This window comes from Erithacus rubecula (assembly GCF_903797595.1).
Source record: "Erithacus rubecula genome assembly, chromosome: 3".
Classification (NCBI taxonomy): domain Eukaryota; kingdom Metazoa; phylum Chordata; class Aves; order Passeriformes; family Muscicapidae; genus Erithacus; species Erithacus rubecula.
The window spans coordinates 52,034,582-52,178,760 of record NC_136689.1 but is presented as its reverse complement, the minus strand read 5'-3'; the positions used below and the strand labels follow the sequence as shown (position 1 = coordinate 52,178,760).

The 144,179-nt window shown below is 38.8% G+C and overlaps 1 protein-coding gene and 1 long non-coding RNA gene across 3 annotated transcripts; one reads left to right on the top strand and one right to left on the bottom strand.

The window, feature by feature from the left end:
* Positions 1 to 50,584: 50,584 nt before the first annotated feature.
* On the bottom strand, positions 50,585 to 65,723 carry INHBA (inhibin subunit beta A). 2 transcript variants are annotated; one of them, XM_079301959.1, is made up of 3 exons: positions 65,637 to 65,723; positions 62,468 to 62,989; positions 50,585 to 51,502 (listed from the first exon to the last, which is right to left on the bottom strand). In XM_079301959.1, the coding sequence occupies exons 2-3, from the start codon at positions 62,853 to 62,855 to the stop codon at positions 50,616 to 50,618; spliced, it is 1,275 nt and encodes a 424-aa protein (XP_079158085.1). In that variant the 5' UTR covers positions 62,856 to 62,989; positions 65,637 to 65,723; the 3' UTR covers positions 50,585 to 50,615. The 2 variants fall into 2 exon arrangements, with proteins under 2 accessions (XP_079158085.1, XP_079158084.1); XM_079301958.1 differs by lacking the exon at positions 65,637 to 65,723 and having other exon boundaries at positions 62,468 to 63,275.
* Positions 60,723 to 141,914, top strand: LOC306800135. The gene is made up of 3 exons (XR_013773764.1): positions 60,723 to 60,931; positions 140,496 to 140,571; positions 141,238 to 141,914. It is a non-coding gene; the product is annotated as an uncharacterized lncRNA (long non-coding RNA).
* The last annotated feature ends 2,265 nt before the right edge of the window (positions 141,915 to 144,179 follow it).

The window sequence follows — 144,179 nt, the reverse complement described above, 5'->3', positions numbered from 1 at the left end:
TCCTTAGCTCAGACTGTATCTGAAACAGTATTTGAGTAATACAGAGAAAAAGTCCAGTCTTGTTCTCAAGTAACATTGAAATCCTTTATTCTTGGGTTAAACAAATTTATGGAAAGCTAACCTGTGGGCTTACTGAGGATACCTTTTTATTGAAATGGATAGAAGTAAATAACCTTTTATCCACACTTATTTTTTCTATATGAGAGACAAAGGTTTAACAACTGTTTTCATATCTGTTGTGTTACAGCTGGGTAGCCTTAAGACTGTAGTCACGTATTATAGCCTCTTCTGATACATCCCCTTGTTTAGATATTTAATTTTTATTTTAGATTCCTTATCCTAGCAAAGAGACAAGAATTAAGTAACTGACATATCTGTACCTGTCATTCTTTGTATCTCTTTTTGCTCTTCTCCATCCTTCACTCTTCCCACCACAATTTTTGTCACTTGATTCATGGTCATGTTCAGCCAGGCTTGCCTGGCAAATAGACATCTCAAAGATGAGTCTGTCTATGCAAATTTCTGGGGGTGATCCGGTGAGTTGGGTAGTGAGCTCTGAAAGAAGGTGCAGTAAGGAGGAAGCAGGAAGAACAAGCGTTGTGACCTCAGTCTGACATGGCTTTTAGACCCCAGTTCCTCTCTGGATAAGTGACATGCTCTCTCTGGTGGATAAGAGACACCACCCAGGGTGTTAGTGACAAAATGGGAGGGAGGGACATCGGTTAATGCAAGGGGAAATTCTTCATGAGACAAAAGGGACACGCGTAAGGATGCAGGTTTTGGCTGTTCCAGAAGGACTTAAAAGTACCTCTAAAAGTGACATAGATCCTAAGTTCTTCAAAGAGTTCTTTTTTTCCCCACCAAGATACTCAACTGCTGGTTTTGTTTTTGTGCACAGATATATTTCTTCTAGTTAATTTTCCTTTACCCATATGAAGGCTATTAACACAATAAAATACTTTGACTCAGTAGTTCCATCTGAGGAGCATGTATTTTTCTGTCAATGAGAAAAACAGTGGAATTCAAAACAGATCAGTTCTTCAGGATTACATTTTTAATAAGATGCTGTGCTTTTGATTTTATGAATGAAAGACACGTGCTAAAATGACATTTTAAAAGCAGCTAGTGTAAGGTTTGGGAAACGAGTCAGGACAACTATTTGGGAAAATAACATCAATCTGTAAGCAATCCATTTTCACTGGTACATGGTGAAATTCCAAGAGGTAACACATCCACTGGGATTTACTGAAACACTCTCCTTTCTGTTAATATCACAAGCAAAAAACAAAACAAATCATGTAGCACTGTTAGCTTTGTGATGTTAGGAGTGGTGCCATAGGTCATCTTAGGAAGAACTGCCAGCCAGTAATTGCATCCTGTCTATTATTTCTTGTTGAAAATTATTTAAACTCATTCCCTACAGACAGAAATTTTCACAATGGATTGTTAATACTTTGTTATTTTCTAGATGTTTTTATTCTTCAAACCTACTATATAATAATGAGATTTTCACCCAAGACAAATTGTCATGATTCTGTTCTACTAGAGTTAATAATTTTACATTCTGGACATAAGATAGTTACTGTCAGTTGTGAACATGCATCTTGTACAGATGAGCAGTTATTCACCCAGTGAATGGCTGGACTGATGGAGTAATGTGTAAAAAGTTAAAAGTCTGGTGCACAATTTGCTGCAGAAATTTGTTTCTCCATCTGAACCTTCCAGAACCTCCTGTCATTTCTAGTAATGATAAAATGGTGACATTTTGCTTCTTTCCTTTTTGGCAGAAGTCTTTATGATTTTCTATACTTGCATGTTATGAAGTATTTTATGCAGTGATTTTTTTTTTTTTTTTAATACCTCAAACTGCATATTTGCTATATTTCCTAATTTAGCCATGGTAAAAGTTATTCAGCTTGTTAAAAGAGAAACTCCCTGCCTGCAAGTGACTTTTTATTGTCTGATTGTACTAATCTTAAGATTCAGTTCTGACTATACTTAAGAATGTCACTGTTCTAATTTTCAACCAGAAAAAAAGCCTAAGTTTTAAAAAGAGACTAGTTATGTAAAGATGGGTCATACTTGGGATACGCAGTTCAAAGCATTCTCAAAGAAGCAAGGTTTTTGGAAGGTATTGTCCCTTAGGAATTTTCCATCCTCTTCAAATCAAGCATAAGACATTAGCTGCCTTTGAAAATTAAACCAGTGGTCCCAATTGCAGCTGGAGGCAGAGTTCCCAAAAATTTCCCAAGGAGCCTTTACTTGTGAGGTTTTTTGCTGTATGGTACAGGATCAGGAAAATCTGTCTCCTCATAAGCATCTGAGCATTGGAAGTGTTTTCAAGGCAAGGTATAAATTAAAGCTTTTTTTTTTTTTTTTTTTTTTTTTTCTTTTTATGAAGTAACAGAGATGAGACTGCAGGGAAAAAATTGTATCATTCATAAAATAGTTACTTTTGGAGCAGATATGCCATCCTTATTACTGAAGTTCCATTTTAATGTAGTGGAGTGCTGTTTTGTTCTGGGCAGTGTGATTGTATGGTGTTGATTCAATCCCTGTGTCCACTTGAGTTTGACGTTAATCAGCTATAATTGCATAATTTACAGATGATTACTGAGAAATCCTCTACTGGTCTAGCAAAGACCTTTGCCGTTTTTGGGCTCTGTAGTATCAGGCCATCATTCTTGTGGTCCTCAGTCTTTCACAATCACATTAGTTTGGCAAATGCCCAAAAACATATTTAGTCATGAACTCATTACTGATACAACAAGCAACACAGGGCATGAAACACAATGCTGTTCACAGCATTCCTTAATAATGTGTTCTGGAATGCTTATCTTAGATTCCAACTTGTTGTTACTTTGGCACACTTAAATAAATGGTCTTGTCAACAAATAACAATCAGGAGCAACAGGCAACGTTTCATTCAAGCTATGTCATTGCCCTTCAGATTTCATCGTCCATATGTGAAATGCATTTTGTTCTTGGGAAATAAGAAACATGGGAAAAAAACAATGAATTTTTGTTAGTGTTTGACAGTAATTCATGAGTAAAGGAGGCAGTGATACCAATCTAACACAGCAGTATTACGGTAGCCAAAACCAGTAGCTTCTGCTCCATATATTACCAGTGAGTCAGTGCTTCATTTATCCAAACTGCAGCTTGCCACCAAAAGAGTTGTTTGACCCCAGTTTTTGTGCAAAACCAGCAAGACGTGGCCATCCAGAATTTCAGAGGCAGAATTTAAGAAACAGTCATAAAAAGTATGCTTATGAGGTCTCTGTGCTTCCTTGCATCCTTTTGTAAATTATAGGGGAAAAAAATATCTTCATTTTATAAGCATTTTGGAACCTGCTTTATTCCAAGTTACTGGAGTGCATGTGGTAATAAGGACCAGTGGGCTCTTCACATCTATTGTGCCACAGAAAGAGGGTTAATTTCCTTTTTCATACGGTTTAGAGATTTAAAGATTTTGGTGAGATTAACAGTCTGAGATTTAAAGTGAGCCTTCACAATATTTCATGCTTTAGGAAGAACTATTCCAGTCATAGGATCTGTGTGTGTGGGAAGAGCGTGGGAAGGGGTGTGTGCATAACTGAGGGCCTTCTGAAAAGAGCAAGAGCAGTTCCTTCTTGGTTTACACTATTTTAAAGAATACAATGTGTTTTTAGGTTTTTCTTTTAAAATCTATATAAAAACTTTTACTCTGGGTACTGGGAAAGGCATATAGAAGGGTTAAGTAAGACACTGAAAATGGTATGATCAAAGGGAAGGTATAAGTGGGCAGTAGATAAGGCAGAGGCAGTACTGCTGATCATGAGTTATATGGACTGTCATCAGTTATAAAGTTATAAAATGGGCAATTTGCGAGCTATCCTTCTTTTTCTGTCATTCAAAGTTACCTCCAAGTGCAAAAAATATTAGCTGCAAGAACTATATCAGTATATCTGGATAGATCCTATATCCTGGTGCATCCAAATACAGTCTTCCAAAATAAAAGGCAACGTAATTAAATATTTTATTGTTGGCATGTTGCTATTGCTACTCAGCGAGGCAGTCCCTTTCTTTGTCTTGTATTTTAAGTGTTCCTGCATTGCTATATTTCCCTTACTTGAGGCTCTGCTTCCAAGTGATACCAGTTTTCCACTGAATCTCTTTTTATGGCCAGTCCGCTGCTGAAAGGAAGATTGACATTTTCAGCTATGCTGGGTATTTCCTATTGTAACAGCCTACTGTTTCCATAGAAATCCTTCAAAGTGTTTTAATAGAAAGTGATTTAAAAAGGAGTTTTGTTGACACATTTATACTGCCAGGTTTTTAACAACTTGATTAATGTCTCCTCAATATTCCCTTCTTTTAAAAAACGAAAGGAAAAATGTAGAAAACATACATGCTGCTGCCATAGCACTTTCACTGTCAATTTCCAATACCCTTGAATTTGTTTCTCTTTTCTCTTTTTTTCCTCCCCATCACCCCTCAACCCTATTATCATTTTGTCCCTGAAAGCCCTTTTCTACATAAAATTAGCACTAGAAAATCTACAGAGATGACAAAACCCCCTTAAATCAGACACTGAGTATGTTATGATTCATCAGAAACTCTCCATGCCTCTGAATCAAGTTGCTTACTAAATGGTGGCTGCATCATGGGCAGAACAAGATGTGAGTAACCCATGCCACGCATTGTCAGAACTTTTGGGGCCCGTTGGAGATACCCACATTGAGCTGAATACATTTTGTTTTAAGGGGGTGTTGATTTAAATGTTGGATGATTCACTGCCTCCTGCTGTCTCCTGCAGTGTGGGCATAATAGTCGCACATTTGAATGCAATGCTTTTTAATTGCTTTCATTTAATGTCCATCCTCCTCATCTATGCCACAGCATGATGCCAGTTACCTTGTGAAATGTTCTAGCTACTCCATTCCACTCACTCCTTTCAGGATCCAAAGTTGTACTGCAAACTTCCTAGGAGTCATAATTCTAGCCTTCAGCTTAGTTGTTATTCCTACATGTGAATCCTCATGCTTCTCCTGTGTTTGCTCTCTTCACATTAAAATAAGAATTAGCTGTCTCTAGTTGTTAAGTATGAGCAGATAATAGATAGATAATGCTGGCAATGACACGTATTAATTTGTTTTTTAATTAGACATTCTCACATCTGGAAATGAAGTTTTGGTAAGTCTGATTATGATCAATAGCCTTTTTACATGATCAGCTGGCCTATTTGTCCCTGACAGCAATGGAATTATTGTGAACCTAAGTGTTAGCTCACAAACCTGAAGGATGATTTCAGTTTTAGCACAAAATGAGTTCCCATTTTTTGTACCCATTATGCAATTTCAAAGATTTCAAGCTAGTAACCTGTTAAGGAGAAATCCCTTAATCTGCCAGGCCCTACAATGCTCTCAGCCAGTGAAGCAAGAGTGGACTCCTTAACTAAAAATCTGTCTGTTTATCCATCTTAAAATGGTTTTCTCATTTCTTACTGCCTCCAAATATTCTGCATTATAGACATTTTGAGATAAATTTCTGAGTGTTTCAGTATACGTATTTAGTGTCTGTTCAGTTGTCTCCTCTTAAGTATTTTGCAAATGTCTCAGACAGAAGGGTGTATCTAAAATGGCACTAGATGGCTATAGTTAAGCAGCTGAATCTCATTCCATATTACTTTTTAGTCAACATTTCCCTCACTAAATACTTTATAAATTAAATCAATATAGGGGTCCTTAAGTGCATCTTCAAATGACTTGTGGTAGGTAATAAACTACCTCTGCTACTTGGATTCCATTTCCATTGGAGTGAAAGAGACCCTTTTTATAGCTTGCATGTCACTGGATCACACTTCTTTGACTATCCTGTATTTTCAGTGTTATCAGAATGAATTGGTGTTATTTGAACATATACCCTTCTGTCTGTGGAGATTGGCTTCTGCCTATCAGTTGCTAAATTCTGTTCAGTGTACGTCAGGGACCAAAACTTCAGCTGACACCCATGATGAAGAGTGTTCTGTGCATGTCCTTGGAAAGACAGGATTTTAATTTCTTACTGTCACTTGAGTAAAGTGTCACTATTGCCAGGGGATTTCCATAAGAATAACAAGCCTACCAGATACCATTCAATCACTCGATAAATAGCACCTTCATGGCACTCATTTCTGGTTTTCTGCATATGTCTTGCTTTGAAGCAGCAGTGATTAAATATATAGACTGCTGCTTAGCTGCAGGTAAACGAAACAATTTATGAGGAAACTGAGAGAAAGCACAAAGTGGAAAAGCCTAAAAAACTTGGAGTAAAATTAAGAGTGTAACATCAGTGGAGAACACTGGCAGCAGATGTAGATCTGAAGAAATGTCAATTCATTGTGATTTTTTTAGCGAACAAGGCCAGCAAATTTATGGATCCATTGTGTTTAGAAAACCAGGGAACAAATAAGTAGGTGAAGGATAAGATATTGCACCTTCATTCCTGTTAAAGCAATTTTGTTCATTTAAATATTAAGCAATGCAATCTTGTCTTATACTTGAACCCAAGCATGAATCCTTGTAGAGCTCTGATGTCATAAACAAATGCTCAATGAATTGCAGCAAGTGAATGGTATTGTAATATGTAGTGGCTATGAGAGTTTGCAGAAACTGCCTTAGGGTCTTCTGTGTTGTCTTACAGTTATGCTGCTGCTAAAATTCTTTATTTAGGGGATACAAACAGCTCATTAAATTAAATGCAGCTTCTTCAAGATGTGACAGAACATAATGAAGTTAATAGTGATTTGGATTAAGGAAATTTTGATACTGATATTTTTGCTCTGACTGTTGGCATATATTGAATGACTGGATAATTTCTTTGCAATGAATAATGGATAATTTTGTCTAGCATACTGTAACATTATGCAAATTCATCACGCACAGCAGCGGTACAAACTTTGCTCTTCCCTCTTGTTACATCTGGCCTGTGCTGAAATATGAAAGGCTGAATTCAGAGAAGAGGAGTAGGGTTGTACAGGGTTGCTGGGGTTTGTAACAGCTTTGCTGTTAAAACCATGTTTAAATACAGAAGTTGTATGACTTTTTGTCAGGTATTCTGCATTCAGATCAGCATGCCATGCAAGCTTTTCGTGCCTTTTGTTATTTAAGCAAAATTAAGCATCAGTTTACAAATGGTTTTGTCTAGCATCAGTACACAAACTTGCTTCAGCTTGAACTACAAGCACAGTGTTAGTTAAAGCCTAGTATCTTCAAATACAGCCTGTGAATCTGGACATGCCATTTACTTGCTACGCCTTGATTCATGTTGCTACAGAACTTAAAAGAAGTATAATGCTTGCCAGTGGCATCACTACCAAAAAGTGTTTTTATATTGGTGAAAACACACAATAGCAGTGTGGAGGATTGTTGAATTATACAAAAATATTGGGAGTGGAGAGGATATTGATTTATTTCTTGTTGCCTGGGGAAAGATGATTTTGTACAATTTCAAATGAGCTATCCAGAAATGAATAGAAAGAATAAAAAGCTTATCCCTAAAAAGCCTTCACATGAAAGCTGTAATTCGGAAGCTCTAAGGAATGTCAGTAGTGAATATACTGTGAAAGTGCAAAATTTTCAAGCATCTTCTCTCCTATTCACAGTGTGGGAACTCAATCTTAGTGGAAGCTATTCCCCACAGAAAGGAAGAAGAATGGATCCAGCCACTAACTGGGATAATTAGATCCTTTCCTACACTACTTCATGGACTTACACATTTGACTGACCACATAAATGTTTCACCAAATATATAAAAATGACTTTGTAAATTTGATGGTTAGATAAACCATGCTGACTTTAAGCTGAAAGCAGGATGTGCATATGTGTATTGCCACAAAGTTCTCTGAGGGTCTCACATGGAACAGCTGCTTTCTGGAATGTGCAGCACCCTGCCACAGAAATCCAAGTATGCACTGAAAGTGCAGCATCTTCAAATACAGACAGAAAGGCGTGTTAAATATTTCTGCTTCATATAATGCTAAGAATACTGATGCTACATCTCTATTAAATGACTTGCAGGCTCAGCAGCAAGGAGAAATATAGAAAAGAAATCATCTGGAGACAAAAGAAAAGAAGAGAGAAGAAGATGGGAGCTGAGTAATTGTACTGTTTTCTGAAGGAAAGGATACTAGTGTTTGCACAGTTCAGGTAGATAGATCTGTCCTTGTGCTACCCCTGCTTTCTTCGAGGAGAATCAGTTACTGCCAGGGATTTACTGGATAGTCAGGGGCCAAGGTTCTAGCTGCCAGGAGCTAAGTAGAAGGAAAAGGTTTGAGAATTGACCAGTAAACTTTGTTCTTGAAAGATTACATAAATGAGAACTGTTCCTTGAATTGTAAGCCCTCCAGCCTCTCTGTGAATTACATGTGTCTCCTCCCACACAGTGCAATGCTAAAAAGGCTTCTGGGGGAGAGGGAGGGGGAAGGGGGGAAAAGGCTGTTTCTTCAAGGTTTCCTCATACATCCCCCCAAGGGATTTATTGCTTTCAGATGCTGTTTCTCACTCTGTGTGTGTAATCCCACTCTTCAGCATAGCTCTGTCCTTTACTCAATAGGATTCAGTTCTACAGTTCAGTGTGCTACAGTGGGCCAAGACTGTTTTAGGAACCTTTTTTCTTGTGTTGAATCACAGCCTCTACTTAAGTCTCAAAGGAGCATAGGAACTCTTTGGCTATGGTCTTTTAGGACTGCAAACCAGTTTCATACTGCTGTTACTGACTCTTGTTCCTTCTGAGATGCCTATAAAGTCATTGCTGGAAGGAGGATAACATGGTATAAAGAGCAGCATGAGGCACAGCAGATTATATTCTTCACATTTACAGAATGTTACTGCAGATGCGTTAGCTTTCTGTACAATGTGTTTTACTTGCACCTCCTTTTTTTGCTTTGCTTCGCCTGAAGTGGCTGATTTATGTGTTTTTAAACTCTTGGTGTAAACAAATGAGTACATGAGACCTTTTGCAGTACTTTTCAAACCCCTCCCAAGTCCATCTGTCCTTTGCAGTTGTTCCAAGCCACAGAAAGGGGTGTGTGCTTGTGTGTGCATATGTAACTATATATATATATATATATAGCTTAATATTAATCAAACCTATACTTTTTCCATTAAATTGTACTGAAAAACACTCTGTTTCAAATGCATCATGGTTTCAACACAGGATTGTTTTCTTACCTTTTCACTAAAAATTAAAAAAATAAAAAGAAGGTATCAAGCAAAGTTGCACAGTTTCTGCAGAAATCTGAAGTGGATGTAATGCAGGAAAGCACTGTTTTTTGAACTGATTTATGAGAAGGAAAGAAAAGTAAAATAAACAGGGACTGAAAATGAGTATTACCTCCATTTTCTTTTGCAGTAACTTGTGATGTCAGAATTTCTTCTTAATGTCCTATTCTTCTCATCCTACTCTTCCTTATGTACCCCCCACCCTAGCAAAAGTATATAAAGGAAAGTTTTTAGTTATATATAAATGAGGAAGTGAGGAAACTTCTTTTCGTAGTGTGGCAGTTAGATGTGTTTAGAAAACTGAAAAATTTTCATTCAGATATTTCCTGGTCCCTTTGTGAAATCCATAGCATAAACCATAATATTATATAATATATTAGAATATAATATATTCTATCATAAATAATCCATAATATTGGAGAGCAAAGCATCTCCAATATTTCACATATTTAAATCACAGAGTTGCAACTGTGCTAAAATGTTTATTGAGAACACAGGTAATTTTCCCACTGAAATTTTACTGCTGATGAAAAGTATTGACACTTTTTTCATCAGACCTAATGCTGTTTCATTTAAAATTGAATGAACAGCATAACAATGACTATTTGATGGATTGTTAAATATTATTTGATAGGTTATCTCAGCTGGTGAAGATTTTGAAGTTTTGGGGTTTTTGTGTGTGCGTGTGTGTATATGTATGTTTTTAGTAAGTAGATTGTTAACCCCTGTTGAGGCCATGCTCTAAAACAACTAGTAATCTGAGCATCATTTAAATTAATACCGTTTTTTCATTGTTGTGGGTGAGACAACATGCCTAAACAAATTCTTCCACTGCTAAGCTGCACTCTTCTGAAGTTGGTGTTTAATGTCATTCTGTGAGTCTATGGTATTCCTATTTCTTTATCATCTAAGGAATGCCATTTCAGTACTTGTATATGAACTCGTGCAGTTTTCTCTTCTGTGTGTTCGAAGGTGTGATGTGCAAGGGCTATTTGAGCCCCAGTTATGGAAAATAATTTAGGTTAGCTCCACTGAAGTATTCTAATATATCTGTGGGAAGTTTCTTGATATTTCTTTATATCTGAATAGCATGCAATGAACTGCAGTCAGATTTTCCTCCAGATAAGTGATGGAAGTGCAAATAACAATTCTGAGAGTTATTTTAATCAAGTAATTAAAATATCCACTCTTTTTGATTCTATTGTTATTGTGATTTTTGTGGTTATTGTTTCAGTTTTCCTCCCATAATAATGCTATAATTGAATGAATCTTGGAAATACAGACAGAGATTTACAAGAATTATATCAATAACTAAAGAAGTGAGGAGAGAAAAGGGAAAGAACACTTTAAAGAATCCAAAGGGGAAAGGAATCCATATGCAGTTTGATTTTTAAGGTGAGGTATTCATGTGTTCTTAATTTATCCACACTAATACAATCTTCCCTATCCAGCTCATCATCTCCTGATGAATAATGCATGGATAAATATTGCTACCTATGAATGCAAAAGTAGTTTATAATTCCCCTGAAAAGTTTTATTAATAGTACAGTGTTAACCACCTTGGTCTGAGTCATAACTAATCGTTACTGTATATTTGTGAAACCCAAGGAAATGAAGACAAGAGGAGGCAGAAGATAGGAAAAAAAATCCAACTCTGGGGTTAGTTGTATTAAAAGAATAAGTTCTTTTTAGCCTGAGCAGGAAGCTGGTGACTTGTTAATGTAGTCATTCTTTAAAATAGTCCTTCAGATGATTAAGTTAGAAATATGCACTATGCTCAAGCTATTAACAGAAACCACCTGAATTTTTGGAAGGAAGTCCAATGGAAATAGAGTTATAATATCCAGAAGCTTCTGTAATGGCAGGCTAAATTTTCCGTTGAATGGTTTAAGCCCTCTTATTCCCTTCTCACTTTTAAAATATACTATTAAGGAGAGTTTGAGAGGAGACCATGTTTGACATCTTATCCATTATTGCTTCACAGCCTATTAAAGAGAATTATATGGCTTAGTTTAATCTAATTAGTAATGTTAAGTTACATTATACACACACCACTAACCTTGTGCTTTACACTGTCTCCAAAAAACTCACATTGAAAAGTGGCACAGCAGATCACTAACAGGACCAGAAGTTAAACCTGAATGTGCAAAATATTACTCAAAGTTCCTCTGTTCCTTCATCAGTGTGCAGACTTTGTAGAAGATAAAGTCCAAGAAAAGTCTGGCAACAAAACAATTCTCTGAGTATAGTTGAATGGATTGGACAGGAGAGAAATCCTGGTAAACAGCGAAAAGCACTAGTAAATAAATATAAATTTAATGCTCTGAACTCCTCTGAACCCTGACAGTGGCAATTCATTCCCAAAGAATAGTTATTTGTCATTCCACCCACTTCTGTGCTATAGCTGACACTGAAAACATATTAGGAAAGTGTATGTAATGTTCAAGGCATCTTTAGACTCTTTCAGATCTGGAAAATCGAGACTGGTTGCTCAACCACCTTTTCTACCAAAACACCAGCTGGAGAGAAGCTCTTAATTATTTGGAACTCAGTGTGCTAGTATGAGCTTGAACAGATGATTACTAGATGGAGCCAAATTGCCCTTTCACACCACCTTTACACTGGTATAACATCACCAATTTAAACACCATTAAGTGACAGATGAGTAGGTCTGCATATCTGCATGTAGTGTACAGAAGAAAATGAAAACTTTTTCTCTAAAATGATCTTAGGAACTTTTGTGGGCAGAGGAGAGAAAAGGAAACAAAAAATATAAAGTGGTCAAAGAAACTAAATTAAATCAGTTCACAGGGAGGAGAAAAGCAGTTCATGGGGGAACAGAATTCCCATGTTGAGAGACCTCTGTGCATGGTATGCGTTTCTTGCGGTCATACCTGCAGTATTTAGCAAACACAAAAAAATGCTGTGAGTATTTGCAATCAGAGATTTTTCATTCCTGTGCTGTGGAATGTCCAGGTTAAGCTGTATGAGCACTGGATGTGCATACTGTAAGTAATAACAGTGTGCTCAGGAAGCTGCAGAGGTTTTCGCAGATACTTTAAAATTAGCACAGATACTTGGAGATTTACAGGATCATTTTGTTCTCTGTGAGAACAACATTTCACCCTGTTATCACTTGATGTAAATTGATTCTTGCAAGAATTTCCATTTAATCTATTTAAGGAAATAGGAATTTAGAAAATAAATCTTTCATGACTTGTAATGCTGCTGGTTTCACTTTTCCTTTAGCCCACTCTAGAATGTAATTGGCTGGATTTTATTACTTGACTATTTAGACTAATATACCTCTAGGCAAAATTTCAGGCTGGGAATATGTATGCCATCCCTGAGCCACTGATAATAACATTGTTAACATGACCTATCAGTTTTTATATTTTTTAGCAAGGAAAGCTAACAGAGTCAGTCTGCTTAATTAGAAGAACACAACTGTGAGTCTCTGAAATGTAAATTAAATCTCTTCGTGCTGCCTTTGTGTCTCCAAGCTAAGAGGGAGGGAGCATTATCAAACCATTTCTTTACACTGCAGAGAAGCATTACTCTTTGGAAGATCTCCAGCAGTTGCTGCAGTAAGCCCTTTAGGGGTATACAGTTCATGCTTCTTTCTTCTTAGTGGCATGGAGTCAGAAGAGGGGACCACGAACAGGCAGTTTTGTTATCCTCCATTGAAAAGCCTTAAGGATCTCCAAGAGGAGATCTCTCTACTCTAAGACACCACAGAATGAAAGACCTAGTTGAATGAAATCGTCTGTTAATAATAGAATCATAGAATATCCTGAGTTGGAAGTATCATCAAAGTACAACTTCTGGCCCTTCACAGGACATTCCAAGAGTCACACCATGTGCCCGAGAGTATTGTATAAACACTTCCTGAACTCTGTCAGGCTTGGTGCTGTGACTGCTTCCCTGGGGAGCCTGTTCCACTGCCCACTCTCCAGGTGAAAAATCTTTTCCTAATATCCAACATAAACCTCCCTTGACAGAGGTTTATAATGTTCCCTTGGTGTCCTATCACTGAGCGCCATAGAGTAGAAATCAGTGTCTGCCCCTCATCAGTTAGTTGAAGACTGCAATGATGTCTCCCCTCAGTCTCTTCTCAAGGCTGAACAGACCAAATGACCCCAGACTCCCCTCATATGGCTTCAATCTCAGTGGCCCTTCACATCTTCAGAGCCCTCCTTTCAACACTCTCTACCAGCTCAATATCCTTCTTATATTGTGGCACCCCAAACTGCCCCCAGCACTCAGGGTGAGGCTGCCCCAGTGCAGATCAGAGCAGGACAATCCCCTCCCTTGCCCAGCTGGTGATGCTGTGCCTGATGTACCCTGAACATGGTTGGCCCTCCTGGCTTTCAGGGCACTGCTGGCTCACATTCAACTTTCCATCAACCAGGACCCCCAGGTCCCTTTCTGTGGTGCTGCTCTCCTGTGTCTTGTTCCCCAGTCTGTCTTTATATGCAGGATTGCTCTATCCCAGGTGCAGAATATGGCATTTGTCTTTGTTCATATGGTTGGTGGTTGCCCAACCCTCTAATTTGTCCAGGTCTTTCTGCAGAGCATCCATACCTTTGAGGAACTCAATGATTTCTCCCAGTTTGCTATAACTGGCAAACTTGTTTAGTGTAGCTTTGAGTCCTGCATTCAAGTCACTTAGGAAGAAGTTGATCACAGTGCCATGGATGGAGCCCTGCAGAACCCCACTAGTAACAGATATCCAGTCTGATGTCACCCCATTCACTGTAACCCTTTGTGCCTGACCCATGAGCCAGTCACATCCCATGGTGTATTTATCCAGCTGTGGGTTGGAAATTTTGTCCAGAAGGATCCTATGAGAGACAGTATGGGAAAGCTTTACTGAAATCTAAAAAGATTACATTAACTGGCTTCTCTTGATTAGGTTAGTGGGTTACCTTGTCATAAAAGGAAAATTAAGAGCCATGCTGGGTGTGACCAATGACTGCATTGTCCTTTAGATATTTTCCCTTTCAGGAGAATCTTCTCCATAGTTTTACTGATAACTGCAGGGACACCAACAGGCCTTATAGTTTCTAGGGTCATCCTTCTTGCTCTTCTTGAAAACTGGAACAAGTCCCTACCCAATCATCTGGAACATAAAAGAATAGGTAAAATGCTCTTGTTTTTTTAAGGCACAGGTAAAAATGCAATCTCTATTTTAGTATACCATTTTAGCACTATAATCCTGCTGGCGTTATATACAATATACTTGTTGAGTTACATAGAAACTGTCTAGGTAGTGGACTGAATACACTATTCAGGACAGAAGAGTTTGACATATGGAGAACTTACAGCCCCCATGTATGCCAAGAAAAAAATGTTGTTATTATACATAGAACTACAAGGAAATTTACATTATCAAGGAGGCTATTGCCTCCTTGCTATGCTATTGCATGTTATTGCATGTTGTGTATTTCAGTTCATAAAATTGACATTTTTAATAAAAGGTGTTAGTTTAATTTAGAGCATAAGCAGAGAACATAGACAAATATTTTCCAATTCATTAAGCCACAGGCCCATAGCATGGATATAAATTCTTCTGATGAGTCCTGTCACCACACTATAATTCCAACACTGCCATTTTCTGAAATTAAGCAGACCTATGCCACCCTTTGCTCTGCTGATGTAGCTTCAAATATTTCACGTGAGTTTCCCAGGGCTGGCTGTGATGCTGCAACATAGTAGGAGCCATCTCACAGGATGTACATGGGAAATGGAAGAGGTGTTTTGCCCTGAGTTAAAGTTATGAGCCATGAATCAGGAAAACAAGCTATTTTCATTTTGCCCTCTCTTCCAAGTAATCATCTTGATGCCCACTCACACAAGCATATTTGTTCTGCATTTGTAGCACTCTAAAATGAGCAGGGGTTTTGAGGATCTGAATATAAGTTGTGTGCTGCCTCAGTGTAAGGAAGAGAAAAGAAGAAAGACACAAGTTAGCTCTGCAGCTTCTGTGTTTTTGGGAGGGAGGAGTTGTATCATGTGCAGCATGTTGGAGGGGTTTCCCTAGTTTATTGTGCCAACTGGCAAATCTCTTACTGAAACTTCTGTCAGTTTTAAGTATTACTACCAAAAATCAGTTGGCAGTTGTAATCCTGTTGTTTAGATAATTGCAATTCACTGTAGAACAAAAGATTTACGTCATCTGCAAAAGTATCCCAGTTTGTAGAAAGTGCATGGAATTTTTTGTTATTGTTGACATTTTCCTTTCAGCCATTCATATTTATATTGGAGTAAAATCTCTTGGCGCAGCTTGCCTGGTGATTGTATTTAGGATAGACTTTTGGAAACAAATATTGCTAAGTTATATCACTGTGGATTTTGGTAGGTGGAGGTTGTCAGGTTGTCTCATCAGATGTGAACTGGTCAGAGGCATAAGCACATCTTCTGCATTTCCCCTCTTTTTATGAAACAATCCATCATGAATTGTAGAACACTTCATTTAGCATAAATTATGCAAAAACCAGCTCAGTTAAGGAAAATGGAGCCCACATTGCTTAACAACAAAGATAAAAAAGTACCTTTTGGGTTTTTTTGAGAGCTGGCTAATTGCATGGTGAATGACACATTTGTCAGACTTATATGTACAATGTTTGTATGCTGGTGTTTGGGAAAATACCTTTGCTCTCCTGAGACCCACTTGGAGTGCAGCATCCAAGTCTAAAAGCAAAAGGAATCATCAAGCAAAAGAAAGATGTGGACCTTTTAGAGAGAATCCAGAGGCCATGAAGATGGTCCAAAGGACCCCTCCTACAAAGACAGACTGAAAGAGCTGGGGTTGTTCAGCCTGGACAAGAGAAAGCACTGGGCTGGCCTTACTGGGGTATTTTCAATATTTAAAGGGGGCTTTTAAGAAAATTTTTACCAAGACCTGTAGTGACAGGAAAATGGGCAATGGTTTTAAACCAAAGGAGGGCTGTATATAAGGAAGAATTCATTTTTTTTATTGTGAGGTTGGTGAGAAACTGGAAGAGGTTGCCCAGAGAAGTTGTGGATGACCCATCCTTGGAAGTGTTCAAGGCCAGGCTGGATGGGGCTTTGAGTAACCTGGTCGAGGAAAGGCACCCCTGCCCATGACAGGGACTTTGGAACTGGATGATTTTTAAAGTCCCATCCAACCCAAACCATTATAATAATTCAGAAAATTTTGTCATTCTATGATTCTATGAAAATTAGATTTTTGTTCAATTTATATCTGCAAGATATAGGGTCCAAAGGGAAAACCATGTGATCCAACACTGGGCACAGTTGTCCTCCCTTCTGCAGCCCAACTTACTTGGCCTCAATGTGAGTACAGTCATCTTCTAGTGATTATTAGAGAAATGGTCTTAATCTGATATTAAGAGAGAAACTTTAATTGACAAGGAAACAAGAAATCAAGATGCAGCAATGGAAGTTTCCAGGAGAGTGAATTTGGAATTAAACTTTCAGAGATTAATATTTCATCTGCAAAAAGTATTACCATACACACAGATTTTTCAGTTACTGTGTTTTAACAACTAGTAATATAAGAAGATTTTGCGAAAATTAGACAATTTAAATATATATTTCATGTAATTCTCTCTTATAGTTAGGAAATGAAAGAAAGTGTATGTGTGAAAGTACTGTTTCTCACTATCTTTTAATGAGAAAAACCCTTGGATTTGGTTGCTGAACAAAATTTTCAGCTTCAACATTGCTAAATACAATGCTCATACTTTTTTCTAAAGTGTTAAAAGTAAATATTACACTTGAGGTAGATTTTTTTCCTAAAGGTTTCTCACAAGAGCTTTTTAATTTTCTCCATGATTTCAGTGCCATGGTAACAGAGACATAAAGATAACATGTCTGTGTATTCAGTATTTACAGTGCAATGTTAAATGATATAATTATAATCCTCTTAAGTACTTCTTGCATAAATCTAAATAGCATTGTACACATAGATTCTCCAGAAAGAATTGAAAATAATATAATAATGTAAGTAGGCTTACATTAGCTAGCCCACAATAGAATAGCCATTGAATTGTACAATACTCAGCCTAATATGAGTATTATTTACGTTCTTTTGTTGAAGAAATAATTCACTATGGCTCCTGGAGTGCAGGATTCTTATGTGGAAGCTTAATGTTTGTCATAGATTCTCACTAAAATCAGTGTAAGTATGCAAATTCTTAAAGCTCTATACTTTAAAATATTTTCCTGATTCAGATTTATATACCTTAAAGCAGTGGAAGTCTTTTCACTGATACTAGCAATAACTGGGTAGGAATACAAAGTGCAGTAATAACCATATTTTTACCATAAGTGGTAAGTAGGGGACCCTACTTATGTGCCTATATTTTTCTGTTCTATTCCATATTTTTTCACAAACACATTAGTGTAGCTGTGATTTTTTTTTTTTTTTTTTGTGGGAACAGTTTCAAGGAAGGAGATCTTTAATTGTTCCCTCTTAAAGCAGTTTAAAGCAGTAATAGGTACTTCCATGTTGAAGCAAGGAATGTCTGTTTTTTGTTGGTTATATTTTTCTATCCCCCGGATAACATAAAACCTCAAATATGCATAGGCATTATGTACAGTGATTAAGGTTTACATAGTAGAAAGCATGAGTTATATATTCAGTTTTGCCACAAAATAGGAGTCCTTTTTTACAAAGGAATGTCTGCATTTCCCCTATGTCAGTTTGGTGAAGGGCACATGATTTTCTGTAATTTATGTGTTTCGGTGTGGTTTTTTTTTTTAATTTCTTCTCTCTGGGATAATTTTAAGGGAAGCTTTTCTGTATTCTAGCTTTAAATACTTTCTGGGAGAAACTAATAGGGTGCAAGAAGGAAGTTTGTCTTATTCAGTAGCCAAAAATAAACATAATTGGAAGTTTGTGGAAGGCATCTTATTGGCATGGGTCTTGATCCAGGCAAGTAGGTGGAATGGGGCAGGTGGTCCAGCTAATTGTTAGTGTTTATCATGTCTTGCATGGGGATTCTACATCAAGACACAGTATGAATGGATTATTAGGAGTTTGGCAAGAGTGTTTCATGGGAAGAGTAGCCTAGGAGGAATACCACTGTAATAAGCATAGCATAAAATATAAAGATAAGCAGAAGAGTAAGCTTACAATGGCAAAACACACTGTTTGTATCAGCTTAAACTTCTGAACTCACAGTTTGGAGAAATTAGAGCAGTAGTTGTTATCTGAGATCTGTTTGGGTCACTGAAATATTTTACTATGGTCTGTGTGCAGATGGAATTGTCATTGCTTTTCATCTAATTGACAATGGAAGGGAAATTTTGGGCCACTGTCAGGACACTTAGCTTGCTGGATTGTGCTCACTGAGGCGATTTCCCAATACAATGTGAAGTGGTTGGTGATTTCAAATACCTTTAAACTCTCACTTTCACTACTAATTAAGAGGTGATTCAGTCATTTTAAAAACTTAATCTTCAAAAGATTTTGAATATTTCATAGTAAATTCCCAGCTCTGATTTTATCTCTTTAGTCAAGCAATATAGAGGGACCCAATCCAGATATCTGCTAGAAATCTTCTGCAGAATGTTACAGATGTTTTTAGGAATCCCTACTTAGCAAGATCAGGTAGAATTTAACTACAATGTCCATCCCTCTCCTAAGTGTCCATGCATGCACCTCCCATAAGCCTCTAAAACACATCTGCTTGTGCCACACTTTGGCAGCACATATTCATTCCACAGTTCCTGCTACCACTGTATTGTTTATTCATCCTTCTCCTGGTTGGTCAATGGCTGTTTTATGCAATGTATGTCCATGATTCTAAAGAAAAGCATTGCTTAGTTCAAACTTACCTTCCCGAGAAGAATGTTCCAATAAATGCTGAAAAAGAGCTTCAATAGCAAGTCTTTCCTTTATCAGAAAATCTCACATTATACTGCCATGAATATTGGGTTTTTTAAAATCTTTTTAGTTGAGCATTTGTATTGTGTTATTGTACACAATAGAGTTTTATCTTTCTTGATATTTGTAAAAACCTGCTTCTCAAGTAGTTCCTCATTCTGTTTTGAGGTTACATGGGCAGAACAGAAAGTATCATACAGCTGGGCTGAATATCATATCCACTAGACTGCTGGTTATTCCATATATTTAGGAAGTACATTGTCTGTGTAATCTGTAAATCTCTACTCTTTCTCCATCTTTCATCTTTTTGCAGCCACCAACTCACCTCTCCTGGTTTTGGTTGGGATTAATCATTTCTATAATTTCTCTTGAAGACGTAAGTTTGGACTTTTTTTTCCTTTTTTTAATTTTTCTTCCCCGGCTTTTTTGCTTTTGACACACACCCTTTATTTATAGCCATCTACTTAATTTCATATGATTTTAATGAAACCCATCTTTCACAGCTACACAGGAGTATACAGCATTTATGACATTTTGATTTAATGAGATCATGAACATTAATAAAGGTAGTAGAATTATCAATGCCCCAATGTAAACAACTGGAAATAGGAGGAAAAATGTGCAACAAACTGAACAACTGAATGCACTCCCCAACCCCTGCCCCTGACCTGAGCTTAAGGAAAGGCAGAGCTAATTCAAAACTGCAGTTGAACAAATAATCTGTGGAAGATAAAAACAGCCCTTTGAAGTCATAAAATACAATTTATGCTCTCTTGTTTTCCTTTCTGGCTGTCTTGGAGGCAGTTCTCTAAGTTTCTTGAAAATGGCTAATCTGCATGTTTTGGTATATGAATTTCTGGCAACTATGTTTTGCATAGTTATTTAAATGGAGAAAAAGGTTAACTGTTTAACAGACTCTAATAAAATTCTCCAGTGATAGTAAACACTAGGCCCAAGCTGAGAGGAAGAATTGAGCTTAGAAAGCAGTTTTACACTGACATTAACATGTAGTCTAGAAAACACTGACTAGACTCTGCTTCTCATATCCAGAGCAGGAGAAACAACAAAGCATCATGTTATCTGGTGCAAAAATACCATAGTCCAACTACTCAAGTTTTGAGTAGTATGATCCTACTGAACAGAATCAATTTGAGACCAAAAATTGTTTCCCAATCCCACCTGAAAATGTTAAAGCTGCTTTTGCCCTCACAAGGGTATGGGATTAATGTCCTGTCAGCACTTTGAAAATGTAAAGTGCTAAGTATATATTATTATAACCCTTTCCATTTATTACTTTTATTGATGGTCTCGTGGTTTCCATGACGCTATGTTGATTTGCACGGGATTTTCTTGCAGTGTGCATTTCATCTCATGAAGAGTAAAAAAACAAATAGTTCTTTTTAGGCCTTGTGCCTTGTTGGACAACATCCAGTTACTGGGGGACTTGTTTATGACCCACTATCTCTGCTGTGAAAGCCTTACTGCAATACATTATGCAGCTGTTTGTTTTCAACTTTGTTTTCTCAACTGTATAAGTCTCTGCTGCTACTGAGACCCATGTGCTGCTCCTAACTGACTCCTAAGGGGTTCCTGAGTGAAAAGCAGACTTACCACCCACTGAACTCCTGTACTTTTTAGTAGTAGGTGCCTTTCTCTCCTAGCTGTTCTGTTGTGTTCAAGGAGTGGGACTGAAGCCAGACTTGTCAATCACTGACAATCAGGGAATATCTTGCTTGTTGAAGTTCGGTCCAGTTTTTTCTGCCTCTTCTGGCATTGGCATTGCAGCCAGACCTCCTGGTAGCCAAGCTTTTCTGAGGAAAATTCCAAACTTTATTTCAAAAATTTTAGATTTACTCTTTGGCTCTGCAACATGTCTGTCTAACTCCCAGCCAAGTCCCCAGGCGGCATTTACTTTTGGAGCAGCTTGCCTCCTCAGCTCTGCTTTCCTGCAGACTTCAGGGATCAAGTTAGGCCAAAAAAAGCCAAAAGCATATGAACCATGTGTGCCTTTTGCTTCCTCTTCTGTTGAGAGTCTCAGCATGGAGGTTGGCCCTGATCTGTCAGCAGTGTTCCCTCAGCTGACAGTCTCAACCAGGTGGGTTTTCCTTGGCCCTCATCTCCCCTCAAATCATAAAGAGCTTTGGAAGTCACAGCTGCAGGTCAGCCAGCCCCTCTCCTGCAAAAGGTCTTGTGACAGGGCAAAAGTGCAGCAGGTTGTACGCAAATGCATGGATGAATTGCCACACAATACAGATACCAAAGCTGTCCAAGCCTGTGTTCTTGTGACACCTGTGACATCTTTTAGGGCCTGTATCAAATGCTGTACCTTTACTTGTATCTCTCCACATCTTTTTCTCCAGGGGTCTGGGGTGCTTGGGGGTGGAAAAAGCCAGAAGGTGTTGCAAAGGTCCTTGGACCTGCTACTTCTTGTAACCTTTCACGTCCCTTGAATCATTTCACAGACTGACATCTCCAGGAGAAATATAGGGACACCTTACTTCTGTGAAATACAGGAGGCTTTGTATCACATCGAGCAGTGGGCTAATGTAGGTTGGAAGGCACCTCAGAGGGTCACCTAATCCATTCTCCTGCTCAAATCCAAGCTAGGCCCATTAGTTAATAATCAGCAATGTGGAGCATACAATATGGTTTCTTTGCCAAAAATCTACCCTGGATATTTTTCTAGAGCATTTTTTAGCTTAGTTTTCCTCTCTTGTTCAATTTAGTGAGAGAATACAGTGCAGAGAGAAAAGAGGATGAAGAATCTAATGATGCAATCACCAATGTTTGTTTAGCACCTTTGTGGACTAGAGCAGGAATGATCAATTTGAAACAACAAAACCTCATATCTGATGATTCCTCTTGACAGACAGCACTCCAATTCTGTCAAAGCAATTCCTTCTCTTATGAGAGAAATCCCAGCTGTCCATGCTGGAGAAGAGAGTAAAATATTGTAGCTTCTTAGGATGCTGATTAAAGAAATCAAACAGCCAAAGGCTTGAACTTCATCCAGCACATTTTAGAAATCTGTACTTTCTTGTTCTCTATGGAGAAGAAGAGCAGGGTTTTCCTACTGCACCTAAAAGATGAAATTAATGTATTTTATGCCTGGTATCTGCTGTATGTTCTTCTCAAGGTGTTAACTGCAGACTACTATGACCTCATGCTCACAGTATTGGTCCAAAAATGCTGCCATATCTACTTAGAATAGCTTATATCCCTCCTTTTATGTCGACTCCATATGTCTGTGGTGTGGAGAAGGACAAAAGTCCAGACATGATGGAAAAAAAAAATGGGCAAAAAGGAGCCTTTTTCTAAGTATCAAAAAGGAGAGGAAAGGCAATGATTGCTCAGGACATAATTTATTAATATCTTTGGGCACTGCCCTTTCCACAGGCATCAGCTGTCCCAACATGGTGCTCAAAATGTCTGGCATTGGTCCAAGACAGACAATAACAATCAGCTTTATCTCCAAGAGAAGCTGTCCTGCTTCTGGTGGACAATATGTCCTATCTCTGAGTGCATTGTCTGCTGAGAGAAAAGAAAAACACTAAGACATACACAGAAGAATTGCATGCAGAGGTACCTTTCTTGCATAGCTTTGTGGGCTGGCAACTGACCTCTTTGGCTGTCAGAATAGTCAACAAGAAGCATCATGCAACCTGTCTGTGTCTTGTGACCTCACAGGTGAGTTGATAAATGATACAGCATTCAGAAAGTTGCTTGGTCTATGTGTTCATAGTCCCATGTTTTCCATTGCTCCTTAAGGTGATGCTGAAATAGCAAGGAAATTGAGAGGTGATGCTGCTTATGCCATGCTGTCTCTGGAGTTATGACTGTCATGTCTGACAAGCAAAACAGATCATTAACCTTAGACGTGCCCAAGAAGAGAGAAGAATCCATACTCCCTCTGCATCCAGGTAGATTCAAAATAGTGAGTAAATGAAGTAATTTTGCTCTGTAGATCCCAATTAGAAAAAAAAAAAAAAAAAAAAGGTAGAAGATGTTGTGGAGTTTAAGGTTTTTGTTTTGATTTAGTTTATGTATACTTTTAAGGCCACTGTTTAGTTAATATAGTCTAACCAGTGAGAAGAATTCTCCACAAACAAACACAAATGTCTAAACAGAAAACTCAAATCTCTTTCAAAAAAAGGAAATTATCTACTACTTAGAACATTGAAGATGATATCCTTAGGATATTTTTCACATATATAAAATCCTGAAATGTCAAAAAGACAACATTTAACCTTTGTTATTTAGAGTAAACCTTATAGCAGTTAACTATATTTCTTGTGCCATAAGACCACTTTCTCTAACAGAACTCTGCCATGTACTGTTAATTCTGGCACCTAATCTTCAGAACTGTAATGGCATTCACTCTTAAACTACAGAAGGACTATTTCTTGAACTTACTGAAATATTCAACTACAGTGTTTTATAGTATTATGGGGTTTGGGATCCATGTACTAGAACCATGTCCCCTACCTGTGCTAAGCAGTCAGCTGGCCATCAACACATTAAATGCTTCTGAACCACAAGGTAGTCAAAGCAATCTCCTTTTTTTTTATAGTTCATTTTTCGTCCTCAATTTTGTCCTTTTTTTTTTTTTTTTTTTTTTTTCCTGGGAACTTCTCATAAATCTGCATTACTTGGATAGCTGTACATAAAAACTCTTCTCTACCCTTTTTCCAGATCTTTAGATGTGTGTCTGAATCTAGTTGTTACAAACTGTACCTCCTAATGTGAAGGAGAATAAGAGTATTTATCTATGCACATTTAAGTATTTTGTTCTTCTGAAAAATAAGAATCTAAAATCTAACTTTTCACTGGAAAGAAGTGTAATCCTGAATAGAAATGAATGATGTCCAAGAATAGAAGTTTTTCCTGGAGCAGAAGAAGTCCTTCATGCTTTTCCCTCTTGATCGTGTATATTTAACGAGATTGGTGCTCTGGGAAAATATATCAGTTAGTTCAACTGTGCAGATTAGATCAATTAGAGAGAACATTGGGATTCAGAGGATCCTCTGGTGTTAATTCCTTGAGCAGTCAAATTTTGTACCTATGCATCTAGCAGGTTGAAAAAACACCCCTTGGAATGGACTTTTATGTTGTGTTACATGATTACAATACATTTGCAGCTGAACAAAGATTAATTGTCCTGAATTCTTGTTTTTCAGAAAGGCTGAGACCACATTTATGTTGCCTAAAACTCACTCAGAAAATATCACTATAACCATGTACACTGTTTGAGTTTATTTCTGAAAAATATGTTTCTGCTAAATGTTAATAAAAGTATTGAGTCTGAAAAGGTTTGGCCACACACTTGACTTTTAATTAAACAGAAAACTTTCAAGAGGCCAAATATCTGTGTATTTTCAAGTTAGGGCAGTAGCTGAGGAGAAACTGTAGGTTTCTGTCTTACCATTTGCATATACTATAAAACAAAGTAATAAATGAAAATCTGACTTTATAGCTATGTAAAAGCATTGGATACAGAGAATGAAATGATGATAAATACCAGGTATATTAAAAAATCTTAATGTGCAATGCAACTTACTTGGCTGTTTCTTTTTCAAGGAAGTCCAAGCAGCGCAGCAAGACTGTCAAATCTGGATTATAAAATAAATAGCATTAAAGGGAGAAGTTAACACTTGCCATTATTTCTGCATTCACTATATTTTTCCAGTCTTTGGAGAATAATTAAATCTCCTTCCAAATAGTAGTATATTTAAAACAAAATAGTTTCAATGTATATGCCAAGATAGGTCAAGTACTTTATGATAAGGATGCAGAAGTTCACTATATTTTCCCTTTTATTTTACACAGTGGAACAAGCTCAAGTTATAGTATCACAGAAATGGAAAAGACCTATTAAGTGATGTATTTCCTTGTCTTGGAAGTGTGCTCCCAATATACAGAACTTTCCATCTCAGGCTAATAGGCACCTACCCTGCCATTTGAGGACTCTATTCCACAGCACAATAAAATCAGTGTTGGAAATTTTCCCTATATCTCAGACTAAAAATAGACTTGTTCTCTTTTACTGACTTACTCACACCTGTACGCCATCCTTGCCTATGCTTCCTTCTTAAGAGTTCAACTATCAAACCCTTGTAAATTGTCCTGATATATACTCCCAAACTCTGTGAAGTCAAACAAGGGCAAAAGCAAAATGGAAAATCTGTGTTTTAAGCTGAAATTATGGACAAACTGTTTGTATTTACTGGAGCTGAAATATCTGCCTCCTCTTTCACAAAATTTCACAGTTGTATCAGTTCAAAGCTCTTTGCACCAATTCTTACTTTTCTCAATGTCTTCCTGAACATTTAGATGACTCAGAGATAAGACAGGCAATATCACTGGTACTGTTGTACACTTGAATTTATTTCAATAGTATTCCAATTTTTACTTTAGAAACTGCTCATGAGGTGTGTTTCTTTCATAGAAGTCTGCTAGCTCATTTAACATGGCTCCACTTTCTCTTAGGAAGCAAAAGCCCTAGTGAGCATGTTTTGTGCTGAGCTAGAACAGGTTCCTCCATAACTTCACATAGTAAATGGAGTTTCATGGGCTTTATAACTTGTCTGCTAATGTGTTGCCTTCAATCACTGCATTATTATTTCTTTTCATACTTCCATTTGATTTATCTGAGTGTTTCCCATAATCTCTTCATGGTAGGTAATACGGACTGTATACAAATGGTTAAAAAAGACATTTGAAAGGTGCTACGAAGATAACAGGCAAACCTTCTAAATCTTCTTGCTGGCAAAGGGCAGTGTAGTCAAGGAGAAAAGGAAAAGAAGCCACCACTGGTTTGTATGGGAATTTGTGGGTTGGCTGCCCATTGTTAAATTAAGTTCATCTATTCATTTCTAAGAGTATTCCTTTTCACCACACTACTTACTCTACTTTTTGCAGTAGATACAAGCCAAGTTGGGGATTTACAGCCTTCTATGGCTACTCTTGCCAACACATAGATCTTGAGAATGTGTGTAGAAAGAATCTTTAAATCAAAATTTGTTTGCTGTAGGCATTCAGTGATCCCTCTCTTTCCTTCCTTTCTCTCTGCCTCTCCACCACCTTAATTTGTCTGTGGACTTGGCTTCTTTGTTCTTTCATGACTAATATTACCATCTGTGACATTACATATCAAGATAGCAATGCAACATATTAAGCACAGGAAAACCCGGAATGTTTGAGCTCATCCAAGCATTTGTTGCTTAAAGCTCCAGCATTACTTGTAGCCACCTGAAGCATCCCAAAGCTTCTAAAAACACATTGCAATAAAACAGCAGGTTTCCATGTTGTTATTGAAATTGAAATATAAGACCTTATTGGAGCTGCCTTCTTGCAAACAATCTCAGCAACTTACTTGGTTTTATTTCTCACTAAGGGCTCATAAAAAGAGCTTTCTTTTTTATGGCTTTAGCCTAACTACCACCTAGAGCAGCTCACTTTGGGAACTCCCCAACTCACTTTTGTCAAGATCTCCTGTTCTACAATGGAAGCACCTTTCCCAAGTCAGACCTATAACCACAGCCGATGTGAACTATGCCCTCATGCAGCAGGGGCCCAGCAACCAGGCAGGACCATAAACAAGTGCTTATCTCTGCCACCTTCTGCCCTTCCAAGGGTGAGGAGGGGGCAGCTGGTGTGAAGAGAAATGTATCAAGTAAAAGAATCTTGAAATGGGCATGTCTCAAGATACAAGATCAAAATCAGGATGGAGGTCTCTCCTCCTGCTTCTTGTATAGTTCTAGACAGATCCACATTTTATTTACCTAATAGGGATTGCAGTAACCACCAAGATCTGATATTCTGAGAGACAGACCTTTCCCTCCCATTACTGATTTTTCAGACAATGAGTTGCTTCACTGTTTATCTCAAAACCTGTACTTATCTGCAGACATCAACTTGCCCAGTTTTTCCCTGCATTAATAATTTTACATTTCAAGATCTAGTGCCTTCATGTGAAATTCAATATTGAATAACCCTATGTTACAGACTGTATCTTATTTGCTTTATAGCATTCAACATTTTAAAGGAGTTATAGCTATAGCACATAATAATAAAATATTGAATTATAAAGGTCTGTGTATGGTTAGGGGAGTTTCTTCATGTCCACATTGGAGTCTATTATCTCCTTTCAAATTTATCCAGATTGCTACTAGTTCAAGTGAGGTGGGAGCAAGCTTCCTCCCCTTATCTGCTCCATCCATAGCACCCACAGCTCCTAAGAGCTGAGGAGTTTATGAATCTACTCCTCATATTGCCATATACAAAATATGGGTATGTATATGGGTATATGGGTATATATAACATAACATTTTTATGCTATTTTTAATTCTCCTGTATCTGGACATTTACAAGTCTTTCTTGTCTTAGATGTCAAATAATCTAGTAGTTTCCTGTTGAAAACAAACAAACAAACAAACAAATAAATACAATTATTCTTTCTGTGTAAGTCATGGAAATGAGAGCAATATTACACGAGAGATGTGAAAAAGACTATGGTAATGTCACAAGATAGATGTTTTAATTTGATTTAACATGATAGACTTAGAAAAATATGTAATGATGTATTATTCAGAGGAAGGAAAAGGTGAGCTGGAGAAAGGAGGAAATAGGAGGGCAAAAAAAGAGTAATGACAGCTGAGAAAGAGGAAAAGTGTGCTTCATCAGAAATCCCCTCATCTTTTGCCCTGGGCCTGTACTCAACCTTGAAGGGGCAAAATATTTGCTAGTGGTAATGTCACTAGCCTGTGTTTTGTAGTGATACTGGGTCATTTATGACCACTGTGTTGACATGTTAAGTGGTATGTGATTTATCACTACTGTAGGGTAAATGATCTTCCTCTGAACAGGAATTTGAGGATAACCAATGTGCACATTAGATAAATGTGTGCAGACTCACATGCATGCTCAAGAGTACACAAGTCACACTATAGATGAAAATCTGTCTGCATAAAAATCCACAGAAGTGCAGGTGTTGCCCAAGTGTGGATACATTTTTAGTCCATAGAACACATGTATTAAAATATGTATATAACTTACTGTAATTCTCTGCACTACAGTGTGATACATAAAATGTATTCAATATTCATTCATTTACGTTGTTCAGATCTTGCCTATTTCTGTAGCTGATGCTTTAAAATTAAGTTTAATGGAAATACTGATGGTGTAGGTATACATGACTGAATTAGACGTGTTTAACTTCTGCTGTCCACCCCAAAACACCAAAACAGGCCACAGTTAAAGTAGATAGTGGCTTCTGTTTGTGAGCTGTCTTTCTGGTTTGGGTCCATGGGACCCCATCAGCTGAGATCTTACCCATGGAGGTGGGGCTGGGCGCTTTCCTCAGAGGGGCATAGAAAAATCTTCAGCAATGAGTGACATTGCTCACCATCCCTCACCGCTACCCTCTCCCTGTGGCTCCGAAACAGGGCTCAGGAAGCACGGGAGGCTTTCCCCTTGCTGTGGGCGCCCCAGGCGCCCGTGGGGCAGCAGCAGCCCCTGCGGAGATAGGGCTGGGGAAGGCAGGTGTTGTTCCCACGACCAGAGCCCGGCTCCCAGGGGGCAAAAGTGGGGGTCAGGAAGTTAGCAAAGGTCAGCCAAGTCCCGCTGGCTCTTCTTAATCCTCTTTTCCACCCACAGCCCCTTGAAACTCCCCTGATTTCTCCCAGAGCGGTGTCTGGGGGAGTTGCTTTACTGCTGCAGGATTCAATTTATTTTTCTCGCTTCCAAACTATGCTTCTGCAGAGTCTCAAGTCAGTTTTGTTTCAGCTGGTGTCGAGAAACACACGGGAGAGATGCGGCTCTATTGCACTGGTTTGTTTTTCTTTTCCTTCCCTTTTTTTAACCTTTTTTTTTTTTTTTTTTTTTTTTTTTTTTTTTTTTTTTTTTTTTTACTATTTTGACAGGAAATCTTGCTCCTTTTCCTCTTGCATAAGTATGAAGTAACCCTGTGGAAACAAATACGATTACTTGTTGTTTACGTGTATAAAAATAAAAGGACAGTTTTGCAGATCAAGTTATATCTGAAGACCAGAGTTGTATAAAGAATTTATTTATTTGCATTTTTAGCTAGCCAAACAAAAAAAATCATTTAAGAAGCAAGCAAACAAACAAACAAAAAATTGGTCCACACAGAATTAAAATTTGTCAGTTTTACTGCTGAACATCAACACCCAAATTTAAAAGAAATGTCATTTCAGGTCAGAACACATTTCAAGTAGGCTTTTTAACATCGATTAAAGATAAAAATAGGTAAATTTTAAAAGAAACTCTTAATGCAAAATAGGAACTGTAAAGTTTCTGTTTGAAAACATCAATATGATTCCTCTTGACATTTCAAAATGTTTCTTTTGACCAAATAGTTTCATTGTGCTGTAATATGGATTGTTCCTTGTAAGGAAATTAGAGCAAGTTTTTTGAGACCAATGATGCTTCCTTACATAGAACTTAAGGAAAGATTAAAAAGTGGTTAACTAGCAATCTTCTTAGGTATAGCTGGAGAATGTACTTTTTGGGTTTGGCTTTATACAAAACATCTGGGTACTAAACTAAATTAAAATATAAAAACTATAGTTTTAAGGGAAAGTTTTATCCAAACAAAATTTAAATAAATTCATGCATTTCACTAGGTTAAAAAAATCATCTCACTTAAGGTGAAGAACTTTTTCCAAGTTCTTATGCTGAAAAAATGTATTTCTTAGGAATTGATGATTAAAACTATATAGAATAAGAGTTTTAGTGCTCTAGTTAAGGAAAAATAAACAACTGCATTAGCTAATCTGAGTTCAAATAAACAGATGCATAAGCTGGACTATCTCAAAGCAGTACAGAACCAAACAGAGACCATTAACACTCAAAACACTTCATAAGGTTCAGAGATTAACCTCTTCAAAGCAAAATGTGGCTAGGTCTTGTATGGTTGCACTGAGAGAGTGAGTGATAACACCTCTATATAGGGGCAAGCTGTAATTACATATTTGCTGTGCGTGTATGCTGGTACACAGTGAAGCTCACATGAACTTAATTTTAAAGAGGAAGAGAACAAAAAATGTGGTTTCATTCAATGTTTACTGCAGCCAGCAAAGCTGACCAGATATAGTAGTGTCCAATGCATTTTTGAGTCTTTGCAAAAATCTAAATTTTCAGGACTGTTAATTCCCATATGCCAGAAAAAAGACCCTTTGAGATATCACCTAAATGTTGTAACATGGTGTTGAGCCTTGTTTATTCAACTCAGTGTACAAATGATTGGTGGCTCATGAAAAAAAAAATCATGATTTTTAAGAAAATCTTGACTATCTGTGCAGCTGGGTAAAAGAGATGAAAAGCACAAAATCTGTGCTTTGGCACTTTGTGGATTTTCAAACAGATCTCACCAGCTTCCCAAATCTATAGGCTGTTTAAAAAAAACTCCAAACCAACCTACCAAATGACCAGGAAAAAAAAAAAACAACAAAAAAACAAAAAACCCAAACAAAACAGAACGCAAAAAAATCCCCTCAACAGAAAATCTACTGCCAAACAGAAACCAGATCCATTTGAACTAGCAAAAGACTGTTGTATATAGGTCTCAGAACACACAAGAAATGAGGGTCTCATGCAGCAGTGCTGATATCCTGGTAGGAAATACAAGACCTGTGTTTTACCAATATGGAATGAGTCTTGACTTCTCAGGCAAAAGAGAGCAGCAATTCTGACACCCTAGGGTTACTCAAATCTCCTGTACACCTGCCTGGGGACCCTACATCCCTACAGACCCTCACCTCACATCTGCCAAAATCTTTATCCAAGTATTGTTTTGCAAGTGCTTAGATTCAAATCAGCATGGATTGCTTTGTATGAGTTTTTTTAGTCAATCAGATTTCTTCATACTTCCACAAAAGAATTCAAAATCATTGTTCAACTTTTAACATTTCAGTTTATTGAGGGAAAGGGGTAAATATTTAACATTTTTTGAGAAGCTCCCAAACAAGGTTTTTTTCCTCAGGAGTCCAGTCCAGGTTTTATGTAGACTTTGGTACAAGCCAGGCTAGGATTTTGGTGTTTTAGCTAGCACTATGTGATTATACTTATAGAAATGATCAATAAGTTTGCAGAGGTCACTATTAAAACCTTTACAATTGCCATTTGCACATAATTAGCATTACCACATGGTTTATTGTATTCCCCACACTATGAATACTGCCATAAAGATAATTAGGGAAAAGTTAGAATTGTGAAGATTTGAATTTGTGTATTCCTTAATACAGAGTCTCAATGCCATGATTTAAGGAACTCCAAATAACTGCAGGAGCTGCAGGGAGCTTTGCATGGGAAAGGAAGAACAGTATTTCTTTTAAGAGCTTCTTAAAACTTTGTTCCACCTATGAAATCCTGTATAGTCTGTGCTATTATAACCTAAATAATCTATACTATAACTCCAAATTTACATATTTTCATCACTTAGTTTTTTCTCTTATAGAAATGACTGTTTATTCTGCTGGAAGATTTCTACTTGCAAATTTAATTTTCAGGATTCAATAAAAATAGCTGTAAGAACTCCTGATGGGTTTGAGTTCTGCTTTCAAACAGGTTTTCACATTTGCCAGGTTTTACAGTTCATTTTAAAAATACATGTTAGTGTCAAAGAAGCCCAGCTGCACTGAAATGATAAACATGACATGGGATGCTTCAGACTGTGGATGACTTCTTCAAAACACAGGAGTGAGTCTTGACTTCTCAGGCAAGAGACAGCAGCAATTCTGACACCCTAGGGTCTTCCTGCATTGTTCTAGGTGAGTACTTACATTCTTCCAAAATGTGGGTCCAAGGAATGTTCATTTTGCAGCAGGAAGATATAAGCTATTTCAGCTGAGATGTGGCATCTCTGTCACCCCACAGCCTGTAGTGTAGACAAGTCCTGAGTGTGTTTGAGCTGTATAAACATAACCACAAGCCAAACAGTTTCATTGTTCAATACAGTTTTGTGCTGTGCTTGGAAATGGAATTACAAATTTCTTTCCATAAAATCACCCTAAGGGTAACAGATGCCTAAAATGTATCAGCTCCATTATCAAGAAGTAGATTATCCAAGCTGAATACACAGTATCAGAGTTTACTGTTTTGTATATAATCTACATTCTTAACATTTTCCTGGAGTGCTGTTAGTTTGGGTTAGTAAGACTTACTGTAGTCTTAGTGTTGAAAGATGAATAGGCCTATCCACTGAACAGCATAATAAATTTGTTAGTCTGCACACGTCGTGCTCCACCTCTCTGTCGTTCTTCATAATGGAGCCTAATGCAATATGGCAGCTGTTAGCAGAAAAATGGTGCAGCAGCCATAAAAAAGTGATTTATGTCTTAGTACCAAAGCAGCTAATATTAAGAAGCTGGTGTTTGGGAGGACAGCAAACAAGTTAAATATGAAACACAGTATATATATATTCATGAAACATAGGAAGCTGTGAAATGTTAGACTGACAGTGAAATTCTCCCTGGGTATCCACTGTAAGGTCAGATTAATAAAGGAGGTAATTGGTGGTGATGGTTGTGGATGTTCAGAGCTGCCCACATGTCACAGCTGCTTATGGTGGAGTATCAGAAGCATGTTAAATGCATCTCCTGACATGAACCAAAAGATCCTTACTACCAGATGATATAAGAAAGGCTAATTTAAGGTGGCAGCTGGCAGAAAGAAAAAAATATCAAGCAGGAAAGTTGTTCTTAGCAGCCATAATGTAGAAAGGAAACAGTGGGATGAGAGAAATAATGTGGACCTCATTCCTGTGCTGCATTTTTCTACTGGTATAAATCAACCAGTTTAAGGCTACAGTCGTAGATTAGGGATTTCTCCCTGAATGTTGAAACTGCATTAGAGAAAATTCTCTCTTTGCTTTACAGCACACCTAACCTGACTAAACATGATCATGTAACAACTTGTCAGTTTTGCCATTGAATAATGTAACAGATTAATCTAAGACACGGTAAATTACAGCTATCCCATCAGATTAATCCTTGGTTTCTGTTCAACATACTCTGTGTGTATGTATACTAAAAGCACACATATGTCTATGTATGTATATACTCATGCTGCTGCTAAGTGTGATGTTTTTGGTTCAGTGGGTGGCACTCTTCCTTCTCAGTCAGTACTAAACTAGTTCTTCCTCCCATGGTGCTTAATGCATAGTGGAATATGGTCAGGTCAAAGAGGTTAATAGCCCTACTTTTGTGAAAAGTGCCATGGAATCTTTCTTAGCAAGCAATGAGAACCTTGCATTAAACACCCTCTGAAAGAGCCTGTGACTTGCTCAGTTACAAACTGGGGTGTTGCTGCAATGCAGAAATAGGGGAAACCATGCTACATACATAAGTGGCTGAGTCATCCTGCCCTCACAGACATTTACCAGATGCAGTGAAACTATGCTTGTGTGGAGTTACAAAATAGTAATGAAAGGTAGTATGGCCAGAAAATACTGGAGCTTCTCTTTGGCATTTTTAAAAAAAACAAATATGAGAGAAGCTTTCACCTGATTGTGTGTAGTCATGTCAAAAATAATTTGGATGGAGATCTTTCAGACCTTTTGCTGTCATATTCTGGATTCAATAAGTAATGAATAAATTGAAGCAAGTGAGACTTGTGGCAAAATTCGCCACATTTTGTGTTGTTGCTAGAGGCCTTGCCTTGGAGAAAATTTCAGTCGATTTAGGAAAGGGCTGTCAAATTCCTAGTTCCTGTGCTTTAGATGTCCTAAATTACTTTCTAGCCACTGCTTAACCAAGATTATTATAATATAATTTTTTAAGCTTTGAAGATTTGCTCATATCCATGGCAAAATGAAACAACTAGGAGGACTCTTTTGTGAAGGCCTGTTGAGATCTTGCCCTTTGCAACTCTGTCTGGCTAGAAACTTCACACTGACAGCTATATGGGCTCTCTGGACAGACACTGAAATTTAGAAACCAAAGTTTGTGTGGCTTCAGGAGTAGGTACTGATTTTGCAAATGCCAGCAGTGCCTTAATATTACCCTATAGAGGCTTATGAAACCATAGAGCGTCTCTCTACCTAACTCCACAGAGGCCTAGTAGGTCACTGCTACCACACTGAACTTTTCAATCATGATTCAAATCACAAAGTCCTCAAATAACCATTCTCCAAGAGCATCAATCATGTACTCTAACAGACTGATGGCAAATTTCCTGAGGGCTCAACTGCATGTGTGGCTTCTCTCTCCTTCCCAGACTTTCTGTGCAGTGCCAAGGAACCCTCTTGAGTGTTTGGAAGAGCCCAAATTCTCTTAGCCCATTGGTGTTGACTTCTGTCTCCACAAGCCACTTGGGCATTAAAATACCAATTGTCGATCCCTGCTATCATCTGATTTATCCAGAGGAAGGGATCATGCCCTGAATTGCCACCACTAGAATTGACTGGCTTTCTGCAGCAGGATGCCAAGGAGCTCCGTGCTGCCTCTGTACCCATGACTGGCTTTGTCTTTGCCCTGAGCATTATGTGGCGGGAATCCATAGCTGCTAAACATGGCAAAATGTCTTAGGAACAATCCTGTCCCATTGAAGCAGGAAAGGTGTACCCAGCTCAACAGGAATTCTTAGGTAAAAGACTCGACAAGGACAGCAGGATTCATCCCGCTATCTGTGGTTGAGACCCCTCTTAATTGTGTCTCTTCACCATAACTGTTTTGACAACCTAAATGATTAAATTCTGTTGTGTAATTATGGTACCATACTCTTAAACGTAATTTTTTTCACCAGTGTCTCTGCAATCTCTCTATTAGAGGATATGAAATAATATCTTTGCAATTCTGGTTTAAAAAAGATCATAAATCCCTGTGTTAGACTGAAATAATACTGAAATAATATTTTTGCATTTATTATGTTGTTCAATCACTACTAATCCCTTGAAAATTGTGATTGTTTCAGAAGTCCAAATTAGATGTGGAGACTTAAGATTTATTCCAAGCACACAGTGATTTGTCAGATAATTACACCCTTACATTGATATGGCCTGTTACCTGAATAGATTCCAAAAAGTAAGTACAAACCATGTTAGAAATTACTTCATCTGTCATTACTTTGTGGTATTCAAGGTGAAATGAGGTAATTTTTAAATAGCGTGAAGTAAGATTGCATAATGATTTAGGTCAAAAAGTGAGTAACAAGTCACATAGCTGAGATGAGCAGAATATAGTGAGTGTAGAACTGCAAATACGAGGCATCCATAATTCTAGATCCTATTAGACTAGCTATTTCTTGAAGTCAGACTAAGGAAAATGTTAACATTTCTGCCAGAAACAGTTATTACAAAATTTGATGGCAAAGGATGATTTGTGGTTTTGGGGACTGATTAAAATATATTTAGAGATACCTTACACCTGGCAAGCAGTATATGATTATTGGAAATTATTGGAAAAGGTCTTACCCTCTTGTGAAATCTAGCAGTTATTAAAACTGCAGTAGAAAGAAGCAATTCCTGCCCACTACAGAAAAATCTTTTGCCCAATTATAAAAGGGCGTGTGATGCTGGAAGCTAAAGAAATGCAGTCAAATTAAAGCAGGCTCTACTTCCTTGCTTTTCATTTTTAGAATGGATGAGCAGCACACATGGATCAAAGCAAAGAGCTTTGTTTGTGGCTGCAATTTCTGCCATTTGTCCTTTATATGCCAAATCACATGAAAGCATTCCAAAAGTTTTGCCAAATACTCCTAATCTTAAAGGATTATGATTAGGTGAACTTGTTATTCTATATAATTATACTACTGAATAGTCATTTTTATTGTTTATATGCTATATTTCAACGTTGTCTGTTAAAAAGAGTATGTTTCTACCTAAGAGTATGTTTTATATCTTTCAGTGGCAGCCCATGCTTTGATTTTGTGTCCTTCCCCCTTTGCATGAATCACTAAAGCAAGAAATCCTTTACTTTTCAACAACTACCTTAGTACATTAAAGACTTCCTTCGATGGAAGCCACCTTGTTTGCAAGAAAAGGAATAGGGCAACATAGTTTTCCACCTAAACAACTAAGTTTATATGCAGCTTTACTTCCAGATCAGAGCTTCAAAGAATCTGTCTTGTTCTGCTTGATATATCTTAGAATACTTCTCTGACTTTCTGCCTATTCACTCTCTCTCTCCTGATAAAGTGCATACAAGCATTGCCAGGATCAGCATTATAAGTAGTTTTACATGCTTCTTCCACCCCAGGGTTTTCTTCGAGAACACCCTGAACACTCTTGCAGTAATTCCAAATTAGGGAATTTATGCAACAGAGAGAACTGAGTTGCTGTGTCACTCTTCACATTGGCTGAAAGTACCTGATCTTGGGTCAGCCATCAGCTTTTCAAGGAGCTCTGTGTTGTGCTTATGTACCTTTTTGCTTTATGAAACTTTTTACTTTATGTATCTTTTTTATATATCTTTTTTTTCTTTGACTATGTTCAAGTGTTCCATAATGAAGGATATTTCTGCCCTTGTTTATTCCAGAGTTTGTTGGATCCTGATTTCAGTCATACTGGACTACATCAGAAGTAATTGGAATGCAGTAACTCCAAATCTCTTCTGGTGTCGCTAAGATCAGGTCTGACTCACTTCTTCTATACCCAGTCTTTAAAATCAAATCTGTTCTTTTTCACTTTAAAACTGTAATTTTGTTCTGCTGTACTTTAAATTGTAGTATTACTTTGAAAAAAAAAAAAAAAAAGACCATAAAAATGACATTTCAGGGTTCTATATTTGTCTGACAGTTGTTTCTGTTGCAGAAGAGCTCATTTTGTAAGTTAAAAATCTGTCTTTCCTAATACTTTCCTAATACTTAGCTCAGAATGCACAGGGGTTATTGACACACTGTCTTCATATTCTGCAACCCCTGAAGGCCATTTTACATTTAAAGCCTCTTTTTGCTTGCACCACCCTGTCTTCTTCAAATCATGCCCCTGGTAACACTGCCAGACCTTTTGCATTGCATAAGCATGTTGCAGGTCTAAAGGATCATATTATGCAAGGGAAACATACACTTCAGAAAAAAAGGCAGACTTCATGTTTGAATGGCAGGAATTACAATTATTAGTAACAGTAAAACTTCCTTTTTCTATCAGAAACAAATAAGGATCTATTCAAGTCATTCTTTGGATGCCAGGTTTGACACACAGAACTTTTAGCACAGAGATCTGGTCACCATTCTGCTAAATGTATTGGGAAAGTCTAAATTTGATCTCAGAGGAGAGTCTAAGAAAATGAGAAGAGTATCTTTCATTTTGGCAGAAGTGGTGGTACATTCAGCTGCTTTGTCAGAGAATGTGCTGCTAAGGGTGTACAGGCAGGAGTTGGCAGAGAAAAGGGTTAACTGAAAATTATGGACGTAGCACATGGCATGGAGCAAACTTCCACATCTCATTGCAGTCAAAGGTCTGTCTTTCATTTTCTTTTATAAAATATATCAACCAGTTTAGCATCAGGAGAACAACTTTTTCATATTGAGAATAATGTGTTATAATACAAAGGAACAAAGGCTGGAAGTTGAGAGAAATTTTAAAAAAATGGAAGAAACAAAGAAAAAAATGAAGACATGAAAGAGTTGTGTTTAGTTGGAAAAAAAACCAAAAACAAAAACAAAACAAAAGCAGTGTCTTTCCCCTCCCTCCTAGTCTTTTTAAAAATATACTTGAAAATGCAACATTTGGAAAAATCTAAATGTCTATGTTTAGGGTCTGTGTTACTTTACTCTGCATTTCTTTATCACACTTTACTCATCCATATATCATTTTGTAGAAAGCCTATGTGGCAGGCTGATGCATGTCTTACTCTATAAATATTTATTACCCACTGGTGTGTTCCTATCTTTGAAGTTACAACCACTTTTCCTTTTCAGTCCATATTCCCTCCTTTTTCTTATTAAAAAAAGAAACTTGTCAAACAATTTTGTTTATGTGAAAATGCTGTGAAGACTAGTTTTGGTTTTAACCTCATCTTTATTTTAGTTTGCCTTGCTTCCCCCCTCACTTTTCTTTTTAGAAAGTGTAGGCCTGGAATAAGAGTGTAAACAACATGATCTCTGCTGCTGTTGCATGAATGCAGCAAGACAAGCCTGGCCATTCATAGACTCATATGCCCATGGGTCTGTATCCACAGGGATTCCTTTGAAAAGCTAGGAGGACTTGAGCTTGAAGGAAGTATGACTGGGCTTTGAAGAAAGCTCAGAGACAATCATCACAGGCTGCAGCTGCTCAAAAATGAGGATTACTAGTGTTCCGTGGTTTAACAGAAAGGGATCTCAAAAAAATGTATTTAAAAACAAAAACAAAACCCAACCAACCAACCAAAAACAAACAACAAAAAACTCCCCCAATAAACAACAACAAAACCCCCAAAAACCCCAAAAATAAAAACTAAAAAAACACCCCACCACATAGTAGGCTAATTCAGAAGAATAATCAATCTGTCTGGTTTGCTGCAGCACAAATGTATTCTTGCCTTGTTATGTAGAGTGAATTCTCTCTGTCCACACGGGATCAGTGTTTTCTAATAACCTGATCCACCATGCTATTCTATCAGAGAAAGTGTGATATTTTACTGAAGTAAAAGTGACATAGCTAACTGAGAATCAACAATTAGCTTTTCCAATCAGAAACATGGTCACCTAAAATTTAAGTCGTATTTTTCTTCCCTCTCTCTGTCCCTCTAAAAAAATTGCATGTTAAGAGTTTGAGTAAAACTGGACACAGAGAAAGCAAGAGAGGCCTAATTTCTGTCTTGACCTACTTTGATACCCCAAATGACTTAAATCCCAGGGTTAAACCTAGGTTCTTTGCTCTGGGTAAATGCAAAGGAGAAATACTTACCAGATGTTCTCAAGAGGGGAAAATCAGACAAAAGTTTACTGGAAAATATGGAAAATCAAGGATTTTTGGCAAATTATTTAGTACAACATAAAACATTTGTCACAGCATAGACTTAGCCCATTCAACATAAAAACTTTTAAAGCCATTTGATGCTAAGTTCTGTGAAAAGAGAGTTAAATAAGAAGAAAAGGAGTAAAACAGAAAGACAGGAAAGATATGGAAAGACAGACATAAAGCCAAGTCCTGGGTTCCAGCGATGTAATGCATAGGAAACTCCAAGATAAAGGTAGGGTTAAGGAACAACATGCTTGCCTCATGGTCAGGCTTCTTACAACTTTGGTGCATCCTGGGCCTTCTTCCCAGGTTCTCTTGGCCACTCAGGGCCTGGGTTGGGCAAAACTGGGACTGCCTCCACTGTGCATGATTGACAGACTCTGGGGCCAGGGAATATGGGGGACAGGGCACTACCTCACCAGAGCAAAGCCTGACCTACTGCACACTCTAAGAATCCCAAGGTGTCTAGAGAGAAATTATTCTTTTCAGTCTCTGACGAATGAGAGTTTCTGTTTTACGCTAAAGTCTGTCATTCTCTTTCAAAATCCAAAACCATGTCTGCATTTTCCCACTATATCAACCAGCTGAATGAAATGTTCAGCTTGCTTTTCTTACTGATGATGTGCATTTAGCTCACTCTGGTCATTACAGTGCTCAGCTCCCTTTCCTGAGGGACTGTTCATTTTTAAGCATGCAGCTCAATTCTCTGTGAGTGTTCAAGGCCAGGCTGGATGGGGCTTTGAGCAACCAGATCTAGTGAATAGCATTCCTGCCTATGGCAGGGGGATAGGAACTAGATGATTGTTAAAGTCCCTTCCAACATGAACCATTCCATGATTCTATGATTACTGATATTCAGCTGCTTTTTCATTATTTCGTGAAGTTCTTCAACAACTCAATGCCACCAGCCTTTTTTTCATTCCCTTTTTCAGATTTTCATGCTCACAGAACACTCCCTAATGCAGAGCTTGACACTAATGACATCTCTCCTTTTTTTCATCTGTTTTAATTAAAACTATTACTTGTGTGCTGTCTTCTTTTTTCCATGATAGGTTGGCTTCTTTAGGAAGAGTTAGTGGGGTATCTTTTTAAATTTCTCCTGGAAAGTCCAAACTGGTTGTATCAGTTTGAGGGGGTGATTCCATGAACTTGTTGATTCCTTCACAGAAATGAAAGAGTTTTCCACATAGATAGCACATATTGACACTAATTGTCATTTATTTTATTTCATCTTTTAGCTCATTCTTAGATATTATGGATTTTGCAGGCTTTTCTCATTCTTTTTCAATTTTATCTCCTATTTTTTTAGAATTATTTATTAAAATTTTTATTCTTTTCAATTTTTCCTCAAATATGACTTTTTCTCCTGCCCCATCATACTGACTTTTGGGCTGTTTTTCAATACTGTGAGAATATTGCAGTATCCCTAAATAGTCTGCAATCTGCTTTACAATATTCAGCCATCCCTTTTATCCTCTTGAAGTCTTCATAAGATTTTGAGGTTTATTTTTCTGCTGTAGCAGAGGTAAGTGGAAAGATGGGCAAGTACAACTTTCCTTCTTATTTCAGAACAATATTATGATAATAGATTATTGAGTTGGGTTATACATAGAGGTCTCTTCTTCTTGTCTAGATGCTCCCTGAAGAAGCCATTTATGGCAGCAAAAAAAACAATCTCTGCATTGTGACCTGATGCGATTGCATGGGAGCAATTGAAAACACTCCCCTGTTGCTGCATTTTCTCTCTCTACAGTCCTTCTACTCTTCCTTGGATGCTACAGACCCTGTTAGTACCTGGGTGGGTCACTGGCAGGGCAGGTCTGGTACTGGACTGCTCCTGTCTGAACTTGGAGTTTCTATTCGTAGAGAATGTCTCTTTATTTGTTGACATAATTAATTTATTTATCTGATCTCTCTTCTTCCTGTCCAGACGTGGGGGTGGCATAAAGCTCCTGTGCCTGAGGGTACTTTCTTAGGCTATAGAAATAGGAATGGAGGAGCAAAGCCTGAAGCCTAAGCCTAGAGACAATTTCACCACAACAGCTGTGTACAAATGACCAGGCTTCCCACTGAAAGCGTGAGAAAGGAGTAGGATTTGCTTGAAAAGGTATGCATCTGAAAGCATGCCAGATTTGAACCTGATTCATGCTAAGGTAGTTTGCCATTGCTGACAAGGGCCTGCATTGCTTCTGAGTGTTGTGTCATCTGCTAGAAATTAAAAATTAAAAAAATGTAATAGTGTGTAATGTCACTTGTTAACCAATCTGTCTGCCCAGACTCAGATTTCTGGCCTCTGTATACTCTCCTTCTGGGAAAAGCAATGAGTGTCTAATGTCTGAAAGTGGTGCTGTGTCTTCTTCCTGAATTGTGCCATTTCTGGGGCTGGAATGACCATGTGTCAGTGAAGAAGACACACATCTCAGCTGAGAACTAAGATTTAGACATTTGAATGGGCTCCTTCAGCAGAAAGACCGCTGTGAAATTGCACAGTTGCATTCTGTAACTGATTTTCTTTACCTCTAGTCTGATTTCAGTTATCTTCACATTTTTCAAAGGTATTAAAACTCTTATCACTCTCATATGTAGTTCAGTAAAGTGGACATGTTTTCTACAACCTTACTATCTGCTCTTTCAATACTCAGTGATCTTTCTTGGAAAATAGGATTTTCCTATTTTCCTTCATTTTGCTTCCAGTTAAGCCACCCAGGTCTGTAACACCCATCTGCCTTCATTAAGATCAAGCCAACTACATCCTAACTCAGCCATAAGAGGCATTCTTCTGTGTGTCTAAGTTGTGGAGGAGCAGTCTGCTCAAGAGCCCCTCTAGGGATCTCTACCAGTATCTCTTGCCAACTTTCCTCTGAATGTTTTTCTTGTTTTACTAAAGCTGCTATGTTGGTTTTGTCTGCTCTTATATGACATTCTGGAAGCCATAATTCTATTGCTATACATTTCTATCTTCTCAGAAACAGTCATTTACTCATGTAATACAAACTGTATGAGTCAGATATATTAAATGATGAATAGAATTGTAGAATGGCCCCATCCAAACTCACCTTGAACACTTACAGGGATGGGGCATCCACAGCTTTTCTGGACATCCTGTGTCAGTGTCTCACCACCTTCACAGTGAAGAATTTATTTATATTATCTGATCTAAATCTACCCTGTTTAGTTTGAAGCCATTCCCCCTTGTCTTGTCACTACAGGCTATTTGCAAAAAGTTCTCTTCATCTCTCTTGTAGGCCCCTTTATGTACTGGAAGGCTGCTCTAAGGTCTCACAGGAGCTTTTTTTTCTGCAGGTTGAAAAAATCCAGCTGTCTCAGTCTGTCTTTGTAGGAGAGATGCTCCATTTCTATGGTCATCTTTGTGGCTGTCTGCTGGACTTACTCCAGCAGATCCATGTCTTTATTATGCTGAAGCCCCCAGAGTTGAACACTGTACTCTAGGTGGGGTCTCACAAGAAGGGATTGAATTTGTCCCTGTGTCTGTCATTCAAAGACAAACTCATTCCCTCTCACAGTCCTCATAAGATGAAGGTACATAGATACTGTCATGTGGACCTTTCTCCCAGCTTTCACTTTTGGTGCTCAGAGTCACTGGCTTTTGGAGGGAAAAAGGAAACCTAATTGTTCACTTAACTCTGTCCTGCAGAGAGTATTTGAGATTCTCTAGCATACAATGACTTTCTGCACTATTTTCCCAGTCAATGCAATTTTAGCAAAGCTGATGAGAAATAATGGTAGACAGGAGAGATGAGATTATATGGTGACATTGTGTGATGCAGCTCTCTTGAAACCACGAAGCACCCAGAGGTCATAGAAGTTGGGCAGCAGGTATTTGCAAGCCATGGATTTGATCACTGTGCTATACTTCTATCAGCAGTATAAGGGAGGACAGTCACTCTGACCCCTACGCAGTACTTCAGGTCAGTCTGTGTTTGTATTTTCTGGAGGCAGACAAACTTAAGTAAGAAATGAATCACTGAGGGCAGCCATAGAACTATCAAAAATTTGACTTGTTAGCCCGCTGACAAGCATAGAAAGAATCTTGAAACTAACCCAGTGACTTAACAGTACTAGAAGCAATGTGAAGCTGCTCCTCTAAGGTAAGAAATCCACACTGAGTAAAAACTATTCATGTGTCTATTTACCAGAATAATTTGGTGTTATCTGCCTTTGCATATTATTAACTTAATTAACTGCCATGTATATTATTAACTGGTCTAATTTGTTTAGGATAGGTTTTTTCAGTATTATCATATTTTTCTACCTGTGAAAAAGGCAGCTCTTAGTTCTCCACTGCTCTTTTCAGATGGAGCATTTCAACAAGCTTGTATGATAACAATAGTTCTCAGCATCATTCTTAAAGTAAAAACAAAATAAAATGGCTGGAGAAAATGGAAAACATCTCTATTGCGCTATCTAGTACTGGACAGAAAGGATAGCTCTCTATTTTACACCTGAAGTGGAAGCTTCAGTTGTACCAGGTTAATACAATAGCAGTTGGAATGAAGTAATTCTTACAGATTTATTCTCTTAGAGCAACTTCCAAATCCAGTTGGATTTGTCTTTGCTGGCAGTAATAATCATAGAATCATCTAGGTTGGAAAGACCTTTAAGATCACTGAATCCAGCTGTGTAATAGTGATCATAATGAAGGGAAGAAAGCAAATATTCAAACATGGCTTTGTATTCTCTGAAACAAATGCTTTCTCTAGCACTGATTGTGTTGATTTTTTTTTTTATTATTTTAATATATTTTCAGTATGAGGAAACCAATTCAGTTCTCCAGGCTTTGTAGAAAGGCTTTCAGTGCCTAATTATTTGAAGGCCTGCTGATAGCTGTGATGGCCTATGCTTGAGCACCATGCAAATAATCTGTTTAAAGGTCAACTTCAGAATTCTCACCCCACTGGAATGCAGGAGTCTATTTATCACCATAGGAATGCAATGACTGGTGAAAAGCCTTCATAAATTCACTCTACTTTCAAATGTGAGGGTACTCAGATAAGTTATCACTCAGAACAGGAATCAGATGCTTGTAATCAGACCTCTGATCATTTCATCTGACTACCTATCAATTTATAAACTAACCGATATGAGCTGATGGCTTTCCAAATTTTTAATTTTTTTTTTCTTGGTGATGAAAATTACCCTTTTATCTGCATAAGTATCTAGTTCTGGATTATTTCAAGGGAATTGTGGTGATAGTAGCTGAAGACCTAACAGTCTGTAGGCAAAGGGAATTTGCGTTGGCTTTAGCTTTTGTGCTCCATGTCTTTCACAAAGAGAAGAGAGCAACCTAAAATTCCATTACTGGTTGGGCCATGAATTCAAATGTCCATTCAACATATTCATGCTGAAGAGAAAGATATAATACTGTTAAGTCCAAAGAGGCATTATTTCCCAAGTTCTCGTGAATTTCCCAACAAAGAATGCATATTAAGGAACGATTACACAAGGCTTGGTGAAACTCCCTTTATTTATTTCACTTGTGTTGTTGCTGCTGTTGTATAAGAAAGAGCAAATAACAAAAAGAACAAAGTAAAATAAAGTAACAGCTGATCCAAACATTTTTAACATGTTGAAATCCCGTTCCAAATGCAAAGACTCTTTCTTTCTGCCTTTTCTTTGCATTGATTTGCACAAGCATTTTCTCTGTGAGCCAAATACATCTCTGGTATAACTTCACTGAAGTCACTGGACTTACACCAGAGGTGTTTTTGGTCCTCTGTCCTGGGTAAATACAGTAGGAATAAATTGGTCACGCAGGCAGAGTGTCTGGCAATAAGTGCACTGAGTGGTCCTGGCAAACCAATAGGAAAAATCTAAAATAAAAAGCCCAAATAAGTCTTTTACTTAATATAGGGCCTAAAAATCTACTGGGAGCTGCTGAATACTGCCCACTAACTGTACAAAGTATAGGTAGCATGCCTTCCAAATATCAAAATACCAGACGGAATGCCGTGAAAATAAATAACTTCTAATATAAACAAATGAGAACATATCAAACTGTTACCTCTTTAAACATAATGTAAATAAAAAAAATACCAGTCCTTCTACACAATAAATATTAAGAAACCATTGACATAGTTGAAATGTACTCATATAAATTAACAACTTTAATTACATTAGCCAAACAGACATTGGTTAAAGCACTGCATGTAGTATGCAAAATAATAATAATAACAATAATAATAATATCAACAACAAAACACAAAATGATAGAAACAAAATAGGCTTCATAATATCTTGGCTTTCATAATTTATATATATGTATATACATATATATAGTTGTGTGTATATATATATACTGTAGACATATATAATATGTATATATATTTAATAAAATGTAATATAACATAATGAAATATATTATGTCATATTGCATTATATTACATTTTATATACATATTATTATGAAGATATATATACATATATATAGATAATATATATATTTATATATATCTTCAACCCATTGTCAATGTATTGTTTTTGAAAGTATTTAAATACAAAGAAACCCATTGAGAATTAACAGATTCATTATATCTCAAAAAATAAATAGCTATAAAACCCAGAAGTGCTGCTTGTTTCAGCCCATGAAAGCCTTGCTTCTAGTTGTTCACGAAAGATCAAATTATGATTTTATTTACTCATGCTGAAAATGTTTTACTCCACATGTAATGCAGTGAGAGTATATGGGGAGTAAAGCTTTTTTCAGTGTGAGGAAAGGGATTAGCATCTGGTTCTTATACTGATGCGCACTATTGACATGAGGTTTAACTTAAAGAACTTAATAATTTCCATCATATCTACCTACACTTCAGAAACAGATTTTGCTCAATTTATTGATGCTGACTGGTAACTTTCTAGGAAAGGAGACCTTCTGAAAATCAATGGCATTGCTTACAGAGTAAGGCACAATTCCACATGAGTAACTATAGTCCATCAATTTTTAATTTTGCACATAGAATTTACAGATGCCTGAACTTATCTACCTAAGAGATATTGCTGCTAGCCTCTACATGGTCTTGTAGTGTCACTGTTAAATGAACTTGACAGCTTAATTCTCAACTAAACTAAAAAGAAAAAAAGAGGTATATATAATAGAGCCCTACTTTGCAGTGATTTGGTAGGAGACTCTTCCTATCGAAGTCAATGACAAAACTCCCATTTCATTCAGTTCTGCAGTTTTGCGCACTTGACCATATGAGTGCACAGTAATTACAATCATCTGTAAGCATTTCCTTTTGCTAAATCTAAAGGATACAAATACATTCAGCTAACCCAAAGAAACATCTTAGCATGCACTTATGCCAGTTTCTTAGGCTTTGTAACCAGTGAGCATCTGACAGGAGATGTGGAAAGACAACCAAATGTGGTCAACTCTCAAGCAAGAAGATTATGGAGGCACCTAAACAAATACATTTCTGTGGTTAAGTATATACTGAAAATGTATTTTCAATATAAACAGTCAGTAGGTTATATGGAAAGGAATGTGTTAGTAGTTAAGAGCCTTTCCTTTTTTTTGGTACAGTCATACCTGAAAGGAGAAGTAATTTTTAAGGCTGCATGCCCTAGAACAACTGCTTAAATATGGTAACAATTTCTAATGCTATTTTAAGTACATGCAGATTTAATTACATCAAATTATCAGGGATGGGCTATTTAGCTGGAATCATTCAGTCTTGATTAACATCCTAATTTCTTATTTTACTTTATCATACAGTTTTTCATTTCCCCCTACTTTAAATAACTCTGACCACAAATCAAAACCCCATGACTGATTCTAGAGGTTGGAGGGAGAAATCTTTAAAATTTGTTACCAGTATACACACACAATTGAAAGCTAAAAAGTAGGGCTTGGGAACAGTAACTTCTTGATTTGAAAACTTTCTCCTGTTTTTGCTGTAGCTATTATGAAACCTGCTCACAATATCTAAAATCCTATTTTCTTTCCTCAGTTGGAAGTTGTCTCAGGGTAGTTTCATGTTTTTCAGACCAGTTCCTGGCCTGAAATCTGCTATCAAATTCAGAATCAGAATTATTTTTTAAAGGCTCTTTCTCCTTTAGCCAGAAAAACCATGAGTCTAAACTTACTTTGCTAGCAGCCAATGGGAGTTTTGCCATTGTCATCTAGGGGAAGGTTCTGGGATTTCAGGTCCCCAGTACTCTCTAACAAATCACTGTTGAGAATAATTTTTATCAATGTGAGCCATCTGACCTGTCTCTCTTACCACTGTGTTCAGAGATCCACCATGATGCAAACAGTCTAACTCAAATAATTGGATTAAATAGTGTTGGCTGTGGTGCCATTTATTCAGAACCCTTTCTCTCCCTTGACAATGCCCACAGCAAAAGGAACCTGTGATTCTCCCTGGCACAACTTTACACATGTTAGTTTTACTGATCTGGTAAGGAGACCAGTTGAAATCAAAGGGCCTGTTGACATGAGTAACTATTCTGGGACATCTGATCATATAAATAAGGGTTCTGGGGCATCCAATTTTAAAGCCATGTACAAAGACCAGTGAACTAAATGATACTCTCCTCAACAACTCTTACAGACTGTGTCTCTGCTCCTGCTGCTCCAAAGGCTGGCTCTGCTTCTAGAAAAATCAACAGAAATTCTGCCACATGCTTCAAATAAGCAGGGCCAGGAACTTCTTTAAAGTTATAAAGATAAATTAGTTGTGCATCTTTTTTTTTTTTTTTCCTGGTAATTTTCCTACTAGCATTTGGTACCCTCCCTTTCCCCAGGAAGAAAACACAAAAACCCCAACAAACTTCTGCAAATAATTTAAATCAGAAAGCCTTGATATTTTACAGAACACTTTAGTGAAAAATTTAGTGTTTAACCAATTGTATTTTTTCAACTTTTTTTTTTTTTTTTGCAAATTGCAAACAAGTCTGTAAAAAATGCATTGTATAAAAAGTACATAAATGTAACCCATTAGCTGTACTATGCAATCTAAATATTGTGGAATAAATTAGATAGAAAACTTAGCTATATGCATGTATGTTGATATCTATCCAACAGAGGAAAGGGCTATTTTTTTTCTTTCTTTCTTTTTTCTTCTTTTTTTTTTTCCCTTTTCTTCTTTATCTCTATAGATACATACAAGTACGGACATGCGCCCATGCGCACATACAAATGCACACGCAAAGAACACACACGCACACATGCACACACAATCAGTTTTGGCTGACAAAAAATGAAGGCCCTGATTACACTGTTTAAACATGGTTCTCACCATGAAGGTGCTAACACACTATCCCTAGCCAGTGTGACTGGGTTATATTGTGCTATCTTTTCACTTTTTTTTTTTTTTTTTTTTTTTTTTTTTTTTTTTTTTTTTTTTCCTTTTTAACAAACTGTGCTCTCAACAAGACGGGGAGCCGTGTTAGTACTTCTTTCCAGAAGAGGCATTTAGAAGCCTGTCCCATCAGAAGGCCGCTAAAGGCCGCTAACTGGGGCTTGGTTCAGCAAACCTATGAGAGTCTGAAGCTTCAGGCTCAGGGTTATCAAATTCAGTGTAAACAGGGCCTAAAGGTTTCTCCCATTCCCTCTTATCATCTCCCCCTACCCAAACACAAATGTAAGTTTAACATTCTTTTAAATATGACAGCGAAAAATTTTTAAAAACAATGACTATCTACCTATGCCCTATGGGTTGGACCCTTCAGGTTAGGTGTTGACACTGGAAATTAGGTCTTACAGGTAACGCACAAACCCATTAAGAGTTGTCATGCTAGAGGGTGGTGGTTGAGAAAGCCAGTATTTCAGCAAGGACTGTATTCCAAACAGAAATCCAACCACAGTTGCCATTTTCTTTATACTTGCAGGAGCAATGGTGGACAGGGCCCAAGGCTGCTTGCAATTTTGCATCAACACTTTTTAAGTGTATACCAGCACTTTAGGTTTCTCTTGCACAAATACCATTTTGAACATGTAGCCTTCCACTTGGCAGTAAGAAACAAAAAGTCTTTTAACATACTGTGCTTTGCACACAAACATTCATTGTTTTAAGAACAGTAAAATAAAGCCAGAAGTGCTTATACCTTGTGTATACATACATATATACATACAGAAATATATACATATATATGTATATCTCTTGGACAAAGTTGTTTCCCTACAATGCACATTTGCTGTGCATCAGGGCCAAGTTTAGTCTTGCACATACAAAACAATACAATTATGCTCAGATGGACCTCGGATTCAAGCACCTTGGATCCAGATCCCGGGAATTGTCTGGATTTATTTCAAATGGCAATTTTCTGTTGAGGGCACTATTTGAATTTAACTGGTTAACAGATATTCTAGCCTGAATGTAATCAATCCACTGACTCTTAATTCAAACCCTAACTCATTACAGGTGAATGGCACCAACCACAAACAACTTTGCAGAGGCTTGCACGAATGTCTTTGGTGTATGTGTCTATTCATTTTAAGGTACAAAATAATAATAATTATTATAATAATAAAAATAGCTATTTTGTGTGCTGTAGCAGTTCTTGTATAGCTCACAATAAGTGCAGCTCTCAACCCCTCCCACACCCAACCACCCTCCCTTGCAAATATTTGTTAAATAAGGATTAGACAGGTCAGACACCATTGTAGTGCAAATAGTAAACGATTAAAAATTTTTTTTACAAAATATAGAAATGTTTGACTCCAGTAACTGGACAAACATGTTCCTTTCAAGTATCTCTCACTGAAGATTTTTTAAAACAAGTTGCTTCCATTTTTAAAAAAAGTCTCTCTGTTTTGTTTTTTTTCTTTCTCTCGCAGGTAAACAGTTTCAAACCGTCTAGGTTGCATAGTTCTAACATTGTAAGCACCTTTACAGAATGTAACTTTTATTCTTTCATTAACTTTTTGTTCTGTTTTTTTTCTTCATTTTTCTTTTTTTCCTTTTTTCTTTTTTTATTTTTGTAAATGTAGTGCAGAAGATGTAGGTGTACACACCTGCACACTATTGACCCTTGATCAATGTTAAGTATATGTGCATGTATTGTGTCTGTATATATAGAGACATGTATACATAGCCATATATATGCAAACACAAACACTACACACCTACTCAGTGGCTCTGTAAATGTGGGGGGAAAGTGCCAGTGACTGTAGTAATCGTACACATGGCTTTTCATTGACCTTTTGGACTTTGTCCAAATTTCTGCAGGTTAGGTGAGCTGCTACCATGGCTTGACCTGATGGGTAACTAAGGGAGGGAACAGAACTTCCTTCCCCTAGTAGTAACTAATGTTTAGTATACTATGTAACAAGATAAGAAGCATACTGAAAGGAAGGGGAAATCCCCAATCCATACCACCATTCGGACCTATCTTATTCAAGCCCAGCTTCATGACGTTTTCTTCCATTTTTATAGCTGAAGTCTTTTCTGATCCTCCTTAAGTCTTTTTTTTTTTTTTTTCTTCTTTTTATCTCTCTCCCTTTTCTTGCTTTCTTCTGTTTTTTGCTTATATTTCTGATTATTGTTTCACTCAAAAATGATTATACCATGTCTGGTCTTTCTTCTTCTTGGGCTTTTGATACATTTTCTTCACAAGGGTCTTGTACACACCAGCATCTACGAACAGCCACACTCCTCCACGATCATATTCTGTATGTCTTTCTTAATGATGTTCTGGCCATCATCATAGTAGAGCATGGACATAGGCCGGAGCTTGGTGGGCACACAACATGATTTGAGGTTGGCAAAGGGGCTATGGCCCCGCATGCGGTAGTGGTTGATGACAGTGGAGTGGAAAGATAATGATGAACCAGATGTGCCTGCTATATGGCTGGGACACTCTCCTTCACAGTAGTTGGCATGATAGCCTGTAGGAGCAATGATCCAGTCACTCCATCCTATGTCCTTGAAGCTGACAAAGAATTGCTTCTTGCAGCAGATATTGACTTTGCCATCACACTCCAGGCCTCGTCTCCGCCGCCTGTGCTGGCGATCCTCTGAGTGCCGGGCAAGCATCATCAAGAAGGGCCGATGTGATTGCTCCTTCTCCTCTTCTACTGTGAATTCTCCAGCTTCCTTTTCTTTCCCTTCCCCATCATCTTCCTTTTTCTTCTTCTTACCCAGTAGCACCAGGTTGGCTCCTGTCTCTTGACACAGGTCACAGGCAATCCGCACATCCAGAGAGCTCTTGCCTTGGTCCAGGAGTCTCTGGACACTGCTGGAGACGGGGAAGATGTGCCAAGTGCTCTTACGGGTGTCCACTGCCTTTTCTGAAATCAAAGTCTCACTCTTTTCACCTTTCAGTCCCCCATCCTCTGCATCCTCAGCTCCTTCATAATTGCCTTTTGGCTGCCGTTGCTGTTGAAACAGGCGAATGGTGACTTTTGTCCTGCTCCGGTTGGCCTTAGAGACCTTCAGGAAGAGCCATACTTCAGCATGCTCCACCACCGATAATTCACTGCCTTCCTTGGAAATCTCAAAGTGCAACATTTTCTTGGCTGTGCCTGATTTGGTAAATGGAAATAGATAGGAAGAACTTGTTAGTATGTCTGCTTGCATTTTGTTAAAGAGACTTCTGTTACTTTTTCCACAGGCACAAAGTGCCCTAGGTTTTCTACTTGGTTCTTTAAATTTTTATAGATCTTCTGTTCTAACATCCCTTCACCCCCTCCTCAGTTTGTATTTTGTGAAAATTCTCTTTCTAAAAAGTATATATTTGCCTGTTTTCCACCATATTTTAACCAGAGCATTTGTCATAGTAACAATATAGTCATTAATGTAAAGCATCTCATGGCAAATAAGCATCAGTGGCTGCCAAGGGCTCATTTGCTTAAGATGTCATTGTGATCACTGTAAGTTGAAAGATAAAAATGCTTTATGATGGCAGTCCATTTGAACTATATGCATAAAAATCTACACCTAATATCTGGTATGGGAATGAGGTCCAGTGCTGCCAATTCTCTAGATATAATTTGAAAATTATGTGGAAAAGAGGTTTACCCTTTCTCCCTCCATAAAAATACATCCTTCATTTGCATCTTCGAATGAATTGTAAATACCTATTGTTTCAAAAACAAACACATGCTAAAATATAAACCTCAGCTTTAAGAAGTTTGCAGAGTTATATTGTCAAGAATTGAAGAATTGCAGCAGGCAGACTTTTCATACTGTTAGATGTTCGCTGTAGATCCTGTTCCTAATTTAACACACTGTACTTGCTGTGATTATAGTAATGGTGAATACACTGAGAAATGAGCTAAAGAACTGTATAATTATGGGGATGGTTCTCTGGCATAATTGTATCAACTTGCTGAGATGTCATTATGATGATTGTGATGGTGAGGAGGTGTTTCTCGGATACAGAGCTCGTATCCCTGGCAGAAGTTGGAATGAATAATGAGGGCTGTTTAATGATTTGATCACTAGAGCATGAAGAAGTTAAGAGAGAATAAATTAGCTGGGGGGTGGTGGTGGTGATATTATTTTTTTCAGGAGAGGTACTTTTCTATTTTCTTGACAAAGAAAAAATCCCTGATGATGTCTTTTGTTCCTTCTCAGCATGGAGGCCAGGATGGACTGGGGATCACAGATTTGCAATGTACAGATATCTGACCTTAGTGAGAAACAAACAGTATTCATAATTATCAATTTGTCATTAATATTATTCTTGAGCTACCCATAGTTGTTTACCAAATTTTCTGTGCAGCAATTCTTCTTGTCGGTAACTCTAAAAACACCTTTGCACCCTAAAAACAAGTGGTGATTAAAACAGAAGTAGTTGGGCACACACAGGAAAAATTGCCCTCATTGTAGCAAGGCTCTTCTCCTTGCTTCCCACTGCAACTGAATTCACAAGTACGGGCTCCCTGACCATTCCCCTGTTCACCCTTTCTCCAGTGAGACAGGACTGGAGCAAAATCACAAGAGACATCTACCTTGTGTTCACTTGTAAATTCAAGAGCTGCTGATCTCTGAAGTTTGTAGGCAGGCTGTGCTGCCCCTTGAGCTACCTGTTGCTTTTCTTCTCTGTGAAGTACTATCACTGACACATTCAGCTTTCCCTCGTGGCATTCCCAGGTCAAAGAGAGAGACATTTCTGAATTACAGTGTCCAAAGGGCATAGTGTTTTGCTTTTGTTTTCCCTCTAAGTGAGAGTGTGAAATTGTAGACTTTAACTGTCACTGAAATATGGAAACACATGGTTTGTGTTAACTGCTTGGATGATGCCAGTCTCCAAAGTGAGTTACGTTAATTTCTCAGGGAGCTACATGAACCAGCAGGACTGTGCTTTAGAAGAGGAAGTAGCTCATAAAAAAGACAGAGCATGCTGACCAGTAGTGTGAGGCATGATGAGATTACTCTTTTTCTATTATTTTTTAATTGATTTATTCAATAATGACTGAATGGCTAATGCTGGTTTTCTTTTCCACTCTGGTAATCAAACTATGTCAAAGCTGCCAGCTGTATTGGAGCAGAGGTCAGGTGATAGACATCAGTCTCACTCCTGACTCATTTCAGAGCATGAGGAGTTGTACAATGATGTCCCCCCAGTCCAAAGGAAGTCTGGTCCAAAAGGCTGGTTGTATGGTACACAGGGAGGTTATAGAGTGTTCTCTATGAGAATGGATACTTCTAATGGCTGTGAGAACCAGCCAGGCTCTGGCTTTATTCCCTCTGATTCTCCCCTCTTGAGCAAGCTTCTAACTTTAGGTTATCCCTTTCCAGTCCTGAGGGGGGCCTGGACATCGAGGGAACCTGAAGGTAGGGGATGTGCCAAGGGTGAATTGTTGCCAACCAAGACCCTCCATTCAACCCATTCTGCTTGCTGCCTCTAACCAAGCAAACCTTGGTGGAAAAAAAGAGGTGGTTTAGATCAAGCTGCAGAAGGTCTTCTGGCACCAGCAACCTTTTCCCAGCTGCTCTCTTTCCCCAGAGCTTACAGACTTGTGTGTGGAATCAGCATGAATTGCTGGGAATTGTCATAATTATTTTGTATTCTTGACAAACCAAGCTGGGCACAGACAGTAGTTCTGGAAGTAGCAGGGATCCTGTGCATGAGCATATTGGCTGTGCTGGGTGCATAAGAAGATCAACTGTGCTGGACATGGACAAAAAACCTGCTCTGGTCATCTGCTCTGAGAAAGCAGGTAGGGTGTGCAGTCCTGGATCAACAGTGGAAAAAGCTGTATGACCCATCTAATCTGAAAAGCCAGGCAGTCCTGCACAACAGAATAACATAAACTGTTAAGTGCTAGTGCATGGTATTTCATATTCTGCTATTTCCATGCTAGTGGGAGTTGAAAATAGTTACCAAGTGACATATCTGCGAATATTCATATTACCTTTTGCAATGGCCAGAAGTAGAGTGATGCAAGCAGTTTTTTTGACAAATATTACATGAAAGAATCAGGACTTCAAGAGCCCTCTTAAATAGCTTTTCAAATGCTCCTCTATGTGTGGAACTAGAATTCTTCTACTAAAGAATACTAAAAATACTACTAAAAATATTTGAACAGTATGGTGGAAGTACATGAGTACTTGCTTTTTCTTTACCTGGAGGAAGTGAGCTTGAACAAGGTAGGCTAAGACATGTCCTTATACAGGGATGACAGCCTCCTTGTTAGCTACAATAACAGCCTCTCTGGATGTGGTTAACTACATTTTCAGCAACAAAGGGTGGATTAAGATGCTAAAGAAAAAAGATACAGGAAGCTTATCTGAGTCTAATATTTCTGAATGAAACAAAATCCTTAAACCTGCATAGCTAATAAAAGGTTTTATAGCAATTTAGAAACACTTTCCCTTTCATAGGTCTTTTTAGAAGGAGACTGGGAATGGTGCAAGGTTGAGGATAAAAAGCATGCTTTCACATTAGGAAAAACGAAGCTTTTCTGAATTCTCTCCACATTCACAACTAGTTTGTTACAATCACACAGCACAAATGGTATGAATCCTGCAGTTTTTAAGAGGTCACTGTTCTCAGACAAGCTCATTTTGAAATCAGTGTTTGGCCTGTGCTAAAACAAATTGAGACCCTAGAATCTGGCTTATTATGATTATGCATTCTCTTTATAACAGGATCTTTGTTTTCAAAAGATTCAGTGCTACAATAAAATAAATTCTTCAAGTGTTCTGAGACAAAAAAAAAAAAAAAAAAAAAAAAAAAAAAATCTATATTTAATTTTCTCCAGATATTTCTTAGGGATTTAGCAGTCTTTCTTTCTAGATCTGAATTAATGGTCAGGATCAAAGCTTAAGAAATATACACTGTTCATCAAACCTGAAGGTCAAAGGAAGATTCCTGAAATTTGGGGCTGGTATCACTTCCATAATTACATTTTGTTTACGCTTTTGTCTTGCCTTTACATTTGCCACAGCTGATTTGCGAGGGTCTTTTTCCATTTGTAATCATCCTGCTCCTCCTGCCTGACTGCTGAGGAAAGACCTACAGCCCAACAGTGATAATGCCTTCATCACTTCCATGTTCATATAAACAGCAATGTCAACAGCCTGGATTGTTATCATAGCAGAAGGCAGCTGAAAAAGGAGACAAGGGATTACTTTGGGCTCCTTTTGATTGCTTTTCCGCATTTCCCTTTCCCAAAACTTTGGAGAGGCCACCTCTCTGCTTTACTGCTGAGCAAAGTCCCTTCCCGAAGGAGGACTGTGATGCCAAAGGAGCAGTCCAGCAGGGCGAGTGACACCAGCAAATGATGTGAGAAGTGGTTAAAAATACAAGCTCTAAGAAGTAGTGCATATATGGTAAAAGGTTTAATGGAAGGAGTTACTGAATGGAAAGAAAGCGGCGCAGTATATATAGCATGGGAGTTTTCTCATATCTGTTTTTCTCTTCACTAGCGCTTGTGCACCTTTTTAGGAGAGAAGCCTGAACATGCAAGCAGAGGGGAGCCTGCACAGGTACCCTCCTCTCCACCTCTGGAAGGGCTGGTGAGGGCTCACACAGGACTCTGTGGTGAGCACCTGCTCCCAAGCAGCTCTTGGGTGACAGGCATGGCACAGGAGCCCGTGGAGAGATTGGCAGAACCCTTGATGGCCCAGGCACGGGAGGACTGGAGGGGTAGCCCTGCATGAGGTAGCTCATGCTGTGCTCCAGCAGGAATCTGCAGGTCCACTGTGCTCTTCCTCTGAGGCTCAGGATCCTTCCTACAGTATGGTTGGCTTTAACTGTGCAGCTGAAATTCTGCTATTTGCAATTTGCAGCAGGATTCAAGATCAAGCCCTGTTAGTTCAATATACTAGGTGGGGTCAAAGCTATACAATTGAGAGTATATTATTTTGTGTAAAATGTGAAGATACTTAATCTTTTAACTATATGCAGTTAAATCATTAAGGCTTTTTCTTTCATAATGATAGTGGTTATCCTTTGTGAAATTATAATGCGGCTTATTCTTAACTTCTCTTAATACACAGGATTTATTTTCCTTTGAAAAGTGTTCAGTGTGTAAGGTGCTGTCACTTTAAATTTCTATGCTTCACCGGTGCTTAATTTTGAAACGTTTTTACATTATACTCTAAGTGAACTGTTTTTCCATACAAAGCAAGCTTTTTTTTCCTTTTTTAGTTGCTAACTTTACTACTGCCTATGTTTAGATTTGGGGGAATTTGTACTGAGTGCCAATCTGTAATTACATTCAAAAGCATCCTTCCCTTCACTTCTCATTTCCGTTCCCCAGGAGACAGAAAAAAAATAGGTTACTAGAAAGGTTCCTCTAAAGAGAGTGAAGAGAAGAGCATGGTTATTGAGAGATAATTGCTCAAAATGTTTACTAATGAGTGACCACTGGAGTTAGATGAATTCTTTGCAGCATAGAATTTATTCACAGAATTTAGTGTTATCATCTGGTAATTATCCCCTAGACAGACATGATTACAAATGTCTTATTGCCACAGTTAGACAGTGGCCATTTCTGTGAATGCATTTCAGCCTATGGATCACTGGCAAACATTTTATTCTGATTATTCATTATCTGTTTTTTGTGACCCATCATCCAGGTTGCATACTTTCATTCCTGCTCCCTTACTGTTGCCTCTTACAGTGGGAAGAGAAATTATGGCACAAATAATACCTTACATTTATGCTCACCTACCATTAGATGCCAGAAAAAAAATAATTCTTGTTGTACAAAAAAAATAAACTGAAAAAGAAAATCAGGAAAAAGAACTATTCCCCTAGGGTTCGTGGGGGGAAAAAAAGCAGCAGCGACTTTATTTAAATACCTTTTCTTCAAAAGTTAACCCAAAGAGGCATTGACAAGGTCATTCAGAATGTGAAATAATTTAGTTCTGGTGAACCTTGACTCTCCTCTGCTATTTTGTTAGGAGGGAAGCACTTTACATCCACAGCTTTGAGTTCTTTCCAAACTGAAAGCCCTTCCCCCACATGCCTTTAAATATTTAGAAACAAAAAAGGTGTTTGTTTGGTTGAAGTTGTTCTTTTTTTTTTTTTTTTTTAACTTGATTTCTTCATTTATGTCTAAAATAGCTCAAGCAAAGTTTAGGATTATTTGCATCAGTAAAATATTCCAAGGTAAAAAAAAATCCCCAGTCTTCATATATTTTTTTTTGAGAGGGCACTTTTTTTTTTTTTGTGAATACTTATAATAATTTGCTGTAATTCTTAAAATTAAGTGGATCAGAGACTGCCTGTCTGTTTTCATTGAAATATTTAATTTCTGTGCACTGAGGCCCAAATCCCAAGCCCACTGAAATGAATAACAGAACTTCCAGTTGCTTCCAGTAAACTAAACTTCAATCCTAAATCAATGTTGCAAAGTTCTGTTGCATTAAATGAGATTGCCTTCTCATAGGCATATCTCTATATATAGATATAGATGTAAGAACTCCTCAGCATGATTCACTTATGTGCATGCAAGGTAGATATATCCTGCAGAGAGGAAAACACACGAATGCACATTCTTGTCTGCAGGAATGGTGTGGGTACAGGCACAGGTACACGAGCATGTCTGCCCTGGCATGCCTCTGTGTAAGGACATAGTTGTGCTTATACACACATACAGGCAAAGACATACTCAGATATTCCCTACCAGCACAAAGCTGTGGGCCTGGCTACACAGAGATACATGCAATACTTTCTGTCTCTGTATGTTTTTCTAAACTGGTTCCCACCTTCCTAGATTCCTCTCTGCTTTCTCAGATTGTTCTTTAAACCAACCAACCCCACCCCACCTCCCCCCATACCCCCCTGAATTCTCACATTTTAATACAATGAAACAGATCAATGCAGAATGGCTTTCCTCTTCTGGAAGTAACTTGCTCTCATTTGCTAAACTTGAAATCTTTGATTTGGTATGCCAAGGGGGGAAAAAAAAGGAAAAAACAACTAGGGAAAATAAGCTTGTTTTCTAAAAGCCAAGGAGACTGCATTAAAATAAAAAGATCTGAGCAGATCATCTCACATGATGATTCATGGTCACATTTCTCAGTATCGTGTAAAAAAATAATATTTATAATTTCTGATGTCTCTAGATTTCCAGCACTGCTAGCATCCATCAATTTATCTTTTACCCCTCTACCTATTTCCTTCCTGCATTATTTTCCTTGCAGCTTTTCACTGCAGCGAATCCCTGCCTTTTAATTAACTAGAAAAAAGAGACAAGCCCCACTCAGAGCAGCTGCAGATAAGCATAAAGATCTCTGGGATTCAGAATCCAATTAGGTAAAATAAGAGTTTGCAGGAAGGTTGCCTCTTGTGGAGCAAAAAGCCTTTGGAGTGTGCCCTCTCGTGGCCGTTCTTTATTCAGCATGAATACTTGTACCCTTAAATACAGTTATTTTCAAAATAAATTTGCTGAAATTATTCAAAATACATAAGCAACACATCCTTTGGTTCTTTTTTCCTCCTGAACTGCCAGCTTGGTTGTATAGGGTATGTATCTTCTGGGAAAACACGTGAATATATGCATACACCTATCCCTCTGCACATGAAAGTGGGCATTACATGATCAAGTCAGTTCACCATGAATTCTCTATGAAGTGGTACAAAACAGTAGCAGTGGTCTAAATAGCTGGCAGACTTCTCTATTCTTTTTCTCCTGGTGATAAACCTTTAGATTTCAGTATTTCCATCCAATAATTCCTATCACCTTCTCAGGGACTAATGTTAGCAACCCATTTCATTGGTAGTTTAGTTGCCAGTTGGCAAAATCCCAGATCTGCCTAATAAGCTGTCTGCTTAAAATAATGAACGAGTTAGTGGCCAATCATATTTATAAGTATTGAGTATCTCTGTTATCGAACCCATTTGATTAACTTGTCACAAAATTATATGACCCCTCTCCTCAAAAAACTATTTTTAAGACTTTGAAGTAGCACACAAAACTCTGGCACAGCTAACCTTACAGCAGAACTAATCGAGGTTAGTAATCTTACTTTGATATGCAAGTAGAAAGTAATTTTCATGTTTTATTTGTAACAGTGCCAAAGGACAGTAGGGTGCATTTGTAGCTTTTGCCCAATACTCACAGTCATTAGTTTTGCAGAGATCTGTGTGGATTTGTTAGCTGTGAAAACTACCTGCCAACTATTTTGGTGATTTCCTGGACATAACTACACCTGTGCTTCAGACAAGTTTACTGCATTTATTTCCCCTCTAATTGTCTGAAGTCTGTGCTTGTTTGAATTTTGGCCTGTTTTAGCAGTCTCAAGCCAGAGCTGCATGCACAGGGTGCTGCTTGTTCATTCACTCAATTTGTATGTTTGAGAATATGACTGATGAAAAATGGAAATATTTAATAAAAGCAAGTAGTAAATGTAGCATCTGAAAGGCATGGGGAAAGGCTGGTTTATGTCAAGCCATACCCATAGAAACAAGAAGCCTAAAGTCTTATTTTGCTTTTTATATGCATTTATTTGATGCAATATGAGATGTTTTCATTCATTTTCATTGATTTCTTATTGCCCTCTATCGAGGCTGAGTGAGTTTGATGTTAAAAGCAGGAAATGCATTAACCTGGCTGTGAGCGGAACACGATTATTCTCCTGCTTGGTGTTTAAACTTCTTCATGCTATTCCCAGTTCCCACAGAATGAAAAGTGGAGACTGTCCCTGTGGCTATATTCTGTTCCTTCCTTTTAAACTCATGCTTCCTATATGACATGCCTTTATATTTTTTGCCTCACTTTCCTTTACAGGAAAAACACTGGTTTAATATTTGACAGGCAAAACTGCCAGTGCACAGGATCTCAGGTAGAGAGAGTTACTTGAGTTGATGCAACATCAGCACCTGTAAAACCTGGTAGATCCTCTGATGTTAGCAAATCACCAGATACGAGTGGCTGTTGATGAAGAATATCCTTCAGCAGTCTGAAATTACTCCACAAAGTGGATTTATCATTTCCATTAGAAGCCCAAACCAGAGCTCGGTTTTTAGGTTGCTAATTGCCCCTCCCTTGTTCCAAATCAAAGAGGCATGGAAAGGTAGCAGGTGTGGAAAAAATGGACAAAGCAGCCCTCCTGCCTAGGCTTCCAGGATTGTCTTAGTGGGAAGGAAGAGAAGCGTGTCAGGGAGGACACAGTGATGCTCCTGCCCTGGAGCTCCACAGCACAGGTCCTGCCCCAGGGCTGTGCCGGCAGCAGCGGCCAGCGCCGTGTGGATCGGGCCGAGCGCCGCGTCCCGCTGGTTCCTGGCGGGATGGGTGGCAGGATGATTGGCCAGAGTGCGGGCAATGGCACGGCTCTTGCTGCTCACGTGACCCCAGGAGCCAATGGCTTCGGCAGCCGCCGCTCAGGGTATTGTACAGAGCAGGCATATATCAAATTCCAAATTCCTTTGTGTCAGAGCTCAGGAGAGACAATAATGTGTTTACAAATGATTGCGACGCACACAGTGAAGAGAAACCACTGTTCATGCCATATGTGTTCCACTGTGCTCGCAGCGAGCTGCTGAAAACCAGGTGGGGAATACGACTCATAGACAGCTTAGAGGTTTCCTTGCTTTTATAAATTCATTTCTAAACTAATGTTGAGCTACCCCTGCTTCTAATGACTTTGGCACTGACACCTTCTCTCTGCCCTTTGAAGAGGAGGGGATGGAAAGGCTGAAAAGCCTGAGCTCTCATGCTGAAAGAACTGTTAATGTGTATATTGACAAGGACTCCGAAGGCTAGGACTCCTTGTACAGTTGGAAATCAGACAGCCAGCAGGAATGTCTGCACTTAAAAGCATGCACACTTCTTGTGCATGGCTTCCCTGCAATCAGAACATCTGAGTCAACAGGTTTTCAGGACTGGAAACTCTGAGTGTTGTCTTAATTGTTTATACTGCTGCAGCAAACTTTTAAACAAAAATGCTTGGAGTTCCTTTGCATACTTTGCCTACCATATGCTGTACCAAACAAAACAATGACATTCTTTTAAAACAGTCTTGGCAACAGGAAAAATGCTTTGGCTAGACAGCATCATAAAAAGTTGATGTTAGTTAGATGATAGACTTATTACAAGTAACTGCTATTGATGCATGCATTAGCATACCCACGTACACTAACAGAAGTATGTGCAGATACATATACATTGAATTAAAACGGGTTCTGGTCCTATTCATGCAGGAACAAGAAAGAAAAGTACAACTTTAGAGCTGTTTCCTATGGGCAGTTTATGTGAGCCTTAAGACTTTGTTTACTAAATATATATATTCTGAGCTCTTGCTGCCCAGGAGTTAGGGGAAAAAGAACTGTGAAAGAGTTCAAAAATACACCCTACCAAGGTTGCATTTTTTGGCAGGAGTGTTTTAGGAGCAGAATCTTTTTTCCAGTATGCAGAAGTCTGCATTACAAATTGGATCAGCTACAGCAACTTGTGCAGTTCTATTGAAGTCATCTGACAGTCCCTGCAACTCTTTACTGCCGAAGATGCTGTGTTAAATTAAAAAAAAAAAAAAAAAAAAAAAAAAAAAAAGAGAGGAAAAAACCCACAAAACAGCCCTCTCACTTCTAAAACTTAAAGCTGCTTCATCTGATTTTATAACTTCCACTATAATTTTTACATGAAAGGGCTATTTCTGAAGTAGTTTACAGTTCACTTTCTGTCTTGATAAACTCCCCAAAAGGCTACAGCCTTTTTTTCCTCTCACCATAAACTCTGCAATCCAGCCTTTTACTGCATTCTGGATTTAAAGGCAGAGTTTGGAGGACCCTGCTGCAGCCTGACTTTATGTTCAAGATTGGTTAGAGAGCTTCCTCCCTGTGTGACTGACTGTGCTTAGCAAGTGTAATCTGTAGCCAAGACTAAGTCAGAAAAATCAAATTCCTTCAGAGTCCTACCCCCCCCCCATCCCATTCCTCCTTCTCCCTTCCCCCAAGTCTCATCCTACAACCTTTCAGAAAACATTATTGCTGAGGAGAAGAAAATAAGTTAATTGCACTTTTGGCACAAAGAATATTTTTCAGTTTGGGCACAAAAGATATTTTACAGTTTTGTTTTTCAAGCACTCACCTGATTCTGCAAAAGTGATGATTTCTGAGGTTTGCTCCACAACTTCATTCATTTCGGCTCTTCTTCCAACATCATCCTCTATTTCCACATAACCATCCTCTCCCACCTTTCCCACGTGGAGTTTTTTGATGGCATTTAAAAGTGCTGCCTTGGGCACTGGCTGGGTGATATTAGGTCTGTCCCTCAAGTGCAACATGTTCAGTATGTGCTTCTTTACTGCTTCCACCATCTCAGGCTGTGAGCTGGGCACATCCTTTGAGAGCGTGGCAAGGGCACATGATGGACAGTCAGTGACTGAACTGTGCCCCTCGGATCCTGGGGTTGGGGAACTCCTCACTATAATCCAGCAAAGCACCAACAGAAATCCTCTCTTCCAAAGCAAAGGCATCCTGGCAGCAAAAGTTGTTGTGATTCTCTTTTTAAAAGGCCCTGCTTTTCCTCCCCCTTCACGAACAGTTTTTTTGGGGGTTGGTTTAGTTTGTTTGTTTGTTTGTTTGTTTTTCCTTCTCTTCAGCAAATTCTCTGGAACAAGAACCAAAAGTTTTCTGTGAAGTTTTGTTTGCAGGTTCCCCCTCTGAATGCAATAAGTGCTGTAGATGTTTGTGGCTGTCAGGGAGAAGAGTTCTGACTCTGTCTCAGAGTAGGAGAGAGACACAGAGAGAGGGAGAGAGAGAGAGAGGACGGATTGGCCTAAAGTGAGTGAGTGAATGAGAGAGGGAGGGAGTTTTGTCTGTGAGTAAAGGCTATGATTAGGAAGGGGGAGGAACAGGCAGGCTGGCTTCCTTATGCTCATTGCTCCCCTAACACACACCTCTCTTCAAATATCACTACTCGTGGTTCCTTCCCTCCCCCCTTTCTAAAATACCTTCTCATTCCTGTAAATTTACTCTCCTTTTTTTCTTTTTTTTCTCTCTCTTTGACCCTCCCCCCCTCCCCAGCTGTCATTTCCCCCTTTTTTTCCCCTTTCTTTTTGTTTTGTTTTGTTTGTTTTATTCCTTCAACAGTATCACTAGCTTAACTAAACAGAGGAAACATGAATGAATTAAAAGAGTGAAATCTTTAATGAGCACCTTGCTCTTGGTTCTGCCTGGTAATTTTAGGGATAGCAAGGTATGTTAAATAACTTATGAATGAGATGGGAATGAGGGCAGGGGTTCTGAATATTTTGAACAGAACATTATTCTGCCTGGAGTAGAAGAAAAATTTTTTTTCTGCTCACTTCTAAATGCTGGGGGTTATCAGCACTGGCAAGAGGTCTGACAGGCACAAAATAGCACTGTTGTTTGGAGGGCTCTATAATACATGACACACTCCCCAGCTGCAATATGCTGTCAGCACTGAAAGCCTAAGCAGGAGTTCGTTCATATATGTGACATGCCATGGTAGTGCCATATAATATCCCTACTTCAAGGCTAGTCTGTGCCTGGAAGTTCTTGGGTAGATATATTTAGGTTTGGGGTTAATAAAGCAATGCCTGAAAAATGCTTTGAATGTGAAAAGTCTTACATATCATCTGGCCAAATCATACTTGCTTCTGACTCAGGCAAATCCCTCATCGATGCCAATAATAATTCTGTCTGAGTGAAGGCTGAGTAAGATCTTCTACATTTGGCCCATTGTTATTAGAAGGCACTTATTACTTCATTTATTTAAATCACAGAGAACAATCATACTGTTAGAATAAGACATTGGAAATTAAAAGAAATCTAAAGCACTACAAGAAGCGGGAGTTTCAACCAGTGTTGGTAGCCCCTTGTCAATGTATGCCTGGGAGGGCTTTGCTCTGCAGTGCAAAGGCATTCCGTGTGCCACGGCCATGGCTTCAGGTTGCCTTTACATTCTGTATCCTCTCTGTTCTGTTCTTTACTCAGCAAAGTTGAAGTTTTCAAACTCGCTTGCATTTGATTTGGTAATGGAAAAATGACAGATGTAACTATAACTATTCTTCCCTTTCAGGTATTGCCTTGTACAGATTCTTAGAGCAGCTGCTTCTTTTTTAGAGTTTACCCTCTTTTTTTCATTCCTTTCATTCTCGCTCTCACACACCTCTGTCTTCTCAGATGGGCTTACCTCCTACCCAGCAAATATTCCACTCCCAGTATATTACTGTCAACCATTGTATTTCACAGTGGAAAGGAGTAATTTATAAATAAAAGCATTGAAAGGTCTCTTATTTCCATGAGATGACTACAGGCACATGGGCTAAGAGACAGGCAAGGAATTATAGGTAGAGTAAATGAAACATACAGAAGTAATTGAACAATCAACCAAAGTCTTACAAATGTTATATATTGCTAGTCCTTTTCAATTAAGATCTTTTATAAGTCTTTTACTGTTATAAGGCATCCACAGTACCCCCTCATCTGTGTTTTACTGACCTCAGTTGCTATACTGTTATATACTGTTACACTTACAGGTCTGTCAGCATTATAAACCCTGCAGCCATTCTTATAAACACATCTTTGTAACACAAACCTCACTATAATACATCGAATTTTCTTGGATCTTGTGAACAGCCCAAAGTCTGTTGGAATTATATGAAGTCTGAAAGTCAGCTTGAAATAGAACTAAAAGTTTAATTGGATGAAAAAATAATTTCAGATGAAAATATGCATTCATGATTAGATGTACTAACAGATGACATAATTAAAGGAGTTAAATATAGTTCTAATATAGCACCTATCCTAACAGTGTCTGAGGAAAAGCAAGGGAGAGGCATAAATCAAAATAAAATACAGATAAGCATGTCTGGGTTCTTGCTGTGGGGTATGTGTTGCTTGCCATATTCTACAGGTACAGTTATCGCATACAATCTCTATTACATAGAGGCATAGCATATTTTACTTGCATGCCATGATGATGACAGATTTCATGCTAAAGCATAACTTTCTAAAAATCACTGTTTTCTAAAAGCGAGTCTTCCAATACTGCTGATACATGGTTTACTTGTACTTACATGTAAATATGTACTTACATATATGTACAAAAACGCATACAGAAATGTCTTTGAATACATACAGAAATGGTGGTTCAGGCTCTTTCTATAAATTACCTGAGCTGCAAAGTTCTACATATGTATTCATTCAATATAACCCTAGCAGTATGGAACAGCATGCACAGGAATTAAAAGTTTCAGTTTTAAAGGAAAAAAACTGAATGAAAGTTTTACCTCTCTAGTCCTGACTCTCAGAAGGAGACTGCTGTATTGTGCTTTAAGAACTGCTGAAGTTCCTCTTTGTGGTACTTATAATGTGAAGCTTTATACTTCTCGTGTGTACACTCACATATAATGCCTGTCAAAAGTGGGCTGGTTCCTGTGCTGGATTGGTTAATCGTGTTACATCAGCAATTGACTGTTTTTCCTGTATGAGACATGCTTCTGGTAATTATCTAATGGAAACTCCTAATTCTCTAGCATGACAAAATATCGTGGATCAACTCATAGAGGTGATTTTGTATCCATTTAAAGACTAGAACTTAAAATCAGACAAAGCAAACATTATGAGTCAGGAAGATACACTCTAACTTGTATTGCATAGCTAGATATAGATAATACTAGATGTAGATAACACTGTTCTAGTTCAAATACAGTATTTGCCAGATAGTTAATTACTACTTTGCAAATTGTTTTCTTCTTCTTACACACTTAAGGATATACCAGATAATCTTTCTGCAAATTTGGATTGTTTTCAAATTCAGGAAAATGCATTTGAGTAAGAATTCTTTTGCTTTGGATGATTTTTTTTTTTTAATTCAATCTCTGAATAAATATGTCCTTCTGTTTAAATTAGGGATCCCTTTAAAGCTCTTCAAAAAATGAATCATATTGCTCCTGTCCAAGTCTCCTGGCTCCTTGACGTGCAGATTGCATCACACTATTAAAAACTGTTTAGACATCTAAAAATAAATTACAATGAATGACAGGTCACATTTTTTGCAAGTATGGTATTAACACTTGTGGAATAAAATAAAAAGCAATTTTCATTTCAATTTACATTAATGAAAATCAGAAATAACTATGCCAATTAGGCAGTACAGAAGTGATACATAAAGGTCAAAAGTAAATCCAAAATCCATCTCCTTTCTTAAACACATATAATAACTGGCTTTATGTGGTACCGTTTATGACAAATGGCATGATCATGCAGTCTTTACTCATTCATAACACCCACTGATTACCAGAAAATCCCCATCCCTCAGATTTTTTTTTTTTTTTTTTTTTTGGCCTGAATCGTACTTATAATTATATTTTTATGTCCTGTTGGTAATGTAACTTTAATCTGTCTTGGAATATGGCTGATCTGGATCAAAGAAAGATTTCAAACTTTCAATTTACAGTGATACCAGGGAGTCCTTATAGCAGTGTTGATCCCAACTGGTGGGTGTGCTGTATTCACACATCAGCTTTGGTAGAATGAGAAAAAAATAATTTTCCCAATGGAAAAGTTAATGGGAAACATATGACCAGATAGGTTGTTTTGTTTCCCATTTTAATATGCATATAATAAGTGAAACAGGTTGCAGTAGCTTTTCTGCAATGAAAGGTACAATGAATTGGTAGTTCCAGTTGTTACAAAGAACAAGCGCTTTTTCTTCTTTTTTCCCCCCCCTTTTTTGCTTTTTTTTGCCTCTCCTTTTTTTTTCCTTCAGAAACAGTGAGACACTTGCTTCGAAAACCAGATAAGGAACATGTATATACCTAGTTAGTCGCAGGACTCTTTTTTTAGTGGGGATCCTAAGCCCAAGTTTTGCCAAGTGACTTTTCCACCTTGCAGCTCTGCTTTTCTCAGGACCAGGGTGAGTTTGGTTTTAACTGACATCCTAAAACTCTTCGAAATTAGCTGCATACCGGTAGTGCAGTGCCTGTTGCAATTTGGCAGCAGACATGTTCTCAGCGAGAGACCTTACATTGCATTGGTTTTACGGAGGATGTAAAACTTGCCCTGGGAGTAACGGGAGTAACGGAGCTGTCTCCTTCTCCTTGGAGTCAGAGCGGTGCGGCGCCGGCTGTGACCGTCCTCCCCCTCCTGGGGCAGCAGGGACAGGGACAGGGAGAGACCTTCTTCTACTGCAGCGGAGGGGCAGAGGATTCCCAGTGAGAGAGTGTGTGGTCTGTGACAAACGCGAAAGCTACCGAGTGAAGCACAGCAAGCATGTGTGTGATTTATAGCGCAGGATAACTTCTGAAAGGAGTTTAGGAGAAGTGAAAAGCATTATTCATTTCAGAGCATGCTCCTTATTGCCTCGGGGAGTTTGTGTATAGCTTTACCAAAGGCCTAATGAAAGCTTTACTCGGTGACTAATTTTTTTTCACACCTATTTCTCTCTTTATAAATATTTTTCTCCCCATCCCCCCCGCACTCCTTTTCATTTTGTTGAACACAGCAACACCTGCTGGCAGCGGTCCGGGAGTACTGCTGGAAAGACCCACTGATCTAACTCTTCAGACCAGCTGCCATTAAGCACTGCCAAGCCATATTAATGAGCTGCCTCTATTTTTACCCCTTCCTGTCAGAAAGGGCAATTGCTCTTGGGAAAGACTGTAGCTGGATTTGGTTTTTTTCTTTCTTTCTGATTTTTTTTTTTTTTCTGTCAACTTCAGAGTCCAGATAATCATTGTTCAGTTGGGATTTCTAATTTAAATTCTAATACCACCAACTGAGATCACATAAAACATTGGAGTGATGCTGAGCCTATCTTGCTGGCTCACAGGCATATTTTAGTTCCCTGCTGGATCAGAAATAAGTAAAGGAATGGGACTGAGAAAGAAGGGTTAGTACTCTAGCAACCTGTCTCTCTCTCTTTTATTTTTTTTTTTTTTTATTCTTCTCCTAATTGTGGATTTTATATTACAAACCATTTTTAAAAATGGTCCAATGCCAATTCATTATTCACCCCCTGGATATTGTGTGATTTACTGGCTACTTTGGAATCCTGAATTGCATACAACACTTTCTGTCCATCTCCATCCCTGCTTTGAAGAGCAGCCACTAGAAAACACATTGGCACAAATTTCTGTGCAAATCAGCTGGAATTTCACTCTGTTTTACCTTATTTACCTGTAATAATAGCAAGAGGTATGCCAGAAACTTATATTTAGAAGTTTTATGTTTCTACTTTTATGTAAGTGGACCAATTAAGGCTGGTCTTGCTACTAACTCAAATGCTTATGTGCTTCTTTAGAGGGGTCAGTGATTTCAATAATAATTAGTGAGCTGGTCAAAAAATAAAGTTCATCTGAGGATAAGAACTCAGCCTAGAGAGTAGGGTAAATAAGAGCTTTCTTGCCTTTCTTTTTAATATTGATGGATGACACTTTTTACAGGGGGGCAGAATAAGTTCTGTTTTACAAGAACCTTATATAAAGTCAGTCTGACAAACAGAAGCAAGTGTGTTCATTTTCTTTCTAAAATGTACCTATGTCTCCTGACATGTCACTCATTGATATGTTTTCTTGCCAGCTCATGGAACAGTGAGCTTTAACAAAGACATTTAATGTTCATGTTATTTTAGCATGTGTTGACTTCTTGTGCTTAAAAATAAAAGGCATATGAATACGCAAGGCAGGTGATACAGATGATGTTATTAGTGTGATGCAATATGACACAAATATGTGTTATAATCAGAGCTTGTTCAAAACTTTTCATTTTAGGAAAACCTATATACAAAAAGAATTTTCTTGAATTTATAGAGAGAGTATGGAGTTAAGTTGCAACTGGAGAGAGTAGTTCACAGAATTAAAGTTGTTTCACACAGCTTGTTCCTTTGACAGGTGACTTTTCAATACAATACTGCAAAAGTAATCTTTTTTTCATGAGAACTGTTCTGTAATGTATAAAATTTCTTGAGTGATGCTGTCTTCCAAAATATTTTGAGATTATTATTAGTGTGACATCAAGGATTTAATCCCCAAAGGGAAGGACTACCAGGTGACAGTTCCCATTTGGCTCCTAGTAGGGTGAAAACATTCATAGGTGAATTAAAGCTGTTATTAAAAGTCCACTAAAAATAATTTCCATACTGTTGAAAACTTTGACTATTGGTCAAAGCATACATCAAAATAATTTCTTCTGTAATTGTGCTTCAGTCAGTGGAATTTTATGAAGAATATATTTGCACCAACTTCAGAATAATGGGAAATAGTCTTATTTCGCTGACAAACCCTGAATTCTCTGTTCTGTGTTCGTTTTACTACAGTTAATCAAATCACAGCACACACAACCATTTAAGTTACAGACTCCTGTTAGCTTTTAGGGCCAACTCTTGATGCCACAGAAGTTAATGCTGACTGTGGGAGCAGAAGCCAGTTGAATCAAGCTTTGACTCTGAGGATAAGTATAAACCATTGATGGATGGAAAGAGAAACAAAAATTGTATCTTAGATAAAAGCTTTTCAGATGATTATTCATTGATGTACTTCCCAAAGTAATATTGCCTGTGCATTTTAGAAAGATTTATGACTGTGTTTGCAAGAGGAATGTTGGACCCATAGTTATTATAAATTGGGGCAGCTCTTCTGACTTCAGAGATTGAGTTATATCAGTAAGTCTTATGTAAAGTCTATTTGCTTAATTTAACTTCTACATATTAATGTTTAGGTTTAGGCTTCTCCTTTTAAAAATGGATCCCAGTTTTTATCTTGTTTGAAAGGTCAAATTTCATCTTGGTTTAGCTCCCTCCATGATTGGGTTACATTTTGCGTGTTAAGTTTTGATTACTTATAAATCTGCTGATGTGTGGGAGGGAATTGAATGAAGCTCATAAGCTTTCTCTTTTCACTGAGCTGAACTCAACAAGAGATTATACTGGCAAATCTTCCAAGGTAGTCTTCATGTACAGGCCATTGGGAAAAGTTGCTGTGTCACACATCAGCAGATATTGCCATCTGTGAGAGTAACCAGCAGAGAACATAAGTGACATACTGAGGACACCAAGAAGTAAATTTGAAAAAGTATATATTGATCTTCTGCATGGTTGCTGCTTTGTCACTTTGAATCCCCTGTGGAGTAAATCACTGTGGATGAAGTAAATACATTCTGCAGGGAAAATTTTCCAAGGAAGCCTGACTGCTTCCAGCTGTTTACTGCTATTGATGGGGACCCAGGAAATCTGGATACTGTGGCTCTACCATCAACTGCTGAGGACAAATACCTCATGTCCTCATCTGTAATGCTGAAGAAATAGGTTTATCTTCTGAGAACTGTGGGCCAAAAATTACAAACACGTCCTTGCTGCTGTTTGGTTTCTCATGGTCACTGGTTTTCATGTGGGTTATTTAAAATAGTGTTTGAATGTATTTCCAATGTAGACATAGGTTAAATCTGAGGGATGGATTAGTCTTCAATTATTATTTTCAGGGAAACCCAAGAAATAACTGAGAGCATTTCACATATGGGGAAGTGAGGGGAGTACAATGGAGAGTCATCATTTATTGACATAATGAAGCTGCTCCCCTTCTCTATGCACATACCCCTGTCCCAACACAGTTTTAACAAGCACTGGAGATTACCCTGAGATTCCAGGTTCAAATGTTAACCTACCTATGTTTTCAGAATTTATCTCAGATTTTTTTTCCTCAAATCTGGGGTTACAACACTTGAGATTTAACTTTGGTAACATGAACTTTTGGAATGGGTATGAGATCCTCAAATCTGGATTTAATTTCAATTCTATTAAATTTTCTAATTTGACTTCACATTTTATGGTTAAAATTTTATACTTGTAGTTCAGTGCAGGTGGAACATGTAACATGTAGACAGTTAAATATCTACTTTCCTGGTGCCTGCTTTCAGACTACAATGTGCACGAACAACTAGGCTTAAGCCTCTTTATCAGTAAGGACAAAATAGTACCTGCCAAGCTCACAGGTCTTGGAGAAGAGCTTTTAAAATGAGCTTTATAGTACCCAGTAACAGTTGGGAGAACAGAGGGTTGATAGGCAGCAGTGATGGCCAGTTGCCTAGAATATCAGTTCCTCTTCAATAACTTTTGTATGCCAACTATGAACTTATAAACAGTTATTTTCTTTATTCATTGTCTGCTTATTGGTGTCATGCCCTCATGGTGACTCCTCTAAAAGGGGTGACATAAGGTAGCTCAGAATAAAGTTTTTGTGTGCAAACAGGGCTCAACTGTGTGTCTATGCACACATTTTTAATTGCTCCTTTGAAGCTGTCCATTCAGGGACAGTAACCAAGCATCTAGGAAGTATAAAAACAACAAAGAAGTGTTCAGATGTTTCTCATAAAGCAGATTCTTTTTTGAGAGGGTTAGTTCTGGTTCTTTTTTTGCCCCTTAAACTGAATTTATCTCACGTGATCAGAGTCAAATTGACGGCTCTGAACAATAATTTAATCTGCTCGCTCACAGGAGAGAACGGCAGGGACAGCCACAGGACAATCTTCCTCACCCACATTCTTGGGTACACAGAGACTTGCTCATGCCCTTGATTCAACAAGTTCTGGAGACATTATCAGAGCTGTCTGCTGTAGTGTCTTGCTTTGAGTGGGAGATGAGCTGAAAGAAGTGAATCCTTTCATACAAATCAGCAAATAGCCAATGTAGAAGTGACATTCAGGTAAGCATTCATGAGGGGTATCTGCAATCTGGGGACATATGAGTTTTGGATGTATCGTTTAGAAGTCTCCAAACTTAAAAATGTAATGTGCAATGACAGTTCAAAAAGCCAACAAAAAAATTGGAAGTTGTTAGGAATAGTGTGAGAGCAAGACAAGGGGCACCATGTTGCCTCTATGTACCTAAGTTTATTTCTGCAGTTCTGGTCTCTGCATCACAAGCAGGACATAGGAGAGTTACAGAAGACACACTAAAGGTATTAAGGTTTTGAAGCAGCTGCTTAATAAAAAAACTGGAAAAAACAGCTTGGATAAGGGAAGGCTGAAAGAACATGTACTTGGGGACTAGAAAACCATGAAGATGGTAGGTAAGGTGAATGCTGAACAGTTATCCACCAAATCCTGCAGTACTGGGGGAATGCATTGAAACTAGTAGGAGAAGATTTAAACCAGATACAGAGCTTACACAATGGAGACTGAGCTTCTGGGATTTGTTGCCACAGGAGGCTGTGGAGACAGACAGTATCAGAAGACTCAAGAAGACCCATTAAAAACTACCAAAGGGAATAGGCAGGGACATATCCTTTAACATCCTTAATACAACAATTGCAGATTCAGGGGATCTTGAAGGGATAGGCCTGCAGAGAGCAGCTAGGCTCACATTCTCTCTCCAAACAGCATCTATTGTTGCCAATGCTGGAATGAGAAAAAGGGGTTAGATGGACCACCAGGGGGACTACTCAGGAAGTGTCCTTACGTGGTAGTGAGGCATTCCTGTCTTTATGCTGTGGAAAGAACAGAAAAGTTCCTGAAGGTGATTCAGAGAAAAAAGGAACTGTTCCTGCCCTGAGTCACTTTCAGAAAAGCCCATCTCTTGTGACCAATTTCAAAGGAAATTTACCATAGACAGAAGGAAGTCTTGTGAATAACCACATTTAATCACAGGTTTGGTTTGAACTGCTGCTCTAGAGCAGAAAAAAGTGTCATATATAAGAACTTAATATAAGACACCTCACAGTCGTTTTGGTGAGTGCTTTTAAGAGCAAAAACACTATCGGATTATTGGTTAACTTTGATCACAGGCAGTTGGAAACATTTCCTCAGCCAGTGATGTTGAAGTATCACGTCAAGGTCTGGTTAAGATGAAAAATTAAGAAAACATCTTCTGTATACATTAGACTGCTCTCTCATAGTCTTGAAGCTGAATCACTGGGAAAGACTGCCTCTGCTGTCTAGTTGCAAAGCTGGTCTGAATTGCCCAGGTATGGCCGGATATCCTAACATTTATGGGAAGTCTGCTGCATGTCAGCATCTGGAAACAGAAACAGGCTGTTAGGCTGGAATTACAGGATGACATCTGACTCAGAAAGAGGGGTGAAAGTCAGGAGGTGATTCTGTTATGTAGAAGCCACCCCAGTAGGTTCATTTGAGCTCTCTAGCTCACAGACGTGAAATAACTGCTTAAGGGATAATTAGACATTTCAATACATGATTTGTACATACAATGAGCTATTTGGACATGCAAATATAGACATATTTGGACATAAATTACCAGAGTTACAGATGTAAGACATTTTTAGGCATGTGCTGAAAATCTGGTCATCCCAGAAGAAAAAGTTAGTTGTTCCCAAGCATATTCTGAGATTCAGTAATAGGCTAACATGCAGTATGAGCTGCACAGAATCTAAACTTGTCTTTTAGATGTGTTCTAACTGAAAAGCGAAGCTAAGTATAAGGGATAAAAATTACCTGATCTCTGGTAGCATGAATACTTGCTATAAATGTAAAAATATAATATAATATAATATAATATAATATAATATAATATAATATAATATAATATAATATAATATAATATAATATAATATAATATAATATATAATACATAATATATAACATATAATATAGTGTAATATATATATTTAACAAATCAGCTGATTAATCAGTAAATCCTTTGAAATAGGTATGTCATTTTTTTTTTTTTAACTTTGAAGCTATGAGATGGGAGTTTGCTGTTCAGGGCTACCAAAGAAGTCTGCAGTCAGGATGAAAATGAGAACCTGTGGTGGTTCCCAAACTTTTCTTCCTACTTGATAAAATATGTTGCTACCTACACATGAACTGTAAAAAACACCGAGGCACAAAGCCTCAGACAGAAAATGTTTAGAATACAGTTAACTGGTCTGTGGTTAACCATTTCAGTATCTGTAGTACTTCTCAGCTCATCTTCTGCATGAATTTCCAGATACTACCACTGGGACCATTATTCTCTGCTTCGGTTTAGAAAATTCTGTTTGTTTGCGTCTCAAGAAATCTTTGTGAAAAGGAGAAGTACAACATTATTAGTGTTTGGACAAGAAAGTGGTTAGCTTTCACACTCTATTTTTTGTTTAATAATGTTCAGAAAAGGCATTTGAATTATCCTAACTTGGGGAACATTTTGGTAATGTAATGTCCAACCTCTGCAAGTCCCCCTTGGAACTCTTGTCTTAGTGCCTGTAGGAGAGAGAAGTTGAAAGTAATGACTTTTATACTATCAGTGCAAAACCTGTACACCTCACACAAAAAAGTTAGTTTGAGTGAAAGAGCTCAAAGTATCTGACCTTCTCTCAGAGCACCCTGTAGTTATATCCTGGGCTGCACAATGTAAGTGCTGTTACTCTGTAGGGTTAAGAATTCAATTTACACTGGAAGCCTTTTTACATAAGCATTTCAGTTCAGTTGGTAAATATTTCCAGGTGGCCAAGTATAATTTTAGAGAGGGAAATTTTGCAGAGGTTAAATAGCAAACAGGATTTTTATAAGTCTCTATCAGTTTGAAAAAAATAAAATGTAATGAAACACAGCATTCTCCCACAGATGAACCAGAAGCTCAGGATCCTCAATAGCATGTCTAGCTTTTTTGTGTTGTTGCCAGTAAAATCCGTGCTACGAAGACACATAGGATGCTTTTGTAAAGATGTTCTGTAATTTGCAATGAAATAAAAAATTATCACAATACCAGTAGATGAGGCAGAAAATGTGGATTGTGCAGCTTTGTGTTGGAAAGATCACTGGGATAACTTTTGACCAGTTTTGAGTCTGAGTGTGTATGCATTACAGAGAAAGGGAAGAGCTTGCTGCAGGCCAAAAGAAACATCTTGCAACCTTATAATGAAGAAGAAGAGTTAAAATGATGACTCCTTTTCAGAAGTGCCACCAGAAGTGTCTTTGTTTCAAATGCTCTTTGTGCTGTCAGACACTGTTAGCCCCTAGTTAGTCACTGCTAGAGAAAAAAATCCTCAGCAACACACAACGAAGTTTGGTCAGTTTGCTCAGCTGCTGTTGATGTCACCCCTTGCCCACTAAGAGTAAGTTACTGTAATAATCCTCCCCTTTTATTAATCATAACTTTATAGAAAGCAAGAACAGAGTGACATCATTGTTGAAGAAGACTGACTAAATCATGCTAAGCTTTAGTCAGCTTTGCTATAACATCTCTTGTGTGTCACATGAAAATAATTACCCGCTCTCACTTTCCATGTCTGACCAATCCTCCCCCTTTTCCCTCTTTATGAGGCTACAAGTCTCTGCCTATTTCAAACACCTGCTAAAGGTGTAATCTATTTAGAGATGAAAGAGAATATCTTTAACTGGAAGTTGGGACATTCCAGGGGTTCCATATAACATGAAGTCACTTACCATATAAAACATCAGTGGTATTTATTATAGCAAAACATCATCATCCGTAGTATAATATATTGAAGTGTTTCAGATAGAGGCTATCTCATACTCCTCATGTGATTCCAGCATTGGTAAGTTCCAGCATACATTTTCTGCTCATTTTTGTCTTGGATAACATAAAAAGTTTGTCTGCTTGTATATCTATCTGTATATTAAAAAAAAAAAAATAAGCTACATTTCAAGGACTTTTTTGTCATTGTTGTTTTTTTTGAAGGCTATGTAATTAGTTGCTTGCTAAGAGGTCAATGTTCTCTGACCTACTGCCTCAGACCTTCAAGAGAAGTGCAGTTGAGAAGAGTAATTTAGATAGTAAGCAAGGTTTATATCATTAGGGCAAGTGATTGTTTCCCACTGGAGAAGGAAACCCACCAGAACTTAGTTTTGACAGCATGTCGTGTTTGTCTGCTAGTTAGAGATATTGCTACTATATGATGCCTTCTCTTTCTGTAGAGACTTTGAAAACATCATAAAATGACATATTAACATTCTCTTTGGAATGTCAGTCATTTGAGCTTCATACATTTTTCACCAATTAGCAGGTCCCTAGGTTAAATTATTCTTGTATTTTCCCCAAAACCTTTAAGATTTTGTATTCCTGTCTAAACACCTTTCAAAAAAATCTCCCAACCCCCCAAAAAAACAACTTCCCCCCACAACAAACTGACATGCAAACAAACACAAAAGGATAGTTTGATAGACATAAAAAGCACCAGTTTGCACACAAATACAATTCAGACAGCTTTGCAATACAATACAAAGAGCTTTGTTCAATTTGTTAATTAATCTGACCTCTAGTTTTTTTCTCCTGAGGCAAAATGCCTCATTCTGTATGACAGGTATTCTCTGTTGAAAGGTGTATTGTGTTGGTCCTCACGGTGCTAAGACACCTGTAATGCACTTCAGCAGAATTTACAAAGTTCTGTCAGCAATTAAGATAAGTCACTTACACAGATCATTGTCAATTGGGCACTCTGCCTAAGTGGTCTATGCTATTACTATTGTTACTATTGTTACACCAAATTTTCACTGCCTTTAACAGTTACCAGTAATGATGAAAAATTATATTCCTCGTAGTGTATTCAGATTACAATATTGAAGACAGTGCTTGAGACACTGGAAGGTTTGGTGAAATTAAAAGGATTTGCAATTCCAAGCAGTTCCCAATGTGCAATAAATTCTTATCTTCTATACCTGTTTAAAACTTAGGAAAGGTTGTTTGGCATAACTGAATCTTCAGGAACCAGAGAGAATGTAATGAAACAACATGGGTTTTTTCTAATAATCTGAATTTTCTCTTTATTTTATAAATATTAAAAACCAGTGCTTGAGTGATGACAGAGCATTGAAGTCACCTACTTTAAAATGCTTGAAAAAAACACATTTGACCTGTGTTTTGATAGCATGCGTGCATTATGGCAAACAACATCTGTAGTTATTGTTAAACTTGAAAGTAATTCTTTATAAAGCATGTGTGCAATCTTCCATTTTCTTTTTTACAGGAAAAAATACAGAACAGAAGTACTTGTAATGCATGTTTTCTCTTTTTTTTTCATTATTGCTGACATAAAAATTCTGGATATAATTTGACCTGATGTATTTCTGATGTTCCTTTTATACCTGATTTATAAGCTAATTGGGACAAGAAGTATTTATTTCTGCAATTAACACCTATTGATCATGGAATTTCATTAATATTTTTTGCTTCCCTTACCAATTATTTGCACTCTTCTGCATCTAATTTATATTCACTGAAATAGCATACTGTTCAATATTTCAGCAGATTCTCAAGTTTTAATAGGTACTAAGGGCTTTAGGAAAAATGGAAAATCATATGACTAAAGAACACCCATAAAATAAGGTGATTTGGAGGAATACATATTACTATAGATAAGGGCCACTTAACCTCATGCCAGCTAGTCATGCTTAATCTTACAGTCCACTTAGCTTCACCATAAGTTGCCATAATGTTTAAAATATCCATCTTTCTCAGAGGTATGTGATTTATATTCAACATCATAATATTTGTCATACATACCATTTCTCCTGCTTCACTCCAGTCTGTCTTGAAATGATTCTGTGTGATTCTGTGAAATAAGCTATAACCCTGAAAAAGCAATTGACCATGTTTGAACAGTGTTACTGGAAGAATGAAGAGAACTTGCACTGCTTCTGCTTGTAATATGCTATGTTCTGTGCATAAAGGGGATTTTGGTCTCTAGGCCACTAATCTGGCATCTTTCATGAACACAAAATTCATAGCCAAAAAGATTTAGCATAGGAAATAAAGAACTCTCTATCCGTTTCAAATCTCAAGGAAAATATAGGCAGTTGGAAGAGAATTACTCAGCTTAAATTTGGCTGGAATTACTTCATGTGCTTATTCATAAAATTCAGTGTGCCTAGATTTGATAACTTGCTCCATATGACCTCACTTCAGTATTTGCATTTTCACATTATAATATGCTTGAATGTACATTAGCATCATGCTGCAGAACATAATCCATTACCCAGCAACATTGTAAGTTATAAGAAATTTTATGCTCTCTAGTATTTGTCTCAGTTTCTCTCTGTTCATTTATGAGTACATCTCAATATACAAACACACACTTATATATATAAATCAATAGGTAAGTATGATTGTTTTCTGTGTGTGAATCCAAGTGCGTCATTAGCCAGTTGTTGTGAAGTAAGAAAGGAGTAGAAGCATGTCTATATGGATTGGCCTGTCAGTTCACACTTTTTAAGCACAATTTCTTCATCCTGAACACAATCATATCTCATTCTCTCCAACCAAACAGCAGGGGCAAATTTATGGAGATAGCACTCTGCATCTTCCTAATGGCTGTGATAGTAGATCAAAGCAGTAAGAAACATTGCATTGTAGCATTCAAATAGATGAGGCTCACTGTTGATGCCTTAACTTCCTTTAGTTCTCTTACAGAGTTAATAGATGACTCAGGCTGACTTTTTTTACATTATGGTGCATCGGGCCAGTCTAGCAGCCTTCAGCTCATAGGGTGTCTTGATAAATGTTTTCTTGTCACTTTTCTTGTGAAAGCTTCCTTATCAAGGGCTTTGCATCTTATGTCAGTTTCAGACTGCCATTCATTTATTATTTTTGAGACCTGGTGGAGTCTTCTCTCCAGAGGTTCTTGTTCAAAAACAGGTTTCTGCTCTTCTTGAAACTTGTCTCTCTTTTTGTGCTACAAGGCAGATTGCACAGAAGGAACATCATGCTTCTTAGAGCTCACAGGGTGACTCAGGCTGCTACAACTCCTGAGACCTTAGGGAGAAAAGTGCATAGACCACTGGGAAGACTGGGTGCTGGTCACCATCCCTCATGCCAGTCAACAAGGGGTCAGGGGACTTCTGAGTTTGTCAGAAGCATTGATGGTGTCGCCATAGGTCTGTGAGATCCACCAGCTGTGGTCACAATTCACATATTTCCATTTCAGAAATTGTGTGCTTAGTGCCATCAGGCATGTTTGGTACTGTGCAATAGATAGAGAACTCCTCCACCTGTTAAGCTTATCTTTCAGGACAGTTTTTTAACTCGTGCATGTGTAATGTTTGCCAAGTTGCATATTGATCCTGATTGGCATCTTTGTTATTCAATATTTCTTCCTTGTATTCGGATTTAAAGTCTCTTCTGATGGTAGCTTAGATTGCCAGAAATATAGATATCATTGCAACCATCATCCCCGGCCTTTGTAGCTGTCTTTTTAAGTTTTTGTTCTCGAAGTTGTGTTAGTCCTAACTAATCACAGCCCTATTTTCAACCATCACTGCACTATATTTTCTTGGAGTTCCTGAAGACTTGAATTAAAATATCCAGATTTTGTTTCTGAGAAAACCTCTGAGAAAGAAGTCCTACTCACCATAAAGGAGAAGATTTGAAAATAATAAAAGTTCTCCATACTCTGTTCTGGGACATGACTGAGCTTCAGAGTATGATTCCTCTTAAAGTTCCTAATAATTTCTGTTGTGGCATCATAACAAATGTTTTCTCGAACACAAACTCTCTTACTTTTATAGAATTTATTTGTCAAAATCAAAGAAAGATTTGTGGATGCTCTGTCACACAGTACCTCTGAAGAAACTCTATTCACTTTTTATTACTCAGCTGCATGTAGCTGCATGCCCTCAATTACTCTTTCCTTTAAAGTCCTCATGAGATCACTCAAATGTCCTTTTTTTGCCTGGATCACACTCCCCCCTCTTATCTCTGGCATCCACATTCAAACTTTGCCAGTAATTCAGTGCTCCCACAGCTTGACAGATTGATTAACAGATTGTTACCAGGCTTACTGTTTAACAGGCCAATTTTTTAAAAAAGTAAAAATTGGGGTGGCAATTACCTTGTGATTTGAGCATGCTTATCTGTTACAGTTTTGGTTTTGCCTCAGAGGTGTCCATTACAAAATCTCATTTCCATTCACTTTATAACCTTGCCCTTTAGGATCAGCATCTGCATCTTTACTTGAAAACTGAAGCAACACTTTCAGATCATTGTTGAAGCCACATCTTGAGTTTGGACCCACCCTTTCTCCACAGCAGTAATTCTTGTTATTTTATTATTTGTATTGAACAAAGGACCTTTTGCTGTTTTCTTCAAAGAGTCAGGAAATTCATGAGGTTTGTGTGACTCAATATAACTTCACACTTCTTTACCTCCAAATAAAGGCAGTCTTGTTCATGCATATATAATTCATGTTTTATAAAAGCTTCTCTACATAATCCTAGTTTTCTTCTTGTATCCTTGTCTGCCCAGTTAGATCTGGAGCCTTTTTCAAAAAATTTTTTGTTTTTTATGGAATACAAGTCCCCGATAAAAGAAAAATAATGTTTGAGTCTATGGAAGTCCTCAGGACTGGTAGAAAAGAATAAGGCACAAAAGCTGCCAGCATGTTTTAAATTTTCCCCAGCTGCAACAGAAGAAAAAAAATCAACATCAAAATCTAAGTTAAAAAAAGAACATGAACATGAATAAAATATTAATGAAATATTTATGACATTTTCTATTATTTCAATAATTTTTATTTTTTCTAAATTTTCATACTATCATTATGAATGTAATTTGAAAATTGCTTTCAAACCCCATTTGTCAGTTTTTGAATGACTGGCACTTCTACTGTGACAGAAATTGCAGGTGACTTTTTCTGTCTTAATTTCCTAGGGAAGATATAAAGGAAAACCTGTCCTTTTCTACTAAGCTTCAGCCAAGCCAACATTTTGTCTGGGAAAAAAACTTGCATATGATCGAACATTTTCTATCCAAATAATTTCAATTGAATTTTATTCTCCAGAACTGCATTATAATGCAGTGTCATATTAAGCCACTGCCTTCTGTCACTTGGCTGTCCCTTTCGTTTGACAAGATGCAAGTTCATTATATGCTGTAGTATTCTGATTCTGAGAGATTTAATCATACAAGCTAAGCTATAAAAGTGTAGCAGTTTGCCTTCTGGCAGTGCCACCATTCTTTATGGCATCCAGTTAAAGTGATATGGATGGCTCAGCATTAGATGAAAGGTGTCTCTGTGAATGGGGGAGGCTGATGGAAAAGAGGTTCTTTTGACAGAAAATGTATCAATATGTCAGAAGCTGAAAAGATTAATACTGGGATAGGGATAATGCCTTTGGGAGAACAAGCAAGGCCAAATTTCTGCCCAGTTGCAGTCATGGTCCCCAGCCTAAGCATACTTGCAACAAACTATTTTCTTCAGTCTTTCCTCTTTGATCAGTTCTCACTTGACAGTTACATCCTGCTGTTCTAACTTTCCATCACTGTTCTACCTGCATGGTATTCTTCCCAAAGTCTTTCTGCACAGCACAGGTGTGATGTGTAGAACTTGTCACCCTTCAGAGCAATTTTGCTCAACTAGAAAAGGGGGAAGGATCATAGAGTCCAAGTCCTGGTGCATCCCAGGACACTGTTGGCTCTCCTGGCTGCCAGGGCACTGCTGACTCATTTTCAGCTTTCTGCCAAGCAGGACCCTCAGATTCCAGCATCTCATTCCCTAGTCTGTCCATATATCCAGGTTTGCCCTGTCCAAGGTACAGGACCTAGTGCTTGTCATTGTTCAAATTCATACAGTTGCTGCTTCCCAAGCCCTCTGATTTTTTCAGGTCTCTCTGCCTTAGAGGGAGTCAGCAGCTTTTCCCAATTTAGTGTCATTATCAGACTTATTTGGTATCCCTTCCAGTCCTGTGTCCAAGTAATTTATGAGGATGTTGAAGAGCACAAGGCCAAGAATGGAGCCCTCTATCCTTTAGTGACACCTCACCAGTCTGAAGTCACTTCATTCACTGTAACCCTTTGTGCTTGACCTGTGAGCCAGTTGCTCACCCACTGCATCATGTATTTATCCAGCTGTGGATGGGACATTTTGTCCAGAAGGATCCTGTGAGAGACTGAATCAAAAGTTTTACTGAGATCCAGAAAGATTACAAGTGGCTTCTCTAGGTCAGCTCAGTCGATAACCTTGTCATAAAACGAAATTGTTTGACAAGCAAGACTTCCCCTTCATGAAACCATGCTGACTGTGACCAATTACTTCAAGCATTTTTCTATAACTTCCAGAGTAATTTTCTCCATAACCAGGCACTGAAGTGAGACTACAGGCCTATAATTACCAGGATCATCCCTCTTGGTCTTCTTGAAATTTGGAGCACTTACCAGCTTCCAGATGACTGAGACTTCTCCAGATTTCCAAGACTACTGAAAAACCATTCAGAGAGGTTTTGTGATGACATAAGCCAGCTCTTTGAATACCCTGGGATAAATACCATCAGGCCAGATAAAGGACCAGGTTAGTGAAGTGCATAATGCTAGGTTTCATTTGTGATTGTAGAAGGATCAGACAGCTTCACAACTGTCTCAGTAAGTTCCACAAATTTGATTTCTACAACTTGTTTGCTTGGTTTTACCTTTTGTTCTATAGACCAAAAGTGAAACTTCTGTGAAATTTAAAATGTGTGTGTTCTTTGCACATTCTAAAGATCAGTGATCAATTTGATACAAAAGTTCTAATAGAGTATGGAGTCAATATAACTGGGTTCTTCTTTTCCAGACCTTCTCAATTCAAAGTCTCCTGAGAACAGTGGCATAGCAGATAGAGTATCCTTTTTTTAAAACCATAGTTGAACTCCAAATAAAATTCATATAGCTCTTGCTTCCTAACAGACAGTTACTTGTATCTTGAAACCTGACCACTAAATTGTAATCTTCAGAACTTGACCATTTCTGTTCAGGGAAGTCTCAAGTGTGAACTCGCAGAGATGTTGAATTATCTCTGGCCTCACAAGAAATAGTCCCTCAGGTCACTGTTGAGGTCATTATTAGAGTGTTTTCTAAAGGCTTGTCAGTATACTTGGGAGACTTAACCCTACAAAATATTGAGCACTTCTGATAGATACTGAGCACTATCAGCTTTCATTTGGATTAAGATAAAACTGAGGACACTCAATCTGTCTTGAAAATGTTTAGTGTTTTGTAAGATTGAACCTTGACCTTTTTTTTTTTTCACTTTACAGTCCCTAAAGAATCTTAAATTTAATTACAAAAACTCTACTGAAGCTCAGGCAGAATGGACACTAGTACATGCCAATGGTATTTAAAACTGTCGGTCAGTGGAGTATTGAATTTCTCTGTCTGGGTTTTAATAGCTTTTTTAAAATGAATGCAAAAATAATATTTAAATCCCATGTAATGTAAAAGAAATTAAAATGTACTTTTAATGCAAGACAGTGCTTGTAGAAATTGTTGGATATCTCTCTTATACTTAGGGGGCGAAAGAGGTATTGGGCTTTAAAATCTAGTGAAAGCTTAACATTTCTCTATTCACTCCTTGAAATCAGAGATAATGAAATGATGAGATAAATGGATAGGTCTTTTTCGTTGGTTTTTGTTTTGTTTTGTTTTGTTGTTTTTTTCTTTGTTCTTGTTTTGTTTTTTTAATTTACTGAAGTCTCCCAGTGCATATTCCTGATGAAGGTGATGAATAACCCCCTTGGAACACTGTAAGCTCCACTCAATGTATTTAAGGAATATCTTCCATTTACACAGACCACATTTTTCTTGATCAGCCCATAAGGATGAGGGGAGAGAAAAAAAAAAGCTGTAGACTGCTTTTTCTCTCTTTTTCTGTTTTTTCCAACTTCTTGTCACTTGTTTTAAGCTCTGTTTTACGATTGTGGCAAACTGAAGCTGCTGGAATTCAGTCTAGTCTTAATGCTAGAAGATTCCCTCCCAAACCCAAAAGCTATGCAGTTAAAGAATCCAATAGTCATAGTTTTCCTTTTTAGAAGAAAAAGTAACACTCTGATGAAGACTTACTGGACATGAATGTGAAGAAAGACCTTTTTCAGCCTAGGGCACAAACCAGCAGCATTTTCTATGTACTGTCTTTTTAAGCTATACCTTTAACACTGCCTCAAATACTTCTTGTATTTCCTTTACAATGCCACTGGCAGCAGATCAGTCCAACAACACCCTTAGATCTTGGTAACACAGATGCAGGTCAGATGAGTTGGCCCAGGGCTGCACTTCTACTGCATGGGTTTCTCTAGATTTTACAGACACTCTTGATGGCTAAAATACAGTGACTGTAGTACTATTGATAGGGGAAATGAAAAGGAGATGAATTACAGACAGTAACAAATGCATCCATCAAGAACTCCTCTTCTGTAAGTGAGTGGGAGGTGAATCTGATTCACAGACTCCAAGCTAAATGGATTGCAAAGTTTTGAAGTAAAGAAAAAATATTCTTCTGGGTCAGTGTAGTGGATGCTGGGAATTTTTTTGTGTTTCCCTTCTTACAGCAAAATTCATGCTTTATTTTTCAAAATCGTTTTGCTCTAAAATGATTTTAGCTCCCAGTAGTTAGATGCTGATGATGCTTGATGCTATATTCTTTCTATGGCACATTATAATTCTGGATGCTCATTATTATTAATCATCTTTCCTAATTGTGTTACATAGGAACTGTTTCATGGCCTGTGACATGTGGAGTAGATGTTCTATGCACTGTTTGTAATTAAACATCTAATTCATAGTAGCCTACAGTGCAAGGAACCGTTCACAGATGGTTCCAGATGGTCCTTTCCAGTTCTGTGTTCTCACATTTTTATTACAGTTAAAGGGTAGCAGAAGCAAAAGGTAACTGGCAATCTCTGTAACAGAGATTCTCTGGATTTACAATGCTCTTTGATCTCCATTTCCTGTGAAAGAAAGAAGGAAAAATATGCTACTTGAAATCAAATGCAGAAATGAAGAGTGAAATACAAGGTTAAAAGTAATAGTATGAGAAATTATTTTGTCATACTTGGTTGGAAGGTTTTCACAACTATATTTTATTCATTTTGAGTTGTATAGCAGTGCTGTGCTCCAGCTACCAAATGAAGCACTCACCAACTGTTTTCATCCCTCAAACACCATCTAAGAACAATGTCTTGCCTCTTCCCTGGTAGATTTAAAATGCATTATCCCCTGCACAAGAAAGTGTCAACATTTTCCAGAGCTATACAGATGCTTATCCAAATCTATGTCTTTACCTGTATCTTACTAATAACTTGCTTATGAAGCAGTCTATATCTTGCAAAACAGACATATGCCACTTTTGCTGCTGTGTAAAGACTCCACACTAATGTCCTCACATGCTTTACATAACACACACGTGTGCACCCTGATGCCGAGGAATGGAGCAGCTCAGTGGGAGAAGCCTCAGACCAAAGGGGTTCACTGAACTGCAGAAATGGGAGAACAAGAGATCTGCTACAGGGAAGGTCCCAGATCTTCTCTGCAGCAAGTTAACTCATGTAGAATTGCCCCAGTAATCCATTCCACTGAGTGTACAGCTTGCCCCCATCAGACAGGCACACACACATAATATACCCTCGTTAGCAAGGCTGAGGTAGTACTGAAGAGCTCATTTTACACATAGTGTGTAACACTGAGTTTCATGCTACTTCAGTCATTAGTTATGGGGATAAGCATCCAATTAAGCCCATACTTGTTTGAAAGTTCCCACTTAGAGAAATGCATATCTCTATGCTTCTGTGACTGTGTCTGCGACTCCTTGTATTAGAACTGTGGCTGAAAAAACTCTAAATCCAGAAGAAGGAGACATGGGGTAGATTTTGGATTCAGAACAGAATCTGGTAGTTCAGTCCCATCCTTGTTGTAGGAGGCTGTGGATGAGAGGTAGTCCTTATTGCTATCTGTACAAGCAACAGCATTTCCAAAACTTTGACACAAGAGAGTGAGTTGGCAATAGGGTCAGTCTTGCACTTTTGCTGGACCAAAATTTCCTTTTGATTGAAAGGCTCTGCTGGTGTCACTCCAGCATATTTTAAAACAAGAATTTCCTGTGAGCCAGTACTTGGAAGGAAAACCTCTAGCCAGGGGTTAAAAGCTAGCCAATCTTTTAATTTATCAGTTTGAATTAGACCAGGATCTGAGAACTGAGAAGGAGAAGGTAAATCATGAAGCAGTTGTCTCATGACACTGCAGCAATCTATGGCAAATGAAGGGCTGCAGTGTTTTCAAGATTAACTGATTTTTACCCAAAGAGTAAATATTCTGGACCAAATCTATGCCCCAGACCTGTTCCTTAAGGCATTTTAGAAAAGATAATTTTGGCTTGTTATGTACAAACTCATTTTCTTTTCAGTGTTTCAGCCTGCAGGAGTATTCAGCTGGAGATAAAACACTGGGTTTACCTCTGCATTTGAATAAGTAATGGGGAAGGAATTTTTAATCCAATGTCTTTTTTCTGTCGTGGATTTCATACGCTTGATTTTTTTTTTTGTTTTCTCCTCAGTCTGTCAAACTCTCAAAAGTGACCTTGACAAAGGATTTCTCTCACTTCATCTGAGTGTAAATAATCCAAATTATTTCTGTGCTGATGGTTTGTTTTTATTATGGATTTCCTTGAGACTAAGAAGCTTGAAATAGCAGCTTTAATCTTAAAATGTTTAAACTTGATTAAATCCCAATAAGTCTGTAGCTATCTGAATATGTAGATAGATATCTGCTCTTGGCACCTATATGACCTTCACTGATGTAGTATTTGTGAATCTTGAAATCCTAGCAGGGTTTTAGTCCCACTGCCCCTGCCAAGCAGGGAACTGTTAGCTGCCTTTGCAGATGGAAAGCCAAAGTGTGACACATAGCCTATCCAGGGAATCCTGGGAAGTCCAAGTGCACTAGGTCAAGCCTACCTTCTTACCATATTATTGGAAGAGTTGCAGGAACAAAGTAAAACCAGCCTTCTTTATCATATGCTAACTTACTTTTGGATTAAATTTGGCCCCTTGTAATAGTCACAATAACTTAAAAATAAGTTTAAGCATGGACAATACTATTTTTAAAATATCTGCTTACATAAATCAAATTGATAGCTATGGGCAAATTCTCTTGTAAGGCTGCAAGAAAAGCAAAGTGATTCAGACTCAGGGACTTCAATTAAACCAGTTCTAGATTTGTGGTGGTGGAACTTGAAAGAGTGAGTGTACCAGCAGACTTGCTAGTGAGCAGCTGTAAGGACAAAATGTGGCAATCTTTCACCTGTTAGCATTGAAAGAAACTTCTTGACGGCTACAGATTAGACATTTTTCTAGTTGGCCCATCAGTGAACATCAAGTCTTCCTACAGAATGGATATCCACCATCAATAAAGTTGATATTCTTATGTACAGTGAATCCAGGAGTGTAACCTGTATGTGATTTAATGTAACACATCCCACACACGGTTCACAGAGTTTGTAAAAGAAATGTGAACAGGACAGTGTCGAGAGGAAGGCAGTGGTGCTGAGGCAATCACCTTACAGGATCTGTGATGCCTAAAGGTTTCCTAGTCCTTGCATGTTCAGGTCAGAAATGACTTACCCATCTCCAACTTTTGCTTCCGCAGCAAAATAAAAAATGGGAATAAGAATATTTTATCCAGCACTGACGATCACACAACCATTTGATTTAAGAGGGACCTTTGGAGGTCACTGCCCAGCTTCCTATGGAAAGCAAGGCCAACTTTGCTGGAAAAGGAGCAGCAGTGGATTCAACGAGGAGTCTCACAGCCCCCAGGAATGTCACAGAGTCAGGAACAGCCTTAGTGCTCCCCTGCCTCGGGGAAGAATTTGGCAGGCGTAGTGAGAAAGGAAAGCAAAACGAGACGCTTCTGCGGAGTGCCTGCAGTGGCCGCAGCCCAGCCCGCCCGGGTCCCGGTGCCGGTGCCGGTGCCGGTGCCGGTGCCGGTCCCGGTGCCGGTGCCGGTGCCGCCGCAGCCGTGCGTGCGAGCGAGCGGGAGCCGCGCCGAGCGCTAATTAGCCACGCGCTCATTAGAGCACCTCCCGCACTTGGTCGGTGTCCGAGCGCCCTCTCCTGGTGCGGGTCGGCCGTGCGGGGGCGACGTCCCGGGAAGGGGAAGAGGACGGGGAAGGGGACGGGGAAGGGGAAGAGGAAGGGGAAGGAAGCTACTTTTGTCCTATGCCTTGCTGTATGTGGTTAAAATCTTGTACTGCCTGTATCGTGTAGATGAGCACTCAAAATTTGGTCTGGTCAAACTTCCTAAACCCGCTCCCTCCCCATTTCCCCGCCCACTGAAATTCTTCGCTTTTTATATTATTTGGTGTCCAGGAGAAATGTTGGATTATCCAGCATCTTTTCAGTCGGATTCTCTGATGTTCTGTGGAGATAGGCATTAGCACAGGTTTGCCTCTTAGTTCTGTCTCTGTAAAGGAGGAATAATTTCGAGCTACCATCTCTTCCAAACGCCTGATTCAGACAGTCTTTGTTGCTGCAGAGAGGCCCTGGACCAGTTAATCTGAGCAATTTAATGTGAGTGCACGTTGGTATGTATGGAAGATTGTTCAAGAGCAGCTTTATAATTGATTGTGTGTATCTCACTGTTTGAATACCATCATTAGAGGACACATAACTTACAACAGCACAGTAGCTAGAGTAATGATGATCTTGCAGTGAAAGTAATTATCTTTCAGAACAGTCTAGGTATAATTTTCATTCATTTAAATAACTTCTACTATATTCAATGAGCTGTAATCTGGTGGAGACTTTTTTCTCTGTTCAAACTGCTCCACAAGGAATTTTTCAGCCTGTTGTAGGGAGTGGATTCCAGTAAAATAAGAACTACATATACAAGCAGTCATTTGACACAGGAACCAGGAAAGACTGAAAATATGACTAAAAAGGAACAACTTCTGTGTAGCTGTGAAAGAGTACCTGGATTGCCAAAAAAGTGAATTGCTCTGTTCTTGGACATGGATTGTTATCACATGTGCTGGAGGGTCAAGAAAGCTGGTTTGAATGAGGGAGGAACATTCTTCAGAGTCAGAGAAGCCTTTACCACTGTTCAGGTCTTAGACTGAATGTTCAACATACTGTCTGCTGCTATCTGCAGTCTGCCCTCAACTTCGCTTCTCTCACCCAAAGATCCAGGGAGAAGTCAGTAATTGTGTAAGGCTGGAGATGCCATGTGGTATGCAAGGGAGTGGGAAAAAAGGCAAACCTTTGGCTTGCAGGCCACAGAGTTGACATAGACTGAGATTGTGGGCCAGCCACAATTGTCTTGGGACTGCTGTTCTCTTCTGCTGGCACGTCATCTGCCTGCAACAATGTGCTGACTGAGCCTGCTTGTCTGTTGTAGAGCTTATCCTACCACTCCTTTGCCCTGTAGAGCATTTCTGTATTTCAACTGCAGATCATAGCAACTAGTTTCTTGTTCTGTCCCTCTTCACAAAGGACAGGATCAGAAGCAAGAGATTTTCTTGGTATCACACAGCACATATACACAGCACTGATACCACCCTAGAGTATGGAAATGTGCTCCTCAGATTTGTTTCTGCTTGTACCAACCTGTGCATTTCTTTTGTTTCATGAAGTTCATGTCAGCACTTTGAGCTTTAGATGTGTTATAATAGCACAGAAGAGTGTCACAGAGACAGCCCTACCCTGTAAGAACCAGACTACACAATGTGTGCTGCAGTGCTGTGGGTAGTACCCCACATACCCTAATAGTCCACAGAAGGTACGAGTAGTATGCATTCCTAGAAATGACCATAAAGAGAAGCTAGGGAGGAATATGTTTTATTCAGTAAACTCTCTGCAAACAGAGATTTCAGAACAAGCACCCTTAGAGAAGTGTTCCAAAGTGCTTGTGGAACTCACAAGTGCAGCCAGCAACCAAGATGCCTATGGCTAAACTGTGTATCAAAAGAAAAATAAAAATAATAGCTTAGAAGAGTTAAAACTTTGGCTCGTCTTTCTGTGCTTCCACAGGAAAGGATATAAACTAGCAGCAAAATGTTCTCAGCATCAGCAAAAATTCTAGTGCTGTCAAAAAGATCTGAGATGTGTTAAACTTCTGCAGATGCGAATTGAAGTTGTATCAGATGTGATCGCTGAAGGAACTGTGTGCCCTGAAATTTCACAAGTAGTCATGCCCAGCAGCTCTTTGAATGCCCATTGGGACACAAGGTTCTACTTATGGTCTAAAATACAGGGGGGTCTTTAGTATCCATCTTTCAGAAGTAATTTTCTTGCCATTGTAGGGAATATGGACAGTTACATTGACAGCATGGGATGAAGAAGTTTAACAGTGCATGTGGCCCCTTGAAGGACCTGTGGGAATAGCTGGTGCCGCTGTATAACAAAACAGTACCCAAATACTGGAAATTAGCTGAGAGCTACGATTCCCAGCTGACAGCCCAAAAGGAACAGACAGGACTAGAGGCACCTCTTTTGGAGGGATAGACTTTCAGAAGGGTCGAGGGACTAAGGGACTGTTGCTAAGTGAAAGAGTTTTTATTCCCCCCTAGATTAATTTTAAAGGGCATTTCTGTCCAGCTTGCTCAAAAAAAAAAAAAAAAAAAAAATGTTTATCACACAGCTATGGCTTTTGTTGTCCTTGGCTAACAGAAAGCAAAACCAACCTCAACTGTGTATTCAAAAAGAAAATTGTGCTTAACATACATTTTCTCTCATTATCCCTCTGCTGTTTCTCTAATCTGCTTGGGAAGAGGATTATCTAGAGGTGGCCCTAGATAATGTTGTTGGCTTTTAAATATTTGACCTCCCTACCAGGTGTAGCCAGAGGGTTGCTGTGGTGCTTCTCATGGAGATTCTTGTGCTGTGTGAACAGGACTGCAATCACTAAACTTATTTTACTCAGACCAGGATACAGAAATTAGATTGTAACAACTTCATGTCATTAGTGTAATGTTTGACAAGACTTTTTTTCTGTTTCACTGTCACAGATGTTGCTTATTGCAACACTTGAGACTAAATTCTCATCAAAGGAATGCTTATAAGAGGAACAGACTTTACCTGGAAATTTAAAAAAAAACAAAAAAAAACTACATCACAACAGATAATCCCATTCCTCCTGGCATTTTTCCACTTTCACATAGAATTTATTCCAGAGCACTCCAGCAGAAAATTCAAATCAAAACCTTTTGAATAAATAAAAATGGTGGTTCACATCTCAGCATTGCTGTCCAAGTGGCAAAGACATGAAAGGAACTTATATGAGCTGTTTTCTCCATTGCTAGTAAAACTTAGTCTCCTGATAGTTGCCACCACCCCTTGAGACTCAGCTGGGGCAGGGAAACAGGTATGGACAGGAGAATGCAAATGTGTCCATGGTGCTCTTCTCACACCCTCTTACCTGTTAGAGCTGCTATTAGAGCTACTATTACTTGTTTTATAATAGAAAATCTAGGTTTCAGCAGACTCAGTGTCATATCATTCTTCTGCTTAAATAGGAATAAACTCCTTCCTGTCTGCTGAATTGTACTTTACTGTCTTCGTCATATATGATCCCCTCAAGCTTCAGGGAAAGACCAGTTTCACCTCCTGCTTTGCACTGCTGCCTATCTGGGATGCCTCAAGTTCCCCATGCTGGTAGCTGGGACAGCCATCACCACTGTCTGTGGCTGAAAGCCCAACCTTATCATGATGTTTCATTCTGACTTGACACATATTTGGTCTGTTCTCAGGTGGGTAGTCTGGCTTGGCATTGAGGCTGTGACCACCAAGCTGGGGGATGGTTTTCTAAGTGTCATTCCTCACAGATCTTTTTTCCTTTGCTGTTTGAGACAACTGTAAATACATTCTTGTACTTATGTATTTATGACCTTCTAAACAACAGTGCCCATATTCCTATATTCAATGTTATCAGCACTGAAGGAACCAGTCCTGTTCAGTGGTTCACTCCAAAGATCCAGCTGGATCCAGTCACAGATCTTTACTGGCCTTTTTTGCTGTGTTTAAGAGAGTGAGTTTCCTGCAGCTTTTCTCAGCCATCTCATTGCCCCATAAATGTTTTGAGCAACTGATACACCTCACTGGGTGTTCACTTAGTAACTTGAACTGCTGATATTCTTCGCCTTGCACATCATGATTCGCTGTGCATAAGCATTGACACTGTATAATTGTTTATTAGTTTTGGCTTGTCTTAGAATTTCAGAGTAGGAATCATATTCTAAGAAATAGGTTTTTAGGTCAAATTCTCTCTTGCTTTTCCCATAGTCTGTCATTTCATGAACTTGAATCAGGTTTTTTTTCAATTGTGTTCTTTGGAACTATCATGTCATTTATCTAAGCATATATCCCAGGCCATAACAAAACTTTTCTTGCCCTTTGCTAACTTTTTTTTCAATACCTATAATACATTGTTTTTTCTTAAACTGCTGAAATCATCATGTTTCTCCCTCTGACACTATACGGTTCTGTCCATTCTTTTCTTTCTCAAATGCCAAGATTGTGGCAAATGCCCTTTGCTTACTCTTAAAAAACAGTCCTTATAAAACAGTGGATTTTAATTAGTGCAAAGCTGAAGGGGAGAAATCTATCCCTCTGATAATTTTCTTGCTCTGTGGAATGAAAAGGAATGTGTTTTATTTTTAGCTGGTGTAGATTGTTTATTGACTTGCTAAGCACAGGACTTCTGAAGTTGAATTGTTTCCCATATCTATGTTGTATTTGCAGCTCAGGAAAAACAAAAAAAGTTTTTAAAATACATTTTTCAGTTTAGAACTCATTATTTCCTATAAGTAAAGTATTGTGCTACATCAATAAAGCTTGAAACAACTTGCCAAAATTCTCTGTATCAATACAGGCATAGTATTTGTGTTCCAATTAGGAGCAAAAAATGGCTGCAGTGTTATTGAGAGATGTTGAAATAAACAAATCATTGCATTTTCTACAATAAGTAACTGCTGTTTTGATTGATGCATAAATAACAAGGTAGATTGATCAAACAAAAAATATTTTAAAATAAATGAACAGAATTCTTGCTGGCTGAATTGTTTGTCTGTAGGGTCCTTCAATGCAGCACAATCACTTTTTGCAGGGATATCTTTAGTAAGGTGTAGAACATTCTTCTGTAGCTTACCATGGTTGAAGTCACCCACACAGGTTAGTGAGAATTGCAGTCATTCTCAAAGTGGTGCATTTGCTTCAGCTTTTCTCCTCATCACAGCAGATGCTGCAGGGCAGAGAGTGCCAGCCATTGACTTGAGAGCATTTCAAGAGTGGGTTGCATGAGTGACCTCATTGACATGCTCCCAGCATGTGAGCACAGAGCAGGGAATAGCAGACTGGGCAGTTGTGACTGTGGGAGGAGGTGCCCCAGCAGCAACTGCCCAGGCTGAAGTCAGCATACTCCCATAGGAATGAGCTATGGGCATCATAAGAAGCATGTTGAAGCAAGATGCATGAACTGGTGAAAAAAAAAGATGTACATCAACTCTTTCTGCTTGGCTTTGACTCCAGGGTAGTTGGTGTACAACCAACCAGCATATGTTTCTCTAAAATATAGAAAAAATTGCCTGTGTCTTTCAATATAATCAAAACTAAAAACTCTTTTTTAAGCTAGATCATCAGCCATTATAAATCCATCATTTCCTTCCTTCCTCAGGAATCTCTGATACTTGAGTGCCTTAGGAGAGGATTAATACCGAGTAAACTCAGTAGACTTTAATTTGAACACCTTATAATTTCTATGAGTACAGATAATTCTTTCTAGAAGGAAGTACATCAATGGGTTTTTTAAAAGCATCTGAAGCAAATCAGTCAGAATATATGAATGATCTGGTTGACACTGGGCAGATGGCACGTGTGGTTTGGCTCCTCTTCAATAATATGCACCAGTATTGCTGTGTTATGGCCCAGGCTGTAAGAAGAAGTTTATGAATCTGCAACTCCTTTTGGTGTTGGGCTTCATCCATATTATCAGGCTGAATTTTTATAGAAGTGCTTAGCCAATGGAATTCCTTCTGTCAGATGGATCATTTGAATTATTGATTTATATCTCTTTGTAAGATATTTTTTTCCATATCATAGATCTGAGGGTTGTGCTGGTTAACCTCACTGTCCATGATCCACAGCAAGAATCTTTTTAACTAATTTCAAAGCTGAGCTAGTATTTATCCTAACATCAGAGATACAGCTTTATTTCTGACCTAGAGGATCATTGTTTCATTGGGCCTGATTAACAACAGCATTATTCCAGTTTTGCTGTGTGGATTTATATCAGTGTACAGCTTCAGTAATGTAATAAATTAAAACCACTGCTCCAAATCCTGATTCAGCTGAAGTCAATAGCAGCAGTGCTGCTGACCTCACGTAGCAGAGTGACCTGTTTGAAAGCAGTTGTAGTGTCCTTGTATCTCAACTTCCTCATAGCTTTTTATGACTGAAAGTAGAGACATAACTTTTGTTTGTTTTAGCTTTCTGTATGCTCTCTTCAGCATGTTAGTGTGCTGCTTTTGCAAAACACAGTATATATCTGTTAGTGTCCAGTTCAAAGGATGCAGCTCTGCTGCTGTAGTCTTAGTTATTGTGTGCCCTGCATTCTCTAGGCCCAGAAAAGATCTGATTTACTGCCTTACTGTTACCCAACCAAATTACATTCTTGTGGCTTTAACTGTTTCATGTGTCCTTAAGAATTATTTTAATTTGATTTTAAAGCATAATTGATCAAATAAAGGGAAGTTTACTGCCCATATGCTTGATTTAATAAATAGAAACTTTTCCTGATCTGCAAACTGATTGTCCTTCTTGAGCTTCCTATCTGCATTTTTAAACTTTAAAGCCTTTTTTTTTTTTTAATATATATATAACTAACATGCACATTCCCATTTGATAGAGGGGATTTAACACCCTTTACCTCAGTGCAGCTATGACAGTTTTACCAGCTGAGGATTTGGCCTTGACCTCTGCTGCCTTAATTCACACAGGCTGCCTTCCAGCCTCTTTGGTCAAGGTTAAATCAGCTTTTCACAGCAGTGAATCAACATCATTGATTCATTCTATAGTCTACATATGAGCCTTGATATTATTCCTGTCTGTTTCAAGATGTCTGTGTCAAGTCCCAAGCAGCTATCTAAACATTGAATATCTCCTTGTAATAGAGTTACACGGTTCTCTTAAAATCGTGTTTGAATTCCAGATTTGAAGGCAGTTACATGAATCAGCCATACCACAGTGCCCATGATGTCAAATGAAAGAAAAGGCATCAGATATGTGACATAGTTCTTGAGATTACTTTGTGGTTTACATGGTCTTTATTCTTTTCTTATGTGAAAGTTCTATGTATGTACCAGGAGAAGTGCCTTCACATGAAGAAATGTCATTATGTACGTGGGAGGAGCATTCTATGTGAGGAAAGGTATATAAACTGTCACATAAAATCCTGTTTTCCTGTTTCCAGTTTCTTTCAGCTATAGTGAACTTTGACAAGATTGATAGCTCCAGCCTTACTGGAATAAAATATCTACCCCCTCAAAAAAGTCAAGAGTGCTGTACCTCATAGGAAATACATAATTTTTATTTAAGGGATAAGCACTCCACTTAAATGTATTCTGTCTAGCTTCTGGAAACCTGCAGCTTATTCTGGGCACTCTTATTAACTTACTTTGAACTTCTTATCCCTGATTTAATAGCATAAAAATTCCATTCTAGAATAATGATACCTATATTTACAATGTTTGCTCCATTTCACATTTATCATCTTCAGAGGCATCCACTGAATATGGTGTAACTCCAGCTGTTGTTATTGCTTTTAACCCAGTGAGCTTTTGGTACTTGGTATCACTGTCTCTTACATTGTAACAAAGCAGTGCAATGTACTATCTTGATTTTATTGTAAGTAATGCAGAGTCCATAATCTAGCAAAATAAACTTTGGATCTGAAATATAAAATAATAGGAGATGAGTAGAGAAAGAATGTTAAAAATTTTAGAGATTTTTATATTCTTTGGCAATGATGGTTGTAGATCTGTTCTACTTAGACAAACCGCACATGAAAATGAGATCAGCCTCATGCACACCCTAGCTTTACTTGAAATGGATGTCCACTGAACTCCCATTGGTAGATCAATGATAGGGAAGTATTTGAATATGCAGCTAAACCAGTTTTGCAACCACAGCCTGGGCCAAGATCTGGACTTACTTTCCAGTTTACCATATGAGAAACTCTGCAGTTTGTGAAAAATAGAGGAGATACCTGCTTTGGTACAAGTTATGTGAAAGTTCTGCTGGGCTTATGTGAAAAGCAAAGTGTTCAGTGCTTCATCCTGGACCAGTCTAAAGATTGTGCTCTCGTGTCCTGCTGCACAGTAGGAAAGATAATCCAGCCACATCATTTTCAAATGCCGTTTCATTTTCCACCTGCCTTAAATCTTCTTTACTGCACACCAGCATTTCAGCAAACACCAGTTCCCAAGAGCTGTGTCTGCCAGTTTCCTGCCGTAACCACCAAACCACACATGAAGGATTATTCTCAGTATATGATGTATTCATTTGGCCTTCAAAATACAGCCCTGCTGCACTGGATTGTTTTTAGACAATGTCTCTCAAGTCACTAAGAGACATAGACAAATTTGTAATGAAGAAAACTATACAGTGTCCTACTGTTTAAATCTTATGGGCAGATAAGGAGAATATTATTTCTATGCAGAGCAACAAGGAAATGACATTTTCTTTGCTGTTGCAAATGGAGAGTTCATTATACTGGAAGGGCAGGAAGGAAAAAACCTCAGATAAGACTCTTTTTAAACATCTTTGTCTTACAGTTTAGGTTTTCTTCTTTCTGAAAACCTGTTATTTTTACATTGCCAAACTTCTCAGACCAACTACAGTGGTTCCAAATTGTTGTATTCCTACCTCTGCATAGGCACCTGGTCCTGAAAGAGAGAAGCTATGGTATGGGGCCTGCAGCTTTCCCCAGTTACAGATTTCAGACAGGAAGGTGGGTAGTTCTATGAGGCTGAGGCAGCACAGCTTATCCCGAAAGAACCAAGTCAACAGCAGGAAAGATTTTGCATGTCCAGCATGGATTTGTCAATTGCAGTACCAGCAATGTATATGGAGTACCTCATAGTTGAAATATTTTGCTTTAAAAATATTTTTTTCCCTTGCCTTAATGACAATTTTCTGCCTGCAGCTGTTTGCACTGCAGAATGCAGTGTTAATGCAACCTAATCTGAAACAACCAGTAAAAATCTGAATAATGAAAATGATGGGGGCTTTTGGAAGGAAAAATAGTTTTAAGATAATTTCACATGTTTAATGCATTTGCTTCTTTATGTTTTATTTCCATATCAGACCTCCTATTTTTCCATTTTACTCTGCAGCAGAACATGGGGCAAATTTTTTCTGTGAATCTGAATACCCTCATTTCATGAGTTCCTGAACTTTGGTTGCTAGGAGTATCAAAGTCTAAGCCAAACTGAAAGGCAGCCTGTTTCTGTAGTGGTCAGAGTAAAACCCTTGATCTCAAACTGAAAATGTTTGAAATCCAAGAACCAAATCCTGGCCCAAGCTTCACAGCTTTAGCCCATCTCTCATAGTGACACTAACATTCTGCTTTTACCCAGAGGGTGATATCAAGAAACCACTTGTAATGTCATTAATCCCAAGATGTGTTTGTCATTGTAAGAAAAGCTCAGTGTTGCAGGAGGTAAATAGAAGATATCACAAAGAATATTCTGGGAGACTTCATATTTTTGCTAGACTGGTCTCTAAGGCTCAGCTCCTCACCTCAGCTCCAGGCAGAGGCTGCACATCTGGTTCCTAGCAGAGAAGGGACATAGCACTAGCTTGCTGCTGAGTGAAGAAAGTGGTTAACTTTGGCTGTGTCTGCACTGCCATGTCTGTACTGTGTGCTCACTGTTGAACTGGACAGCTATCGTGGAAAGACCACTGATTTTCTTCCCATGTTCTTTAACTGTAGTCACATGTGGCCAAGCTAAACCCCCGCAGTGCAACTGTTTTTTCCTATTTACACATGTTACTAAGAAACATCAGCTAAGGATATGTTATTACAAGTTTGTGAATGACCCCATTCTTGGCATGGGGCCAAGCCAAACATTTTAGTTCATTTAAAAAAGCAAAATGTGATAGAGTCAGTAGTTATGATTGACAAGCAGAGGTGGAGTGCTACTATGAAACAGAGAGACGGGAAATTCCAATAATCCAAATTAATAAGCATAGTCATTAATTCCATCAGTGGGATTATAAAACAGAAATGTCATTCTTTGTTAAGAGCAGTTTGGCCAGGAAAGGACACAGGAGACAAACTAAAAAAAAATTGATTCATTGATCAAGGCACCTTGATATGATAAAGATGTTAGCATTGAGATTTTTTTAAAAACTTGTTTTTGTTAGATTCATTAAGATTCAAGTCTATAATAAAGAAAAAACCACCAGAAATATAATTTAAATAGCAACAAAACAAACAAAAAGGGGTAAAAAGTGATAGGGTGATCTTATGAAATAGACAAAGAAGAATCTTAGGAACATTTTATTGTCTGTAAGCACAACATGAAATGCTTTCTTTTTGCCACAGTAGTACTGTTGTAATTTCTTACTCCTCCTCTTCTACTGTTTACATGCACCAGAAGGAATATGTTGCTTTGACAATCTTGTTAGAACATATGAACCACTAGTAACATTCTAGTAACAAAATTACCCCGTTTCTGTGGTTGTTTTCTGAAGACAAACAGTAATTCAGAAATTACTATTTTCCTCTCTTTGTACTGTTATTTCATTGTGGACTCTAAATGCTGGCATGAGACACACACTGACTGCACTGGAGTAGAATTTGGAGGGGATGTTACTGGCACACCCACTTGCACTATTCTGCTTGAGAGTTTGTCAGTGTTTCAATTGCAAACTGCTCCTTGCACAGATTTATAACTAGGTCATAAAAGTTCCCTCCCAGCTAAAATTTGCACTTCTTTTAAGTTTTATGACACAAGCACAGAATAGAAGTTGGATTCTTTTTCGTGGGATGTATTTCATCATAAGGCATAAAGATTTACGTGCTTAAATCCCATTTTTGTTTGGGAGAGTTACACATCCGACTCCGTCTGAAGGCATCAGCGTAGGGTTCTAGAAGCAAATCATCACCTGGTTCTCCCTAACCTCAGTGAATCCCACGGAACAAAGCAAATTAACACCAGCCAATCTGGCTCATAGTCAGTCCTCTTTACTTATTGGCTGTGGCCAGATTGTTTTTGTCAGTGTGCTTTTTTTCAGTGTGCTTTGTGGAAGAGAGGGAGACTCCATTTCAAATGTACCTTAAGAAGCTGGAGTCAGAACAAACCAGGATAGATATTTGAGAATAAAATGCACCTTTTTTTCTTCTATCAAACTAACACCTTGATTCCAAGCTAATTGAAGCTAATGATGTCCATTGGCCTCATTGTCTCTTGTCAAAAACTATAGAAGGCAATAGCTGGAAAAGGGTCTACAATATCCACAGCCCCCTTTCACAGGAGGATCTCCACTGTTATGCCAGGTACAAGGTTTATTATAAACTCTGAAAAAAAATGAGATATTATTTGTTTAGGGTTATATTTCATGTCATATATAAGAATAGAGTCACTGTTTTCCTGTCTGTTACTATTTGTGCACAAGAACTGTACTTCAGTTCATCAGCAGTATTCACCAACTTTGCATGGAGCTGGCTGCCAGAGAAGCATAAGGGCTGTTTTATCAAAGGCTCACTTCCTTACTGAAGCTTTTAAAGGCCGACCAGAATTTTATGTATCTTTCCCAAGAGTATTGACTGTTCTTCCACAGTTCTTCCTGGATTCTTGGAAGATCTTCCCCTTCATCCAGAAGAGAGATCTTCAGGTAGTTGTGGTGAAAGCTGTGGGCTACACAAATAAAGGACAGTGCAGTTGAAATGGTGCTAAATCCATCATAAGTGCAGGCTTTTTGCAAAATCACCACAAAAATACTTAGGCTGTCATTTCACATTAGACTTCTTCTAATGCTGTTGCTATTTTACCAATCTGTTTTTCAGGGATTTAGTTCTCTTTTGTAGACACAGCCATACTGTATTTCCTTGTCCAATAACTAGGACCATGTGAAATACTCTCTGTCAAATCCCAAACCACCAAGCACTGTCTTGGTTTCAGCTTTCATTATGACTCCAGATTCAGACCAGGATGGTCTGTTGAGAAAACGGTATGTTAAGGTTCACAAACCTTGCAAACAGACTTCAGGCCTATTTTGATTAACTCCACTTCTAACTGTTGGAGGCATGTTCGAAAGCCAGGCTGAAGATGGCTCCCCATGATGCATTTTCCAGGTCTGTGGCTAAGCCAAACAGATGAACCAAGTGCCCACTTAGCCACTGCCTCTGAACAAAATTTGAAGTGCAGTCTGGCACTCTTTACCTCTCAGTTGGTTAACCTATGTTGGAGCACAGCACTGAAAGGGCCATTTCAAATTGTTGTAAAAACTGCCTCATTCTCAGTGCAGGCTGGGAAGTAGCTAATCAGAGCTGCATGTATATAGTGTTCAGGATTCTTGGTCTTCATCCAAAGGTATGCAGAACTCAAGGTTTTAAGTTACTCAGTTAGTTATACCTTCAGAACAGAATGACAATTTTAACTCCTAAATAAGGTAATTAGAAAAGAAAGCCCCCCTTCACCCTTAGTTTTAACTCCTGAAACAACTCCCACCACTACAGCATTCAGGGTACAGGGGTATGTAATCATGACAGAGACATTTAGCTTTTGGGTTTTTTGTCTTTTCTGGTGTTATATTCCTGAAGACTGTTTTATCATCAGATGAAAGCATTGGAATTGAAATATTGCCGTGTGGCTTACATTAGTGATAGTAATAGTCTGCTCCAAAATTACCCACCCAACATGCCTTTGAATTTGTTTGATTGAATTGACCCGCCAAGGTCTCAGACATGGCTAATCTTTGTTCTCTGGCAGATTGTCTTCATTAGGACATTGCAGGGTTCTGCAGAAGCAGCATTCTGCTGGAATAGTGTCCTTTCACAGTATGCAGAGCTATGGAGAGTAGGTTTGTTACCTCATATGTAAATCAGTATTGGTTTTTTTGTGATTCATGTTTTTGTTTTATCCCTATGCATGATAGCTTCAAAGCTGGGGTTCCTCATACCAGCTCATACTAAAAGAGATGCCAAAAAAGGCAGATTGTACATAAAGGGAGCCCCTGTGTCTGGGAGAGGCACTAAATCAAGCATAGGTTGTGTCACTGTCGAAGCTAATTCTGGATAGCAGCTATGAATGAGACTGACTAATGCTGCAATCTATCACATCTCACCCTAGCTAGTGTGACAGCACTTGTTAGGCACCCCATGTAAAATAAAATATTTCTTTAAAAGTGTTAGAAACTGGTATGAGGTGACCTATTTGATTTGAAACGTGGAGTTATCAAATAAAACAGCTGTATGTTAGATCAGGTGTATCCATGGAGCAGCAGTCACTTCAAAGACTGCTGTGGGTTTGTAAACTTTCCATTTAAAATATTTTTCTCCCTTTCTCTTGCAGTACCTTAGTATCTCTCTATATTTAAATGTCCAACTTTCCATGCTTGATGTTCTGTTTATTTCACTGTATTCACATAAGAGGAGTTAAAAAAAAATTCCTGTGTGGCTAGGAGGCTGAGCTATTTTCCTCTCAATGAGCAGGGGGAGAAAGAAAGGGGAGATGCATTTAAAAAGGAAGTAGAGGAACATGCACATTTGTCTAACACTAAGCATCACAACATTTTCTGAAGATTAGGACATATACTGAGCATAAAAGAAAAACCTCTAAAATTGATTAAAAGAAGTGGTTTGATCATGGATGTGCAAATTGATCTGTCATAATCACTGCCACAAGGTGTTTTGAGATTAAGAAGAAAATCTCAAACTATCTGGGGAAAGGCACAATGCTTCAGGTGGAAGAATGACAAGGAGACTGCAAGAACCAATAGGAGAAAGAAGGAAAGTGATAGTGGGTGAGAAAATGGATGAACCTAGTGCTGACGGGAAAATGAAAACAATTAAAATATACCTGGACAGGATAAGAAAGGGAGAGCAGAGTGCTAAAGAGGAGTCTAGATCATGAAGCAGAGAAAACTAGAGCTAGCTAGCTGGGAAAAGATTTGAGGTCAAACAGTTAACAATGAGGTAGATACAAAGACTGTGTATATACACTATGTGTTGGAACATGGGAAAGGGAGACATGGCAGCAAAGAATGATAAGTGGTATGAGGCAGTCGTCATAGAGCAGCAAAAATGAATAGGTGAATTTGAATTGTAAACCTACAATTTAAAATGGGAGTTAAGGCTTTCTGGACAGTAAGACTAGGACTGGGAGAATAAAAGGGGCTGTGCACAAGCACCCAGAGGACTCAGACTTGTTAGGCAAGGAGAGAGATGTGCTGAGAGCAGCGACTGGAAAGGTTTCATGAGAAAGATGGAATTTGGATCCTGAGGCAGAGATTTAGATCCCTGAGGGAAGAGATTAATGAAGGCAAAGCTGTGTCAGAGAAGGTGAGACAGGAGGGGTAATGCTGACATGGCATAGACAAATAGCTGAGGAACATGGAACAGTACATGTGATATTTAGGTCTGCTCCCAGTTTCTCTGCTGTCAGCAAAAGTCTATTTAAATGCTAGCAGAGTGTGTGTCATCCCACTTCAGTATTGCATATAAAGAGGTCATCAACCTATTGCTATAAACTACTCCAATAAATTAAATTACCGAGACTTGTGTGGAAAATTCATACAGCTGACAGTGCAGTGCTTACAAATAGTTTCATGATGGAGCTTCTGTTTTTTCACTTTGCTTTCAAAAAACATAAAAATAAGCAGAGAAAAATACATATTAATAGTACTATTAAAGTTTAATTTAAGCATCTGGATTTTTTTTTGTAATTTTCAAAGCACTCTGAACTTTGCAATCATGATTTTGTTTCCCTGCCCATTCCCAATAATTTGCTCACCGATACCATCTTCAATTGCAAGCACACTGGGGATTTTTTGTTATGTTGGGTATTTTTTCTCCACAGGCCACTTACACACTGACCAGTTTTGGGTGTGAATCAGGAATGAGTACTGGGGTAAGATAATGTCTTTAGTATTCTTCCTTCATTTCTTCACAGAAACCTGTGAGATGTGTCGTGATGTAAGGTGGCTGTAGAACGAAAAAGAAAAGTTATGTGGCTGCACTAATTGAATACTGGCTCACGAAGTTTGATTCTCTCCTTTTCCCATTACCATTCGTTCCCTGTGCCTTGCCAGGCATCACACTTTTCCACAGGTGGTCACTAATTGTGTTTTCCTCATTTCTGGGGTCCTGACAGGAGACTCTAGGGTCTGGTTTGCAAAAGTGCTGAGCATTCACAGCTGCAACTGAAGTTAGTGGTACTTGTATTTTTAACACATAAAGGATTATGTAACATTATATACTCGGAAATATCCATATGACAAATTTTAAATGAACTGGATAGTGAAGTCAACTGGCACAAAAAATACAGGGATTTAAATGTGGGGAAGTTTGGAATTTCTCAAGTCAAAAATAAAAAAAATTTCTGTAATTTGGATCCCAAGAAAGTGGGTGGAAAAGTCTTACCTAGAGGGCCCCAGCTCCAACTGAATGAATAACCATTTCGAAAGGGATATTAAGACTAAGCAGGGAGCTTACAAAGGATGGAAAAAAGAATCAACCAGTGAAGAAAGCTATGTCTTCTATGTCAGAAAGTATTCAGAAAAAGTGAGAACTGCCAGGAATCAGAAAGAGTTGAAACTTGAAAAGAAAATTAAAGCAAGCAGCAAGAAGTTCTTTGGCTATAGAAAATAAAAGAGGACAAGTGAAGAAAGGAGATGAAATTGGAATGCTCTATAAACTAGGGATATGGCACAGGTTTGATTCTCAATGTATAACCAAAAAAAGGGAGTAAATACCTTTTTTCACATATGATAGGCAGGTTAACAGACAGGGAGAAGGACCTGGAGAAACTGAAATTATGTGAAGCAAAAATTAAAATCCTTGCTACAGTCAAGAGAGGAAAGTGGATAATCTCAGTTTCTGAATGCTTGCACATTAAATTACAGGTCACATGCAAAGTAATTTAATAATCCATAAAAAGACAAGTACAGGTAACCAACAAGAGTAAATTACACATTACTATAAAATTGTATTTAATATTTATAGTAAAATAAAAGTTTAGTGCTACTGAAAAGAAGGAAATCTGATTTGGAAAGTTTACATGCCTTCTCAGCTAACCTCCTCAACATGCAGCATTTTAGTATGTATTTTAAAGATATGGACAATTAGAAATCGTGGGGGAAAGAACTAAATGGCATCCAATGTGTATCATGCCAGGATAACTTTATATCTGTGTTCAATACTTTGTGTATTTCACTGAAATTTTCTCCTACATTAGGTATGGATTAAGAAGAAACAGACAGTGTTTAAGAAGGTAGTAAAGAGGTACACAGGAATAGCTGGTACTCATAGCTGAAGGACTGCTGGCAAGAGAACACACAAATATTTGCAAATATGATTTTGGTCCTTAGTTCTTTGAATATTTTCATTAATGATGCTGGCTCAGAATTAATTGTATGCTAATAAAATCTGCTCTTGACTTGATGGAAAGCACTGTCAAAAAAAAAGGAGAGATCCAAATATCTTACGAGAAGAGTTGTATTGCACTCATGAGTGGACTGTTTGTGAGATCATGCACATAAAAATAAAAAGCCAGAAATTTCTACTCTAGTCTGAGAACTCATCCATTTCCCTATTCAAGAGGATGAAAAAGGCCTCGGGATTTGGGTTACACGGTGACAGCAAATGTTCATGTCATGTTCATGAAGGAGCTCAGGAAGAAGCAAATTAAACCCTTAAACTATGTCAGAGACAACTTCAGTAAAGATAGAGAAGAATTAAAACTGCTTTACAAGTCAGGGGGAGATCCAAGTTGGGTATACCATGTACAGTTCTGGCCCTTTATGGTAAAGAACAATGAATTTAAACTAGAAGTTTTGTCTGTCTTATGGGAGAAGATAAAAACAGTTTTGCCTGCTTTTCTGGTAGGAAAAAAAAACAAAAACACTGGGACAGGAAATTGTTAATTTCTATAAATACATGTGAAGAGATGGAGCCAGTTTGAAGGTATGGGGGCAGTGAGAAATGGGAGCAGACAATACTGATTTCAAGGAAGCATTCTCTAAACGAAAGAAAATTAAGGGCAAAAGAATTCACTGACTAAAAGTTCATGTGTAGGTATTAGCCTAGGAACTGGGATGAACCATCTAAGCAAAGCATCAGAAGTTTACAGAAAACTTCTGTCAGAAGACAGAAGAGCATAAAGACGGTACCACAGCTGTAGCTAAGAAACCCTCCAGTGCATACTGGCTTTCCTGCTGCTCTCTCTCCCTCCGACTGGCAGCAGCCTGGGTTCCTCCCTCCAAGCTCCACGCAGGTTGCTGCACGTTCACTTTTAAATACGTTTGTTGTTGCCATATTCTTTGTGCCAGTACTTGCTGATTTTCTGAGGCCAGACATTACAAGCACATAAGTCACAGAAGAGACAAGGAATCTTGTCTTGCCAGCCCATTACAGCGTCATAAGTCTCACAGATGTTCAAATATATTGGTTTTGAAATGAAACTCCCACTATGTGGTTGAATTATTGCTTCTAGTGAAGGACCTGCTTCCATCCTATCTGACCTCCTTTTATTGTTTGGTGGTGTTTTCATGGTTGTTGCATGTACTGGCATATCTTATTTCCAGTGATGGCTAAAGCTCTCTGCATTTCCAAATACCGGGCTCAGTTCCATTTATTGTAACATATGGACTTTATGCTTTTATCCCATAGCAATATTTTTGTTTTTCTCTACCTCTCTGCATTTTGCCTACAAAAATGGGCTAATTAAACTTGAAGGTATCCCTAACTCAATATTTCATTTCGGAGGATGGTCGAGGCCAGATGTCTGAAAAAGGCTGGGAGAAAAGGCAAATGTAGTGAGACTTCCTCAAAATACTCTTCAGGCTCCAGGAATTTGTGGCTCGGGTAATTCTTGAGCCAGAGATGGGGCCTTTGTTTTTAATAGCTCTGATGGATTTTTCTTCTGTGAATTCGTTCATGAATTTTTAAATGCAAGTTAACTTATGGTGTCTCCCAACATCCCATGGCAAGGGGTTAGCTGGCTTTACTGTGAGTTAAGCAAGTTAAAAGCTAGCTTTTTATTTGTTTGAAAAATGCTTCCTGCTTTCCATTTGGTGCCATCTGGCTTGTATACCAGAAGTAGTGTGTAGTTGTTTCCTATTTACCATGCTTATGCCACTTGCGATTTTACAGACATCTATTATAATGTCTCCTAGGCTGAAGGGTCTTATTGTGTTTAATAATTCCTTAGATGTAAGCCAGTCCACAGCTTCTGTTAGCCTGCTGTGTATGTTTACCAGATTTACTAACTATTTGGGCATAGTGGACAGTAGTTCCCTCCTGGGATTTCATATCCAGCTAGAGTTGAAAGGTAAGCTCATAGCATCCTTTAATTCCAAGAATTTCATTCAGATGATGTTTTGGTTTTGAGCCTTTAATGTGGCTACATCCAGTGCTTAGAGCAATGCTCTGAGCTGGCAGCTTTGCAGACTTCTTCAAGGTACATAACATTGTCCCTGTTCCTCCTGTACTAATTTCTGCCACTCCTATTTCACTGTCAGTATGCATACAGCCTCTCTGGTCTTCTGCTGACCCTTTCACCTCATCTTGAGTGGCCCCATTTAAAAAATAACAGACATAGGTCTAAAAAGTAAATATCTTGTGCTGTACAACTTCAAATGCCAGCTGATCAGAGCCTGTCCAGTTTACCTCTCCCCCACCTTCAAACCTGTCTGCTTGACCACTCCTGCTATCACTTCCTACCTATTTCTCTGTATTTCTAGTCTCAGAGCCACTGTCTCCCACCTTTGTATCTCCTACCTGTGCCAAATCCTCTGGCATAGCCATCATAGCTATTCCCCAAAGCAGCCTTCTTTGAGCTAAGTATCCTCAAAAACATTCCAAAAGAGGAAATTTAGACCTAACCACTCTGTCAACCCAAGAGTCAGAGCTACACCCACAGCCCCACTCAACTTATCATTGTGCAGGGAAGAGAGGCATGGGAAGGAGCAGGCAGCCATCTGGTATCTGCATGTACAAAGGAGACCCTCAGCCTACCCACAATCTTTGGTCCTGTTGACTTCATATCCCCATGCCACCACCGAAACTGACTGAATGCCCTCATTTCAAGTGCCTGTCAGAGAAGGAGAAAAAGCTTTCAGGAAGGAAGAGAAACTGCAGGAAAAAGAGAGAAAAATTTTGATTGCCCCTTTCCCTTGCAGTTGTCCTGAAGCCATGCAGGTGAGATACCCCCATCTAAAAGGTGCTGCCTTTTTTGCCCCACAGACTAACAAAATTCAGGATATCTTTACTCTTTTTCCAGGTCCTTGTGGGACCTGGTATCTTTGTATGTTAATTGTCTAAGGCAGAACTTGGAGGAAGCAAGTGCCAGAAAAGCAAAAGGCTATGCATATAATCAGTGCATTTCCCCTTTCATGTGCTGGTCTAGACATGGCTTTTGTCTCTCTCTTTCTCAGGTCTGACCAGTATCTCTCAGACATCAGAAGGTGTCTGGTTTCCTCTTGTCTGCATTCATATGCATGAAGCTCTTGGTACTTCCTTGGGAATTGGTTGTGATTCTTATTGTGTAATTCACTGAATATCCTGGTTTTTTTAACTTTGGATACTGCAACAAGATTGTGGTGAACTACATGCATGGAGTTCCTCAATCTCTCTAGTTAGTGACCAGTTTCATTGTTGTCAGAAAACTTGGGTAGCTATATTTGTGACAGCAAAAATTGCAACTAAAGATAAATACAAAGTGTGATGGCAAATAGCCAGGCAATGGGCAATATGTTCAGCAGATCAAGGCAACAGTGACATCAAGGACACTGAGCCCTTTTGTCCAAAGCAATTATGCTAATAACCCACTGCCTTACTGGGGTAGTGAAAATCTTTTCAGGATTCAATTGGGTAGCACCCTTACATCTTCCTTTGAAGGCTTTTCCTTGATTACTAGAGCACTGATTCATTTTGTACTTGATTTTGGCTATAATGGGTAATGTCATTCATAGAACTAATGTTAGTCACTTATCGTGGTTAGATTTTGAGCTGAGCAGCAAGAGTAATTTCTGGCTTCAGAAGGTTTTGTGTCTTCTCAAAATGTGGCTTTCTATGCTGGAGAATATTGAACAAGGTAATTGTGCTTGTCTCAAACGAAGAAAAAAATCTGATTTAGTGCAAGATTTGTGCTGACCTGTTGTTAGTGGGTTGGCCTGTCAATGACACCAAGCTTTGCATTCTAGAATGCTCTTGTTTATATGGCTGTGTTTTTTCCTTCCTGATAATTTGCACTGCATAAGAATAAGTGAACTAGAAAAGTGTCTTATATTACTTACTTAACAGTGTTGTATTTCCAACAGACTGGAAATAAGCCTGATACATTTGTTATTCTAATACATTCATAGAAACCTTTTGGTGATAGATTAAATAAATGCAAAAGACACTTTAACTTATGGTTTGCTTGCTACCAGTCCAAATCTTTGCTGAGGCCAAAATTGGCATCTGTGCGAACCGTTTGCTACATTATTCCCATGGCCTACTCATGCCTAACTGCCCTAAACCACAAATCATTTGCTCATTCTTGTTCAAGCCATCAGTCTAGCCCTCTGGGCTTTGCAGAATCCAGCAATAAATCTAGCTCTGATGACCCAGATCTTCTGAACCCTAACCTTAAAATTAGAGTTAATAGTCCAGAGACCCCTAAAAGCAAGAGAATTAATCACAAGCCATTTGTCTCTGTTAGTCTAGCTGCTAGTCCTACAGGTCATGCTGTATCCAACAACAAAACTATCTCTCTAGTCCTTGCCATCCCAAAAGTAATCTGAGCTCCACCTTTTAATGTAGCCCAAACTCCAATATCCAGTCCTGAATTATTAAAGTTTCTTTGTCTGTGGTACAATTAAGAGATATTATTGGTTAGGCTTGATGTAGATGACATCGGAAAATGAAAAATAATGACTTACAGTTACCTGCTGGAAATTTTCATGCTAGCTCATGGATAGAAAGTCTGAATGAGTAAGGGCAATATTTGCTGTTTTTAAAGTCAGAAGTGCAACTGAAACTAACTGGTAGGAATGCTTAGTCTTGTGGCTGTGATACATTGTCAGGTTACAGTTAGGAGTAGAGCTGGGTGTAGAAAAAGAGGAACTTATGAAATTGCTTTACAACCGAATCATTTCCTCTTCTGTGAGGCAAAGAAAAAAACTGGAGCAAGAAACATCCAGGGCTGGAAACAAAGAAAAGGTGTAGACACAGCCTGGGCAGATGCTGCCTTATTCTTTAGATCTGAAAATACTGGTCTGAAAAATCTTAAATACCTAATGCTGACATTGTCCTTATTCTAGTACCTTCATAGAAACAATCTTTTTCAGCCTTGCAGTGTAGAGAAAAACAGTTTGTCTTCAAAACCCTAGCCTAATCTACACTAATTCCAAGCAACTGAGAATACTGAACTACATGCCCTTGCTAAGATCTTCCACCATCTTTTGTCTGGAGGACTTGCAAAATGATTATAAAAGGATTCTCTCATGGTGTCTCCTGCTTAGAAACTTTCCCTATTCCAATGCTGCTGTTGTCTTAATACTAATATAGAGGCCAAGAACAGGTAAAGCTACTTCTGGTACTTTCTCTAGTATTTGATCTTTGAGAATGGCAAATCTTCTGTCCTGTAATACAACCTACTAGATAATAGCAGGTTAAATACTCCATCTGTGATGCTCTCAATGCTAAATCTAAGCCAGTAGTTTCCTATGCCGGTATGGGGAAATGACAACTTCTCATTAGGGTTTGAATATAAGTTTACCTGAATGCTAGAATTCAGTTTAGGCTTACAAGAAACTGCGGAAAGTGAGAAAATCTGTGGCTAAACTTCACAGAGAAATTCTACTTGCCCAGAATTAACAGAATAGTTACCTGACAGGATCAAGATCAAACAAAAAAAATTAGTGAGTTCTATAATATTCTTTTTTTCTTTTTTTTTTTTTTGTCTCCCTGTAAAACATGAAGATAAATACCAGTGACAATATGGGGAGGTTAAAGCCTCGTGCTGGAAGGCTTGCAGGCAGACTTCTGGCACTGAGGAGGCAGTGAAAGCTCTTCAGCCATGTTCAGGTTCTCATTATCACTCTTTATATCCCCTCCTGTTGGAAGAATAGGAACCAAGGAAGAACTATGGATTTTTGCCAACAAAGCACACTTCAGCTTACCTGAAAACTTGTACCTTGGAAGATGGGGACTAAGACAATAAGGGAAAGGTGCATGCAGTGTTGAATTTTTTTGGAGGAAAAGCCTATGGGTTTGAGATGCTTTGAATATATCTTTCCTGAGGGGGAGAAAAGCTCCAGGGTGTCCTTGCCTAAAATGAATGTGTGCATCAATGACAGTCTGATCAAGCAAATCAGCTGACTACAGCTGGCAGCAGAGGAATGGGCACTTCTTGGTCTGCCACAGTGCTGGCCTTAGGTGATCATGGATGACCCAAGGTGTAACTTGTTCTCAAAGGAAGCCTGCTTTTATTTTAATCACACATACTATGCTGGGAACAGCTCCAGAGAAAACTAGACATTTTATATATTAGTTTTGCTTAAAAAGGTTTGCCATCCTCTCTATCCTCTTAATTTCTGATTCCCTATTGTTCATCAATGACTGGGATGAAGGGGCAGATGCCTCCTCAGCAGATTCAGTGATGACCCAAAAGTGGAACAAGTGGCTGATATCGCAGAGGGCTGTACTGACATTCATCAAGGCTTGGACAGGCTGGAGAGCTGGGCAGAGAAACATAATGAAGTTCAGCAAAGGACAATGCAGGGTCTTGCACCTGGGGAAGAACAACCCCCCATACCAGCACAGGCTGGGGGCCAAATTGCTGGAAAGCAGCTCTGTGGAGAAGGACCTGTGGGTCCTGGTGGACAGCAAGCTATCCATGAGCCAGCAGTGAGCCCTTGTGGCCAAGGCAGCCAATGGTCTCCTCAGGTGCATTGGGAAGAGCATTGCCAGCAGGTGCAGGAGGTGATCCTGACCCTCTACTCAGCCCAGGTGAGGCACATCTGGAGTGCTGTGTTCAGTTCTGGATTCCTCAGGACAAGAGTGACATGGAGCTGCTGGAGTGAATCCAGAAGAGGGGATTGGAGCATCTCTCTCACAAGGAAAGGCTGAGGGAGCTGTGCCTGTTCAGCCTCAAGAAAAGATGACTGAGAGGGAACTTCATCAATGTCTATCAATATCTGAAGTGGGGATGTCAAGAGGATGGATTCAGAGTCTTCTTGGTAGTGCCAAGCAATAAGACAAGAGGCAATGGATAGAAACTGAAGCACAGGAAATGCCAACTGAACATGATGAAAAATTTCTTCACTGTGCAGTGAGCATGCAGTGAATGTGCACTGGAACAGATTGTCCAGAGAGGTTATGGAGTCCTCTTCACTGGACATATTCAAGAACCATCTGGACACAATTTTGTGCTATGTGCTCAAGGATGATGACCCTGCTTGAGCAGGAAGTTTGGACTAGATGAACCACTGTGGTCCGTTCCAACCTTACCTTGTGATTCTGTGATTCTTTGAGTGAGATTCTTGCCGTGGGCTTGAAGTTTAGGGTGGGGTTTAGGCAATGAAAGCTGTTAAGCTAGATTTTTTCATGACTCTTACAGCCACTAAGAGAGTAATATGTTGCATGAAGTTAGCAGGGAGAAAGAAGATATGACAAATTTCTTATGCCTCATCAGATGAGACTAGATTAAAACAGACAATCTGCAATTCATGTGAACAATAAAATTAATCATAATATTTGACCTGGAGGCTGCTTACCTCATGTTGGTCCTGTTGGCTAGTTCCCAGAAGAAAGTCCCTGAAATTCTAGCCTTCCTCTTCCCCACATTACTTCTGCTCCAAAAGACAGATTCTTGAAATGCTGAAATTACTCATTACTTACTTTTTCATGCCAGTTGCATTCTTCATCTTACTTGTTATGATTTTCAGGGCAGGAGCACAAAACTATTTAGATACTTTCTTCTCCTCAACTTCGACCTCAAAAATGGAGATTTGCCTCCTTGGAGAAAGAAAACTTACATAATTTCTGCCATATGAACACATAACTCTGGAACAACTTGTAAGATTCTAGAGTAATATTTTGTCTTCTTTTTAGAAGGAAATTCTATCAATATACCTAACCATATGTCCTGAAACAGAAATCACAAACCATTAGAGAAAAAAGGAGTTAGGTTTGAACTAATTATTCCTGCTAACTACATCACTCCATCTTTATCATAGCAAGACTTGCAAGACTGAGAAATGAATCTCAATTTATATTTCTTATTTTCTTGTCCTGAAAATCCTAAGCACCTAAAAGAGATGCTTACAACTGAAGGTATTTGAAAATCCAAGGTCTTATATTAGGAACTAGCTCTATAGCTTTGCTTTTCTTTAAGAGTGCTCCTAACTATTCAGTCAGAGGCTAGACAGAAAAACTCAATCACACATCCTTTCTCCATGATAACAACTTCTTTATCTTTCTTTACCAGCACCTGCAAGACTGAGGCTTGTGTTTCATTCCAGTTTTTCTGGTGCTGAATTGCAACCCTTGAGCTGCCCCAAACCCTAGCCTGATGGCAGTGACCAAGACATTTTACAATGCAAGCCTATTGTATTTTACATGGCAAACTCACGTTTTTAAGCTGTATCCATCATCTGGTTTTTTGAAAATCCAAGATTCAAGGAGGAAAGCAGATCCTTGCTTCCTAATCCCAACTCTTGCCAGAAGCACACTGGCTATGCTGTTACTCTGTATCTTCTTGTCCCTAGGCATCCCCACTAGTGCTTGGACAAAGCAGCAGGAGAGCAGCCAGGGGAAGGAGATAAAGTTTGCTGAAGCAATCCATAGGCACATGTCTAGCTTAGTAGAAATTCCTGCCGGGGCTGATTTTTATAGGGAGAAACGTGTAACTGGCTGCTGCAGCTGCTCCTTGAGCATACAGGAGGGAGTAAAGATATCCTTCCTAGCTAGTTCCTAGTTTGATCTGTTGTCATGGGAGACCATTTTTTCAGGCAGTAACAAATTAATTCCTTCTCCAGAGCACACCATCCTATTCTTGTTATTGTCCTTTGCTATAAGATGCCCAAACACACTTCTATTTCCTCTGTCCCCAGGCAGCAGGAAGTGTGGAAACTCATTGGGCAATCCCTGGATGTCTGGCTTTGAGATTTAGGTCCATGAAGTTCACAGGAATAGAGGTTGTCATGGCCAAGGGTTTTTTTTGTCTCTCTACCTCAGGTCTCAGTGTGGCATGAGTGGTGCCCAGAGGCTGCAATAACACATTATCCTCTTATTCTAAAGCAGACTCAACCTAAATCTTCCTTTCTTTTTGGAAAGCTGAAGAGCTCTTACCTAATTTGATACTGAGTGTTGGCTTATGAATAAAAATATAAAGGGTCAGTCATAAGTACATTTTGCATTTCTGTTCTGGAAAGGAGAAAGTATAGGGACAGTGTGATAAGGATCTTTGGAAGAATTGAAGGGACCAGTAGTGGTCATTTGTGCACTGTCTCATTCAATACAAACCTAGGGTAATCAAATTAAATCAGAAAGAGGCATGTTTCAGAATGCTGAGGGATAAGTAAGGCACAAAATCCTTTGCTGGATGACTGTTTACATGTGCTCAAGATGAGGTGAGATTATGAATATTAAATTCATGGCTGAATATTGAGGGTGTTTTATTAGGCTTACTCTGTTTTATACTCTAGGCATCTCCCTATGACCAATGTCAGAGCCATGAGGACTGAGTTTGGTTTTCTAAGGCCAAGTCACATTTCTAAGTCCAAGCTCTATATGTCTTCATCAACTATGATCACTGATCTGAAACAGCCAAAGATCCACCCATAGCCACAAGCTGCTTTCACTTGTCTTATTAAATTAATTTCCTTACCAAGCTGAGCTCACAGTCAAGGAGTAAATCAAACTGGCCAGTCCTAGATCCCAATCCTGAGCTTAATGTGTCCCTTAAACCTGGGACACTAATTGCAATTCACTTTTCTCTGAAAGACATGCAATAAAGGATGGAGCCCAGCTTCTCAGACACTGTCATTTTGAAGTATAAGCTGATAATGTAGTTGTAGCCAACACTGAAGGGCCTCAGAAATAATCTTTGAATTTCACCCTTCCTTACTCTGTTCCTGCAAGTTTTGAAGGATGTAGCAATAATGACACTCTGTTGCATCTCTACTTTTCACATCTCTAACACTCTCCTGGAGCTGTACTGTAGCTTTTCGACCCAAGCTTTCCAGTAGGTCAGTGAGTCTTGCAGGATCTGGCAATGAAACTGAGCTCTCTTACAAATCCTAATACTGTCAGCAACCTTAATGCTAATTTTCCCAATCTTTTCTTAAATCCCACCACTGCCAGTGCCCTTATAATCTCTTAATCTGCTGAAAACTGTTCTTCCTTCTCAGCTGTCTGCATGCTGGGAAAGATTTGCTACACCCTCCACTTGTATTCAGTGGCTGAGAATGTTAATTTCTGCCTTTCATATTCTTCCCACAGTACATAGACTGAGCCATGATTTTGAGTCTGGCTATGTCCTGAGTCATTGGCTTCTTTATCTTGGATCAACGTACTTGTTCTGCACACTAATGGCTGTCACTGCTCTGATTTTTCCCTTGGACAGCTCCTGTGCTATTGACATTAGTATGTGTTTCCCCAGGGTTAAAGATGATTCTCTTTATATTTTCTCCTGCAAACTGAAATCACATGTCTCACCAATATTTCTGTTCCTGATTAGAGGATCTTTTTTGTCTCCAGAGTTACATGTGGATACCAGAACTCTCCATTGTGTAACTCACATATCTAACTTGCACTCTTCTTAATTCCAGGTAAAATTCTTGCCCAGCCTTCATCCCAACCCAATACCTATCCACAGTATCCTTCTGCCTAATCATGACAATTATTATTCCTCTATTTCCCAGCCAAAGCATGGGATATGAGAATGAGACAAATCTTTGCCTTATTAATCCTTACAGTCATTTCAGTATTCTGGATCCATTTTTCCTTTGTACTGCTTTAATGATTATGCAATTCTATTTGTCTGGAAGTCCAGCTTTCCTGTGGAGTGAGTCATATTACTTCTCTTTAGAAATGCTGTCTTGTTCTCTTCTAAAACCTGTACCTTTCTTCAGTGTGAGCATCACTCCCTCATCACTTCTATCCTGGCTAATAGAGTGGCAGGATTTCATTATCCTTGTATTAGAGAGACTCTTTATTAGGAGAAGCCTTTTCACAGATGCTACAAGTCAACTCCAGCTATGACTACATAATAAAAACAGACTGGTGCCTCCTCCAGACTTTCTTCTTTCGCTCACACTCCATCTACATTGCTGCATCACTAAAGAAAGATTTAAGCAATTTACACAATAATCGGTATGATTTGCACCATTTTCAAATTATGTTAATTTTGCCAAATTCCCTGATTCTTATTGATTTTCATGGCTATGTTCCCATGGTTAATCCAGCTCAGCAGAAGCCATTTTCAGCTATTTTTTTCAGTGACAAGATACCATTTTACTGAGTTCTCTGATTCAACCCAAGATAATGGGGAAGGACAAGGGAAAAGGAAAACAAAACAGGATGGTTGAGGGTTCATTTCTAGAATCGAGTTCTGACTTGTATTTAATTTCTGCTGACACGAGATCATTGATTCAGACACCACTACACCCAATTTGTACAAATTCAAGTGAAATTCAGCCTGGCAGACTCCAGCATATACTCTCTGAGAAATGCATCTTTCAGTACCTCCAAAAACAGCAATACTATAGTGATGCATTTGGCCTGGTGTTTCAGGGTGCTGTGCTCAATTCACTGGTCCCTGAACTGCATTGTTTTAGAGAGAGGTTTGTTTCATTCAATCTGTGGAGAGTTCATGTAATGTGCCCTCCAATCACTCCTTCCTTCAATCAGCTCCAGTAATGCAGCATTACTAAGAAGAGGTGGACATATTTTGTTCCATTTCAAACCCACTCACACACTTTTGAAATGAGGAACAGAACTCCAAAAGGATTAGATTTGTTTTCCCTTTAAAGGAGGCAAAATGCCAATTCAGGCTGCTATGAAGAGAAGGAAGTCCTGAATTAACAATGTATGAATTCCTAGCAGTGGCCAAACACTCCTCTCTGGCTGAGTTATGAAGAGGGATTAAATGCCACATTATCGGTGGAACCCACTTCTTACAATTGCAGCCTACAACTTCTGCAGAGCTCTCCCATTCTTCTCATTCTCTCAGGAGCCAGTTCTTCTGTGGACATAAAGCACAGTTCTCATGTTTCTTCATTTCTGAATGGAAGAAGTAATGGCAGCTTGTCCTCTCCATAACAAGAAAGTTGCTACATTCATCTGCTCTGAGAATCTGTTTTCAGGAGTCCTAACTCCTATTTTATTTTTGGATAGTGGAGCAGAGCACAGCTAGTGAAAATGAGGGAAATGCAGTAAAAGTATTATGCCCAAGTTGTGGCTGCTGTTGCTGCTGCCACTGTGGCCACTGCTGCCCAATAATATTTACTGCATCCAGTGTAATGGAAGATGTTTACAGCTGAAAGGAGTACAAATGCCAAAATATTCAGCTGCAGCTCTGAGCAAAGTGTTTCTGGCCATGCCAATAGTATGAGACTTTCTTGTTAGGCTCTCTGAGAAAGCAGTCTCCTTCACAAACAGGGGCTTGGTTGCTTCAGAGCAGAGCTAATCTGCATTTGTTTATGGTGGTATATCCACCTTGAGTTTTGCTTTCTTCTGACACTTTGCCTTTGTGCCTTTGCTGCAGCTGAATTTCAGTCTGGGTGGCAAAGTCTTCTATGTGGCACAACAAGCCTGGGTTTCTTTCATTTTTTTTCTCTCTGAATAAACAAATAAAAAAGCATCCACTTGCAGAACTAGGCTGGTTTTTTTTATTCCACAGCAAAAGAAGATGAGATTTTGGAAGGCTAAAGGCCTGTGTCTCCCCATGTGACGATTTACATGACTTATTTTTTGCAGCTGTCCAAATTACCTCTCAAAAATGTGCATTTTTTAATAGTTCTACTCACCATTCCCCCTCTCATTTAAGGTCTTGTCACTGTGCAATGAAGCTGCAGTAACAGCAGTGAGGTTTGCAGGTGTGACCTCAGATGAGGAGAGGTGAAGCTAGGTAACAGTGGGTGAGGGCAAAGCAGCTGGCATGTGGAGCTGTCTGCTTGGACAGCTGGATATCCCTGTACAGCAGTAACTCCCTGCTCCCAGCTGCTGCTGCTGCTGCCAGCAAAACTTCTGCGTTTCTGCTCTTGTTTTTTCTTTTTCTGCTTGGGACTCAAAAAGCCAAGCAAGGGCTCAGATTGTTTTTCTGATGTGCTTATAGGTAGTATCACAATTTTATGCAGATTTGTGGTTCAGTCACAGTTGCAAATCTCTTGAGTGGAGACAACATGACTCAGGACAGCTCCTTTCAGAAGACGTGATGTCTAGATTTTTGTTTCATTTCTTTATCCCTTTTTTTCTTTTTTCTAAAAGAGTAAAGAAGATTCCCAGTTGCAGGTGACATCTTGAGAAAGAAATACCAACTATCATAATGAATGCCATAAAAAATGAGAGGCTTGAGGTTTTCTGGTTATTCTCCACTCTCAGTTGAGGGAAGAGCACTCCCTCTGATCAGCTTGGGTGTGCAAGAGGCAATGTATCAGCCTCAGGGCCCTGCAAGGTGCACAGGATTTTGAGGCTAGAGATGAACTCCCATATTTTTACTCTCCTTGTCCTTTCCTATGTGATCATTACTGTTACTCCAACCAAAGCAGTGGAGAAGGAACAGAAAAAGGAAAGTCATGAGTTTTCCAAACCACTCCATTTTTTTTTCCTTAAGCCAAGATTTATAAAACTCTAACTCCAAAACACAATAAAAGCCTGAGCTGCTTACAAAACCCCTGGCTCCACAGGGTTTGCTTATCCTTAGTAATTATCACTTAATATTTGGCCCAGCACAGCTATCTTTCAGTCTTATAAGGATAAATGTATTTGTTTCACTGCTATCTGAGCTCTTTTTCACCATCAGACTGAAACCTATAGTTTATTATTCCTGGATGGAGGCCTACACACACTATATGTTACTTGTGTAGTTCCTTCAGTCAGTGGGAAATGTTTTAGTATTATTATCATTAAATATTTTGCCAGACACTGTGGTCTTCCAGCTTTCACATAGATAGGGAGGGAGTGGATGTGTGGCTAAAGTGCAGGCTTAAGAGATGGGAGACAGGAGTGTTTTTTCCTTATCTGTGCCAAAATGCTTAGAGACAAAATTCCTCTGGTAACTAGAAAGGCTAAAATGCCCTTAAACCAGCTACTATCTCCTTGTAATTAGGCTTCTGACACAATCAAATTGATTGAAGCATTTTGTAACCACAGGTGCATTTAGCAGTAAGGATCAGGCATAAATAATCTATGCAATACTTTTTGCATCATCTTTTTCGGTATATGTAGTGCAGTGCAGGCTAAGTTCATATTTTTATAAGAGAAGTTTAAAGATCTTCATTGCAAAGCTGAGTATTTCAGTGAGTTTAGTACCTTCTCAACAGCTGTTTTTTGTTGTTTTTATTGTTTCTACATATTTAATCTAAAAGTTTAAACTGGAGCTGTAAATAATGGAGTTTCAATGCATAAGAGCCAATACCAATTTAATAGTGCTCCAAAAGTATACAGTAATGAATGAATTTTAAGGTCACATCTTTCAATGTCCTGTGGTTCTGTGTCAGATTGGAAATGGTAAATGATAGTTGTTTTAATACCTATGAAGCCTTTAATTGATGCAACTTTCACTATTTTTGTTATACTAATAATATGTAGCACAGGGTGTTAATCTGAGAGGGCACTGTCAGAGCTGGGTGAGGCACAATATCATGGCAAAGTCTATTTGCAGTAGGAAATACACTAATTTCAGACTTCTAAATCCTCCTGTGCCAACCGCTCTCCTAATTTATCATTCCTCAACAAGGACCCAAAAGTTTTAATTTTGTTCATGAGAGTTCCCTTAGATACTACCTGAAAGATATGTGGGCCAGTCATCTCATCTGTTCTGCTGTGTCTGTAGTTTCACCAGGTATTCTCCACTGCTCAAAAGGGAAGGCTTAAAAAGGCAAGCACCAGTGCTGTTGTATGAGAAAAAAAGAGCAAGAGGAAACATTAGCAAAGGGCTGACTCCATAGAGAATCAGGGATCTCCAGTTCCCACAGCAGTGGTCCTACTGCTAAAGGAGGAGGGTTGAACCATGAATCTCTCAGAGATTCACATCTCAAAGTTTCTGTTGGATGGACTTGCAGTCCCCTGACCTCAGCCAGAGTTGCTCAGCTTTGAAAATCTGGCCCCTTTAGGTACAACTGGAGCATATTGATTTCAGGGCTGAACTGAGGAAATTCAGTTTACTATATTACCCATCCACCTGCACTTTGAGAGACATAACTGGACGAGGAAAAAATAGGGCTCATAGTTTGGCAGAAAGACTTAATGCAGGTGGATGTAGAAGAGCCATATTGCCAAATGTAATAGAAGGCTGATCCTTTTCACCTGCCCCAGGAGCTGCCTGCTTTTCCCCCAGCAGCAGAGGCCATAAGGACCAGAAACTCCCGCAGTGGCAAGTGAGTTAATAGTTCTCCTAATGGCCTACTTGGGCTACATGCATCAAATGAAACAAGTATGAAAACGGTTCATTACCTTCCTGCATTCCAAGGTTAGGTTTTTCAAAGGAATTCAGGTACATAAAGTTGCAGGTGGACAACTAGTAATGTTTGCAAAAGCACACATGTGCCAGATTCCCATGGATTTCAGTGTAGGCTAGACCCCTGAAGATGGAGTGTGTTTAGACATCCAAGTCCTTTGAGAGGTGAAGTATTTTGCATTTATTGCAGTGTCCTGCAGGGTGCATAAGGATTATTGCTATAGAGCAGCTTGTGTGCTGTCAGTCTCACATACTGGCTTACTCTGCAGTGACTTGTTCATCTTCCCATACCCAGTGATATAAAATCTGTTGTATACATCCCACCTATCAACCATCCAGGGAACCATTCTTATTTGTGTTCTGGAAGCCTTCTCTTGAGCTCACTTTTCCTATTAAGAAGTGAAAAGTATTGTGGGGGAAGGTGGGAGGCATCAGTGTCCAGCACACAGCACATTACCAGTTACCCTGCCAATTAATGTGCCAGGATTCCCTTGCTCGCACATGTTATGTTGTTTTGATGTAACTAAACGACAGTTGCTTTCAGCTGCTTCTTTCTATGGAAAAAAACATCTTCAAAAGAGCAGATGAGCATGACCCCATTTCTCATTTTGTTTCCCATTACTTTAATTGCATATATATTGAATATATCATCTATCATGGAAAATTGCTTTCGTCTCTGTAACATCTGCAGGACACTATTATGGCAAACACTAGTGCATCTGCTGATGCAAGTTTTGCTCTCCCCATTTTTTATTCCATTTCATATCCACAAATTTCAAACCTGTGTTACTTGAGCTATACCATTAAAACCACTGATTTCACTGAGAAGAGCAGGTGCTCAGTGACACAGCAGATCCGGCCATTTTTGTTTAGGTGTATAAATATGCCTTCACTAGCTTAGACATTTGGACTCAATGTTTTTGCTCTTGGGAGCATTAATCTTGCATCTCAAGTGTACACTAAATTCCAGTTTGCTTCCTCTGTCTCAGTCTGTCAAAAATTTGGTTCCATGTTTTTATTAATACCATTCAGCAGAGAGTTTTTTCTTTGTTTCACCACACTGTCAACCCGTTGCCTGCTCATTGGTAATCCCAGAATGATCTCTAAATAATGCCCCATGTATGCATATAATTTTTATTGTTAGAAGATGAATGTAACCCTCATGCTGAGCCAATACTTATAATTCTTTGCATGGTAGGTTTGTGTGATTAAGACTGAGGCTAATTTATTCTGTGAGTGGCTCTGCTTAGTCCCGTGACTGTCTGTGTGCAGCGCATGCATATCATTCCCAAATGCCTTGGTACACATGTTAACAATGGGAAAAGTACTTGGTGGAAGAATGTAACTTTCAAACTCAGCTGCTGCAGTTGGCACAGGCAGTTCCTCCCTTCATCCACAATTTGTCTTACTTGATCTTGTGACTGCCTGTGGAAATGCCCCAAATTGTTTTTCTTGCATTTTTCACCTGCAGGACTTAAAATTAGAGACTGGAAAAACATTTCAGCAGTATTGAAATGAATGTTTTTCTAATTGGACGCTTTACTTTTTTTTTTTTTTTTTTTACTGAATTTTTCAAAGCATTGTTTTAAAGACAAAAATGGCCAAATTGGGATAAAGAAGCAGCTAGGAAACTGCAAAGTTCCACACACTGAGTTCTTTTTAATCCTGTTTTTAGGGAGTAAAGACAGTTTGCTTTCCTTCAAATGAGCTGTCAGTTTACTCTCCAAAGCAAGTAGAAGTCTTTCTGAGAGCCACAGAGATACCTGGATATGACCAAGGGACAGGGGCATTCATGACAAGGTTCAGTACCTGGTCTTACTTCCTGCCTTTTTCTCTTCCACTCACTGATATCACCATACTCCAAGGGCTGAATGCTATTTGTGAATTCAGAGCCAAGAAACATATTTGGGACTGGGCCTGCAAATAATTTTTACCCTCACAGTACTAGCAGTTCCTTCTCAGATCCCATTTGTAAGAGAATCAGCTGAGCAACAAGACCTTGCAAGACAATACTTTAGACTTTAAACTTAAATTTGTGTTTGTGTGTGTAGGCCAGGTTTTGTGATCATTTTTTTGTATCTATCTATATATAGATACATAAAGCACATCATCTATACTTACAAAATTAAGCATGATCTACTCTGGTTTGCTTAAATCCCAGAAAAGCTTAAGTAGAACAGAACCTAGGTTAGAGACAGTGAGAATATTTCCAGAAGCACTGAGCCCTGTCTTGCAGCTCCCATTCCACTGTATCCAGCTCCAGAGGCACCATCTCTAACAGAGTGTGCATAAATCCTTACAGTGTTTTGAATCATGCCTATATTGTACCTTTTATCAGATTAATTGAGATTCTTGAAAAGAAATTAGTATTTTGTAATATGTTTGGTAACTAATAATCATCAGGGATTTTATTAAAGAATATATCTGGTTTTTACAAGGAATTGACCAGAATCATAAGTAAAGCTTATAGCTGAATTTTTTAGAAAACTGAATAGGTAATTTCTTTCAAATGTATAAATGTTTACATGTAATGCATTTGGAAGACTTTGAGTCTTTTTCCAAGAAATGTGCAAGTTCCTAAGTTCCTGTAACTTTCAGAGAGAATGAAGATTGCCGGATTTTCATTTTAAAAAACCCAAAGAAAAACCAACAAAGATTCATGCTTCTAAGTCACTTCTGGTGCTTTGCAAACGTTGCATTCCAATCACCTCAGTCCTTACTTTAAGCACAAAAGCTGATATTTTCACCTGAAAGCAGGTTTCTGTTCTCTTGCTGGTCTCTTCTTGCTTTGTCTTCTGCTTTTGAATCACAGCATAAGAGCTTTTAGTGGCCAGTAAACTGCTATTTTAAAACAAACTAACACACAGCTCTTGTAAATTCATCACAAGCTATAGATAAGAAAGTGGGAGCTTACATTAGAGCAAATGCAAACATGCATTTAGTGTTTGCAGTTCTTTAAGCCATTTACATGTTTATGCCTTTTTCCTGTATGCAAACTAGTAGAATGCTAGAATGTGCTGAAAGCTGTGGAAATAGAATTGAAAGAATCCTTGCAGATTTATTAGAAAAAACCCTACCACTTTTCCTAATGTTTCCATCCCTGGCTCTAGAAAATCTGCCATGTCAATCCTCTGTTGAAATCAGTGGGAGTTTGCCACTAATTTCAATGGAAATAGGTTTTAGTTCTTTTACTGTAAACCCCCTTTTAAGAGAATCCTACTGATCAGTAATGACTCATTCAGAAGCAGACCTGGTGAGCAGTTTGAAAAAGCCCTTTTCTGTATTTAGCACTGCTTGAAATTTATTATTTGAAAATTCATATTATTAATTAGCTGAGGAAATACAATTGAAAAGTTTCCTTTTTTTCCTTAAACCCAGTCTCTTCCTCTCTTTACCCAGCTCCTTCTCCTAAAAAAATATAAAATAGTGGAATATACAATAATGCCAGTAATTATGTGTTATGTGATTTTTATTGCTATGCAATTTATTACCAATGTTTTTGTGGGTGGTACAAAGTATTTGAACAGGTTTTAAAACTAGTTAGAAATTTATTAAATATTTGTGATTGTTATTACAGGTTGTATTTTTATGATCTAAGGTTGATTTATATGTATGAAAACCAAAAGGCAATGCAGTGTAACTCATTCAGCGTTCTTCTTTGGTAATGCTCTACAGTGCACAGTGAGCCTCACCAAGCCAAAGGGGCTCTACATATGCTGAACACCAAAAAGTGACCATTACTGAAGCAGAAACCAGAATATTCTGCATATTCTACTGCTTCCACTAACTTAGGAAAAGTTTCTAGATAGTATTCACAAAGACCTTTTTGCAAACTTTACCAAACTTGAACTTTAGATATTGGATTAAGAACATTTTGCTAAACTAAATGTTGAAGATCATTTGAAATGCATATGTAGAAGTACTTTCCAAAGGAGGAGTAAAATAATTGCTGTTATTATGTATGTATGATTAAAAATCTATATGATTGATTCAAGGAAAGGAAAAAGGCACATCATGTATAACAGCTAGACCATAAGGTTACCCAGATTATTTCATGGTGCACACATTTTAAACTGTGCAGTAATGAGTAACAGTCTGAAAAAGGACACATGGATATATTTGCCCAGCATACGTCCTTCTATCAGCTGACTTTCTCAAAAGTGCTGGTAGACCTTCCATATCCTATCCCATTTCAAATACAGACCATAACATCAACCACACCATGCAAGGATTCCCCATACATCTTCTCTCCTCATTTGTTTTCCCTGTTGGTCACCCATCAGAAATGGTTCCCATCTTGACTGGTTTGAGAACAGATAATAATGAACAGCAACTAACCACGGAAAATCTTAAATCTGAACAGGATGTTTTCAAATAAATAAGAAACATGCTTCTGCCTTGGGGAAAAAAAAAATAAAAAATAAAAAAAAATAAAAAAAATAAAAAAGGAGGGAGTTCAAGTTAAATTTCAATGGTTGTTTGTATATGTAAAGGCCTTCCCTTCTTTCTCCCTAGCTGCTAGAAAACTATAGATTGCTGATGAACTTAGAATTGTATATTTGTTCCACCTTGCTTTATGATGGAAAACTTGAGAGAAAAGAGCATGGGTGTTGCAGAGACTGAGGTGGCTTCATGTCTTCTCCAAAAGTCTGGGATATCAGAGTTTATAGACAAGTATCTTGCTGACCCAGAAACTGGTCAGTCATTTGTCTTCAACTGTCAGAGGTAGTGGTGGTTGGGAAATGACTCACATCTCCCTCTGCTTCTGTTGTTGAATCAGAGAGATTACCAAAATAATGACCTGCAAGACTGTCCAGGTTTTTCAAATTGTAAGGTCACAAAGGAAAAAAAAAAGTATAGCTTTGTTTGGGCCATCTCTATGTACTTGCATTGCAGCCAGCAGCAATAGGTTTCTGCTCCATTTCAGCCTTCAAAACTCATGGGATTTTTTTTCTACACACTTGAAGGCAATGCAAAAAAATTGGTATTCCTGAGCATAGAAAGACATGGTCCAAGTGACCCTCTGGACTGACAGCTGAGGGGAGAAATCCCAACAAGTCATATATACAAATTCATGGTGGACTGCTGAAGAATAGTGTATGTTTTCATCCAAGTTCATTCTGGCCTTGAAAGCAAATCCTGTCTAAATCAAGCAATGATCCACATGGACATTTTCTCTTCAGCTCCTTCCCCCACCATAATGTGACTGTCAGCATACTCCCAAATCTTTCCTAAATTAAAACATGACACTGCACACACAGCTCTCCCCTAAACAGCCAATGAGAGAAATGTTGCATAGCTTAAGCCACCTTTGGAAAGTTTAAAAATGTTGTAGTGATGTAAAAAAAAGTGTCATGCTGAATGTCAGTAGAGGCTTTCATTTATTCATTGGCTGTTGGAGATTTTGATTGAAAATTTCTGTAAGCTCTTAATCTTTGGTGCAAGTCTTAAGTCTCTGTTGAATCCATTAAAACTCTGTGTTGTAGCAAAGAGGCACATCAGTCCTTCTTTAGGCACTTTAGTCCCATTTATATCAATGGAAATTAGATGATTCACACATCTGGTCCTTCGTCTAACTTTCCCAACTGTGTCCTTGGGGTGCTGAACTTGAGACACTGAAAAGGGCCTATTTTTAATGCTAAGAAAGTCTTTTACTCACTGTTGCAGTGAGTAAAACTTGGCATTCCAAAGTGGAGGCACCTAAAGTCCCTAATTACTTGTAATTTTATATCTTTATTTGCTTTTATGTAAAGGCAGGCAAAACAATATACAGCTTCTCTAGCTATATTTGTGTCTTCCATCTTTAATTTCACATCAACACTGAGGTTATGGGTTCAATCCAAATGTTGGACTTGATGAACCTTGTGGGTCAATTCCAACTCAGAATATTCTGTGAAACCTGTCAATTTAACATACATTGAAGGTATGTTTCTTTTCTTAACTGTGAGGAAGGTTTTTCTCCACTACTCCTTGCTATTCTTTGATCCATCGTAAATGTCCCTTTTCATATTTATTATTCTCATCTTTCAAATTTGTTTTTAAGAATACACACATGCACATGTGCCAGTACACATACACCTACATCCATAAATACTGTTCAGGTGATTACACATAAAGGCTGTGCCTTTTTCATGATATGGCAAAAAAACTCATTAAAACACAGTTTTTATTGTGCAGTATGTGTAATGTCCATCATTCTCATTTATGTAATATGTACATTTCAGATGTATGTTTAAATTCAATACAGCTTAAAAGGCGAGCAATTGCTTTTCTATAAAGAATCTATTTTTCTCTAGGTAGGTGAGACACTTTTAATTTCTCATCACAGAACATTCTTTCAAGTCTCTTGATAATTTCATTGTTTTTTGCCTAGAACACTTCCAGGCAGTTAACTGGTTTCACAAATAAATACAAAAAATTCAGAGGATGTCAAAACCATCATGAAGATCCGCACACTGATCTTACGAAATAGCAAGTACCCAGAATGCAATCCAGAAAATACATTTATCTGTAGGCGCTTTCTTGTAGTATTTGTAGCCCAGAACTGAAACTTTAAATACAGCCAAATCAAAGTGAGATCTTTCAGCTCTGTAATGCTGGGGCTCTGCCCTGCCAATCTTTGATCACCAGAATGCTGTGGTACAGCTTGGAAGAGGGATCCTTATATTCAGTGACCCCTGGCTCTGTGACACTGCTCCTCATGGCAGTGCCTCACAACAATCCTTCTCCTACAGCACTGTGTATTTGGGTCAGGTAGAGTGACTTTATTTTGTATCTTCCTGGACACACACCTAAAGATCACATTAGCAGCTTGCTGGGTTGTCTCTGCCTCAGAAATATGCTTGGTGGCCTTTCATGGCAGCAGCTGTAATGATGCAAAGCTAGGCATAAGTATGCTGATCATAATCTAGAAACTGGTCTTTGCAAGGGATTTTTTTCTTTCTTAACACAGGAGAGTGGAGACAAAGAGGCCAAGGGTTCCTGGTAGGGGCACTGCATCTGACAGCAGCTGAACCTGGTTAAGTCTTGTGTGAGAGTGTATGGAAAACAAGGATGGGCTCATCCCAGCCCTCACACTCACAAGAAGGGACAACTAAGCCAGGACTTTGCCCTTTTTCAGAAGTCTATGATTTTTAAATCTTTTTAAGAGTACCATGTCTGTGGTTCAGACATTCTTCTGCTTTAACTTTGATCCCTGCTTTCACATCGTGTTGTCCTGGGGAGGATAAACTGGAAGTGTGGAAATGCTCCCCTGAAGCCCCAGATCTGTTTCCAAGAAGTGTGCATGATCCTGGGGCAGCACAGGGCAGGACTGACTGTGCTGCAGGGTTTCACCTCCCTGGAAAGGAGTTGTAGGAGCTCTGGGGCCCCAGGGAATGCAAGAGAAGAGTGTTGCCTCAGAAATGTCTGGGTTTGAAGCAGGTGGGACCCCATGGATTGAGCCCACTCACAGCAGACTGGTGACCTTACATAATGGGACTGAGCCAGGTTGTGACAGATGGTGTCCCTGGATCTGAGACTGGGTCCTGGCTCTTACTGTTTAGTTAATTAATTGGGAGGAACATAAAAATTAACTTGGTAAATTGTGTATACAGTATAAACCCCCTGATTTTGTAGACAGCAAATCCTGTGCTGAAGTGAAATTACAAGTGTAATCAAAGTTGCTGGTAGATTTTGATGTTTTCCTCACTGCTCTTGTCAATTAATTCCCAGAAGTAAATTTGGAAGGACATTACTAAAAGACGTAGTTTCTGACAAAGTTTATTGGATAGGGAGGACTGATGGGATGGAGCCATTCCTGGTGCTCATACATACCTCAGTAGCATTTCTATTTAGCAAGTTCTCAGTGAAAAACTGACTCGGTGGAGTGTATTTTCCACAGCTAACAAAATGTAAAGCAATGTATCTTACAGCAGGTAAATGCTGAAGTTTGATTTCTGAGACTATTGCCAAAATGTTTTACTTAGTTAAGAAGGAAAGAAAAAGAGACAGAAATATCCACCCTCTGTTGGCACTGGCTGACTTCCCTATGCCAGTAGGAAAACTGAATAGATTGGGTTCCATGCTGTGCTTTGGGGTGCAGGCTGCCACTTGTACAAGGGCTGTGCCTATCAGAGAAAAAACATAATTTTGTGTAACCAGACTGGCACAGGAAATCAGAGGCAGCAAGGCAAGGGTGAGCACTGGCATGAAGGCTTTTCTTGCAGGCACACCCTCCATGCCAGCAGCTCGAAGGGAGTCAATTGTCCTAGTTAAACCCTCAAAGGAATGTCCTTCCCTTTGGTGAGATTCCAGATAACACACACACACTTTAAAGCATTTTTCTATCCCAGCAATGCCAGTCCCTAGGCAGGAGACCCATCCTCTTTAGTCAGTTCTTTTGAGATGTGGGTGATACCTCTGTGCCAAGACAGTAATTTACCTCCACAGTGGCTTTTTCCAGCAGGTTTCCAGGAATGAGAAGAACAGCTGGAGAAACTGAATACTATGCTTCATTGGTGGGGGGGAATTCTCTGTACTGCAATATTAGTAGTCACTGCCTGTTGTGGTCACCAAGCACTGTCATCAAAGAGCTTTTAAGGGCTGGTAAGGAAGTGGGACGTACTGGAGCTCTCATGCTTGAGCTATCCAAGTCCAGAAGGGTAATGCAGGGAGTATGTTTATCATGTAAACAGTGAACTGCCTGTAAAAAGGGAAGTTTTATGCAGTGATGGAGTTGTGGGAAATGAGAAACCACAAATTAATGAGAAACACTACCGAGGTTAAAGTTATTTACTGATTAGATTTGATTTCACTTTGTTTGGTCAGATTGGAAGGGGGGAAAGCATAGCACTGTGTGATAAATCTTTTACTGGCACAGATCTGAGATTATTCATAAGTGAGACTAACCCACATCAGTACCAACAGCTTATGCTGTACCATTCTGCCAGCTGAATATGCCAGCTGAACAGCTGCTTCAGGCAAATTTTCTTAAACCTTACTAGAAATTGCTTCTTTTCTGTTTACCTGTGGTGGTCCAGTAGTGTTTTCCGGTATTTATTCTTTAGGGGGATTTTGGAGAAATAAATAAGTCACTAAAAATACCACTGTAGTTACATTGTGACTAGAAGCTACCCAACTTCCCAGTCTGATTTCTTGGGACCTTCCAAGTATAGTTACCATGGTGTGTAGAAAATCAGGAATCTCCCCTTTCTATTCAGGTCATGCCTTGCTCTCCAGGTCATGCAGAAAATTACTTCAGTCCCATAGCAGAATTTAATCTGATTGCTCTTTTTGGCCAAGGTGATACATTTGGGGAATGTTTCTCCAGTTTGAGGAAAGACTGAGAATGGTGGGATGGTAGAGGATACTTAGGAGCAGAGAAAGGCACAAGTTTAAAGGTTGGGTACTTTTTTATCAATGCAATTTATGACAAAATACCAATCTCTGATTGGTAATATAGATTATTGGTAATATAGATGGGTGATATAGAAATCAGAGTAATAGTTTGTAGCCCAGGACAGTGACATTTGAGGTGAAGGAGAGGATTTTTTACAAAGATAGGGACAACATTATAAACTTATTTTGCGTCAGAGTTTCAGCTGCTTATTAAACCTTTGCTAGCCTGAAAAGAAAGAAGAAAGAAAATGTCTAAATTCTAAAGCTGGTTTGGCCTGAAGAATTCAGGGCACACATAATTGCCATGCATCCATTGCTTCTAGCATGCAGCTGGCTTGCATTTGACCAGCTCAACACATGGCAAAAAGTTGAATGTTGCATCTCTCCTTGGACTTGGCTCAATTGCTTTTGTTTGTTGCAATGTAACATAATTTATGCAATACTGCTGTAAAAATGAGCTTGAAAGAAATAAGAAATCTTGGGTTGCTTCAGGAATGTTCTTCCTGTACTGTGGTCATATTTCACTTGTACTTTATGACCAAATTTTCAGTTCTTGAATTTGCTATGTCACTGTGATCTGAACGTACGAAATTATTTATTAATGAAGTAAAAGCATGTGAGAAAGAGACAATATTCCCCTCAAGATTGCATCATATGAGAAAAAAAATAGCCAAATGGGAAATTTTTCTCTCCTACACACTAGAAGTAACAGAGGGGAATTTCAAAAATGAAGTGTCTGCACAGACTGAAAGCAAAACTTCTGAAACTATTCAGAACTCTAACAGATGAGATATGCCTACAATGCTGACAACTATCAGACTCTACATGAAAATATTTTAACTTCCCAGGTGCTACAGATGTGTGTCACAATTTCAGAGCATATTCACGGTGTTCTGTGTCTAGAAGTACAGCTTTGACTTTCTGTGTATAAGCCAAGAGAATAATTTCTGTATGTAAATGCAGCTTAGGACAAGGTCAGGTCTGAGTTCAAAGAAGTCTAAGGTTTCAGTTCAGATTTGTTTACTCTGAAATCTTGCCAGACCTCTATTGTCCGTTATGTCCTCTGTGTCTTTTAACACAGCAGTTCAGTGATGGTGATTAATACACAGGAGCCCACAAAGAGCTTCTTGGTCATGTTTTACCACCTAATTGAAAATAAAATTGGGAGTCTTCTTTTCTTTTCATGATGCTGATGGAGAAGTGGGACTCATAAAAATATTCCTATCTGTATCACATTTTACAGCAGTAAAACTTCTGACGGATAAAATCCCTCTCCGCGTTCCAGCTTCTCCCCACTAATGACACCTATTGTGTAATGCTGCCATAGTTACTGGGTCTTATTAACGTAAGAGCTCTGATAATCCTTGTATCTAGACCAACAAAGAGCAAGACACTTCCTGAGATTTCTGAAAAGTTCAGAAGACCTACATAAAAAGTTTGGATCAATGAAAATATATAACCATTTCTTCATAAGGCAGGTGTCTTTTAGGCCACTTGGTAAATGACTGACGAGTCAGCAGTGTGGAAAGTGTACTGAAGTCACACTTTTCTACATATTTTTACCATCAGGTATCAGTATTTCACCTGATATCAAACTTGAAGCAGACTCAGTTTCCACTGAAAATTCACAGTATCTGAATCCAATGGCCCCACTTATCTTTGGCATTTTGCATATGATTCCCTCATTATGCAATGCTTGTGGGTTTTGATTCTATTATCCCCCTAAGACCCCATGCACCAAAGTGTATCACTGTGCTGTATATTTGGAGTGATATTCTCAACATGAGCAGTTTGTCAGTCAGGGCCTTTCACCCTGGTTCAAATGTTCCTGAAATCCAGAAGGGCTCTGATTTCATAGGTCTAGTAGAGGTTTCTCACAAAACCAGAGGTACTTTCAAGATACCCAGAACCACAAATTCGGCCCCCATTGAATTTCAGTTTCCCTTACAGGTCATTATTGTTTTCACCACTTTACAGTGGTACTGGCCAAAATCAATCTTTTACAACTCCACTTCCTACTCAAACTAAAAGAAAAAGGTTGGGGCTTTTAATTAGAGCTATTTATATTTTTGAAATGAGCAAGACATTCTGAAAAAGGAATTGTTTCTGCAGCCAATTTGGGGACCTTCTGTCTACAAAATCTGCTCTAGACACTTTCCCACCACAACTTTCTTTCCATTATTAGGAACTTACACCACTTCGTATTTAGCTTGGTATTTTGCCAAAAAATGTTCTTTAGGTCTCTATAGTACAAAATCTGACAGAAAGCATAACACAAGGAAAAAAAAAAAAAGGTATTTTTAAGTCCCTACTTTTTTCCATTTTCCCATCAGAAAAAAATTTTAAAAATATTAGTAATATAAATCCATCTCTGTTCCAGTTTTTGCTCTGGTTATTTATACTTTTTAAATATGATCCATGTAGAGAAGTCAAACGTTATTAAATCCATTCAGATAGTTCTTCAATCTATTCAGGAGCTGAATGTACCTGGCACAGGCACTGAATATTTCCTTTTGGTTTCTGAGCTAGAAATAATACTTGAAGTAAATTATTTTCTGCTGTGATAATGATGATAGTACCAGACGTCCTGAGTGGAAAAGGTCAGGGAGGTTCTGATCCTGACTCTCATTCTGATATTGTGTCTTACTTTTCTGCCCTAAGAAAACTCATCTGAGATTCTGTCTGTGGTTTTCAGTAAGAACAGTCCTTTTCCTTCTTCCTGCACAATTTTTCAGCCAGATTGACTGAAGTACAAAAAGGTCAAATGACTTACTTGAAGGGTAAATCATGAGTCAGTAGCACAGCTAGCACTGAATCAAATCCTTTCCTGTCTTCCAGTCCAACCACTAGACAACACACAATTGCTTTTATTGACCAGAAAGCTTTAATGAAGTCAACATTAGCTGTGGTATGTGCTAGCATGAGTCCCTGAACAGCTTTGGTTTATATTTGTATGGGTCTGTGAAAATCAGTCACCTTCCACCAGCAATTCAAAGGGCATGTGGCAGACAGCAGACCTCGTGTCCCTCTCTGTGCATGCCTTGTGTCCTGTCTGTGCCTTTCAGTGCTTGCTCACTCATGCCATGCAGCTGTGCTCCTCTGCACTGGGAGCTGGTGTCTGTGGTCCTGGTCAGCAGCTGAACTGCAGCCTTCACTCTCAGTCCTCAGTTCAGCTGCCCTTTCTTTGCAGGCAAGAAGAGGGGAAAGGGCCTGTTATTCTGCACTATAGTCATATGAGATCATGGTTTGGAAAATGTTCAGAAACACTGGAAAAGATAAACTCAACAATCTATTTTGACCTTAGAGTCTACCGATGTTTGTTTTAGCTGACCTATATGCATCTGCACATATTTTGGCAGATAGAGGCCTGGAAACTTTGTGAAGAGGCTGATGGAAAATACTGTAAAAAAAAAAAAAAAAATGGCTGAAAAGGAGCTTGAGCAGGCATCTCATCTGTCTTCATCTAAAGTAAGATGGGCTTTGTCTACATTAGTTCTAGCAGCTGACTCAACTGCTATCTTCTACCTCTCCAGGCAATCTGTGCTGTCACCTCACAACTCAAATTATTAGGTTAAACATACAGGGAACACTTACTGCCCTCCCATATAAAAATGTGTGTCACTTATGTATATGATGTAAAGCAATCAAAAATATAGAATGCAATATAGAATGGTATGTATTACAAAGTCAACAGTACAGAAGTGTCCTCAGTGAGGATTTCTTTTCTCTCATTCTACATTTTGCAGTAAGAGAACTTTCCCCCACCTCCTCTTTTTACTGAATTATGCTGAGTGCTGCATTTCTCCTAAGACTCTATTTGCAAATATTTTCCAAAGTTATTCTACACAGTTGCCCGAGTATGTGAAGAGAAAGTAATAGGAAAAAGAAATGGTTTTAAAATGATACTAAAGATTTGACTTTTCAGTTCTTGAAAGCCAGGAAATTAATATTGAATCATCTGACTGTGCTGTGATGTTTTAGCTCATACAGCACACAAGATAACCACTGTTCAGAGACCCTGCAGTAACTCAGCAAAATGGGATGACTGGAGGATGACGTTTCTGGTATAAATCATCAGGTCTGTAGTGTATATGTGTAATAGACAGGACTTGGGAAGTGGGAAAAATGGGACTGTTGTGGAATGCCAGAAGGACTTTTAGCATGTTTGTTTTACTGATGATTGGTTGGCAGCTTAAAAAACAGCTCTCTAGTATAAGGTCATCATATAAATTGAAATGGAAAGAGCTACTATTAGATCCTCTTTTCCATTCCCTGTCACTGTGGAATTGTTCCCTACAGTGTTCTTGAGTGTTTTGTCCAGTTTTCTCTGAAATAACTTAAGCAACAGGGTTTTCATTGCTTCTCCTTGGAATCCTACCCCATACTATAGTAGATCTCATTAATAGGAAATGTTACTCTAAAGCATAAATCTTCTTGATCTCCATTTCATCTCATTAATTCCACTTATACTCCCTTCTCTGGCCCTAATCAATCCTTTTGCCTCTTAAGTGTTTATATCCTCTTAAGACTGATGGGGAATTATCATAGCCCAATTAGGTATCATTCAGCCAAGATATGTGCAGAGCCCATTCCCTTCATTCTCCTTCAGCCCACATCTAAGCCCTGGCTCATTTTTTCCCCTCTCTGAAGTCCCTTCAGTTTGTCATCAAGTTGCCCTCGATGTAAGTGGAAGAGAGCTCTGGCCCCTGCACTGCAGAGAGAGATGTGGCGATCAGGTTTCCAGAACACCAGCGATCCCCAGCTCACCACAAAGTCAGATGGAGAGGCCACAGAGACCACTCAGGAAGAAGAAAATAAAGGAGACTAGCAGTTTGCAGGGAAAGAGCAAAGTAAAATGGCAACCAAACAGCACAAGCAGTGGCCCTGCAGGGAAAAGAGCCACAGGGAAGCTTTGCAGGAGTCCTGAGAGCTACACCATCTCAGTGAGGCATAAAACCATGGCTTACACCCTGGCTGACAGCCCTGAGGATTGTTGGTGGGGTAGAAATGCCCCCAGATCACTCCATGCCCACCCCATGCCAGTTTTAAGGCAGGGCTGGTGTCACCACCTTGCCAGTGTTGCAAACCCCTCTGCACTGTCCCGCGCCATGACCTCACGAGCGGCAGCGACCTGGGTGAGCACCAGCTTCACAGATGGACAAAGCCTGCTCTGTGTGCAGGTTTTTTTCCTTGTGGCCATAAAATTAAGGAGTGGGAGAGAAACCTGGGCTGTATCATAGTCTCCTGGTGGTCCACTCCCTCCACCCAGCCCTGCAGACCATCCAAAACTTTGTCATTTTATCCAGGAAGGCAAGAAGGCCTGGGGTAGATCCAGAATGGATTACGACATAATCCAATTCACAGGGAGGGGTATTTTTGAAGGAGGATTATTTTTTTTTCCTCTGGCTGGCTGCCAAAAATAAATAAATTCTGTAAGTATAATGTAATGTTTTTAGAGAACATGGTGATGGAAAGAGAAAGCTCATTTCCATATCCACATTAAAGGGAGGGAGAGGGCAATTTGATTTTTTGCAGCACTGTGCAAAGTAATCTGAGGGTATATAAAGTATAAGTGCCGGTATTTCACAGTGGACTTTCAAACACAGTAATAGTCTGAAGAAAGGAGGGCTTCGTTTCTAATCAGAACAATGTACTATGGCTGTTTGGTCTGCATTTCAGCATCAAAAAGCCTCTGCCTGAACCTTTTGTGACCTTCAGAGAGTTTTGCATAATTAGCTTGATTAAAGACACAGCACAGTTTTAGCACCAGAGACCATAAACCACAAATTACTGAGGATCACATGTTTTGCAAAATAATACCATTCATGTGATTATTTGTTTTGCTCTCATCATTTTTGAAATATTACTCCATTGCTTTGACTTGAGTTTCTGGTTGTAACAGATAGCCAGTTCCCAAATAAAATGTAAGTCTTCACAAAAATGTTTCCATTGCATAAAAAACACTTATTGGATTTCTGTAAAGTCATAGAGCTGTTTGATATTTGTATTAGGGATATGACTGAAAAATATTAGCAGTACAAAGACTTTCAGCTATCTAGAGTGTCATTTCACAGGGCTTTCCTTAGACTTTGCTTTTACCATTTTGATTTTAGTGTGTTAATCTCAAATTTTAAAGTGTGACAAAGCCAAATTTAAAGTGTGACAAAGACCAGATCAAGAATGTATAATAGTTAATACATCAAGCAACTTTCTCATCCAGAGAGCATTGGATCATCTTGCAGAGAGCAGTCTGGGGACTGCTCTGATCAAAGGATGCAGAAGATAGCTGTGGGGGCTTGCAACAGAGAGGAGCACTGTCATAGTGTTCCTTGGACCATGTGTACTCAGGGCATGCCCAGAGAATTGTCAGGGTGGACAGGCCTGGCAGTGGGACCCACCTGCCTCCTGCATGCTGAAACAGAGATTGTTCTTTTCCTCCCCACTCACACAAGAGGTAGTAATTTCCCACTGCCTGAGGGTGGTGGAAAGAAAAGTTCTCAGAATGGAGAGCTCTTTTATAGGATCCTCATCTCTGGCCAAACACCATTTTTCTTCGCAGCTTTGGTGCAGAGTGTCTCTGGATCCCTGCCCACCTGCTTGCCTTTGTTAACAGGTTTGCTGACACACTCCCTGTCCCTCCAACTATGGATACAAAGGACATGGGCAAGTGCAGTTGGGCTCATACAATCTGTGTTCATGTACCTATGCACTATGTAAGGCCAAGTTTACATCTTCTGCTCCTCTGTCCTGTTTCCAGTAGCTACCAGGCTAAAGAAAATGGTCAGCTGCATTACAGGCCTTGCAAGCTATTCCAAGTAACCCCGCTCTTGTCCACTCTGTACCTACAGCCTTCATGGTCTGCTGGAAAGACTGCACAGATTTATGCAACCCTCTGCTGTTAGCACACCCTCATTGCTGCAAAAGATCTCAGCTTGAGACCTTCATGCGTTAAAAGAAATTAAGGAAGTTGCAAAATCTGTTGGTACAATAATAACAGTGGGTGTTCTTACAGAAACCAGTATAAGCTGGTTGAGTGGCACATCTGGGACGGTTTTAAGAAGAAACTTGATTAATACCACAGATGACTGCTATTTAAAGCCATTCATTTTGATGCATAGTTTGGGGGAGGTTCAGTTTACCCCTAAGGAAAAAGCAGGAGTTAATATAGACAGTGAGTGTTTGTGCTCCACTGGATGGTATTGATCACTAGCAATTTAGATTTGATATTTTAAAAGTGGGGAAGTTGACTATAATACATAGGAGGGCATTTCAGTGAGACAAAAAGGAAAGCAGTAGCAAATCCCTCTGCCCGTTAGATCAGACATTTAAACTGAAGATCAGGTGTGACAATCTTATCGGGAAAATAAAAACATTTTAATATTGGTCATTCAAAATTTCCTTTTGCCAACACTCTCCTTTCAGGGATATAATTTTATGATCAGGGTTGAAGACTCTCGGATTGGAGGAACTTGGAAGAAACTTGTGTTCTGTAATGGAATGGGATGCCAGAGTACTCATCCAAAGGCAGTGAAGTAAGAAAAAATAGGTGGAATACCGGCACAGGTATATACTCTGAGTAATTAGATCCAGCTGTTGTTAACCAGGATTAGAAAGTCCACACACTGACTATTTGTAATAGATGAGAGGAAGAAGCTTGAAACATACTTAAAAGGGTTAAATTTCACATGCATCCTTGAGAAAGTGAGAAGTGAGTTAGCAAAAGTGAAGGACCATGTTTGCAGTGTACGGCTTATGAAGGACCAGGGCCTCACAGACTACTAAGGAAATCCAGCTCTGGTCTTTCCCATTGAGCCTGATCTGAGCATCTATGTTCAGAAGTAGGTGGAGATGGATGGTGAATCCTCTGTTACTCCACTGTAACTCTTCAGAAGCCCTGTGACAATGTCAATGTCTTTGTGGGATGCACAGAAATGCTTCCCTTGATGTAAGAGAGCCTAAAATGGATGCAGCTTTTGGGATGAACAGATTTGAGGCAGCATTCAGCTCAGCATACGGACTAGTTGCAGCACCATATGGAAGGTGACGATGTTATAGCAATAGATGTAATGGATCTGATTGTGATCTGGCTTGCACCAGTTCTAGGCAGATGCAACTCCTTCAGCTTTAATGGACTTACCACAGCTTCACACCAAATGAAGTGAAACGAGTCTTTGGGTACAATACATCTACATTAAGCAATGAAAGACTGGTGATTTGTGTGATATCTTTTTTAATTTCTCTTTTTTTTTTTTTTTTTAAACTGAAGTGCTAGCATGTTGTGTGGGGAGGCTTTTTTTATTCTTATTAACAGTTGGCATTCTGTTTGTTGTAAGCTGTGTGTGGGTTTCTGTGCAAGACAAAGGCATGGCACTGCTCTGGCTAGGAAGCTTTGTGCCAGCTCTTCACTGAGGAACTTCACAGCAGTTTTGGACATATTTTTCTACATTGGGAGTGGAGGGAAGAAAACAGAGCATGTGTGCACAGCAAAGGCAAACTTTCCAAACCTGGTTAATCTCACTGTACCCATGCTGTGCAAACCTCGGCTGCTCTAAATTAAATGGAGCTGGAGGAGGAGAAAGCACAAGGACTAAAAGAGAGAAAACAAAGGGGAGAAGCAGTGAAGAACATGAGGAGGTAATAAGATAGGGAGAGAGCATTGAGCAGAAGGCAGGCTGTGATAGTAGTGCTGTTCTTGGAAAAGAAGCATAGAAAGAAATATTTTTTACAGATAAAAAAGATTTGAAACTGTGCTGCCTTTCTTCTCTGTCAGAACTTGCTTCCTGGCAATCCATTTAGCACCACTACTCATCAGCCTTTCCTGAGAATAGGTGGCTGGAGACAAGAGGCAAATGCTCTTCTAAAAGAAGAGCTCCCTGGTGGTTTAGCATGTATATGCAAATATCTGCATAGATTGATATTGCCCCTAGCAGGCAATCATGCATTTGGAAGGAAAATGGGAGAAAGTGAACAGGGTAGGGAAGATGGGAAGCAGCAGAGGTCAGGGCTGAAGAAAACAGCAAGAATTTAATTCCATAGCCCTCTTCCTCATCTTCTAGCCTCCTTCTTGGCTATGGCTGGAGCACATCTGATGTGTAGGTAGCACTCAGGGCCCAGGAATTTGTATGGCCTTGACATTCACAGGAATAGGCTTCTACAGTTGTTAGAAATGCTTTTGTTTTGTCAACATGAAAAACAGCCTGGTTAAGTCCAGGCCTGGGAGGCAGTTGCAGATTAGGGAAATTGTCTTTGGAGTTGTTTGTATGGGCCAATGTAAATTTGAAAAGGACAGTAAGCTATTGCTTTACTTTTTTTGGCCACAATTAAATAAAGAAAATATGTTGTAAATATAAGAGGTATCTACTTTCAGCTTTGCAGGCTTAAAAACACTGATGATCTGGATTATAATCAAAGTTTGGGATTTCATTTTCCTATAGGCTGCTTTGAAGAAATCTGAAGAAAAATTGGCTTTTAAAATGTTATCCTATGTGCAGAAAGATATTGTCAATTGTTCCAGCTGATCTGTTGCCTTTGCAATTGCTATCTTGCTGTCAAGTAGAAGTCAGTAGAAGAATGTGCTGTGACAGCATGGTGGAGAGACTGGAAAAGCATCCCACAGGCTGACAGCAATTGATACCCACCTACCTCCTCTACAACAGTCCATGCCACGATACAGAACAAGGGTCACCCCACTGGACCAGGCTTGTGTGAGACCAGGGCTTCAGCTGCACACACAAGGAGCTAGAGGAGAGTTATGATGTGACCACAGACAGCTGAGCAAGATGTACCATGAAAGCAGCTCCTTCACCACTCTGCCTCTTCTTTTCACACACAGCCATTCTGCCCAAGCTCACCGAGTGAGTGTTGGGCCAGCCAGCAGAAATGGCCTTGCATAATTTCTTTCATATTTATCTGTTGGGCCACATGACCTGTTAGAAAAACCAGACAAAGAGAAACACATTTACAGTGCTTGAAAAGGGGAAAATAATTGTTGACGTTCCCATGATTCTTGGGGAAGTGATGAGGTGGGAATGCAGCACAAGACACACCATGTGAGTGCATTAGCCATCCTTGCACTCATTTGAGTTGCCACAACAGCTGTGCAATGCCAAGGGCCAGGGTATGCACTTCTGCAAAGTTACAGAAGGGAAAATACAGGATTTGTTCTGCTTTTAACTCAGCTGATGTCATAATCAACTCATGTGGAAAAAAAAGTTTTCTCTTTTGGTGTTTGAATGTTTTAATCTGTTCCATACTTCTATCACCGATAACCTGCCTTTAAATGTTGGCACAATCTGCATTATACTTAACCCAGAGCAATCTTTATTAATGTAATTTTTTCTAATATGTCAAATGCTGCTAGGAAACTACTCCTCAGTAAGGACTAGCTGTGTGGAGGATTTCAGCTCTTGGAGCTCAGCTGGATTTAATTACCCACACAGATAAGTGTAGCCATTTATTTTCTTTGAACTGGAAAAGGTTGCTTTTCTATTTTTAACCCCTGAAGACAGCTGAGTAATTCAACTGAAAGTCCTCAGTCCAGAAATAACCTTTTTTTTCTTTTTGTCCTATGAGGATCAAGTTGTTTCTCATGAGCCAAGGTTTAACCCATAGCTGTTCAGTTCAGTTTTATTATATTCAGGCCAGGTTTTCATGGATTGGTAATAACCAGAGTCTCTGATATTCATCCAGTGTGGCATTGAGCAACTTGGCTTGCAATTTCCTTTTGAGAGTCCTTTTGCAGCAATACACAGAAAAGTACTGCTTAGTAGGATTCTTCACTGAGATGCTACTCGACACGTATAAGGGTGGCAAGGTCTCTTCCAAAACAAACATGTATGATCAATTTTCCAAAAGTGCTCTGCATGTTGCCATTAGTGCCACAATGGGGAGAAACTGCGTGCTAAGCACTTACAAAAATCTGGCACTTGTTTGAATGCGAATGGGGGCTTGAACTCTTTAAAAAATCTGGCTGCAATTGTGGGTGCGGAGCACTTAGGAAGCAGTGGTGGTCTTGAACCAGGGCTGCCATTACTGATTTACACCCTTGTCAGCCATTGATTTTCAACAGAGTTACACCCTTCTGGAATTGGAGCAACACAGTCAGACTGCCATCATTTATGAATTAATGCACATATAGGTATGTATTTTATTTAGTTTTGTTTATTTTATTTTATTTTGCTGTACTTTTTGGTTTTTTAGGAAAATTCTTTTGAAATATTACCCTGTTGCCTGAATCCGTACTGCTCCTGACTGTCTGCCAGCTCCCAGATTAAATGTAAGTCATTACGGAATGTTTTCCTCACATGGGAAAGACTGGAGTGGCCCAGTGTTAGTTTTGCCCTCCGACATTAATTCTAATTACCTCAAAATGCAAACATGTTTGAATTTCCAGCAGATGACATTATTTTTTCTTTGACATCAGACATCAAAGAAAGAAAAATAAACATGGGACAGTGACAGCATTAGGCCTCCAGTCATTTTTCAGAGGATTTTTCATGTCCTGTTCCAGACTGGTTCTTCTTTAAGTCTTGTCTCGGATATTAGGGAGGGGAAAGGTTTACAGACTCCAAGACTGATGGAGTCTTTTCCCTTCCAGTTCTCTGAGGCAGATGGGGGGAAGGAAAGAAACAGTCTGGTTTAGATCAGCCTTGGAGTCTTAGTTTTTAGAGGCACACACACGCCCCCAGTAGTTTGGTTATTTTGTTAAATTCTATTTAGCTTTTTATTCTGAATATTCATGGATGGTACTGCTGCATTTAAAAATTGCAATAATATAAAGAGAACAGAAATTTGTAAATGTGAATGAGAAGCTCATAATTTTGCAGATGTTTAGTACTTTTGGGAGATTGTTGTTCAGGCAGGTGTCACGGCAGCTGAAAGCTGATGTTGCCAGATATTCCCCCTACAGGGCACTGACCTTTTGGACCTTTCAAGTCCACAGGATTTATAAATGGACCAATCAAGGGAGCTGCTTCTACTTCCATGTGTCAGGGTTGGGATGTGCTAGCCTACACCCACATGGTTTTTATGAGGTTGTGGCAATGGTAACTCCCAGTCAAGTTTCATGGACCCTGACAGAGAGCCCTGAGGTGATCTCCCACCTGCACTGCTGACTGCACCCAGAGCCCACCTCTCCCCAGTTTTTGCCAGGTTCCTGGGTTGGCCCTGGAGGAAACCATCTCTGCATCTGAAAATGGAAATAAATGGAATAGTACCACTGCTCAATCTGACAAACAACATGGAGAAATGTAAAGGCTCCATTATTAGAGACCCTGACTGTGTTTTGGTGAGGCAGGCTATAGAAAAATTCATGCAAGAAATCAAATTATGAGAAAATTACAGAAGTCTCTTCCAGGGCCTGGGAAAGCAAAGTTATTGCAGGACATGGTGAAGATGCACTGTGCAGGCAGAGCTGTGCAGGGAAGCTTGAAGAACATATCTGTGCTATTTGCTCCTCTCTTTCTGAGCACTAAACCTGACTCCCAAGTTTTAAAGGGTCAGCTTGTGATGGACCCAGTCTGCAGGAGCTGCTGCTGTGGCATTGCAGTGCATCAGTTTAGGATGCTTCTTTCTTTCTCTGATGGAAAAATAGATCCTTTCACTGCATTGAACAAGTAGTAGTTTCACCATGCACCCTCCCCCTCCATGCTTCCAGCCCCTGCTCCATTTAAAAAGTATAGAAACAATTTCATTCTCAATTAATAAATGACAATAAATAAATAAATAAGCCATGTGCTCTGCAGTTGTTGCCTGCAGTGTGAGCTCTAGTGTTTTGAAGTGTTTCTCATTGGGACCCACAAATGTTTGTTACAAAACTTGGCAAAATCATGGGCTGGAGCCTCTGGGCTGCTCAGCCAGCTTCACACCCATCCTCCTGATCCATTTTCCCTTGATGGGTGCCCAGGGCAGGCAGTAGCTCCCCAGGGGCCCTGCAGGGGCTGTGGGCTAGAGTGACTGGGCTGAAGGGCATAAGCCAGCTCACCTCAGGCTCCCTAGAGAATGTTAATCCTCCTGCTGAAGCATTTAGATGCACTAAAACGATTTTTGCTTTTCTCGCCTCTTCTTGCAGTTTGACAGCATAGCTTAGAGTCTGATGCTGTCAAACTGGGTTTTTTTCCATTCTCTGCAATACCTGTAAACTACACCATGACACTACTTCTCCCAGGAAGCATGGTAAAAAGGAAAATGGTAGAGAGAAAATACTTGATTGAGGTTACCTTTCCAAAATTGCCTACAGATTCTGAGAGAGATCTAGCAGGAGACATCCTGAAAGGCTCATTTGAAAACAAGAGTACTGAAAATCTGCCCTCCAAAAGTCAGTGTTTCCATGTGAGTGCTCAAAAATGAATGCACTTAAAATCAAGCTTTGTACGGAAATTTAAACCAGCCCGAATACTAATATTGGCAAAGGCTCTGCATGTTGGTAGAGCATACTGGTCCTCATCAGGCAGAGTGTATCATTTAGGGGTATGTTTTCAAAATTCGATAACCCAAATGCTCTTACAAATGGCTTTGATTATTTTCTGTCTGTGCAAGACCAGTTTTTTGTAAGGGAATGGACAACTGCCTGAGGAGAAATGGTGGTGGGGTATGTGAGTATCCTTTTTCGCACACATCAGTGCATATTTGGTATATGAGGTGGTGCTTACACAGTTTTCCTTTCACTGTTCAGGCAGCCAGTTTTTAAAAATGTGGCCTGTGGTGTTTCTGTTTCTTTGATGTTTTCAAATGGGATCTAGTTATTTTAACATGTATATTATATCTCATTTTCTGCTAAGGCCACCTCAAGGCTCTAGAAGAAATCAGACTTCATGTTGTCCATGCTGTTTCACCCATTTCTAAATGAAAAGGCATCTGTATCTGCTGCTAAAATGACATTCATCCTTCTTGTTTGTGATGTGAGAAATCCTCTTGGTTCCTTCCTTTCCACTCAACAGAGGGTCCATTAGCTGATAGAAACACTGTGCTAGTGAAGAGGGGTGACTTGTTCTCATCTCTTCTGAATGCTGTGATGAATGATAGCCATAGTCCCATGCACACATTCAGAATCAGCCTGATGCTTCACCCAAGGTCATAAAATGAGACCAATTATACTGGAGCAAGTTTACATCTTCAGCAAAATCTGAATCAGACAGGCACTTCTAGGACTCCACCAAGAGAACAAGCCTTACCCAAATCAGTTTGTGCTCAAGCTGTTGCTATAAACCAGCTTGAATGTTTTGTGTGATGTAGGACAATTGGTACAACATGGGCTTTTTCATGAGTGATACTGGGCACCCCCAGCCCTTTACTGGGATCATTGTATGTAGAGAGTCTGCTCAATAATTCCTCTGGTCAATGAGGCTAAATTGTAAGTGTAAAGTAAAATGTAAGTTTACAAAGCTGTACAAAATTATGTACATGTGTGATTAAGTAGCAATGCATCCGTTAATATTACATGACTTGTTGGGGGAAAGATTTTTTTAGTGCAACTTCAGAAGTGCTTAGGACAACAAGATATTCTCTGTGGGAGTCGTCTACTTTCCACGTGGAAAATGCATGATGGGGTTTTGGGTAGGATTGGATATATTTTGCTGCTTTGAATTACTGTCTGGATGAGTCAAGCTATTTTTTGTCCTGTTGGATCGCTGTGGTGTTGGTGAATAGTTATTTCTGCATGGACGGTGCATTAAAGTTCCTGTTAACAGTCAGGTTCTCTTCAGCAGCAGATGTTAACTTTTTATATAAAAACAAGCATTTAAAAACAGTTCCTCTCTTATCAATACCTGCTTGGCAGTTTCACCCTTTGGGAAACATATGTCTGGATAGGAGTCAGAGCTTGTTTTGGAAGAGATGGCCTCTTGCCATACCCCCTTGATGTTTCTTTTAAATCTTGCTGTAGTG

Excerpts from the sequence above, each read along its gene's own strand:
- INHBA (XM_079301958.1), bottom strand. The coding sequence starts at position 63,260 with ATGAGCATAAGGAAGCCAGCCTGCCTGTTCCTCCCCCTTCCTAATCAT. Across the intron at positions 51,503-62,467 it reads CATCACTTTTGCAGAATCAG|GCACAGCCAAGAAAATGTTG; the intron begins GTGAGTGCTTGA and ends TTACCAAATCAG.